Here is a 121,896-nt window from a genome sequence, read left to right as displayed (position 1 = left end):
TCAACAAGTAAACATTCCTATCTTTTACTACCAGTTTACTATTGACTGGCTTCAGGCCCATGATGGTAAACAAGCTTACACACTGCACCTCCTCAGCTCTGCAGCGTCTCAGCACCACCCTCTGCTGGTGAATAAAAGAACAAAGACATTATTTTTTCTAGATTTTAATCTGACATTAAATCATAAAATGTTCACCTTTTTTTTTTTCTTTTTTTTTTTTTTTACATTAAATTAGACATTTAAAACACAAATAGATTATACAAAATGCAGCACAATGGGTATTAAACATAATGCACTCACAACAGGGCACAATGCTTGTGTTGAATTAGTCTAAATAAGACATTTCAGATCAAATATACAAAAAGGGACGTTTTCAAAGTGTGAAATTTGAGCTTCACAAGACTTCAATTTAGTTAGTACATGTTAACGTTTTATAACATAAATCAACATTGTAGGGGAACAAATGTTCCGCTCTTGTTTCCAGGGGAACGTTTTCAATAGAGGTCCCTACTCTGTGTACAAGGAAGTATACAATATGTAGCTTGCCATGAGACGTCTGACATTATCTAGCTGATCTTTGGAAGATTAAAAACACCAAATTAGCAGGTAAATCTGGTGTATTTCACTATTCTGCTAACATGTGTCGCCACTGCTCCTCAAACCGCTGGAGGAAAACACTTCCTGCTTCAAAATGAACGCGCTGTCAACGTTTTTTGTTTTGCTGAATATCAGAATATCATATCAAACTGCTTTTTAATCATAAAAAGAAACTTAAATATTGTTCTGTTTGTCGGCAAAGGACTGTAACATACGTCATCGGACATGCCTGGGCATTAGTTTTCTTTCAGACAGCAGTAAATCGTGTAAAAACAGTACATTTAAACTTATGATTGCTACATTTTTAAAAGTCTTCTTTAGTAGCTGTTGCTAAATTAAATACTTACTGTCATGGTTAGACAGGTTTCATTCTTGTTTTTGTTTTTTTTAACTTTTCTTTTAATAGTTAAATATTGTTCTGTTTGTCGACAAAGGACTGTAACATACGTCATCGGACATGCCTGGGCATTAGTTTTCTGTCTGACAGCAGTAAATCATGTAAACCCCCACGCCCCCCTCCCTCCTGACATGATGTGAGACATGTCAGGATTTGTTGAAGTTTGACCTCTGTTGACCAATAATCTGCAGCTGAAGTGGAATAGTAAGAATTATTGAGAATTAGTGTGAATTAGAAACATTTTATTACATTTGTAAATTACAGTCACAATAGATATATTGGCAAAATATTATCATAATATCATGCTCTAGTGCAAAATTTCAAATGAAAACATTTTATTTTCTCATTACTTCCATTGGGGTTGGAAAGTATGCATTTCCAAACACAAGTCGTTTTGATTAATTGATCAATAATTTAATCTAAAAAAATGTCAGAAAGTAATGAAAAATGTCCATCACAATTTCCCAGAGCCGAAGGTGATTTTCAAATAACTTGTTTTGTCCAGCCAACAGTTCAAAACCCAAAGATATTCAGTTTATAATAATATTAAACAGAAAAAACAGCAAATCTTTTTTGAGAAAGTGGAATCAGCTCATTTTTAGGATTTCTGCTTGAAAAATTACCTAATCAAACTTGCTTTGTCAGTGTTCTATCAATCGATGTAATGACCAAGCCCTAAACGTTTCAGCCGTAGTATAATGTATTTAGATTATTTTTCTAATCTAATGTATCAACTAGGGCTGGCATTAATGACTGTGTTCATGTCAATTTATTTGCAGATTATTTTCTCATTAAATTGTTTGGTCCATACAATGTCAAAAAATAGTAAAAAATGTCCCTCCCAGTTTCCCAGACTGACAGCTTCAAATGTCATATCTATGATTTGTTTGCTTGGTCTGAATCAGTTGAGTGTTGGTGAACTTTGTGTGTTTTCCCCTTGGTTTGGTTTCTTTTCACACAGAGAAAAATCCAAGCGAGCGAAAATGCATCGCTACAAGCTATGTGAGAATGTTCACTTCACTCATTGGTCAGATGTGTCTGGGGCAGGAGAAAGAACGTAAATACAGGACACCTCCTAAGGGAGGTCCACTGGCCAAATACAACATACTACGTTGAGCTAGTCCAGGTCAGACCTTGATTTATTCTCTGGCTAGTTGTTAGCAACTGTTAAATTTGCTCATCTGCATACCACTATGCAAAGCTCACCTGCCTATGGGAGCCGTTTTGCTCAAACTTGCAGAGTACACCTAGTTGTCGGCTCGGATTGAGGTTGGGACCTGTTCCCACCACAAACAATCCACTCCAGAGTTTCTTTGGGATTGGACCGGAGCCGCCATCTTTAAAGGGTCTCGGTGTGTGATTGTTGGGGTCTGCACCTGAGTGCAATTACTGTGTGCACACCTGCCAAAATGATTTTCACCAAGGGGAAAACGAACTAGAGTTTGATTTAACCGGACTAAAAAGTGCAGGTGTGACAACACCCTAAAACTCAGAGATAGTCTGTTTACAATGATAAAAAAGGGAAAGATATCAAATCGTCACATTGTGGAAGCTTAAATTAGGGAAAATTTGGTGTTTTTTTTCTTTAAATGATTATATTTTGATGCATTTTGATTAATTAATTTGAAAGAATGAACTATATTCTAACCACAAAGAAATTGTTGATCCACCAATGATTTTTATCTTTGACATATATTACAGATTTCACAATGGAGGGAACTTCCAAAAGTGATGCTGCTGGTCAGCTGTCTGTTGCTGCTCAAGTTCCCTTCCTTCACCTGTGTATCACTTTAGAGAAAATCCAGAAGTCGAAACTCCGTCCAGATAAATCCAAGATCCTTGGTGATTTCATTGAATCGTGGAGGAAGTTTCATTCTGCCCTCCACAAAGATAACCCCAAAACGACAGACTCTTTCTATCCAGCTATGCGCCTCATAGTTCCCCCTTTTGAACGAGAGCGTATGGCGTATGGTATCAAAGAGAACATGTTAGCTAAACTCTACATCGATGTATTAGGTCTCCCAAAGAATGGCCCAGAAGCCAATAAACTGTTGAACTACCGAGCTCCAACCACATCCCAAGGAGAAGCTGGAGACTTTGCCGGCATGGCATACTTTGTGCTGAAGAAACGGTGCACCAGCCAGGGAAACCTCAGCATCAAAGAAGTCAATGACTTTCTGGATTCAGTTGCCATCAACAACGCTAGCCAACAGAAAAATCTTGTGAAAAAGAGTCTGCTGCATCTCATCACGCACAGCTCGGCTCTTGAGCAAAAATGGCTCATCAGAATGATTCTGAAGGACATGAAGCTAGGGGTCAGCAAAGAAACTGTTCTCCAAGTCTTCCATCCTGATGCTGCTGAGCTCTACAATGTGAACACAGACTTAAACAAGGTGTGCCAGCAGCTCCACAAAACCTCAGTGTCTTTGAGTGAAGTCTCTATTGAACTCTTCTCTGCCTTCAAGCCCATGTTGGCAGCTATTGCTAACATCCGCAATGTGGAGAAACAGATGGGCAATAGCCCTTTTTACATTCAAACCAAGCTTGATGGGGAGCGTATACAACTGCATAAAGATGGAGATGTGTACAAGTACTTTAGCCGAAATGCTTTTGATTACACACAGCAGTTTGGAGGATCCCCGCTGGAGGGTTCACTCACACCTTACATCCACAATGTTTTTAAAAGCCACGTTGTGAACTGCATCCTTGACGGAGAGATGATGGCATACAACCCGACCGCCGAGACCTTCATGCAGAAAGGGAGCAAATTTGACATCAAGAGGCTGGTGGACGACTCTGAGTTACAGACATGCTTCTGCGTGTTTGACGTGCTGTTAGTCAATGGCCAAAAGCTTGGCAAGGAACCGCTGAAGAAGCGTTACGAGACAATGCAGACAGTTTTCACCCCAGTTAAGGGAAGGATGCACCTGGTGCCAAAGACAGATGCCAGAACCATGCAGGAAGTGGTGAATGCCCTCAATGACGCCATAGACAACAGGGAGGAGGGGATCATGGTGAAGGATCCTTTATCCATCTACAAACCTGACAAGCGGGGGGAGGGATGGCTGAAAATAAAGCCGGAATATATGGATGGCTTGATGGATGAGCTTGACCTGCTGATTGTTGGTGGCTACTGGGGGAAAGGCAGACGGGGTGGTATGATGTCCCATTTCTTATGTGGCATTGCCGAAGCTCCAAAGCCTGGTGAGAAACCCTCGGTTTTCCACACATTCTGCCGCATTGGCTCCGGCTACACCATGAAGGAGTTGTACGACCTTGGCTTGAAGTTAGCCAAGCACTGGAAGGTCTACCGAAGAAATGACCCACCAGCATCCATCCTGTGTGGAACAGAGAAGCCAGAAGTCTACATTGAACCCTGCAACTCAGTCATCATTCAGGTCAAGGCGGCAGAGATAGTCGGAAGCGACATGTATAAAACCAACTGCACCCTCCGCTTCCCCAGGATTGAGAAGATCCGTGACGACAAGGAGTGGTACCAGTGCATGACTCTGGCAGAGCTGGATCAGTTTCGCAGCAAGGCATCGGGAAAACTTGCCTCACGGCACCTTCACATCGACAACAACGAACCACAAAAGAAGAAGCGCAAGCTGGCAGCCAAACCCAAGAAGGTGATTGGGCTCATTGACCACTTTAAGCCCCAGGACCTCTCTGGGGTTACCAAGGAGACTGATATGTTCGAGGATGTGGAGTTCTGCATCCTGAATGGGACTGAGGATCACCCCAAGGCTGAGCTGGAAAAAGGCGTGGCCAGGTAAATCTGTCAATAAAGTCCCATGTTGAAAATGTTTAGCTAGATAGTGTTGTAGTAAAGTTGGAATAGTTGCTTCTTGTTTTAGTTCACCAGCTAGCTTTGTCTGCTGTTAGCGACTGTTAGTGCTGGGCAGGTAGTAAGCAGTGAGTTTATTAGAGCTTTTTTTTCTATCAAAGCAGTAACGTTAAGGACGTGAAAACCAAAACAATGAGCTGAAAGTCGCTAATTTACTCTGTAGATCTGAGCGTAACTGCAAAGTTTGTAGTCATGCGACCCATTGTTAATAAAGTATCCTATCACAAATAACTGATTACTGATGTCATCTTTATTTTAGGTGTGGGGGTATCGTGGTTCAAAATCCTGGACGGGACACCTACTGTGTGATCGCCGGCATAGAGAACATGCGTGTGAAAAACCTGATTTCGTCCAACCAGCATGACGTGGTGTGGGCCGCCTGGCTGCTGGAGTGCCTTGACCAGAAGCAAGTGGTCCCATGGCAACCCTGCCACATGATCCACATGTCGCCCTCCACCAGGGAGCACTTTGCCAAGGAGTATGACAGCTACGGAGACAGCTACTTTGTGGACACAGACGAGCAGCAGCTGCGTGAAGTGTTCAGCCGCATCAGCAGCACTGACACATCGGCAGCCGTGAACGTTGGCCAGGTGGAGGAGCGATATGGCTGGGATGATCTTCCCACCAGCATGTTCAGACCCTTCAAGGTTTACATGGACAGCTACACTGACATAAGAGACTCTAAAAGCGCCCTACCTGCCACCTGTTTGGACATCAGGGCACTAGAGTTTCGTTACCATGGAGGCAAGGTGGTGCAGAAGTTGGAGGAAGGAGTGTCCCATGTCGTTATGGCAGAGGAAACAAGACTTCTAGATTTGAGGACTCTGAGGCGCAGCTTTAGGAAGAAGTTTAAGATTGTAAGAGACTCATGGGTGACTGATTCAATCAAAGCAGGGTATCTGATGAATGACAATGACTACTTAGTTTGAGTCTTTTGGTGATTTTCATAGGATTTCAGTTGACACTAAAGAAAAATCATTTTTATCTCGCATTTTAATTAGTTCCCAATAAGATTAGTAATTAAGTAAAAGTTGAAGAATAAAAACTCCATAAACAGTCAAAATCACCATTGAGTGTGAGATAAGAGGTTTGATTGAAGCTACACTATATTATATTGGGGACGTTACTTTCTCTGGGATTTCATGCAGACTTTATTACTTTTGTTTGTTATGTTCTTAATGCGTGATTAGGGCTGCTTGTTATTAGTTTTTAATGAATTGACCAATATAATGGACTAATATAAGTGAGTGAACACTGGGGAGTATTCCATGACTGTGATCTAAACTAGGCCCCTTCTTAATTTTTCATTTAAAGGGTTTTTAGTGTTGCACTTAAAAATAAAGGTGGGGAGATTTTAAAAAAAAGGTGGTGAAAATTGGAGCAGCAAAGAAGTTTTAGTCCATAGTATGAGTCAAACTCCAAAAACACTAAATCCTACATTTCCCATAATGAAACTGGATAGCGTCTTTCATTAGACCCTCATTTCCTTCTAAATGCCAATTTCTTTTAAACCCAATACATTCTTATAGATGATGAATCTCAAGCCCAATCCAAGATAACCCTGGTGGCATCACTATGACATCATCAGGGGTATTTTTTTCAAACTGGAGCATTCCTTCCAGAGCCATAGAAGACATTATACATGTGTTTTCTCAGGCTTAGTACTTCTTGTGATGAGTGAAATAAACTTTATGTGTAAAATTGGAGTGCCCCTTTAATGTAAGATAACAATGGGAGTGGTTCAATGAGTCTTGAACAGTTCACTCTCTTTTTGTTATCTGTGCCTTTGTGCTTTTATTTATTTTTTACGTACAGTGTGTAGGATTTAGTGGCATCTAGCCGTGAGGTTGCAGATTGCAACCAAATGAATACACCTCCCGTCACCATCCTCTTCCAAGCGTTAAATAAATTTGTTGGATAAACATGTTGGATTGGTTTAAAATACAGGAATGACTGTTGTCCAAATGTGTTTTTAAAATTAGTAATTAAAGCTGGAGTGTGGGATTTTTGTCTCCCCCTTGTGGAGTAATTACAAAAACACTGTTGACACATGCTTACATCATAGGCTCCACTGTAGCCTACTCCATTGTTACTGTTGCAGCTGTAAAATGGTGGATAAATTGTTTTACGCGTCACATAACCCCTATGAAATGACTCATTTCACTATCAGAATTTGATCCATTCAGTCTGATAACATTTGGAAGAGCCGCATGATTAAATTATTTTATCCCCATTCAAGTTAGCAAAGGGCTAACCAGAAGATAGCCTACTCTTTCAGCGGAAGTCTCTGGTGCACATGCTCTGTATTCATCCAGCCAGCACGAGAACGTCAAATCCAACACCAGATTTAAAAACTCTGGTATCCTGTGAAATACAGAGAGATGTATGTAGCGATGATAGGCTTAACCAGCATTGTATGAACTTGTTTGGCAAAAGCTTGAATGTAACGGACGTTCATCTATATGTAAAAGTCCCGCACTGCAGGTTTAACTTAAAGGGAGCGTCTGTATGAATTGATGGCCTTTGCCTCAGCTCTTCAGCGTGTACTCAGCTGGCAGAGAGAGACCGGGGGACACCACAGGTGTACGTTAAAACCGGTTCAGCTCAAGGCCTTCCAACAAAGATGTCGCCATGTTTTCCTGTCTTGAAAAATGTCACCAATGTGCCTTGGGACTCATTGATATGTTATAACCTTCATTACCGTCGCCCCTAGGGTGCAGGTAGCTGCCTGTGGTGTCCTGGGCATTGTTGTGTGTAAATGCCGCATGAATACATTTTGAAAGTAAAAGTGATAAGGCACCTGTTCCTAATCATATACAGTTAATAATGGCTCTCATTGACCTGTTGCAGAGTTCCCTGTAGGGTTTGTGGGTTTTAATCTTTGTTTTTCTAATCTTTGTTAAACAGTTTCAAGTAAAATTCTACCTTTAATACGTTCTTTGCATTGTTTTAGATGACGAGTTATATCACTTTTGTTGAAAACAACACAAAATGTCACATTGTTGAGAGAAAAATGGTCTTCATTGCTGGTTAAAAACTATTTTGTGCCGCAGTAAGCGCTCTGTAACCCGTCGCCCACTCTGGACTATTTCCAGGTGATGCGGAGTGAGTGTTTGATTGACAGGCTTTAATTAGAGGTACTCAACCAGTGCTTATTCCTGTGTGGCTTTGTGCGTGTAGTGCATTGTGTTTCTGCAGCACAACAAACTGTAGGTCTTTAAATGTCCAACTGCTGGTCCTCGGAAAGGAATCCACAGCTGAAGACTGGAAAGGAGCAGATTACCAGTCTGTGAAGACGGCCTGCTGAAAGCTAGCATGTCCTACTGGGATAAATGCTCTAATTAGGCTGACCATAGCTGTTGGAGAGATGGTGGAGCATGCTGGACATCAGCAGAAACAAATGGTTTGAAAGCGGCCCCTAGACAGACTATCACATCGTTCCCCAACTCTGGCTTATCTAGCCCTCAATTACAGTGTCAAGCACATTTTCAGAAGCCTCCACTTGCCTCACAGAAAAACATTTTTAAGAGGAAATCAGATTGCCCTTTCCAAGACTTTTTTTCACAGTGGAGGACATGGGCCACTGGTGACAACTCAAACTATATGACTGGATGAAGTACAAGCAGGTAAATACAAACTCTGATATCTGGAATAAAAAACTAGGAGCAATACATAACAAGTGGCTTGAGTAATAATACCAGCGAACTATAGCTACATAAAAACAGGGATAAGAGGCTAAAACCATGTTTAATGCTTGTGACCCCTAAAAGAAATACAGTACTGTGCAAAAGTTTTAGGCACTAAAAGTAAAGTGAGAGTGCTTAAAAAAAATATTGCTATAAAGATTGACTCTATGATGTTGAGATCAGGGCTCTGTGGGGGCCATACCATACCATCTGTTGCAGGACTCATCATTCTTCTTGTCGCTGAAAATAGTTCTTTATGACTCTAGCTGTATGCTTGGGGTCATTGTCATGTCATGAATAAATTTGGGACGAATCAGACACCTCCCTGATGGTATTGCATAATGGAAAAGAATCTAAACATCTAGGGTGCCTAAAACTTTTGCACAGTACTGTAGTTCAACAGTTTTGGAAATGTGCTTTATTTGTTTGCTGAGAGTTAGGTGAGAAGATTGATATCACCTCCTAGCGTACAATTATAGGAGATCTTCTGCAAGACAAGTTTCAAAAATTAGAGAAAAGGCTGAAAAAATAAACGGAACTTGAGCAGAAATATGTTTTGTTTGGTTCCCCCTCTGTTAATCTTATCGCCACCCCTCAGGTTTATCATGTGACCCCTTGTGGGGTTCTCAACCCTTAGGTTGGGAGCCACTGGTTTAATATGACTGTATAAGTAATTCTTGTTGAAACTGTTTTTAATAAAAAAAAATCTCTACACTAAAATTCTTTACAAATGCTTTATTTCCACTGTAAAGTAGCAGGTAAACACCAGATTATTTATCCTCATTACAAAAGCCACAAATATAACTTCAATAGCCCTGAGAGAGAAAACCCATTTACTTAAAGGAGCATACTTCTGTTTTTGCATGTTTTACCTAATAGGAGAGATTAACTTGCAGAAGCCTGAGACTTGCTTGAATTAGGAAATCCATCACAATGAACTCCATGTCTGCTTTAATTGATTTCAGAGTTATCTTTCAGTGGTAATGGAGTAGTAAGCACTCGTTGATTCTGAACATTTCTACTGCGATACCATGCAATAATAATATACCTTTGACAAAAATCAAAGCAGGATAATCACCCTGAAGATGGCGGATTAACTATCTTAAGTAGGTCGAAGTCTAAGCAGTTTGATTTTTCACAATAATAATAAATAAATGAGAAGCAGTGGTCACCTGGGACCAGGAAAAACACAACAGCAGCCTGCGCCTTTAAAAATCTGTGGCAGTAACATTAAGTATACTTGATTTGAAATGGGTTTAAAGATGCAAAAGCATTGGTATTGTCCTTTAAAGAGGAAACAGACTCATTTCTTTTGATGAGAGCATCTTGCCTGAGGCTGAAACCAGGTGAGTACCTGAGTCTTCTGTCAAGGTAACAACAATATAAACTAAATCTAATGGTGGAACATTCAAAATAAAACTGTTGTCACAAACTTTCCTGAGATAGTTTGCATTTTCTCCTGTCCAGTAGATATTATACAGCTGTATACTTTTACTTTCAGTGGGTGTTTGTTTTTATCTCTTGTTCTTTATACACACATTCTTGAAATAGTATATTTTTTTTAAGATTGAGTTTGTAATTTTGAAATCCCAGTTACCACATTATTGGGGAGATTTTAGCTGACTGTGTGTGGCTTGATGCATCTGAGTGTACTGAGGGATGCGGCATAACGTCAGAGATGGAGAAGTTTTGTCAAGTTAGCAAGAAATGTGTAGTACAATACCGGATGTTGGTCAAGTTGATCTTCAAAATTAAATACATGTTTTTTTTCATCACAACATGCATTTATTTCTACAGATTTGACATGAAATATAGTTCACATTTTGTGAATGCACCAATAGGCTGGACCCCTATGGAAGCTGAGAATGGCTGTGCTTGAAATAATTATTTTTTAATGCTGTTATCTTGAGAAAATTAGCTTTGTTATCTTGAGGTAATGAGATTATCGACCCGTTATCACAAGAAAACAAAAGGTTGTTTCCTCTTATTACTTACAATGTTTAACAGAGATCAGGAGTGCCATGCCAGCATGTGTAGATGGCATCTTGACAGTGATGACAGCTGTTACAGCCAAATGGCATTTTGGTCATAATATGATAGGATGTTTCATGTAGCAGAAGTACCAAACAATACATTTCAAGCATTTTCATTTTATTAGACTTAATGAGAGAAAGTGGGGTTGAGAAAGGGAATAAGAACCAACATATGACAGATTTGAACTCATGTCCTGAAGGCTTCTTGTGCTTGATCTAAACAGTTGGGCTGTCTATGTGAGGGAGACATGGAGAGGAGAAGACAGGAATGAACAAATGAGAATGAGCTCCACCCGTAATAAATCTTGTGGTAAATCATCTCATTATCTTGAGAAATCCGCCTTTGTTTCCTCGAGATAACAAGATAAATTAACTTGTGATCTCAAGATTACAGCATGAAAAAAAAAATTGCAAGCGTGACCGTTTTCAGCTTCTGTAGGACCCCAGCAGTATAGCCAAGATCATTTGTTCCTACCTGGGGGTCAGGAGCCCCCAAGGGACCACAAGATAAATCTGAAGGGTAATAATAGAGTTAATTATTTCCGGTAGGCCTACATAAAAATATGTTTATTTTTCCTGACTTTTGCTATTGTTTCCCCCTGTGAGATACTGGTTACTTTCACCACTTCAGAGCTCTGTCCTTCAAATGAAATAACCACTTTAAACACATAACCTGTGATGAGTAGTTACAAATAGACGCTGCTTCATTTGAATGTGTCACACACCAAAAAGGCTGTGAAGCACTGCCCTAGATCAGTGGTTCTCACTTTTCCACGTCAAGGACCCTTAACTGACAAAAATTAGACCACAGACCCCCATCTGATAAGATTTTTGCTTTTAGATTTTTTATAACAGAAAGTGTATGAAACTCATGACCAAAATAGTCAAACATTCTGTCACTGTGTTACTTATGAATGGAATTACAATGAAAATTAATTATTCCCCTTTTTGCTTGGGACCCCCTCAAGGACCACGGGCCCCACTTTGAGAACCACTGGCCTAGATAACAGGACACACACAGGGGTAAAAGCTTCCATTTTCAAATCACACTGGCATGTGTGTGCCCTTTATTTATTATGCTAAGACCGGAAATACTGTTAGTTATTGTTGCTGACTTGACGCAGCTTCCTGCAAACACACACCGTCTCTTGGCGAACATGGCGGCAACTTGACAACGGCAGCGAGATGAAGACGGTGAGGGCTTGAAAAAGAAAAGAGGTCTGTTACAGGCTGTAGGCCCATCCGCCGACACAAAGGCACACAGCTTCGCCATGTTGGAAGAGGATAGCGCCCTTGTCCCTGCACGACCGAGGCCGGGGGAAACGTAAACGCGTCGGTGAGTGTTTCTAAAAACGGAGTCGAGGCTACGCAGAGGAGCGGAGCGGCGCGGCGCGGAGCTCGGGGCGGACGGGAGGACAGCGGCTTCACCGGTCAGCCATGGAGGATGCGGCCCGTGGTCGCCAGCGTCTAATTTCCCATCCGGCCCACGCTCATTTTAATGGGAATTACCGCTGATCGCAAAGGCAAGCCGGGACAACCCACCACCCGACACTTGAGGGGAGGAAAACGCGAAGCGGACCCCACGTCAATGACTGTTGCGGCAGAGGAGCCCCCACGGTGGAGTCGGCCGGTTCCCAAAATATGACCAGGGGTGCTGGGACGTGTTGGCAGCAAGAAGATGACGACGGCTTCCAAATCTGGCTAGAGCCCCCCCGCGACAACCAAAAGCCATTCACCGACTCAGAGAGGGCGCAGAGATGGCGACTGTCCTTGGCATCCCTCTTGTTCTTAACCATCCTCCTCTCTGATCACCTGTGGTTCTGCGCCGAGGCCAAACTGGCCCGGACCCGGGACAAGTTCGCATCCTCCTACCCCCTCTCACCCCAGACCCACTCAGCACACAGCAGCCTCAGAGGAAAACCAGATGCTATTTTTATAGGAAACTCTACCAAACATTTGTGGCGGCTTGAAACTTGCCACCAGGATAGTTTATCTAAGAACTGCTTTACTTTCGCAGATGCCGACCATTTGTGCAGGGGCCTTTCCGACAAAGAGGGGACGCGGGCTGTAAATATGAGCGATTTGTACCTTTCCTTTTGTAACTCCCACTCTCTGCTGGATTTGTTTTACGGGTCGACAAGTCCGGACAATTTGAACTGCAGCCTCGACGTGCTCGGCGATGGCGACACGACCAGATGCAGCCTGTGCGTCCAGGCGTACCAGCGCTACGACCAGCACGCCCAGGAGAAATACGAGGACTTTGAGCTCCTGACCCAGAAATATGAGCCTGGGGCATATTCAGTGAGGACGTGCATGGAGCAGTGCAAGGTAGGCTGCAAAGGAGAGGGGGGTGGGGGTGGGGGGTGGGGGGGGGGATGATGGTGGTGTTGGTGGTGGTGGGGTGGTGGGATAGTGTTTGGGGGTGATGTGGTGGCCATCTGTTGATTTGGGCCCGGATAGATGCCAGTTTTGGTCCTCCTCCTCCTCCTCCTCCTCCTGTCGCCATGGAGACGGATGACAGATTCAAGGAGACTCCCGGCTCCAGGCCTCATGTTCATTCATCTCCTCATTGTGTTTTTAGGCCCCATGCTAATGTGCAGATGGAGGCCCTGCTACTGTTTTTCAGCATCCAGATCCGCTTCTGTGTCCCCCCCTGTACAGTTCACACTCATTCTTTGACATTGAGGACCTGCCTGGCGCTTCTTCAGGTCACAGTCTGCCTGATCAGCCGGTCGATAGGGCTGTTAGGATTGCACTATAGCCTGAGTTTTTACAGCCGAGCGTTTATAACATTTTAATGGGCAGTAAGGAAGCTGTTGGCATATGCAAACAACTCTGGGAGCCTGTGTGTCCTATGTGTGCTGTCGCAGTCCGCCAGGTGTTCATCATGGCCGCGCCACTCCATATCGAGAGCGTTTCAATAAAGTCAAGAGGTGGTTTCCCTGCCTAATGTGGCGGAAGGCTGTTTTCGCTCCGACTTGTATTTGCTCATTACTCGGTCCGCACCTATAGGCCTCGTTTCGGTGTGCTGAAAGCCGCACAGCGAGGCCTGAGCTCGCTGTTTGATTACCATGCACTGTTTACCAGCTTCTAATAGTCGAAGCTGGGTCATAGCGGGCTGTAATGGGTGTCCAGGAAACGCGAAGGCCTCGGTCAGAGTTGTTTGTGTGTGTGTGTGTGTGTGTGTGTGTGTGTGTGTGTGTGTGTGTGTGTGTGTGTGTGTGTGTGTGTGTGTGTGGCCGCTGTGAGCACGCTGAGCCACCAAAGCGGCGTTCAGCACCGCGGAGAGCTCCATGGCAGCGCGGAGCTGTCCGCGGTGCTGAATGGCGCTCCCCTGCTCCATTCACAGAAGCCCTGGCCAATCCCAGATGGCCTCCATTCACCCAGCCAGTGGCAGAGAGACAAGCACAGGCGTCAAAAGCGCGAATCTAATCAGGCCATCTGCTTGCTTATACGAATCCAATGCATTTAGATTTAGATAGACCCACATGCTCATGAGCTGGGCCTAGTTTGCAAGGCTAGCTTACATTTAGAGATAGAAAACACACATGAAGACAAATCCCTTTTCTCTCTCTCTTTGTGTGTGTGTGTGTGTTCATCAAACAATGATTCACATTCTTTTATATCCCCTTCCTTTTTGTCTTTGCTGTTGGATGTCTTAATCCTGGCAAAGACAACACAGACTTTTTAGGCAAGATAATTCCAGCATTCATATGGTTGTAGACCTCACACTCTCACTTATGTAAACACTCACGCATGCTCACACACACTGTGTGTGTACACAAAGGACCAGGAGACTGCTGTATTTTAATTTATCTCACGGGGTTGCTTATTTAAAAAACAGAAAACCACTGTTATGACCATTTACTTTATGGTTCTGGATATTTTACATGAATCCTCTTTGCTGGAAGCTTTATATCCTGATAGCGCTAAACACTCTCTGCATACCAAGGCTTTTATAAGTGTTGTGAGTTGGTAAAGCCTGACCTAAGCTACTTCAGAGTCTTACTTCAAGGTTAGTCGGTTGTCCACTTTAAAATATGCACACATGCTACACAAGAGAAGAAAAAGTGATGGTATTTTTTTTTTTTAAAGATATAGTTAAATCCAGACTGTAGCTGCCAAGCCCCTGACTTTGCCTTCAGGTATCAGTCACTGAGGGACGCTTCCATTGATGTCAACCGAAGATGCCTTGCTGCTGCATCACATTAGCAATGTCTCGGCAGTAAACTCATACTCATGTTTTATCCGCTGCCAGTCTCAGGTTGAGGCGCGCGGCAGTTTCCGCGTTCTCCAGGCTCACCTCTTGGCATTTGGAGGGAAAACAGTCATTTAAGTAAAGCTGCTAATTTCTTTAACAATGACCCATCTCTCTCACCTTCGTGATTATAGGTTTGCTCAAGTCCTGTGTATGTGGTTGGCAGCGTTACAGAGAGAGCAGAGTGACTCAAACGATAATGTCAAGCTCTTGTTGAGTTAATGGCTACCTGCCTTGGGGAAGCCTAGCAGTGCAGGTTGTGTGCCGGCTCAGACAGATGCATATGTAATCTCTCTAAATATGTCTTGATTATACACCGAGCTGACAAGTGTAAAAAGATTGAACAAATACTGTGTACCCCTGCCTCATTGTCTCATTTAAACATGCAGTCTCAGTGTAGGGTAACAGTCGATGCAGGTGTAGCGCGTGTTTGGTTACTCACAGCAAGAGGAAGATCTCTGACATTTCAAGTGAGGATATTTGACATGGAGAGTAGCGTTTGTTGTGCAAGAGTGGCTTCTGTGGTCCGCAGGTGGTGCTTTGATTCCTCTAGCCTGAGGTGAAACATCACACAGTGGACACGGCCAGTGTGCTGTTCCTCACAATGGGATCCTCCATCACCTGACTCTCTGAAAACCCTCCATTCATCTTAACAGCGGGGCCGCGGCTCCAAACATTTAAACCTGGGCCGAGCGGCGGTGTTTTCCAAGTTTGTTTTGTTTTTTTTATCCTAAGTGTGAACCAAAATGTCAGACTTGCTAGTAGTTTCACAGCAAACTCACAGCACTATATTCACCTTATGTAATGTTGGGTTTCCTACCTGTGATGCCAGAAGTCTGCAGTGTAATAACTTACATATTAGAGTCTATTCATAAGCATTTCTGAGCATATTTGTGAAAAACACCAGTAGTCTGTAGCACCAGGACAACCTTAAAAGTCCACTTTAAAGGCTAAACATGCTGTTTTGTTGTTATTAGAGCTACAGCAAATGATTATGTTCATTATTGATTAATCTGCAGTATATTTACCTGCGTAATCATTGAATTGTCTATAAGATGTCAGAAAATATTGTAAATTCCAGTCACAGTTTCCCAGAGACCAGCGTGATGTTTATTTTTTGGTTATTTTTGTCAGTCCAAAAGCCAAAGATGTTCAGTTAACTATCATAAAAGATGAAGCAAAACAGCGAATATTCACATTTAAGATGCTGGAACCATTGAAATTCTTCACAGTTAGACAATCAGAGGATACTAAAATGTCCCATTGAAAAACCCACTAATGATAACAGTTAAAATAATTAGGGCCGCAACTAAAGATTATTGTCATTATCAATTCATCTGCCAATTAAAATCTAAAAGATGTCGTGAAATAGTGGAAAATGCTCATCACAATTCAATAAAGTGAAATTATCAATTAGTCCAAATTACAATAATGTCAGTCAGAGAAAAGCAGCAAATATTCACATTTGAGAAGCTGGAACGAGTGAATTTTTGACATTTTGAAAACATTACTATAAAGATGAAGAGCTGTTATTGATTAATTTCCTGCCAATAAACTAATAGATTAACCGACTAATCATTTCAGCATGCTGCCATGTTGCTTTTTGTGGCAACCAGGGATGGACTACCAACCGGGCAACATGGGCAACTACCTTTGGGGCCCCAGACTGAAATGTCATGTGGCAATTAGTTTGTGGTAATTTGATTATTTACTTATTTGTTTGTTACTACTGTATGTACGACTAAATTACAACAGGAGCTGAAATGATAGGCAACACATGCATTATGACCTAACTTTGAAACCCCATGTTATTTAAAAGCCTGTACTTTTTCAGTTTACATGGTGCACATACCCAAATTACTTAATCAAGCTAACACAAAATAATTATGCATTTATAACTGATACAGACAACATGAGCAGAGACTGTGAGAGCCTGAGGGCCCACAGCTAATTTTTGCCCCGGGGGCCTGTTAGACTAGAGGGTTAATCCTGCCCTGGAGAAAACATTTACAGAAACGTAGGAGTTCAGAGAAGTATCAGAGTTTCCCACCAGGAATGGTGAGTTCAAGGGGACTTGATTTTGGATCTTTCCCACTCAGAAGTAGAAAATGTCCCCACTTGACACGACCACAGCATGAGAGAAAAATATCTCTATTTTTACACAAAAACACTCTGAAAAGTAATGAATTGGCTTCACAGGCGTCTCATCCTCCCTGGTAATTTCACTCATTTGTGAATTTGAAAGATGGAACTTGCAGCACCTGGCTAAGTAATTATGGAGTTTCTGGAACTGGACAGCTCTATCTACGTCTACTGCTACTACCTTGATTATTACTTCTACCTCTTCTAATACTGTAAACTCCTTGTGCTACTATTACCAATCATGTTGCTTCTTGTACTACTACTACTACTCTACATCACTGCTATGATGTAAAATAATCTCAAAACACAATCACTGAGAGCTCTGTGCACACATGCGTCTCCTCCCCGCACTCCCCCACCGTTCAGGTCCAATTGAATGTCTAATCTTAGCCGGTGTTGTGTGCAAGTGGAAAGGAGGACAGCGTCCACAGCGTCCTCTCTCTTTAGATCCTTGTCAACCGCACACATCTGCATTGATCTGAGCTCTTCTGAGCCTGAGGGACGGGTGGCAGCGATACCAAGAGGTTGATCCCTATTGATTTGCACCCAGCCCTCCACGTTCACTTGTCCTTCATTTGATAGTGGGCAGCTCCTTCAACCAAAATAGGGCAGCGCCTGAGCTCAGTGAAGACATCATGTTATTTGAACCTGTCTGATTGCGCCATAAGACCTTGGAGTAAGTGTGTGTGTGTTTTAGAAGAGGGGGATGCACGGTTTAGGGAGACCAATGTTAAAGTTCCTACATTCATCTGTTATCTCTTTCCATACAGTTATGCAGTTCTGCTGTAAATGATGTGTAACGACAAGGATATCAGTTCTCAGATGGGGGGCTCTGAAACAAAATCTAAACACAGATTGAGTCTTGTGAAGTAATGCGTTTGCTCTCAGGGTTTGCAGGGTTTGGAAAAGGCTTCAGCTCTACATTTGGAAAAACAAATCTGTCATTTTCACAAAATCTCACTTTAAATAACTGAAAAAAAATCTCTGCACAACTGAGTTTTTTGTCACGTGCATCTGTGGTGATACAAGAACAGGAATAAAAGTAAAAAAAAACAACCATAATCAGGTATATCAGATAAATCTATACATATAAACAAATATACCAGCTTTAAATGAGACAGAGTGCAAGAGTTTTATGACTAAATCTCACCAAAAAAGTTAATAATGTGTAACAAGGTCTGTCACTTTCAAAACCAGTATGTAAACCAGTATGATTATTTTCATTGTCTATTACTCTTTCAGATATCTGTATGAGTCATTTTGCCTACAAAAAGTCAGACAATAATGAAGAATGTCCGCCACAGTTTCCCGGAGTCCAAGGGGACATCATCAAATAACCTGTTTTGTCCGACCAAGAGTTCAAAACCAAAAGACCTTCCGTTTACAATCATATAAAATTGAGAAAAGCAGCAAATCCTCAAAGTTTGAGAAGCTGGAATCAGCTAATTATTAGCATTTTTGCTTGTTAAATGATGGTTAATCGATTATCACATTGTCAACAATTAATTTTCTGTTGATTGACTAATCACCTAATGGTTTCAGCCCTCAGTTAACTGAAGAGCTTGTTAGCAGTCATACTTGCCTCCTATTGGCTGTTATCACAACAAAGTTATCAACTCTTACAATTTCATTAACTGTTGAAAGTGGAGAAAGCCCATATTGAGAGGCCTAATATATTAAAATACTATTTCACATTTTTCAATATATATGTATCCGTCTCCCATAGCGTTTATACCTTGGTAGCTATTCCTTAAAGCTGCTATATTCGATATTTTTATGATCAAATGACTACTTGTATGTGAAATGTGTTGCTTGTAGTGACGAACCGTAGAGTTATCTCATCTCATATCAGTTCCCCTCAGTTCTATCAAGCGTTTTAGTGTCTTTCAGCTCGTTTTGATTGACTGTTTCCAGTAGCAACAGACAGCTGTTTTCAGTGAAAAATCTCTAAAAACCCTTCTGCTCAGCTCCACACAGCAGACAGACACAGTTAACAACTAGCCTGTGAACACAGTGGAGCATTGAGAAGCTAATGTTAACAGGGTTGAGTTATTAACTATTTTTGCATCAATGTGATGATTTGCTTTTTTATTCATGAGGTATTTGATTCACTGGATTATCCAAAAACACCACATGCCTGTCTGGTCATTTTATCCATAAGCAGTTTCCTGATAGATTTTTTCTGTATATCCTGATATATACATGTCAATATTGAGACATAATTACATATACAGTGATGGAGGATTTTCCCCATATCGCCCATTCCTATTCATTCTTCTAATCTGACCATTTTCATTGAAACAACAGTAAGGTATTCCAGTTTCTATCCTTCAAATTTGAGCAATGACAGGCCACCACATTGTCCAATTGAAATGAACACCATTAATGAGAGTGGTAATAATATATCCATGCATACTGATCATATCGGTATGAATCTGATAAAACAAAAAGATTATTAAGTCAATTAAGGTTTTCACAGACAGTCTATATCTCATTGACCAGCTCTACACTAAATATGCAATCAATCAAACAGCAACATATCTATCACATCAGTTATCCTTTCATCAGTGAAGGGATAATATTCTAATATCGGCATGCAGATACATCATCATGTATCAGTGGGGTAGTTTTTATTTGGTTTTCGAGATGTCTTCTTTATATTTCTGTGTTTTGTCTGTGTACATCAAACCAGCAGTGATTATGATGGCTGACTGGGTGGAAGTGGCTCACATACGGGTACCTCTGTAGCTTTGATTTGCTCTCTCGCTCATCCCACAGTGCCTCCTACTTGACAACAAGACATAGATACACAGACTCTGTCATCCCCAAATCTGTCAGTTATGTTACAGTCTCAATGTGGTTTATCTCATCTGCACGAATGTCCTGTGATCCCTCATACTTTTTAAATTCGCTGCCTTTGTCAGCCTCATTGTTCATATCAGCCGACACTCTGTGTGTGTGTGTGTGTGTGTGTGTCTCACAGAGCCTCGTGTGCATTAATGACGACAGATTGTTGCAGTGCATTGCATTGTTCACCCGTCTAGGTTGCACGGGAGCTGCACACGGATGCGTTCACGTGTGATTTCCGCCATTGTGTCTTCCTGCGGCGGTTGTGAACGCTGACCTTGGGGAGGGTTTTGTCCCTTTCGAGATGCCCGGCCCACTCCACGACAGTCCTTTTATGAATGGGTAGATCCCTGAGCAGCATGCTAATGAGGCAGGAAGAGGAGAGAGGAGGTTAGCTGCTGCAGTGCACGGCAGCGCTTCCATATTGTTCGAACGGTGAACCGCTGTACGGAGAGCAGATCAGATCACATGAGATAACGGCGAGGCTGGTGGAGGGAGGGGAAAAAAGGGGTTTAAGTGGGTTACCCAATTAATAGGCCTCATTTAACCTCTGTGGCATTTCCATTATAGGTGACACGTGGAGTAATTTATCTGACATACAGTAATGTTGTCAATCAGAGGTGAAGATTGTAATTATAGCCACGTCGTCTCCGCTTATAGGAAAGATGCCATTCAGGAAACTAGATTTTCTTTTGTGGTTTCGTTACACCGTTACTGTCAAATTCAACACAATACCAGTCATGCTTAAATTAAAAAAAAAAAGTAAGTTATCCCAAAGAAGACACAAACACACAAAAAAAATCCTCCCTGGAGATGAATTGTATTTCGTTTCCAAGCTATTCTCAATAATGAAACAACCAAAATGTAATTATAGTAAAACCATTCATTACTTTGCCTTCATAATTGTGAGAAAATGAAGATGTTGCAAGCAGGATGTTTTGTTTTTTTTTTCCTGTGAAACACCTAAGGGTCAGACTAATACCTCCATTTACTTATGGGCATGGCATCAATTAGTCTAACAGTCCTATTGTCTGCATAGGTATTCAAATGGATTATTTTTTACAGGGACAGATATAAGCCTGAATCCATATCCCAACTGCTGTGTGCCATATTGTATTATAGTATTTAACTAATGTAGAAAATGCCTTTTTTGAGCAGGGTGGATATTTTGTTCAGTATTGTCCATAGCTGGTAGTGTCAGATATGAGAACTGATGACTATATAGCCCAAATATCTTTTGAGCTGCCTTCAGATGAGCACATCTAAATTCCCCACCACTTGGCACTAATGGGATTATCTGTGTTTGCCTTATTCCCCAGTAAGGTACCTCTCTTCATATGCCCTTTTAAAAAGCTTTTCAAACCAGGTCTGCATGTATACAGTGGACTAGGGAAAAGGTTATGTTTGAATCTCTGTTAAGCTCCGTGTGGCCCATTAGGATGATTGAGGATGATGTTTGTCCTGTTAAATGAATTGTCAGTCACTGGACATGAGTTTTGTTTATGTGAGCACAGTGCGACGATTTGCCTAACAGCACTATTTGCTCAAAAAAAAGAAAAAAAGTAGCTACTCTACACTTACAGTTTCTTCCATTAAATTGCTCAGTACATGATGTATGCTGCTGTCTTATGCAATAAGTTGATGTAAGAGTGTGACAGAGTCTACTGCACTGCGAACCCAAGATTGATAGGATTGTATAATGTATATGGACACACACCACCCCAGGATACTGTAAAACCAAATTAAACTGAAAAAACGTGGACTATCAGGAGCAATATAGTACATTAAGATTGAGGAAATTAACAGCGTTTCGGTCAGAATATCCAGTTAAACGTCATCTTTTATCCTTCTCTGCTCTTAAATGTCTTGTGCTTGATATGAGGTGACGGAGAGGAACAAGTAGAGGCAGAAAAGTAAGAACAGAAAGTAGGAGAGAAGAGTCAACTATAGTTAACTTCATGCGGTCAAGAGCCGGTCACACACATCTAAATTCATCCGTGTGAGGCTTGATGACATCAGGACAGGGCAGGTTGTTGAACTACTGTAGCGGGTGAGGTAATGGCTAACAGTCACAATTGCTTTCTGAGCTTTGTCGTTCTATAATAACATCGCCCGATTTCCTCCTTTGCGTAATTTATATGTACGACGGCCACTAGAGGGCTTCTGTCACTTGAATGTAAATATATGTTGTTTTGGGGCACTTGCTAAAATGACTGATCTTGTTGTTTTTCTTGATATTTTCCCCTAACCTTAACAATACCATACTTGCTACGCAGAGATATTGCAGAGAGCAAGACGCTAAGAGAAAAGAAACCATTGGCATTGAACGTATTCTGAGCTTTGACAGAGTCGTCCAGTATTGATGTTTTTGGCGATAGGGTTCTGTGGTTGGCAGTGATCTGTCCAGCATAGCTGCTCCGTCTAGTGTGAATAGAGAAGAGAAAGAGGATGTCAAACAATTATGAGAGCCACCTGGTACACCCACACTCCTGATGTTGCTCCTCTGTGACCTCCCCTCCAAATCCTCACATCCGATCTGCCAAGTGGCCACCTGAGTTGAGAGCTTTTGCGCTTTGAGGAGCTGCGTCGCTGTCACACTGAGAGCCCCATTCCCATGCCTTTAAATGTGGTCAGCTTTGTTAAAACAGTAGATGTTAAATGGAAACACTCGTTCCTGGACAACACTATATCTCATTTCAAATAGATGCTCTTTCATGCTCAACAACAGATCATTGCAGGGGCTTGTGATTGGCTCCTGGCGTGGGCACAATCGGAGGCCTCTCGGCTGTTTAACTTCCATTATGTTGTTGTTTATCAACCACACAGCTTTAGTGATTCTGAAGTATATTATGAACACCTAGGTACCAGAGTTGTACTGCAAACACATTTTATTCCAAAGTTACAGCTGATACATTACTTTAATTTCTGTTCTATTGTTTGACTCCTACTGTACTGACCTTCACTAATTCATAACAACTTTTTCACTTTAGATTAAGTTCTGCTGTCTGGTTTGTCAAATAGTAGCGACAGTTTCATTTGCTAGAGCCACACGTTTGGTGCATGACTTTAGGGACGGCAATGTTGGTCAGTCGTTTGGTTCACCACTTTGGTCTCAAACTAAAATATCTCAACAACTATCAGATTGATTGTCATGAGATGTTATACAGACATTCATGGTCCCCAGAGGATAAACTGTAGTGACTTTGGTGATCTCCTTACTTTTCTTCTAGCACCACCTGCCGCTCATACTTTTCATTTATCCAATGAAATATTTCTAAATCTTATTGACACCAGATTTTGTACAGACATTCATGGTTCCAAGAAGATGTATCCCACTGATGTTTGTGATCTCTTGACTTTTCCTCTGGCACCACCACGAACTTGACATTTGTGGTTTTATGTGAAATGTGTCTACAACTATTGGATGGACTGCCATGAAAGGCATTACAGATGTTCCAGGGGTCAACATTAATGTTTTCACTTGCCCAGTAAAACAATTTGTAGAGGGGCAAGTAAAAATTGACTTCAGGCAAGTACATTTCTGACCCACTTGCCCAAAGTCAATTTTTACTTGCACCTATACAAATTGTTTTATTTATTAGCAGTCATAGATGAGAGAGTCATAGATGCAAAGCAACAAACACTCTTGCAAATTGAAAATGGTATGACCTCTATATGTCACTGAGCACTAAATTCTTTTGATCAGCCTAGTTCCTTTTAAATAAAGGAATAGACTCAGCAAAATACATTTTTTGGACTAATTTCTTCTGCTCTAAGCTTCCTGATTTCCCTCTTTAATGTTTCTTGTTCTCAAGAGTATTTATGGCAGTGAAAAATTACATGCTCCACTGATTCCTCTATTTCACAGAGCTCACATAATCCTGAGAGATGTTTATTGTTTCATGCATCACACTACTAGCCTACTGAATTCTTGATCGGCCAACGGCGTGTGCCAATATTCTCCAATGTGTGCAAGGGAAGGGGGCTATGCTGTGTGCCAGAGAATGAGAACATAATTTATGATAAGACAATGATCGAAAAAAGTGATTGAAACATTTTTTATTTCATTGTTTTATACTTTTTTTTTTTTTTTTACCACTTGCCCGATTGAGCAAATGAGTTGCTAGATTTAGTAGCCCAACATGGCATTTGACTTGCCCAAGGCAATCGGGCAAGCCTTATTGTTGAACCATGTGTTCATGTTTCCGTCAGAAGGAAGTTTCTTCTAGCACCACCATCAGGTCAAAATTTCTATTTGTCCAGTACTTTGGTTTATGACTACATACCTACAAAACTAATGCCATTCCCATAACCCTTAGCTGTAGGTTGCAAATGTTAGCACACTAACACACTAAACTAACCTTATCTGAAAACATCAGCATGTTAGCACTGTCATTGTGTCCACGTTAGCATGCTGATGTTAGACTTTACAGTACATTGGCTGTAAACTCTTAATCTGTTTTTTTTCTTGATAACTGACACAGACATTGGAGTACTCTCAAATTTCTATCAAAACCTACCATGTTGTGGAATTTCATTATATACAGTAATTCAAGATAAAGGTCCAGTTTGTTCACATTTTCACCAGCAGCGTTGTTAAAATGTATGCTTATACACTGACATTGAATGGAAACCTCACTTAAAATCACCTAAGACCCTGTTTACACTTGGTTTTAAAGTTCAAAACGGGCAATTGGATCACAAGTGGACAGCACTACATACAAGAGTAAACGACCACCAAGATGCACTGTGATCCAATTACTCAAACCTGGGATGGGTCTCGGATGCATTTGACCATGTATCTTTTGTAGTGTGAATGCTAATGTGTCCTGATGCGTCCCAGACAAGGACGTAACAGGAAAATATGTCACCAATGCAGGACGTGGTGGTTGTTTTGGGGGTAGCGCACCAACACCAAGTGACTTTGTCCTGCCAGTCTCAGTTAGAATAGCCCGTACATGTATATTAGTTCTTGAAACATTTTTGTTTTCTTAGTTGGTACGTGTGAAACAAAACTGGCGACATATTGATGTGATAACTGTGCACAGGACCCTTTTACCTTCTAGCGGAAGTGATGTAGGCGGTAACGACATCTGAACACAAATGGTTAGCTGGACACCTTGGAGACACATGATAGACACAGGTGTGAATGACGATGTGTCTCGGCTGTCCACTTGTGTTCGGATCACCGACATGCATATTAAAACCAATTGTAAACAGCCCCTAGAAGATATCAATGCAGATGTCCAGATTTTTTTTTACATTTAATAACATGTCAAATCCAAATTTCATTTTCTTTGGAGATCTACTTCCTGTAATTTCTAATGTTACCTTGCTCCTGTTTCCTGAAAAGGTCTTTATAAATGATGATGACGTCCTTACTGCTTCTTAGGCACTGCCTGAGGTGAATGTTCACACTGATGGTGTTACATAAGGATCACAGTCTTGACCACAGTTATCTGCCCTCAATCACTCACAGTGACCTTTCACATTTTCACTCCCTTTCAGGCTAATAAATCTATATGCTGATTGCTCTCTCTCTCCTCGGGCTGATCATTTCCCCTCACTTCCTCACTCTCATTACTGCCAACACTTGGATGATAATGATTGTCATTTACAGTATTTACCTTGAAAAGTGGTCATAAGTGACGTCATTCACCTCGCATTTTATTTAGTCCAGACACTGCACAGAATGAAAACGACAAATTGAATTGACAGTCCAGGAATTCCATCAACATTAATATTTTCATTTTGTTACCCTCATATTACAGTTAATACATACTTGTTCCCAAATGTATGATTACTAAGAATGTGCATCCTCATGTTTAGTGTGTGTGGCATAGAGATGGAAGAAACAATATTCTCTTATGACTCCAGATTTTCTGTGATGATTTTATGTCAGCATTTAGTTCACAATAGATAAATAGTCAGCATATTGCTGTTATTGTTGTTTTAATGACTGAAACAACACATTTACTTCCTTTCTTTATGTGCGTGCAGGTGAAATGAACATCAAGGATAATTACACTATCGGGTGCTATTTTGGTTTTCACGGTTTTAAGGACAATTCGAAGCTTTATGACTTGAACTGATCTGTAATCACAAAAAAGTCAGATACAGTATTAAAGATTCACATTTAATCTTCAACACAAAAACTCTGTGCCAATGTCTGCTCCATATGTCTTCAAAAGTGATTTTCCTATTAAAGAATTATTAAAGTTATTCTGTTGTAGATTAAAGTTGATCTCCATCAAGTCTGTTGTTATTAAATTCCAGCAAGTTAAATTAAAGCTGCATTATGCTACCGGTATCATCTGTGAGTATGAATGTTTCAACGTTGAAACGTGCCTGTTGTTAAGCCTGTTTGATCTACATTTGAATTTTCAGTGTCTCCAAATTAAAGGCAAGTGCTTCTCTTAAAGCGAGACATTGTAACTTTTGCTGAGCAGCAGTCTCTGTGGCAACAAGCTGCAATTAGAGACCAGACCAAGTAAGGCCCCGATTAGATGGAGCGCTTTTTAGCAGCCTGGGGTGGCTTTTTTGTAATTGTTTTCAATGAGAGTGAAGCTTTTTGCTCACTGCTTTTGCGTTGCTGAGCACCTCGTGATTTTCCGCTCTCCCATTATTTTTGCAGGAGTGCTCTGAACGCCTCGAGTTGAAAAAACTTAAACTCAGAGCGGAAAAGCACCAGACGTCATTTGCATTTTTTCCCTCATTGTCCAATCAGATGAATTGAGAGATGGGCCTTCTGTGGTGGTGACGACAACAAGTGGAGATAACAGTCATGGAGGACGAACTAATGGTGGCTGTTGCTGGATACACAGACTTTACCAACTGTAGTTACCTTGATCTGAACAGAAAACAACAGGCCTGGTGTGAGTTTACATCACAGCAAAATAATGGTTAGACTAAAGACAGGTGATTCAGTGGTTGCCTAGCAGCAATTTAAAAAAAAAAAAGACGCAAGAAGCTGCTCTTTTTTTTAATTGTAGGCTTCAACAAAAAAAGGCAGTGCAGTACGGTTGCAAAACGCGCTCTGTCTTGACGGGGCCTTAGACTGTAACAGGAAGATCTCTGAGTGTGCTGAGAAGAGGGTTGTGTTATTTAATGCTACATGCTAATTATAAGCAGTGAGCAGAGTATGTAGCTGCAGGGATAAAAAGAATAATAAGAAGATAATAAATAAGAATGATAAGTATAATATGAATAATAGGAATGATAAAGATGTAATTTGTCCCTCCCTAAGAGGTGCAACAAAGCTAAGTCAGAGAGATGTCAGTCAATCCGTCTGTACAAACCCACGCAGGCTGCCACAGAGGTCTTATTAAGGTTAATCAGCAGTGTCACACTTTGATTGACGTTCCATGTCGCATGTATAATTTCCATACTACAAAGATTAGCTTGTACTGTCTTCAGTCAGTATGTGGTATGCAACTGGGGCACGGCAATTGTCTCACACAGATTTGCTTAATATGGGAACAAACTCAGTACGAACACAAAAGAGAGTTTCAAATCTGTCAGCAACTGTCGAGGTAACAGCAGTCTAGGTCGCATGCAATCAAGTGCATGTACTCAAGTACTGTACTTACGTGGGGCTACAAAATACTACAGTAGTAAAATGCTGCTTGCACATTAATGCATCCATAATAATAATAATAATAATAACATACTCACATGGACCACTTTTCTGCATCATGAGTACTATTTCTTTAAGTACATTTTTCTGTAATGCTTACTTACTTGTACTCAACCTAAATGACATTTTCATGCTATTTCTTGTAATACAGTGTTTTCATATTGCTGTATTACCACTTTTACTTAGTGGTGAGGATCTTAGATCAACAGACCCCCTGTGACGGAGCAGCCACATGTGTAATGTCATTAACTGATGCATCGTTAGTTATGAGGCAATTTTTGTCTTTAGCTTGCTAACTATCTCTCCATGAAGCTCGTTGGTAAGATGAAGAGACAGAGCTTCTCCCCACACTTGTTTAACTTATAATCACAGGAAAGACTGGAAGATGATTGGCTGCAGCCCTACTATGTGTACTGATTTGTATCTGTGACTAAAGGTAGATGCTAAGTCACCCTGCTTAGAGGAGGGTATACACTGTATACCTACATGTATGGCGCCACTGTACCTCTGGGCTGGTGTGATTCAGGTTGTTTATGTCAGTGTAAACATGGTGAACCCAAACAAGCTTACAGAGGATGAATGGGTGCTGATATCTACCTATTGTCCACATAGAAAAATATGTAACTTGAGCCGTCCATCTGAGCTCGGTCCAGTTTGTTGTGGTTCTTGTGTCAAAACCCCCACTCAGCATTTATCCGTCTGTGTTTATTGTGGAGTGACAAGGTGTGTGGGGTTGGGGGGTTGGGGGGGTAGAGGGGGTTCAGTCAATATGTCCTGGGCTTAGGTCGAGCCTCCCACAGTCAGCAGGCTCTGCATCGATAGAGAAAGCAGAGCCACACTGACCTATTCAGCAGCCTCCCAGAGCTCTGATCCAGCTGAAAATGAATTCTTTAAACCTTTGGAGAAGAGAGCTGCAGAGCTGGCGCTGAGCCAACAGGGATCCTGCGACCAGAGCACGTCTTAATCTACCCAACACGAAATCAAACCTGGGAAATAACCTGCTATCTACTAGATACCGGCCTGGGTTTGTTTCTCACACTGGTCTGTATTTTTACATCAACAGCGCGACAGTGGAAAGCAGATTCTTAGATTTACCTGCTTTGTGAATCTAACTGCTTCATTGTTCGGCTGCCGCGCCTGCGTGTTAAACCTCGCTGAAAACAAATCCTGCCATACACATTCATGATCATGTTTTCTCAGAACTGATCTACAAAACATGGTTCAGGGAAATGGATGCAATCTCCGCGCTCACATCCAGCATGGACATGAAGGATTGGGTCCACCTTTCAGGAGCTCACACAGTAGAGCAGGATCATAAAATCTCTCGGATCATGTCAGTCAGATCTCATACTCTGTCCCATAATGCCGTGTGCTCTATACGGCAGTTCCAGTTAACAGGTTCAGGGTTTCTGGAAGCCTCTGGAAGCCTGTCAATAAGATTGATGGATCACTAATGGAGGACTCTGTTTACTGTTTTCACCTTTAAACATCGTTCTTTCAGACGTGTTGGCTTCTGAGAAATTGACATTAAAGTTAGCAGTTTTATCTGTGTTCTTGTGATTCTGTCTGCACAAACTCAGAGTAATATCTATAACCTACTACTACTGTATGAACCCACTTTTTAAAAATAAAATGCAAGCCAACATTTGTGCAGAAAGGTTTTTTTTAAATGTAATTTTTATGTATGTAAATATATATAATTTATATATATATTCTACTGCTACAACTGAGATTATGTGTTTGGTGGTGCTTTTTAGTGAGCAGATAAAAACTAGATTTCATTGAAATTTAGTGGAAATTTTGACTATGGGGCAAAGAAATAGTTATTAGTTTTTGGTGCACATCTATGAATCTTCGAATTTTGCAAAACAGGGTATTTTTTTGTAGCATTTTCACTATTTTTTTAATAAAAATCATCTGACTTATTTATCCCATTTCTCTCACTGTGTGTATTTTGATGCAGATCTGTATGCAGATGCAGATTTATGGAGAGAAAACATAATTTACACAAATTGACAAATTTACAAATGTGTGTGACCATTTGTGAGTCAAGTACACAATTTCCCATGTAAATGCAACCTCACTTTAATAAATATCAGTATTCTACATGTTTATTTTCAACATCAAGTTCATTTGTCTCAAAGAGTTTTAAAATCTAGAAAAATGACCCTTCTGTGTTGATGCTTTCCTAACTCTTTATGCGCCTGCATCTCGCTCAAATGCCACCTGATCTATGGTGCTGTCTGTGACTATCTGATCCTTTTTCAGCGTGTGGAGTGTCAGCCAGCCTGCCTGTGTCGGAGGCATCATTCATCTTAGCGAGAACTATATCTTGGACCGAGTTTCTCTTCCAGTTTCGAGCCCTCAGGCCACATCTCCAGCATGTTATTCAGAAAAGAAACGTACGGAGCCAAAAGTTTGCTTTTTGATTTGGTTAAACAACGAGTTGAGCCGACTTCTCTTACACTTTTTAAGCTCACTCAAATTTATCGTCCTCCGCCGCTGCCTTTCTTTGTTTTTTCATGAGAGCGCTCGTCGGGAGGAGATGGTACGGTGAACCTACAAACGCAGGTTGCAGCAAAATTGCAAACCATCTAAGTTGATGAGAACGCTCTGCTTCAGAGTGTCATTTTCCAGAAGCACACAGCGCCTGGATATATTACATCACCGGGGAATGGGATGTAATAAGTAAGGACATCAATGCAGGAGGACAGACTCCCGTATACATCCCTGTCCTGCTGTATTATCCGAGGGTTGCGTCAGTGACCTACAGCGGAAACTGAGATTTGAGTTGTGGGTGCATTAAAGGCCTGCCAACAACATTTCATCTGGTTATATGACGTTCCATTTATATGTGTAGTGTATGAAAAATGCACCATGTCTTTCCATGAAACAAACCACGTGACTTTATTTTGATTCCTGACTCCTAATTTGAGCGTCTTCAGCATCAAGAATCTAATATTTTGCACACTCAGTACATTACAGTGTCAAAAAAAATGTCTCTCATCAAACAAAGAAAAATGGCTGAAAATAGCCCAGGTAGTGTGAGAGCCACTTCCTGTTCTACCGCAGCCCTGATCTGTGTGAATGTTAATGATCTGTGTCATTCAACTTCTAACTGGGATCTCACTCTGCAGCTGACTCATATGCTTTTTATAGCCGTCTCTGTCATTCCACTTTATAGCCGCTGCCGTGTGTGTGTGTGTGTGTGTGTGCATTTGATTTGTGAAATCAAGGATAGGCCGCCATCGGCAAAACTCACAGTTTTATGACTTCTGCTTACATCACTGTACATACATTATAATAATAAATACACAGGTGATTCTACTAAATTAGCATTTAGAGCTTCTTGGCTGTTTCCTAAAACAGCTGGGTACTGTAGTTTTTAGCAAACATTACTCAAACAAGAGGAAATAGTGCTATTTTCAGCTGTGGATTAATACATATTTTGCATTAAGTATTCATAGGAGCAGGACACGACAGTGTATTTAGGAGTGAGACAAATAAACTACAGTGCGTGTGTGTTAATGAAGGAGCATGTCACCCAGTGCAACAGTGTGGCTTACTGATGTGTTTTTAATAGTTTTTGGACAATGGAGCTCTTTGGCACAGAGGAATAAAATAAATCAGGCTTTGGATACACACACAATACTGGTTGGTTTTGGTCTTGACGTATGATTTAATAAGAGAATATGTAGATTAAGAAAAATATAGAATATCACCAGACTTATCCTGTGAGGCTGTGTGATTTCATATTTACATCGTAGCCAGTATTTAATGCTGGAATATTCACATTCATGTCAATTAAAGAAAATACATTTTGTTTCTCATCGGTATTTTATTCTTATCGCAATGGGAAATTCTGTGAAAAAGCAGGAAGATCATCAGTGGAAACAAAATCTCTCCTTTGATATTTAATAAAATAAAATAATCAAGCAATAAAACAAAGAGAAAAATTGTGAAGATGCTAAAATTTGAAAGTGGTCAGATACATCATGGAGTCAGCACTATTCTATTTGTCCAGTCTTACTTGAGAGTTCAAACTGACAGAAAATATATTTTAAATTACAGCAGGTAATTGTAGTTTTTTTTTCTTACAAAATGAATTAATGTTCAATGAGCTGATACTAATAGAAATTCAGCGATGACCTTTGTGGCAAAGTGATGTCAGAAAAGTTCTGGTTGCTGTTGAATGTTTCTGTCAATGATTTTATGTTGCAGTGCTGCTTGGGAATAATTCCAGTTTTAGTTTCTTATCTTGTTCCTCATCTAGTTCCAGTCATGCTTCAAGGTCCGGGTTGTTTTGTACGATCAATGTCAGCAACAGCCAGAATTCTCAACAATGTTAAACACCGTTACTTGTGTTAAGAGGAAAATTTGGCTAAATCATCCCGCTATTTGACATTTGCTCATAGTGGTGGTTTTTCCTCGCTGCTGCTACTGAATAAATATTGAGCGAGCGTTTATACTTCTCTGCAGCTCAGTGGTTCCTCTTGTCTGCAGACAAGCTCTCCCACAGCCCTCTCTGTGTCCGCTGACAGGCATGTGAATGGGGAGTGGTGAGGGGAAGCCCTGCGCCAGGGCGAAGCAGAATGGAGGAAGAGTTGCTTTGCATGTCAGATTTACAGGAGCTGTCAGCCTCTGACGGCCGCTTTCTGTGAGCTGCTGAATGCTCGTTGAATGACCAAAACTGACCCCGTTTTACAACACAAAAAATCACAGGGGGGGTGTGTAATCCATCTGAGCTGAGCTGTGGATCCCCCCTGAAGCCAAGCAGAGAGAAATTCTTTGTAGTATTAAACGAGGGTCATCTCATTACATCATAAATGTGATATTTCTCTCTGTGGTTGCCGGTTTATATTATATCTAGCATCACAATCGCTCGGTAATTCGCCTCATCCTTTTACACGTTAGTATAGATAACATGCTGGGTGCAACATCATACATTATGAAATAGTGTGACCACTCTACACACACACACACACACACACACACACACTCCACAATTCAATTTGAGAATGTTTTTCGCTCTCGGATTGATTGATGCTACATGACAGCACACAGGCAGAAAACCCCCCCTGAAGGCATCAGATCCACATTTTCCAACCTGCCAATTATTTTTTTTTTTTTTGTGCTGAGCAGAAACACAAACTAGAAGCATCAAAGTCAAACTGAAATTAAAATGAATGTTTGGTAAGAAATCAGTATGAATCTCCTTGTTGTTTGTTTTGACTTGTACGTGTGTGAGAATTGTAATTATCAAAAAGAAGAAATGTAAGTTTTGTTGATTTTTCTGCAATGACAGCACCCCCCCCATGTTAGACTCACAGATCAGTCCTTAAAGGCTTCGCTCATAGAGACTGAGGACAATCTCCCAGGTTATGTTGTTAAAACTGAGTGGAAACTATATGAAAGTTTTTAATTGCAGAACCAATCCAAAGTCTTTAGGGCGACCCTTCATATTGAGGCAGTGACATGCATTCACTACGGAGGAGAATGAGGGGGGGGGCATCATTTCTGGTAAGGTGTGTCCTTGACAAAATGTAAAGGGTATAAATGTGTTAGTGGCCATTCTCACAGCTGTTCAAGCAACTACCGTGCATTTAGAAATCCCCAGACTCCCAGAGATCTCCGATTGTCAGGTATCGCAAGACCACCACTACATTAGTGTTCTCCAGAGAATGTGAATGTTTGGTTCAGACTGACAATGTCACTAGTTTATGATTGGAATAGTTTATCACTTTACTCCGACAGCACCTAAACATCTGAGGGGCCAATGTTGTCAGCCGCTGCTTGGTCCTATCTGTGATTTGAGCACCCTGTTAGCTACTCTATGACTCTGTACGTCGCTCTTTGTTGTGATTTGAATCCCACATAACAACAAGGAGTGTTGAGGTTACAGGACTACTCGTTGCTGTGAGTTTTGACAGTCAGTTTTTCCATCATCACAACTGGACCCTGGGGTGGAAAAAAACATCTTGTATCAACGTTCACAGGCTGTACAGAGCTATGGTGTGCTCCAGTCAGTAGTGCAGTACAGTAACTGCCTAACCACCCAGAGGCTTGTTTTAATTAGTTAGCTATTTTCCAAAAAGCTGCTGCAGTATCACCACAGTTTATTTTTTTCTTACACAGAAAATGAGGAGAATTCAAATTTCATTTAATAGTGTTTAAGACCTCCTTAATGCATCAGCTGTGGATCAGGCTGGAGTAAAGTGGGAGGTTTCTGGACCTGCTTCTGTGCAAAAAGCTGTGAGGAGTTAAAGTTAATTAACAAAATATAGAAGAAAAAATAAGTGCAAACTAATTCCTTTATCTGTTTAACTAAAGTTCTGAACAGTATGTTCTTGCTGGTGGAGCTGTTGGCCCCAGAGTATGAGGACTGCGTGCAACAGAGAATAAGACGCAGTCCATGACTTGTTCTACAGCCTGCCTCTTATATAATAGTAATCACTGTGGTGAAATTCAGATGCCAGCGCTGCTGACACTTATCTGCCAGAGCGTCAGCGTTTGAATCTTAATTTTTTTATGTTATTTTTAGGCTTCAAAAGATTTGCATGTAAGCAGTGGGAGAAAACGTCTTATTGACGTATTTTACATTTCTGTGTTAATGTAAATGTCCAAAACATCAGGGCCACCATCTCCTTGATTTCTAATTGAAATTGGAGATTTTAAGTGTTGACAGATGTAACACCTTAAGGGGGGAGGTTAAGAGGGATGCAGTGTGTGCAAAAAGCCAGCCTGGGGCTGGAATCAGCTGCAGGCTGTAGTCCTTGTGAAAACAGTTGCCAGTTTGGTGTCTTTCCTGCCTGTGTCTCTGTGCTTCAGTAAATTGTCCGAAGCAGACTAAGCTGCATGGTGACAGAGGCTTTTTGAGTGCCAGGTTCCCATTCACACTGATCACACATTAGACTGATCAAATCAGACTCCAGGCCTGCTTCCTGACTAACTCAATTTGCACTCATACGCTTCCCTTTTCACGCTGAGCACATGCACACACACAGACCTGGTTGCACACTTAAACATGCACACACACACGTTCACAGAAACAGAAAACCAACAGAGAGTGGGGCAGTACCCATTGAGCTCTAATGAAAAGCAGAAAAAGCCGTTACCTTGGCAACTGCCAGCATACATCTTCAGGAGGACCCAGATTTCCTGTCTGACTGTGATCGTATTGTTTTGGTTCTCTTTTGATAGCCGCGGCATCCCTAGACGGATTATCTCACCGCTGGCAAGAATTTATGCTAAATCATCGCGAATGAAACAACAGCCATTTGCACTGACAGGAAGCCGCCACGCTGAAAATCCTCAGTCGCGGATTTAACACCTCCGACTCCGACAGAATACCCCAAACTCTTAAAACACAAATGTAATCAATGATCTGTGTGATTTTATCTCAGCCTTGAGCCAGTTTTTCCTCTACACATTCAGCCCTCAGTCTCTCCACGGCAAGAACACTGCTTCCAAAAGCAGAGGATCATGGGAATTAAACTGTCAGTGTGATTTATCCAAATTACTCTCCAACATACAAAGAGGTGTAGTTGCCATGATTTGAATGAACATGTTTATTATTACAGAATATCCTCAGAAAAACATTTTTTGCACCCTGCACCTCGAGCAAAACCTGGATTAAAATGGAGACAGATCTGCCATTAAAGCACAAAAACAAAACAAAAAGTCTTGACCTTTTTTATTTTATTTTTTTTTGAAGGATGAGTGTATTTCCTGGAAAGCAGGTTGGAGAATTTAACCCCTACAGTGCAGTATATTCTAGAAACTTACAGTAACAACATGAAGTCATACGTGTCTGGAATATATTTGATTTTACAAAGCATGTGGGTCCACACTGTTCTCATCATTATCACCCTCATCACCATCACCTTAATCAGATTATTATAATTATTATAATTGCCTTTGCAGTGTTTGTTATCTTTGGAAACAGGAAACACATATGATATCCCAGTATTTGGAAATGCATGGGAGGTTGGAGGAGGGGCAGAAGATTTACCTTTTTATCCTTTTGGAGATCCTGAGTGTAATTTAACAAAATCAAAATGTCTCCTATTATCACTTCAAAGGCCCCGAGAACCTATTTTCTCAAATGTCTTCTGGCTGTGAGCAATAAGGTCCTACATAAGCACAAAATTATCTGCCAAAGTTGGGACAGTTCAGGTTATTTCGCTTGAAAGATGTCTTCATTTGTACTTTTTTCTCACTGGTTTGAAGCGGGTAGGTTTCAGATGAGAAAAGATGATGTCATGTACTTCAGTGCACTAGTCAGAGGTTTCACAATATGATGGCAGAAGCAGAACTGTTAAATTCTTAATGACAATTGCAAAAATGTAATTTTGAGAAAAACTTAAGATTTGAAACCAAATGTAATTTTATTGGCGCAATATCTGTAATATCTGATCATGTTTATTGTAAAATACTACCTTTAAATATGGAAAACTGTTAATGCTTAACATTTAAGTATTCTCCCTCTTGGTAATAAGGTGATTGTTGCTAATGGTTTGTTTTGTCTGTGATTCATGACTTGGAAAGGGCTGTTGTACCTCTATTGCATGAATTTGTCAGGTAGTCAAATGACTCTCCTAACACCTTTCATCACTTAATAGCGGTACATTTCTTCTATGGTTTAATGGGCAGACCTTTCCCTTGCGCTCATTTACTGACAAGACAATAGGTGACAATACACTGTATTGCCATCCGATTACAGGAAACACAGTGGACTGATAGGAGCTGCTATGACGTAAGCAGTCCAACTTGCAGATGTTGACAATAGAAGACTAACCTTGTGTGGGTTGCACATGATGAGGCATTGCTTTGCTGTGCACATGCTCTGACCTGCCATTGTTTGAAGACACAGTGTGACATGTGTTCACTCATGAACTCTGAAAACTCTTAAGCCTTGCTAAGACTCAGAACATGTGACATCTAGATTGTGACTGATAGATGAGCTGGGCCAATATTATCAGTCAATTTCCGCTTATCACGCAAATGTTGGGATTGGCATGTTTTTATGTAGGTTATGTACTGTATGTTGGCCAATAGGTAAAAAGAAAGCTGTTGACATAAATAATGATTGGGAAACTCTTTTCTGTTGCTTGCATAGTAACTGTTGACAGGCTTTTTAGCCATGCTAGCAGCTTGGCTCTAGTATGGCAGTGTCTTGGGGTCACCCAGTCAACCACTTTGGTCAAAAAAATCTCTCAATTTGTCCAAAATAATAATAAATAAATAGATTTATGATCAAATACCTTCAAAATCCCATCAGCCTCAATTGTACTTTGTGTTTAGTGCTAATTAGGCAATGTTAGCATGCTAACATGCTAAATTAATATGGTAAACATTACAGTATACCTGCTAAATGTCAACATGTTAGCCTTGTCATTGTGATCATGTTAGTATGCTGGTGTAAGCATTTAGCTCAAAGCGCTGCTGTATCTAATGCATGCCATACACAAGAAGACTGAAAAGATTTTAAAAGGCTAAAGTCTGACACCCTCTCACATCTAAAGACAATGTGTCATAAGTCACTGAGTTTTTAGTTACAGATGCAAAGACTGAGGATCTTGCAGGGTCCCTATTTGGAAGACTACAACTAGATTCCTTTGGAGATTATTTCCCATCCTGCTTCTGGTAGAAATTTACAAGAAGAAGAACTGTTGAATAGTGAAGCAGAAACAGAAGCAGCTTTTGGCAACAGCTACCCTTGTGTGTGCAGTGGTTTGTTTTGAAAAACCAGGGCTGCAGCAATTTCTGTCCACTTTTTTTCCTTCTCCACTCTATCATGGTACAAATGGTAGGACACGTGAAAGAGACACTCTTGTTCACTCCACAACTCCACCAGTTTATCCTCCTTTTCCACAGTCCAAGAGAACCAAGACTGGTTCACGTTCCTGCGCCTCCTCAGAGTCCCCACCATGTTTACTATCTACCCAGATTGCTGCTTCCTGTTTGGTGCTGGAGAGAACACACCTATTGGTTTTTGACAACGTTCAGTCAATGAATTTTACTATTTGCATGAGCCAAGGCTAAAAACTTCCAATAATATTAAACAAGTTTGATTTTATTGCAACATCAAGATGAGAAGAAGACTGACTTAAGACAGCTCGGACTGAGTTTTATGACCACCTTACACCAAACAATCAAGATGACAGGAGCGCACCACAGCTCTAACAAAACTCTCATGATTTTATTCCAACATTGGAAATTTGTCTACGGCTGGCATAAGTACAGCCTCAACGAGCCATTAGCATGACTGTAGACCCTTAATCTCATTTAACTATCAAAAATCTATGTAGTGTTCATAATATTTGGTTGGTTCTACAGTAAACACTGCATTTTATACAGTTAAGTCTATTTTTTCTGATCTCAACTTTATATTATTGTTGTATTTGTCTTTATAGTTCTTATATATACACTATACATGCAATTTCCATTGTAGTTTACTTTTAAAAATGTACTAATATATTATCTACATGTCAACATTAAAATGTTCCTCTCAGTATATATCTTTAACAGTTGTTTAATAACCAAATTGAGCGGATCCTTATCAAAAATGTTTGCTTATGATGAAAAACTAAATTTTTTAAACTTTCAAACATCAATATCAGTATTGGCCTTATAAATCCAGTGTCAGTCAGGCTGTAATTTTTAATATTGGTACCTAGTAAACCAAGAGGGGTCATGTACTCCTCTGTAGTTTCACATAAAATTATTTACTTGACTTTGTTGTTCATTTTTATTTGCTTGTAGCCCCTTCTATTAATTTTATACGGTGCCAAGCAACCAACCACTGTAGCAAAAGTCACATCAATTCACAGGTTTTTTTTGTTATACAGAGTTCTGATGATCTGAGATCTGATCTTCAGCCTCCCAGTTAGAGATTTTGGGTGCAAAGGGAGGTCTAAACAAATTTGATTACAGTCTCTGTATGATGGATTGTCTTTGCTCTTTGCTGTAATTTCCCCTCTCCTGTGTTAATCCCTGTAAGAAACACATGAAGAAATAGATAAAATGAGAATGAATCCAGTCTGCGGTTTGCCCTTGGTTCATTTTGTTTTGCTAAGCTTGCCAAGCCTGAGGCTTCGGCTATTAGAAGTCACCATCTGTCTCCTTATGCACATAAGTCTGCATTTTGTATTACATCCTGCCTCCCAGTGAACTACAGCAAATTTAACTTGGAGGAGGACAGAAACTTGAATTCGGTGAGGTTATGTGGTGACAGTTTTCGATTCGGATAGTACTGTCCTCACCTGGTCAAACATACCGAAGTAAATTAAAAATGCTTGGATAAACATAGCTGTGTTGTGTAGAGCTGAAACAATTAGACAATTAAAAGATTAATTGATGGACAGAAAATTAATCACCAACAATTTTGATGATTGACTAATTGTTTTCATGCGAAAATGCAGCTTTTATATGTGGGGAATAGCTGCTTTTCTTAAATGTCCTTGGGTTTTGGACTGCTGGTCAGACAAAACAGCTATTTGAAGACATCACCTTGGGAAATGGGAACTTTTAGCAATGCTGGCCATATGGCTCAAGAGATGACAGTATATTAACAATACAACTACTGGAGGGATTGTCATGAAATTTGGCACAGTCATTCATGTTCCCCTCAGGATGAATTTTAATAACTTTGGTGATTCCCTAACTTTTGATGTAGCACCATTATCAACTTTATAGTTTGTCCAGTAATTTGGTTTATGACCAAATATTTGCAAAACTAATGACATTCCCATCATCTTAAGCTGTACTTTTTGTTCAGTGCTAGCAAATGTTAGCATGCTAGACCAAACATTATGTGATTAAGCGAGAAAGTAATTATCGAATTATCATGATCATGAACCAGCATCTAAGTATGTAATTTTGTCTCCTCTTCTTCCTCCTCAGACGGCCTATAAGCCCTGGCTGTGTGCTCAGTATTTCCCCACCACCCAGCAGTCCTGTCAGAAGAAGGTACCATGCTACCAGTACTGCCTGGAGGTCCAGCAGAGCTGTCCGTTCATCCTGCCCGATAACGACGACCTGATCCACGGTGGCAGCCCCAGCTTCATCTGCACAGGTTAATACTTCCTGTTTACAACAGCAGCAGAGAAGTGCGGACTGTGTGTGTTTGCATGTGTGGGTGTTTGTGTGGCCTTGCATTCTCTGCTGCCTCAGAGAAAACCTCCTGATTTATTTTATGTTAGTGAAAAGGGTGCACAGTATTAATTCACCCAAAATGTGCATCTCCATATTGACTGGATGGTATCCCTCCAAGAAAACAGTGAGGTGTTTCTAAAGGCTTTCTGATGACATCTAGTGGTGTGTTTGAGCACAGCCAAGCTCAGGCAAGGACATTTTAACAATGCATTGATGAATTGAATTTGGCCTGTCTCTCAATATTTACTGCAGTTTATACAATAGTAGTAATCACCAAGAGCTCTACTTCAGAGGAGCAGACACTGGCCATATGCCAGCAAACAAGTTATGTTGGAGAGCTGGGCAACATAACTGCATCATCTGAGAATTATTTTGAGGGATTTTTGATCAGTCAATGACGTCAATGCTTTGTTTTGCCAAAGACATATACTGTCTGCCATTGTGGAAAGCTTTAATGCCTTTAAATACAAAGTTTGGGTCATTTTCAATTCCTTTTCAGTCTAGGACCAAGCCTTATCCATGATAGAGAATTTGTCCTAGATCTGCTCTCATCATCCTTCAACTGCTCTCACCTCAGTGAGAGGTTTTCCCTCAGCAGTCTAGTGTCCCCTGTACAGATGAGCGCAGTGACAGCTCCTTATACTCACGGGCAAGTAAGACTTCCAGGGTCATCAAGTGATGCAGTGGTGCGTCACTCTCTGTGTGGTCGTGGACTTTAATTTGAGTTCAGCCGAGGGTCACTGTGTCTGGTCTGTCCCTCCATGTCGTGATTAGAGTTTCGTACTGAGGTCCAGCACTGAAGGATGTCCAACAGGACGGCCAGTATCAGTGCAATAACCATCACTGCACTGCCATCAAACAATTCAGGGCTAATTAGATTTATTGTTATTAACAGATGGTGTTTTCCACTTAACTGGAACTGTTTTTCAGGCTTCATTGAGATGGCCTACTTCCAGTTAATTCTGTCATTTCTCCTGAAGAAATGGCTATATTAGATTATACTTGTACTGTAACAGTTTGGTTATTTATCAGGCTGATATTAGCCTTTTAATGGAACTAAAGCAAATCAGTAAGGTTGTTCGATGTGATGATATATAATATGAGACAATATAAATTTGTGAATCAGAAAATATTTTACTATACCGTTTATACAATGGTATTCATCCCTTTTAATATATTATTACCATTGTATTACACTATTGTGGGCAATGTTTCAATCAATAAGCAGAACTGTTTTATGTCAATATTAGATTTTTATACATTTTTCTTTCTTTTTTTTGAAAACTGTAGAAATGACATTTACATAATACTAATTTGCAAAAGCAAATATGTTTTGGGAGAAATTATAATACTGCCCGAAGTACCTCAAGAAAAGTTTTTAATGAACATATAAGCCAAGATGCAAAACGTTCACAAATGTATTTGTAAAGCGTTCACTGACAACCTATTTTATTTGCTGTTTTCTACAATATCCATACAGTAATACAGTATCTGCTCATAGCAACTAAAACATGATTAGCATTTTTATGGGTATGTTTGGGTACTCACAAGACTTTGTTAAAGTAGTCTTGTCTTAAATATTGAAAAAGTCAACAGTGAAAAAACTTAACCCTATGTTTACTTTATTACTGTAACATTTAACCAAAACCATGATCTTTCCCTAACCTTAACCAAAGTGCTTTTGTTGCCTAAACTTAACCACACACAGTGTAACAGTAGAACAAAGTCATAAAGTCAGCAAACTGAATCAGAACTGTTATACAGCAATATCTAAAGTTTGCTAATATCAGCCACCATAAACTACTGCTCATACCAGACCAGGTAAGGCTGTAACAGCAAAACTCCTGACTGTATAAAGTGAGCAAGATTTTGTTTTATTGCTTATGAATTCAACTGTTAGTTTGTGTGTGAATGTGTTATTTTTTCTTTCAAATGTCATGAAGTGTGGCTTTAAATAGCTGCAACACTACTGACCAAAGTTACCGACAGTATAATGCTCTCCCTGATCTAAAGGTATAATCAGATGCTTTTCTGTTATTTGTGTAGAAAATTATATGGAAACTGTATTTGAAGATAATAAAAGCTACAGGATTCAAGGATCAAATATTTGTTATTGCCAGCTTCATTCAGAAAGTATTTTTATTTATTTTCATATATCACTTGTCAAAAAACAAAATTACCTTGACCCTTTTTATAAATGGATGAATACAACATTCTTACCCTTGTGTTATCTCTTCCTCAGGGCTCTTGAGAGATCATCCATCAGACAGTGAGGCGGAGTGCTGCGACGTCCGATGGGACTCCAAAATGGACAACCCCTCAGGCGGGACGCTAAAAAGGACTGCTTCTTCCTGCCAACCCGAGGGGGCCACGGTCACCTCCGCCGCCACCCCGAGACTGTGCAGCGGGCGACTGAAGATCTGCCTGCTGGCCCTCGTCCTCCTACACACTGTCATCATCATTTCAGCCTCCCATAATTCTACGTTGGTGGGCGTGGCTGCCATTTTCTCGCCAGAGGAGAGTGCTTCTAACGAGGAATGAACCTTGGGGTTGAATCAAGGCTGGAGCTTGTAAAGAAGGATGTTGCTTTTACAAAGAGGATTATGGCTTTTACAATGTCATGGCTGCCAGGGACACATCTGGCATTGACATGCTGGAAATGCCTCTACAATCTGCCGCAGATGAACCATCAACCACAGGAAGTGGGAGGGCTTTTAACTGGAGCTAAGGGTGCTGGGATTGGACATCAACCGAACCGAGATGTTTGAGAACCACCCCTCTAAAGAACTGACCTCTTGCCACTTGAAACCTGCTCATTGTTTCTATTCCATCCAAATGTTTTCTAGCATATTGTCCCTCCTCTCCTCTCCTTCCTCCCTTCCTTCCCTCCACCCTCTCCCTTCCCCTTCCTGACGTTTTCGGTGTGTGTATGGATGGCACGTCAGAGGAAAAATGGACATCGATGGAGTGTGCGCTCTCACTCATCATTACCTTTAGATTTTTGCTGCATTTTTTTCAGGTGCCAGAATGTTTTGACATATCAACTGTACTCCACTTCCTACTCTCCATCACCTTAGAAGCATCTTCTTACTACCTTGTATGTGATGTTGCTCGAGGGGCCTGCCAGGACTAGCTCATCCATCATTCATGTGGGTCTTGTTTCTCTGAAAACAAAATGTATGTGATTCTTCTATATTCTAATGTTCAGCTTGTATTTCGTCCAACTAGACCTTTTTTCCACCCCTTACGACGGTACATGCCTACACATTTTAGGACCTTAAGTGCTCTGAGACTGGCTCGCTTTCTCTTCTAACTTGTTGGGCCATTGAGCAAGTTAGGAGTGATGAGGTTGCAAAGGTAGTGGCGGTTCTGCTTATTACTGCAGGATGTTGCAGGAGTTGATGCTGAGCTTAGAGTTTAGCTGTCTTTAGGGATGAGATGCCAGGCAGTGCTCCTGGATGGGTGGATGTCGTTTCTAAAGTGTCAAGATTACCTCATACGGTAGTGTTGGTGTCAGGCAGCTCATGTGCTTGTCTTAATGCCACAGTTAGTATTTAGAGTTGTTGTTCATGAGACTGCAGGGACAACCCAGGGAAAGTAGTTGCGCTTGCTACCTACTGAACAGAGGACAGCCGCATGAAGCCAAAACACCAGGGGCCTCATTTATGAACCGTGCGTATACACAGTTTCATGATTAGACCGTGCGTATGCTTGAGAATGCGTGCACATTTAGAACCACTCCTGACCATGCACAGGTTCACAGGTGTAATCCACACAAACCAACTCTACTATCAACCATGTAAGTGTAACTGAAACTAAACTGTGGTACCTGAAGTCTGTGCTGTCAGTAAAATTATGCCGTTAATGTTTCTATTTCGTCTAGTTTCTCCAGCGATGCATTGCTGAGCTTATTTGGCTCCATATGAATGATCCAGAGGATCTGTCAGTGACATTCAGTCGGAATCAATCTGCATTAATAAAGACCTGTTATGTTTCTGTACCATTCATTTTTAATAGGTTTTTTTCTGTTACAACAATTAAAGCAAATTCATAATCCATGAATTACATGGAAGTGGTACAGTTTCCAATATCTATTTTGTGTATGCAATTCATTATTTGATCATCACATAAAGTGAAATATTTTTTTCCCTCTTCTCATACTGTATCTATATTTATTTATCTTTGGACAAGTCACATGTGGAAATGTCGAATAATAGATTTACATTTAGAACTATGGTGATCTTGGATTCTCAGCTACAAAACGTTCATGGAGAGTAAGTTTGACATTATATAGTATATTTACAGCAGGTGCAATATTCTTTCAACCAAACACACCTTCAGACTGTAGGTGGCCTAACCACATCCTCTCGTAATGACTAATTATGAGCAAGGGACACTTTGATATCTTAATCTCATTCTCTCTGATTTTTTCGTCTTTGTTTTTCTCAGTTTCAACAAGTAACTCTACATTAAGGCTGCTGGGACTTTTAAAGGGATGTGCTTGATCATATTTAGCATTATGGGGTATTTCTGTATGTAAATGAGCCCGTGCATGCACAAGCAGATTGGGTATTACAGGTGAGATTTATCATTGTTCATTGTGTGAAGATGTGCATGTGCTTCTTTGATAAATACCCATTTTCTTGTACTTATGGACAGTTCCTACGCACACATTTAGAACTTGGTCTACGTCCGGTTTGATAAATGAGGCCCCAAATCTTCGAGTGCCTCTCTGCTGCGCTGGCCCACTGAGGCAGATACTGGCAATGGAGCAATATAGAAAAAAAACACACACACAGCCAGTGTTAGTGTCCTACTTTGTGGCATCTTCACTGCTGTTGGCTTTTCGGTATCGTAGAGTGGGTGCAAGTGAGCAGCCAGCCAGTCAGTCGATCAATCAATCAATCAATCAATCCGTCGACTCTCAAATCACCCTTAGACGAGCTGATCAACCGCTATCTTTCACAGACTAGCAAAGGGCTGTGTTAGTGTCAGCGTGTGAGGAGTGTGAGGAGTTTTCAAGGGCTGATCCATCCGATTTTGTTCTGTTTTTTGCTGTCTGCTGCTAGTAAAGTGCACATTGACATGTGATCGCGCAGGGATTAAAGGACCAGTGCGTAGGATTTTAGTGGCATCTAGCGGTGAGGTTGCAGATGGCAACCAACTGAATACCCCTCCCCCTCCTCTTCCAAGCATGTGGGAGAACCTAAGGTGGCTGTGAAATTCGCAAAAAAATGTGAAAAACCCTCTCCTCTAGAGCCAGTGTTTGGGTTGTCTGTTCTGGGCTACTAGAACATGTTGGGTTCCATGGAAGAGGGCCCGCTCCCTATGAAGATATAAAGGGCTCATTTTAAGCTAAAACACAACAATTCATATTTTCAGGTGATTATACACTAATTAAGACATACTTATGAATATTATATTCCATTTTTGCAAGTCTGTTCCACTAGATGCCACTAAATTCGACTTACTGCACCTTTAAGAGGTGTTTTAACTCCCCCTTTTTAGCGAGGAATGCACTGAGATTGGACAGAAAAAGAAAAGATTTATCCAATACTAAAATCTGATACCAAGAGCAACTAGTGATATACCAAAAATGAAGGCAAATCAAATCACAGAAGGTTCTAAATCTCTGCACTGAAGCAGAACGTAACCCTAACCCAGGCTAGTTGTAACGATCAGTTGAAGACAGACTGGACTTTTAACTTTAGCACTTGTTTTCACCTCCAAATTGTTCTTGGCTGTGAAAACATGGTATCAGTGCCCCCCCTCCCCCATTAACAGTTTGACCTTACCTCACCTCACATCACGTAACGACCATCGATTTGCTCTTCACACACACATCAGAGTGGGATGGAAGTCAAGTCTATGCTTGCCTCTGGATTTCGAAGTTGCAGTTCTTAGACTTTAGCCCCTCTCCCTCCCCTTCCCAACCCCCAGTTTACTCTCTGATCCCTTTTGCTTGATATTCTTGTGTGATGTGTTGTTTTGTTCGTTTGTTTCCCTCAACGAGAACAGAACTACATTCCCTTGAAGACAGCAGCGGATGTAATAGGCCCACACTTGTACTCCGTCCCTTCGATCTCTAGCTGTTCATGATCTGAGTCCTGTGGATCTATGCAGATGCCCCCCCCTCCAACCCCCCTCCTTGTCCTTTCTGTTGTAAATATGTCCTGAGGATGTGGGATCCCAAGATGCCCCTGACCCCTGTCCCTGCCTCCCCTCCTACCTCCCCCACCCCCCCACTGTTGGAATCTCACTGTGTTTTCTGTTTGCCTCCTTGGTTTTTGTCTGTTTTTTGAGATTTTTGCCGCATTTTTCTGTTGTCTAAAGCAGTGGTGTGAGTTGATGAGTAGGACTAAGTTGGATGTTAAAAAGATGAGATAAAGAGGTCTTGAGAAAAATATATAAAAAAATGAAGCTTGAATTGAGAAAAGGGTTCAAATATAGAGAAAAAATTATGATAAAGTTGTCATATTGTCATACTAGAGATGCTTTAGTTTGCTAATTTACTTTCTTTTTTTTCTACAAAAGACTTGGATGAAATTATTTATAAAATGCGTCCTACGAGTCATGATCTTTTTTGGACGTAAAACAAATACATTTATTAACATTTTGTTCAAAAGAAAATAAATATAAATTATGTTAAACATTATTGGTGTTTGTCTTTTTTTCACTGAGTGTCTTCTACATTGATGCAATGATGATATAGTATTTGCAGTCCAGTTATTCTTGTTGACCAGCAGAGGGCAGTGTAACAACCATGTCCCACAATTCAGACCACAGTCAATGTCCTGATGGAACACATTTTATCAACAGTTAGCCTACTGTATGTCTTGTCTGTGGAGGGTTTTAAGGGCTGAATATAAATACATAAATAATTATATAATAAATATATAATTATATAATAAAATGACCAAGTTAAAAGATAAAAAAATATATATAATTGGTTGCTTAATAATATATAATTATATAATAAAATGCCTAAATAAATGAATAAATTATATAATTTAATGCTTAATTGTCACCATAAGTAAATAAATGACAAATTAAATGAGATACTAAATATATAAATGTTAAATTTATTTTCATTCACCAATCAGAGGCTTTAACCCACTCCCTGACTTTTGATGGATGGAGATGACAGATTCATTTATTCTGCTGCAGCAAGTTATACTATGGATAAACAAAAGTATATATACATATAAATAAATAAAATTATAAATAGATAAATAAATGTGTGAATGAACAAATAAGTAAATAAATATTTGAATGAATAAATAAATATACAAATGTGTAAATACATATATACAAATAAATTTAACATTTATATATTTAATGTCTCATTTAATTTGTGATTATTTATTCATGGTGAAAATTAAGCATTAAATTACATATTTATTCATTTATGTAACCATTTTATTATATAATTATATATTTATTCATTTATTTGAGCATTATATTATTTTAAAAATATATAATTATTTATATATTTAGTTTCGGCCCTTTGAACCCTCCATACCTAAACAGCTGGCCCTTGCCCGTTCTGTCTCGTAATACCCCACTTTGTACCTCAGGAGGCGATAGTGAGTCACTGCAGCGTCCAGTCTGCCCTCAGTCCAACACAAGACGAAGAAGAAGTAACACTTCCTCTTTTAGGTTAGATTTATTCAAGCAAACGTTAGCTCAGCGTTAGCGCTGAATTTACATTGCTATCATACTTTGTCAAAGTCCTAGTTGTGTAGTTTGCTAGCTTACAGAGCAGTGATAATGCACTACTGATTCGGCGCCTACGTATCGTAGCGTAACGTAACCATGGATGTATGAACGTAACGGACCCCCCTGGTTTCGGGTGATATGCTGCCCCCAATAGGTGTCTACGTAGTTCCGGCAAAATTTCCGCCATCTATATAACTTCCGCTATCCATCCTGCTGCTGTGATTTTTGGAAAGCGATGACGATGTATCGGAAAAAGTTTCAGTTCCAGCGAACCGATAGCACTACAGCTGAACATTGCTGCGTGCCTTTGTGTCAAGCCTCCAGTAAGTACAACAAAGTACTTAGTTTTCATACATTTCCCTCCGATGTGGACATCAGGCAAAGATGGTTTATCGCTATCCGGAGGGGGAACTGTACAGTTGGTCCCCACACCCGAGTATGCAGCCGACATTTTAAAAAAGAGGATTTTCGTGAGCTAGTGTCCAAGATAGGGCGGCGACTTTTAAAGAAGGGAGCCGTTCCATCGTTGTTTGAGTGGAACAATTACTCCGTCCTTTCAAGACCGTTGGGTTGGGAGAGGAGCGAGCGACCGGCAGTGCAAGATACATCGGGCAAGAAGGTTGATAAAATCCCCCCGGACCACGACTACGCTGCGGCTCCGGATCCCGCAGTCGTCGACTTAGCTCTGGATGAAAACACATCTCTCAGAGAGGAGATCCTCCAGCTGAGGAAACAAATTGAGAGGCTTACTACGAAGCAGCGGTTTGGCATTCACCGTTTTGCTGGCTCAGACAGAGACATTAAGTTTTTCACGAGGTAAGATATGCAGCAGAGCTAGATACACTAACATGCGTTAAGTTTACATATATGTTCACATGTCCTGATTAAAGTTTAATGGTTAATTAATGAAACTAGAACTCACCACTGTTTCAAAGTTTGTGTGTATGGCTGGACTTAAAGTACTTGTAAATGTGTAGTTGTGTGTAGTGGAATAATAGTTATTGTCAGACTGCTTGTACTTGCAATATTTCGTTATTGTTGTTGTCAAACATGTACTCCTGATTATTGTGTTGTACTTTAGCAGTAGCAGCAGATACAGTATTATGTGTGTGTGTGTGAGAGAGAGAGAGATGAAGGCTAATGTAATATATTTGTCGTACCTCCAAGGTCATAGTAGACACTGATAGAAGTTTTAAATGGTAACATCTGGATTGTATTTCTTTAGGTTTGCATCCTATGACCTCCTCATGCGCTTCTGGGCCTTAATAGAGCCATGTCTGCCATCTATGGTCAGAGTGACACAAGAACAGAGAGGCACCCTCACAGAGCCAAGTTCAACTGCAGTAAGTATTCTTTTATTATACTACTACTACTACTACTACTACTACTACTACTACTACTACTAATAATAATAATAATAATAATAATTTAATAATAATAAGTTGAGAGAAACATAATGTAACTTTTCATTATTTTTGAACAGACTCATTCCCTGCAGCCCATAGATGAGATGTTCATGTTTCTGAACTATCTTGCACTGGGTTCAAAACAGTGTGACCTTGCTGACCAGTATGGAGTCCACCAGTCCACAGTCAGTCAGATAATTACAACGTGGAGCACCTTTCTTTATACTGTGCTAGGGTCAGTGAAGATCTGGATACCAAGGGAGAAAATAAGGGAGCATTTGCCAGCAGAGTTCAAGAACCATGCAGATACTACAGTCATCCTAGACTTCATAGAGCTGAAGTGCCAGTACCCGTCATCACCTCTTCTCCAAAGTGAAGATTTCTCTTCATACAAGTCCCCCTGTAATCTCAAAGGGCTGCTTGGAGTTGCTCCTCATGGGGCGGTCACATTCATCTCTCCACTGTATGCCGGATCTATTGGTGACAAACAGATCATGCAAGAGTCTGGGATTCTCTCCCTTTTGAGACCTGGGATGGCCATCATGGTCGACCGAGGTTTTCTTGTTGATGACTTTGTGCCGTGCAAAATCTATAGGCCGCCATTTTTCTCTGGTAGATCTCGGATGTCTGCCTCCAAGGCAAGGGAGACCCAGGCCAATGCACGCCTGAGGGTGTATATGGACCACCTGATATGCCGAGTGAAGGAACACAAGTTCTTTAACACTGAAATTCCACACAGGCTTTTTGGCAACATTAATCAGCTGTATGCCGTCGCATGTCTCCTGACAAACTATGAAAACGGGCCTCTTGTAAAGGTTTAGACTAAGAAGCCAGAGTAGCATTTGTGTATTGCATTTACATTTAGTCAACTGGTGAATGCTTTTATTTTATCCAAAGTGACAGCCTCTCCTGGGCTTTTTTTTTTTTTTAAGATGGACAAAATGTAAATCTTGTAAATAGCAATTATCTGCATATACTTTCATGAAACCTGTTTTATATTATTCAGTTGATTGAATACTGGTTTATTGAAATACATTCACTGTGTTCAATTTAACCAGTACACAGATATTTTTAGTCACCTACCTGTCAGTTCTGCTCATCTACTTTTCTATAACAATTACCATAGTTTACACAAGACACCAAATCACTCCAATGTTTCATTTAACAGAGAAGCTATGATCACGTGTTTGCATACACATTTCAGTGTAACTGGCACACAAGAAAGGAATGCTACAACAAGTGCTTTATGATCAGACTATTTCATAAAAGTTTTAAGTGATATAACACCGCAAGTCCAGATTCCATTTACCTCAAACCAAAATAAATTTGTAACATTTGACACAAGTGCATGCACCACTGGTAGGAGATCAATCTCTGATTTCACTTTGGATGGTATAGCACCATTCTTAGATATTAGTAGCTGTATGTGTATATGAACACAAGAGAATTGAGAGAGGAAAGATCACATTTGGCTCTCCAGCTAGTGCAATATCTCACTCTGTCAGTGTCTTGGGATGAAATTGATCATTTTTGTCTTGAACAACATTTTGCCAGTAACAATACAGCTACACATCAATTACAGCTTAAAAGTTAAACATTTTCCAAGTGTACAGAAAGCAGCACAAGATTTTTTTTCTCTCACAGATATTGACCAACAGTGACCATCAATGCACTGGCAAGTTTTCTTTTAGGACAGCATTGTATCTGGAAAGCAAGGTGATGGGCAGACAGGTCATATCAATACATGGACAGAGCTCAGTAAGGTAATGTTAGCGTGACAGGCGTCACTCAGTCCTATCAATGTAATTATCTAGGGAAGCATAGAGAGAACAATAAAAATAAGATTGTCAATTTTTTCTTTGTTTCTGTGATTTGCTTGTCTTGGGGAATCCTCTGAATAAACATGTCTTCCTGTGTATATATGGGCATCCACTTAGCTTGTTACATTCGAGCATTTAATTTCAACGCTGCCAAACACTGGCTGCCCCTTTGGATCGTACACAATCCCACCAGGTGATGACCCTGTCCATGGTGTATTGGGGTGGATAAGGAACCCACAAGGTTAGTGGTTAACCTCCCTTGCTCTGCAGTACTCCTCTACTGCTGCAGGTTCCATGTCAAGCCCCCTCTTCATCGCTACAATCTTACATATTGCACCTGTAAACTTTGAGTAAAATCATGAAGTTAGCACACATGTAACAATGTAACATGATTAATAAACACAAACAAAACATGGAAAACTTTTGAATTATGATGTCAAAAATAAATCTACTGGAATGTTTCAATAGTGCCTAAACACTCAGATGTTGACTTTTGCAAGTGGGTTTTGGAGATCCTGGGTTTTTTGGAGGTCTAGATATAAACCAATCATAAGTGGAGAGCAACTGGTCGCCAGGATTACATTAAGCAGTTTGGAGTGTTTTGGTTTTCCAAACTGTACAGTAGCTGTGGGATGTTGTTCATGCTCTCAAGTCCTGATCAGACTGCCAGAGGCCACGTAATTCATGAGTCAGTTCTTACACATGGTATTACGCCCCTCCAATGTCCTGACTGACAGGCAGTGACTGACCTACATACTGCAAGGAAACATTCTTCTCACAGAGTAAAGTTTTGATTATAAACATTTTTTACAAACAGGGCTGCTTTTGAAGGAAAAATATCCTCATCAGTTGAGTTCAGGGGCCAAAACCCCCCCCCAAATTTACTAAGTGCCACAGAAAATCAAAAATGTGTTTAACATTTCTTAACAAAAAAGCAGGCAACATGACAGCACAAACATGAACATCTTTCACCTAAGGAGGGATTTTTTTTTTTGTAGCTTTGAGATGTGGCCTTGTCCTCATTTGTTCTTCAAAAATGTAGCCCATGAGTGAAAGTTATTAGGCAAAACCTGTCCCAGTAGTTACTCAGAAAAGTGATTTACTATCTTGTTTGAAGAAACAATTAGATTCTTGGTGATGTACAATACAAAATTTAACTTATGCAGATCATTATTTTTGCAGAAAATAGGCCTGTTGCACAGCAGATATTTTGACTCATCACAGCAGGAAGAGCACAGGTGTTACTGATAACATTAACGTTGGCTCAGTTCTGTTCAGGTGTCCAAGGAAGCCACGCTGGTGAAGCACCATGCACGATACCAGGGTCATGCATTGGGGATTAGGCCATCATTAATGTTATAAATTGCAGCTGTGCTGTTGCTGCTTTGATCTGTCAAAATGTCTGCTGTGAAAAAAGGTCTATAAGCAACAAGGAAGCAGCAGATGACAGTGTGATAAGGAGCTTTTTGGGGTGTTTTTTTTGTTTTGAGGGTATGTACAGTAGTTAAGCAACATTAAAAAAAAAAGCTTTGGGGTTAAAAGACAGCCAAAGACCACCAACATTTTATCACATTTTATCTACAAGATCTAACTACTACCTTATTCCAGCCACAAGGTGGCACCATAGGACCAGTTTAGATCAGAGAGTGTGCAGAGTTATACATGCTATGGATTTTCCCCACTTTACAGCCAAGTACACTGGAAATAAAAATACAAATAGTTAGATGATGTTTTCAATTAGAAGAGTTTAAAGTCCCCCTCCACTCACAAATATGTGTTTTACTGATTGTTACTTCTCCTGGATGTTTGGCTTCACTGTGCAATGATGATATGATGACACACATATGATATATATGCTAGAAGGCTGTTTTCACGTTCATCTGCAGGAGGTGGAAAGTTTCTCTATGCTCACCTTAAATGTGAGTTTCAGAGGTGAACCTGCGAGCATAATTTGTGACATCACAACTAGTTCGGAGCCAATCGTGGTCCAGTATGCAACTTGTAATTTGTTTCCACAAGTGTAATGTGTACTTTAAGTTGAAAAAAAGTATAAAATATATGAAAAATAATTGTGACAATAACAGCATTCAAAGTATTCAAACATCACAATTGAGAGCATGAGAATAGAAAATAAAACAATATCTGGAAATAACAGTATGATGTGCCTCTCAGTGCTTACATTCACATTGAAAGGTCTATAGAGGACAGATTGATGTATCTATAACAAGTACAAATACTCCATAGAGATGGTACAGGTTAATGTACACTAAAATATTATTGGGTGCATCATTATGTCCTCATTCTTCAGCTGGGATGATCTATTTTGACAAGCATCAAAGGTAACATGGGCACAAAAGCCTGTTAGTTCATCTTTTCCGCAGATTAACATGTTTTTCATTGTAAAATACTACGTAGTGGCAGGCCTGGCTGTTAAAGTGGTTTGACTGCAATTTCCTTTCTGTGCCTGTGCCATTTGATGAAGTCTCCCACAGCAGAGATCACACATCTCCCACTCATATTTTTTTTACTCTGAGCCACATATCAACTGACCTGACATTTACACATCTCATGGGCTCTTTTTTTACTATGCAGACAGTCAGAAATTTGCACAAGAGCAGGGAAAAGAGGAGATACTTTTTTTTTTTCTTACTTTGAGGTCAGGTTATATTAAGAAAAAAAATCCTGACTGTGTCATCAGTGTTAAAATGCACTGTCCTCATGAGGCTTTCTGGGTTTTGATGTTCATGTCCATTGATGCTAGAAGTCCGCCCTACAACGCTATTACTCTTAAAAACACATGATTATAAATGAAACATTTATTTTGTCATCTAGTGTATTTTTCCCGAAATAGCATTATTTTTCAGCTGCAATGCGTCATCATTTTCCAGTAATGTTCAGTAATCATACAGGGTGAAATCTCTCATAGGAGAGGCAGAGAGACCAGTTTCGCATGAACAGAAGCTTTGCAATATGATGTATTGTGTTTTCAATAAGAGGTATGGCTGTAATGTGTTCCTAAGCTCATAAATACTGTAGCTGTATGGCCTATGGAATAAAATATAGCCTTATACATACCATATACATATACATATAAAACAAACTATAGGGCACTAATTAATAAGACTAATACAGTAGTCATATATTTCGAGATGCTAAAAAACTCTCTTGACCATATAGAAATAAAAATAGTGCTTTTTTTATGTGTGCTTATAGCTCTTCACTCTTTTTTTCTCCTCTCTTGGTCAAGGGCCAGCCATGTCATGCCACAAAACTTATGAACATATACAAATATAAAATTTTGATGTCTGTATGCTGCAGTGGGTCATCTGGCTCACACAAGCAAGTCCCATCGACTCATTGGCACCAGCTGGGAATACTATGTCAGGCAGCAGTTTTACCACTGTCAGCTGCTGAGGTCTTGGCGAGAGCACACCTGAGGATGGTTACTAATTAGCCAGTGAGAAGAGAAGGCTGGGGTAATGTGTTCTGAGTTGCAAGTGGCAAGTAACTTAGTTCTGAGGATACTGTGGTGCTGGGAAAACATGAGGGAGTGGATTTGTGGCTGCCCCTCACTCCTCTCCTTTCTATTTACCTGCAGGGAAGTAACATTGCTACAGAGCATCCCTTAGAGTATAACCCGGTGCAGGAAGAGATTCAGTTCTTTCAACTCTCTTTCACCAACCCTCCCCATTAGTAAATAAAGCAATGTTGTGTTTGAGCCTCATTCCGGTGTCTGAGTAGTGATTCACTTGGTTTAAAGCCCCCCAGTTACCACAATGCCATGAAAAATATTGCTCAATGTTTTCAAATGTATCTGGTGCATGTTTTAATAAAGGAACGGAATAAAGCTACGGAACGGGTGCAATAATTTACCAACTCTTGACACATAACGGGATTCTGCGCCAGTAGTCCACAGGCTCTTGGTACTGACTGGTTTTCTGTGCCGATAGTTTATTCTGCTGGGCCTCTAGTATACTGCTAACAAGGTATTTTTTACCATCATGTCGGGGATCTTAGTGCCATTAAATGTGATGTTTTTACTGGACGTTTTGACTGTCAAGTCAGGCATTTAAGTGCCGCTAAATGGGACAGTTTTCCTGCATTTTACTGTTTTAACCCAAACCATGATCTTTTCCTAACTGTAACCAAGTGGTTTTTGTGCCAAAACCTAACCACTTTAACCTAAACCATAGGAAGTATCGGCGTATCACCTGCAAGCAAAAACATTCCTCCATTTTGAAACAATTTGAATTTAATCACGTGATCTTGCACAATCTATACTGTACCAACAATAATTCCATACAAACAATAAACAGACTATTGACACGGTGAAATCCATACCAATAGCCACTTCCTTTAATAAAATGTGATGTAAAGCAAAAATAACATTTCTTTCTTGTAGTTTACTCTATGTTCACTTTTTTATTGTATCAGATGGATTTTTATAAAGAAAAAAAAATTCCACCTAATAGTGTTCACCTGTATACTTAACACATGACTCTGAGAGGGAGTGAATTTCTAACACTACATACCAGATACTTGTTAGTGTCAAGTATTAAAGCCCCTGAAGCTTTAATTCTCAAGTACTTCTCTGTAACATTAAATATTCATGATATGATATTCTGATGCAATTATAGCTAAATACAGAATCAGCATTTTCTAAATGAAGCTCCAGCCACTGCAAACCAGTGAGGAGAGCACAGAGAAGAAAAAGAAATACAGAAATCTTTCATGTGAAATAACCAAAACGGTTCAAACTTTGGCAGAAAATGTTGTGTTTTTGTAGTACTCCATTACTCATAGAAAGAAGCTGATTGAGAAAATAAGTTGTCTTTAACTTTCAACTACACAGAGTCATTACAGCATCAATATACCAACACTTCAAAAAGTTAAATTAACACTAGTATCAACCTATATCGGCACTTTAAACTGTTGAAATGAATCTAATAGTGTTGATTTGTGTTTGCCGATATAGTTGTGTATTCTTGCAAAATGATTGATAGGACAAAGTATAAATGGTGTAACTTTAAAAAGGATGAAGTGAGATCATTAGTGAGACTTTTACAGACTCAACCTGATTTTTAAGAATTCGGATGCTGAGCAAAATTAAACACCTGGTCAAAGAATGGATTTGCAGCAGCACCTGTCACTTTAAAAAAAGACTGAAATCCAACATGGATGACATTTTGAGACAATGGCTTTCATCTTGAGATTTTAATGTACCACAACTAATGGGTAGTTCATACAAGCCAACACACACACACACACACACACACACACACACACACACACACACACAAACAGAAAAATAGAAATAAAGACAAGCAGCAAAAGAAGGATATGATTCTTCCTCTTTCTCTTTTTTCTAAAACACATACATACATGTGTTACAGCACTTGTGTTTAAATTAAACAGCCCACCACCACCAAGCAAAACCAAAAAGCCCAGTCTGTGTTCTTGCTGTCAAACGCTCGAAATAAAATCGGAAATGCCAGCATCCCTCCCACATCTCTTGCTGCCCACTCTCTTTTTCAGTCAGAGTTTATTTATTGAACAAACTGGCATCCAACTCGCCCCAAAACGCTTCAGCGGTTTGACACCTCGGCTACCATCGCCCAACACACCATCCATCGGACGCCCGGGCTCGTCTGCATCAAAGGCCATGTTCGTCCACGAGCTGCTGCTGCAGCAGCAAGCTGGAGGGGTGACAACAAACTCCTGGCAGGCCGCGTTTGTTGCTGCTGCTGCCTGAGGGAGAACAGCTGAGGTTACTACTGTACTAGCAGCTTTGAGGAGTTAGGCAGTTTGACATCAGAGTGAAGGAGAATAATGTGTTTACATGATTCTTTTTGTCTGAAGGAAGTGCAGGAGCACGGTGCTACATTAACTAATACACACATGCAACATTGTCCAGGTGACTATGCAGTCTCACATCATGCCCTCTGGACGCTTGTGTCACTTCACATCTGTCTTGTGCACTCTGTCGAACAAGCTCCCGGAGCCATTGGGTTTTCAATCTAGGCTGAAAAACAGCTACCACATTAAAATTTAACACTGTAAGAGTTTTTTCATGTGTGTAATTGCATTTAAAAAAAATTGATCTTGGTGTTTTCTCTTTCGGGGATCAATTCTATGGAAGCAAGTAGGAGCCAAAATAATTAAAATCGTATCAGCTACTTATTTTAAAATTCTCAATGTGTTGAAGTTTAAATACTGCTGAGTTTATAGCACTGAAATATTTTACTTTGTCTGAATTTATATGGTTTGAATCTTAAGTATTTTTTGGGTTTACACATTTAGATAGAAGACAATTCAATATTCAAAAACCTATATTCATTCACGCTATGATATAAAAATTCAAGTCAAAAAGGTTTCAAGATGAGAATTTCCAACCACAGATACTTCTACCTCTTGTAGGTTAAGCAGATTAGACATTTTGATCATGTGACTGTCAGAACAGAAATCTCATCGATTCAGGCTTAACTGGGTTGACTTGAACTTTTAAATCACAACTTGACTGAGTAAATTTAACCAACCTTAATATAGTTTTTGAGACACTTGAATTTCCCATCTGAATTTGAGAACACTATAAAAAAGGTTCCTTTTTTTTTTTCCTTTCTTGAGTCTTAGCATCACCGTGACATTGCCAGGCAGCCAGTGTCCAATAAAGAAATAGTCACATAACCCCACGTAAAACCATGTGTTGTTTTTACACTTTTTTGTACGGATTAAACACAATATATAACAGGTTAATTGTTCTAGTATTTTAGTTACATTTCACAATTAGGTATTGAGCTACAATCCAATTATAATGGCTCTCATTTTCCTCCATAAATTCATGCACGAGTCCTGGTTACAACAGCTGCAGCCTAAATTAATTTCAAGTAAATAAGTAGATCTAATTGGTTAATATTTATATATATGAAGAATATATATGCTACATTTCTCTTCAATCATGGTTTCAGTTGCCCCAGATAAACAAATAGTCATGACGTGTTGACACGCTGGTCACATCACTGAGGTACGTGTGATGCCTTGGGCGGCTGCTGTTCCTGTTTGTTGTCATGCAAATCTTGATTGTTTTGCAGTACTTAGAGGTCAAGTGTCATGAAGAGAAAGACAATGGAGGTGATGGGGGGTTTTTTCAGTGCAGTTTCTCAGGTGGCTCAGTTTTCTAGCCGCAGGTTTTCCATACCATAGTGTAAAGAATGGCAGCATATAATATTTCAAACTCATTATGTACTTAAAGTAATAAATGGCTGTCAGCTAGTGTGTTGTGGCTGCATTTTCTTTCTGTTTCCTTTTCTCACTGATATCAATATCAACAGGTGACAAAGTTAAACCCCTTTCTATAGGGGACAAGCAGGTATTATGGAAAATGTAAGCTAAGTTTAATTCTCAATGGGCACATTGTCCAAGACATTTTGTGTTGCATAGCAGTTAAAGCACAACAACATGGATATACTGTATGGACACTACACATGCTGTACACATTCTCTTTTGGTTTCTTGGTGCAGGCCGCTGAGGCAGCTGGTCTATCTGAATGTCCATGCGATAAACTGACACTATGGCTCTGTTCACACCTGGTATTACAAGGCACCTTGGGTGATCTGATCGCAAGTGGACAGCTCTAAGCACAGGTGTGAATGCACCCAAGACACATTGGCCCTGTTTGCACCTGGTATTAACATCTGTCTTGGGTAATCCAATCACAAGTGGACAGCTCTAAATAAAGGTGTAAACGCACCCAAGACGCATTTGAGATCCGATCACTCAGACCACATTCGGAGGTGGTCTGGGCCGCATAAGGCCACATTCTTTTAGTAGTGTAAACGCAATGCGTCCTGGGCCACATTGAAGGACCGCCTACTCAACCGACGTCCTCTATTTTCTGGTAGACTAGGCACACAACCCTCCGTCCAAAGCTGTTCAACCTGTTTGATAACAGGATAAACAAATTATTTTGTTTTTCATGTGGATTAAAAAAGTAATCGACCACTCGTTTTTTCCTGTTTTTCTGGTTCCCCTAACTGGTTTCAACCGGTTCAAATCGACAAATAGAATAGAAATTAAACCATTAACTTTTTGCTTGTCTGTCTCTGAACGTAGCTGGATAGTTTCATCTGTCCTGTCAAGTTGATAACAACAGTTTTTAGTTTAGCTGCGCTGCTCGACATAATGAGCTCAGGATTTATCAGGAGGACAGCTGCTTTAGTGTGTGAGTAACAGCTAATCTGTTGGATGTGTAGAAGAACACGGAACATTAATTAACATTAGATCCTGACCGATACTGTCGGCGTGTCAGAGATTTAAATAATCAATGAATTTATGCCACTGTGTCTTGTACATAAATGCGCACAGTGTCTCTGAATGGAGAAACGCAGCTGCAAGTAGATCACTGCATATAACTCTCTCTCTCCCTCTCTCTATTCCGACGTGGAATATTAATATATATCCTGAATGTTTATCCTGTTATCAAACAAGTTGAACACAGCTTTGGACGGGGCGGAACCGGTCTGGTCCTCCCGCTGGTTAAAAACGAACGAATTGGTCTTTGAAAACGGAAATGATGTCCGTGTTTATTTGCATATAGAGTGGGGAAGTGAGATCTGATCACAAGTGGTCACTCAGGACGCATTTGGAGTCGCATGTTAATACCAGGTGTAAACAGACGTACTTAAAGCTGTCCACTTGTGATTGGATCACCCAAGACGCATGTCAATACCAGGTATAAACAGGGCCATTGAGGACGCTTTGAGATCTGATTGCTCAGACCACATTTGGAGATGAGGTCCTTCAAAGTGGCCCAGGACACATTGGGCCACTTTGAAGGACCGCCTACTCAACTGACTCCTCTGTGTAAGCTGAAGTATGCACTCATTTGTACGCAAATGACATCATATTTAAGTGCAAAACAACAAGAAGTACACACAAAACATGCCGTCTGACCTCCATTTGGGCTGCAGAATTTTGATTTGTCCACACCCAAAGGTCTTTGCAAACTTAAAAAAACAATAACACATTTGGTCTTTGCAAAGGGAAATGATGTACGTGTTGATATGCATACAGAGTGGGGAAGTGAGATCCAATCACAAGTGGAGACGCACTCTAATGCCAGGTGTGAACTGATGTCCTTAGAACTTGTGATCGGATCACCCAAGACGCATGTTAATGTGAACAGGACCTATGAGAGGTGAGTAATGCAGGAAGCACAGAAACTCATCGATTTTTTTTTTTTGTATGTGTCCAAGAATCTGTAAAACGTCACAATTGCCAGATGGCTTGTGAGATGCTCCCGGCTACACCAGACACTTAGCAGATATTGCTCTTTGTAAATCTCATTTTCAAGGTCCTTTACGCTCCTTGCCTCTGTATTACTTAAAGTTTTCCACTGCATGTATCATTCACAATAGTGTACCATATCTGTGCTATAAGTGACTCATGGCATTGACATGTCACAGGAAAGTTTTCCTTCAATGCATACTTTCCACACTTTTCAGTTGCCTGTTACACGTGTAAGAATTCTACTTTGCTTTCAATCTCTTCTTTTTTTTTTACTTTGAAATGGCTCTGAGGTTAACATGGGTTGCCTTAGAGACTACAGGATAACCACTCTTCATCTTGCACTGAAGGATACCAGCACACATCTGTGGCTGTTAATCAGTCTGATCTGCAGCACAGAATCACATTTAGTACACTTAAAAATACTGCAGTGGACAAATAATTAAGCCCCGTGCCATTTTGTTTAATTAAAGCTGACATTATCATCATCTTACTCCTACTTGAGGAAAGCAAATCTCAGCGTTGTGGAAATGGAATAGCATCATCACATTCAAGACACACAAGATAGGAAATCCATTATAAAGGTCAGTCAGACAGAATTAGATTGCCTAGCAGAAAGAAATGACAAGGTGTACATCTTTTCTTCAGGTGACGGTTTTGTAGTGACATTTAATTTAATTTGCAGCACATATGATACAGTGTTAGGTAGTTAAAACGCCCACTAACCTACCATTTACCTGTGCAAAACATATTTATGACAATCATCAGCAAAACTGTTGATAATAATGTTCGTGTTAAGTCAACATGAATTAGCTCTGCTATCGATCTAGACTGTGAATGAGCCTGTAACCACATTAACCTGCAGTGTTGCTATAAACCATAGATTCATTTTAGCCTCTGAGTTCACTTAACAGAACTGTGTACTTCAAGCCTAAACTCCAGTTTGTGCCTTTCACAGTTTGCTCATTTACCATTTTACATGTTGACAGTCTCCCACTGAATTACACCTTTTAACTGTATTTACTGGCTAGTTGTGTTACCTGCTTATCACTGCTAGCTTAGTGCCCTAGACGTTGAAAATTTCACAAGAGAACTGCCTGTCTCTTAGCAATGTTTTCTATTTGTACACAGTCCCAAAAACATGGAACTCTGTTCCCAGGTCACAGTAAAAAGATACTAATTTACAAACAAATATTCAACACCAAATCCTCACACTAAATTAGTAGCTTTAAACAGTAAGGTGCCACTTACTGGTGACTGAAATCATTGTTATATATACATATCCAATATATAATAAGACAGCGAAAGCCACAGAAATCTTTATATATTAACTCTGTTGTAAATAGTTAGCTGCTGAGCTATTAACCTTATGCAATGCTTGCGTAGGCCTATTTCTACTGAACCAGGCGTTTAAATCAGCAACTGACTACCTTTTATAGGCCAAACATGTACATTACCAACATATTCTAAAATCCCCATCCTCCCTGCATGCACATGCACACAACATGTCACAAATTTGAGGCAGGACCAACATCCAGTATGTTCACAATACCTTGGTTTAAAATCAGCTGTCGTTTTGAAAAGTTCAGTGCCCAAAGGTTTTTATTTCAGTAAAGTCTGAAGATCAAACATGTCACAGTCTTTGTGTTTTATTCTGATACGTTCACACTGATGTTAGACTTCCAGGTGAAGCTGAGTCAAACTGTGAGAAAGAAAAAGTTGAAATGAGAACCTGGAGAAGTTCTCATAAAACAGCATTGATTTCAGATATAAAAATCCATTGAGTTTAAATTGGAGGTAATACTTTTAGTTGAAATCTTCACATTCAGGCTCATGCCAATCAAATGTTGCTTAGTGGCAATTACAGTAACTATATTTACGCAGGTCCTCAGAGGCAAAGGAAAAAGAAGGAAAAAATCTGCAATTACGTGAAAAATGTCTCCAAAATAGTAAGATGTAAACTTCATGGATGAGCTTTAAATATGTGATTTTCTGTGTTTCTGTGATTACGATCATGACAAACACACACCCACACAAAAACACACACATCTACCAGTTCAAATCAATGTGTTTCGCCCACGTGGCATGTGTGACAGCATGCAGGACAGAGGGGAGTGTGGCACCCGGGGCATATCGAGGTGGTCAGCTACCTGATTACCTGAAGGGATGGAGAAATGAGGGGGTGCAAACACTTAAAAAAACGCACAACACCCACACACATTGATTATAATCAGGGGAAATGCTGAAGCGCTGAGAGCAGGGAGAAGCATTTGTTGTGGAGAGACAAGAAGAACAAAGCATCGCACTGAATGTGAAAACAAAGCCCCTGTTCCTTTCTGTGAGTCAAGTAGCTCCTATGAATCACAGCCTCTCTGCTGTTTTGGTGGTTGAAAATAAAGCTACTGTGCAGTTGAGTTAAAATATGAATGTATGTAAATTTACTTAAATTCTTCACCCTCTCTCCAGCCAGTAATGGCTTGTGGTAAATTACCCATTAATCTTGAAATAATTTGAATTTCCTGCTGGTGCTAAAATGAATTCAACTCTAAATCAATCATGAGGTCTTTGACCTTAAGGCAGATGGAAATTATTGGTCTAAAACTACAAAATAATCACTGCTCCCTTTTGTGGCGCTGTCAAATGGCTCTAGTTTCTCTTTAATAATAGTAATACAAGAAGAACATTAAGGGTATTTTACAGTCATCACTCAAATAATTCAGTCATAATTTTGGTGTCCCAAGGAAATCTCATAATAATGAGCTTTGACTCTTAGCAACAGGCACACATCGATTATCTCAAGTTTCTATCTTTCCCTACAAACCCTTAAAGAAAGAAATTATTTGGCTTCTTGCAGAGAGTTAGATAAGAAGATTGGTCCCACTTCAGACTTGAGAGTGATATTGATCATCTCATTTAACTCTCACCGAGAAAGTAATTAAGTGTATTTCCTAAAATGCTGAATGATTTCTTTAATTTATATTCTAGTTTTTCTGTTGTTCAAGCACTTGCACTAGCCAAAAACTTTAATGGCAATTGCTTATGGCTGACATGAGTAGACGCTTATGGGCCATTCCCCCAAATCGGTGCCTTTTACGTTCCCAGGACATTACGTGCATAAATAAGCATGAAAAGTATGTGTATAATACATAATATTATCAAGCAAAGTGTCCTGCACTTTGTCCTAATTGAAGATGCATCATGTAAAACCTTAATAAAAACTACCTAGTACACTGAGAAAATAGGATTTTAGCCCGTCCCCACTCTCTAACACTACACTTCACCATGAAATATAATCCTTCCCTTCAGAAATCTTTATTTTTTATTGTATTATTGTGTGACTCTATTTCCCATTTAGACATAAAATACATTTTCTAGTTGGAAAAGTCATATGTTGGCTAAAATACACATTTTAGTCGTGTCCTCAGGTTTTTACTCAGTCCTGTTACACATTCCCCCATCTAAAAAATTTGGGACATTCCACGTGTCACATGATCAATAGGGCGTAACATCATTTGAGTCCCTTAGATTTGAAGAGGCTACACTGATTATGATTATGTAGCTATTTTATGATGTCACTTCTGTTATAATTGGGTTTTTTTTTTAAACCTATTATCTTAAGATATGTGAAAACATTTCAATCTATCTCCAACAGTAATCAAAGAAATGAAAGATTTTAATTAAAATGAGTGTCTGTATCTTGAAATGAGAAAAAAAAAACCCAAAAACATCATTGCACAAGAATCATGAACCAGAATGGAAATCCAAAGCTCAAAATGACACCCACTAGCACCCTTAAAGCTCACCAATTAATTCATTGTATCTCGTTTAATCTGCACGTGAACCATAATGTAAAAATGACGTGAAATCATTCATCTCAGAGCGCTCCTGGTTTTAAGATTGAGCTAGGCTAATCACTTGCTGGCTCTAGCTTCGTATTTAGCACACAGACAAAAGTGGTAACAATCTTCTCATCAAACTCAGAATTGAATCCGCATGTTTTCCAAAAAACTATTGCTGTAAGATTTCAGACAGACAGCGAACTTTTCAAAACAACGTCCAAGAAAAAGTCTGGCTGCACAAATGTGTTGTGTAAAATACCTCTGGTGAAAGTTCCACTGGATTTAAGGTACAAAGTAAATCTCACTCAAGTCCAAAAGCTCTTGGTGGAAGATGTTCCCTTCACAGTCTGGTTAGTTTGGAGTACTCTTGCATTGAGCTAAGTACAGCTTAAGAGGGTGAGAGAAAGGCAGGTAACTGAGGGTGAAAGGCCTACTTGGTATTTTGTCAGACATCCCCTCAGTATCAGCACACACACCACACTTGCTAAACTTGGATTAATTTATTTCAAAAGCACCTTAGAATGATCTTATTTCTAAAACTGTGATCAGTGGGAAGCTATTGGCAGCGCTACTGGCATGCAGGCTCAGAAAGCTGCAGTATTTATTGTCATCTGAACTCTGATTATTTCCAAAGAAGCTCTCATAAATAAATCAGTGTCTGAAGGCACAAAAAGGATGAGATTAAATCATCACTCAGCAGTCCCACATTGGGAGTTATTATTTTTCTGAAGCCCCTTGTGAATAACTGAATAAAAAAGCTTTGAAGCACCTTTATTTCCTGGGATACAGAGAATTATAGAGAACAGGCAATAAAAAAACAGATTAACAAGCATGTAAAAAGTCACTTTACAAGATGAATAAATTATTAGTCCCCTTGTGTGAACTAGATAGGCTAATTGTCAGACAACAAAATGTTTTCATGAAACATCTGACTTCTGTGTGCCTTCAAAAATAATTGAATATTGCTCTTCTGTCTACAGAAATGTAAGAAGTCTAGCAGCTAAACAGGCAAACCGACAGACAGAAAGTTGATAGTCATAAGGCTTAAGCAACTTTGAGTTGAAAGTATTTCCTCTGACTGGAGTATAATTCATTCAACTCTCAGACCAGTCTTTCACGGTTAGGTGGAGTGATGGAAGGGAAAAAAGTGAGCTCTACCTCATTTCCATAAATAGGCTATTCTTTAGAGTCATGCAGTGTGAATTCATTTCTGAAAAAGCTGTCTTAGAAAAGCCAGTTCTTTCTTGAGCTATTGAACTTTTGTTTCAGTCTTGTAATGTTGTAAATGGTTTGCAAAACCTTGTCGAGGACCAAAGATATTTGACTGCAACAACACGCATTGAAACAAAATGCCACATATCTGACAGAAGAAGCTTGATTCATCACTTTTGAAGGTGCCCTGCCTCTTGAGGACAGATGATTATAATAATAGTGTGGACATTTCAGATAAAGTGGTGCCTGACATAACTGCCATTATCATGATGGTGATGCTGTCTGAAGACAATTAGCATTATGATAAACGGGCAGCTCTTTGCAAAAAGGTGTGTGAAGTTTAGAGTTGTAAGCATTTAAGAAAATATGCCCCCCTCCCTTTCCATTTGTGTGTCTTTGCTAGACATGTGCATCACAACTTCAAGTTAAATTGAACTTGACTTAAAGCAGCTATAATCAATAATTTTATATCAACAAAGGATCACATGACTTCTTGCATGTGAAAGGGGTCACTCGTAGTAATGAATCCACAGAGAATTATTACCCAACTCTGCAGTTCTCCTCTGAGCTTTTTTATTGTCTTTTAGCTCATTGTTTTGGTTTTCAGGCCTCCATCTTTAATGTTTTGGTTCACAAACTCACTGTTTGCTACCTGCTCAACAGACAAATAATGTTAGCGGCTAGCTGGTGAACGTAGTGGAACATTTAGCAGTCAGATGTTTCCCTCAGGAGTCAGTGCAGACCAAACACAAAGCTAAAAGAAGAATATTGGAGTTTCATACTTTAGGTGGATACATCTCCAAAGAAATGATAATGGTTGGATAATGGTTTAACTATTAGCCAAAAAGGAAATTCACTTGTGTCAGTTGTGTGAAAACAGAGACAATCCAAAAACAGTACAGGAAGTTAATATCCAGCCCACAAACACTCACACATCCTTCAAGATATAGACGCAGTGTAGAATGGAAACCATAATATAAGAAATTAAAATATATGACGATAATACATAAAACATATGGGACAATTACAAATTATGCAGAAATGCCTGTAGCCATAGTCGCACATGAAACAGATGGAGAAAGCATTTATTGTAATTAAACCTCATGTTCTGTTTGTAGGCCTTTGTCACAAGTTTTCTCTGTTTCACAGCCAGATGGGTAGAGAAGGTTGGAGTTGGGTGTTAAAACTGTGTGTAATAAACATGAAATAGGAAGTCCACATACTGTATGCAATGTGCAGAATTTCACAGGTTGAGTCTACAGAGTCTACAGCCACTCGAGTGGATCTGTGAAACTGTAATGCTCATTATAAAAAGAAACCGTTAGATAGGTAAGTTAAGGTCCAAAATTAGTTCAATGCAATGATCGGCCAAAGTCATTACCCATGTGATCACATAGGTCATAGCTCCAATCAAGGGTTTTAATTGTCTGAAGGCTATTTCTTACCCAGAGTTCCCTACACTTTGTGATGTGTGTGGTTGCCTCATTCTCGCCTGATTAAAGTCCTATCACTGAAATACTGCAGCAAAAGTCATATAGCGCACAAGTGATGTCAGCTCTCAGGATTTTGTTCCCATAAGAGAAGAGAAAGAAGAACAATCAGAGAAAAACATAAAACCATTTAAAATTTGTATTTATTTCAAATGGGATTTCCTCCAGCGGCAATAAAAGAAGGCTTCTCGCATGACTGGCTTTCTGCTTTGTTTCTGCTCACTGCATAGAAAATAAGCCAAGCTGACGTTGAATACGCTGTACAGCAGCAGAGGAAGAAAGCAGCAGAAGGCGGGAGCTGTAATTCATGCTGTGGCTACCTAAAGCAAGAGCATTCAAACTGTTTGTGGATGTTCATTTATGAGGCTGGGAGAAGACATATGCAGCCTGTTTATCCGTGGCTGTCGTCCCTCTTTGGGGGAAAACTGTGTAAACATTTCAAACAGAGCCATTATCTTCTCTGTGAAATTTCAGGAAATTATCATATTTCTTTGAACCATGAATGAGAAATGAGTGCTCTTTTTATAGCATTTTGCTTCCACAGGACTGCATTTGGGATGTAGTGTTGGGTCTAAGGAGACGTCAATACAGTAAATACTGGATTTCCTATACGTATGGTACTTCCGTCTGGAGTTTTGATTTTGTGAACAGCTAGTGATGTCATACAGTTTGCAAATCTGAACATGATGTACATGACAAAATGGAAGAGGGATTATTTTTTACAGCACAAAGGCCATATATGCACATTGCCTGTAGCATGAATATACAAAAATGCCCATTACAAAAATATTTTCTTACACCTATCTCAATATTTCTGGGTTTTTTAAGTATTTCACACTGTTGTTATTTTGAAAAGCCTGTACACAAACTGTAATTTTCATTCATACAATTTTAATACCCTCATCTGCTCTTTTCTTCATATTTTTCTTTCCTGTATTCCATCACTGAAAACCCCAATTTCCCACAGGCGACATTCATCGTATTTTTTCTTACAGTATGCACTGAACAGTTTTTAGACATAAAGTTGTACACATGAGAGGTGCAGATTAATCTAGCTACACAAAAAAGAGTAACCTTTATTTTCCTCTTTAGGAGGCCAGCCTGCATCTTTGAAGCTGTCAGACCACAATTCATCCAAATCTCCTAAAAAGCTAATTATGAAGCTTGCGCACATTTTAATTCTGACCTTCACTTCAAGGGAGACCTTTCTCTTTCTCTTCTTTCCCTCCCCTCTCCCAACAATCATTGAAACAAAACTAATTTTGGTCATGTTTGGTCTGCATGTGTGTAGCACCTGGTGGGTTAACAGCTGTGGAGAAACAGAAAGACAATCTGTATCCTGAACTGAGAAAAAAAAAACCTTTGAAGAAGCACACTGCATAACATGTGGAACAAACCTTTTAAGCAAACTAGGCTTATTGACTTAAGACATTTACATAGGACTTGTTGAATAATTAAGTTAACTGTTTGTAGGTTCATACCTCACCCTTAGCATGATACTCCTTGAAGGTCACAAAAACATTTGCACAGTGAAATAGGAGCTCCGGCATGTGACTGTGTCAGGTGTCAAATGCTAATACTGCTGCAGCAGATGTTGATCACAGAAAAACATTCAAAACCAGTAGACTGAGATCAGTGAAAGGTCTTTTTCTTTAAAATTATTTCTGAATGACATTTTGAGAAATACATTCATTCGTTTTCGTCTTCGATAGGAAAATCATACCACTCTTATATCTGTTGAATATAAGGCTATAACCAGCTGTCCGTTAGCTTAGGTAAAGGAAAAAATGACGAATTAAGGTTTTACGGGAGGTATGTGCTGGATTATTTCAAGGCCAGATCCTGGACATCCTGGAGTGTAGTCACCACCTTGAGGTTGCCAGGCAACCAGTGGAGATTCAAAGAAGAACCTTCCCTTGAGACATAATGTGTTTCAATGGAAACAACAACCACCAGGAGAGAACCTCCTTCAAAGTCCCTCCTAGTCAAAAATGTGTGTTTTTTTTCTTCTGGTTCCTTCAGTTGGATGTTTGAACTTCACTGTGCAGATTGATGTATGTTGACACTAGAAGGCTGTTGTCACATTCATCTACTGGATGAGGAAAGTTTCTCTGTGCTCATCTTAAATCTGAGTTTAAGGGGTGGGCCTATGAGCATGATCTGTGACATCACAGCTAGTTTGGAGACATCCTGCATACAACTAATGTACACAAGTGTGGAAACTTGAAGCCTCTAGTGCACAAACACGAGTAAGAGATGTCTTGTATCCAGCAGTTCAACTTTTGAAATGAATGATATTTGTTAATTCATAGAGTCTGGATTTTTAATGAAAGTGAAGGAGGAGATGTCATTTTGAGGATTTTTTAAACAAGGTAATTGAACTTTTTGGGGGAAAAAACATATTGGACACAATTTATTATTCCAAGCAGAATATTTTGTGTGTCTTGAAAGATGACTGGAGGGGTTCCTCAAGTTTTATTCAACTGTAATGCTATTTCTTTTTGGAGAACTGATGAACGTCAGAAGCCAGAGGAAGTGCTACACTTTTAGCCTCTACTTTATATGGATGTTTCAGGTGCCCTGAATCTAGCAAACCCTCAAGGTCCTACTTATGTTATTCCTTCTTGCTTTCAGTCCCTTGGGCCCTGTGCCTGTCAGGATGATTGACAGCATCCCACCAGGCAACTCAAGTCAAAACCTTTCTGCGGGATCAGTCATAGAAAGAAGTTTCTCCCAGATTAGTCAAATTACATTTCATATTTCATCTGCCACTCTAAGAAAAGTGCTAAAATTACTTTCAGAGTTAGACACTTTGCCATATTTTTGACATTTTACTTAAGCAGACATGAAAGCCGGTAAAAATACTAAGCTACTTAAAAAGTCATTGTCTCATCTTTTCCATGCAGAAAGGATAATAACTGAATCATAACTGAAGTAAGTGTTATTTAAAAAAAAAAAAAAAGAAGAAGAAGACATAAGCAGGTTCAGTAAGCGTTAAACCTTATCAACTTGAGTATTTAATATAGGTTGTCAGTTGACAAAACACAGCATAATGTGGCCATACAGTCCAACAATAAAAAGCAGTGTGTCCAACACAACATTAAAGTGTTGTGTCTATATCCAAAGCCTGATATATATTATTCCTCTGCACCATAGAGCAGTCTCCAACTTTTAGACTCCCGAGTAACATTTGCTAAACCTAAATTGCCCAGCTGTTGCAGTACATTTACATGATTTGCTGAATCACTGATCTTTACTGCTTGAAATAAATGCACCAGAGTTATGAGTGTGCAGCTTTCCATTCTCCTTTTTTATGACATGACTGCAAAGCTATTTTTTTTTCTTGCACACTATATTGAATATGGATAAGGATATTCATGTTATTATATAACTTGTTGTTAACAAAAGTTGATCTCTATAATAGATATGAAGTACAACGTAGGAAAGGAAAATCAAAATATGCTGAAATCAAAGTCACTAAGAATGAACAGAAATGAGATGTAATATCTAACTTCCAGTCATGTACAACTACAAAGGCTACACAGCTTAAGTCCATGTTTGTTCAGCCAAAACATTAGAACACATTAAAGGTGCAGTGTGTAGAAGTTAGTGGCATGTATCGGAACGTGCTTGGCAGAAATGGAATATAATATTCATAAGTATGTTTTGATTAGTGTATAATCACCTGTGTTTTTGTCACCTTGGAATGAGGTCTTTATATCTACATAGGGAGTAGGTCTTCTTCTACAGAGGCTGCCATGTTTCTACAGTAGCCCAGAACAGACAAACCAAACACTGGCTCTAGAAAGGGCCTTTCACATTTTTCGCTACCGCCCACTGTAGGTTCTCCTACACGTTTGAAAGGCAGAGGTAAAGGAGAGGGGTATTCAGTTGGCTGTAATGTCATGGTTTATGTTCCATCTCAGTTTGGGAGCCTTTAGAGACTTTGAATGAATAAATTACTTGGAGTTAAAACAGTAGTTTATGGTTGCTAATGATTAGCTAGACTTTAGATAGATATTGCTGCCTGATAATAGACATTACTGAGTCAGTTTGTTGTCGTTATAATATTTCTATACTTGTGCTACTGCTATACTTGACTTTAATTTAGCATGACACAGAACATTACAATAGTTGTATCACAAAAATCAAACAAGATGTAAATACACCATGATTATTGAAATGTTTATCTGTGACATGCTCAAACATAATAGCACAAGCAAAGAATAATGTCAAAAACTAGTTAAATAACATCAGTTACACTGAAATATCTATCTAGGATTTCCTTATGTTAGCTACCATAAGCTACTGGTCATACAGCAGCAGCAAAATCTCTAAAGCTGAAATTATACCTTCCGTGTCCGCATGACATAAATTTTGTCATCAGAGCTCCTGGTAACTCCTCAGTTTGTATGTTGTTTGTTCTTAGCTATCTTGCTAACGTTATTCACTCATTGGTAAGCCTATATTCAGGAATCACCCCATTCCGTTAAGAATGGGTGTGTGTGTGTGTGTGTGTGTGTGTGTGTGTGTGTGTGTGTGTGTGTGTGAACCCGACAGCTTCACTGTGAGTAGGAGATTTCTAGAGTGCTGCTTTGTTAAGCTAACGTAAACGTACTGTTCAATGGTCTGTAAATACCTCTCAAACATAGATTGGCTGCTTTTTCAACCATGATGTCATGTTTTCTTTTTCTACACGTGAATTACAGAACATGTATCATGTGGGTATTGAGGCTTTGGAGTTGTTTGAAGGCACCTTTGATGAAACTGAGTAACAAAAGTAAATCAGTGAGTATTGAAACTAATTACTCTTGCTGCTGAGTAATTAATAATGTAGCTTTGTAGAATACTTTTTAAGCCTCTGGTCATACAGATCAAGCAAGACTGTAGCAGCAAAAAAGCTGAAATTATGCCTTCTGCGTCTGTGAGTACGCAAGAGTCCGCATGGCGTAAATTTCATCATCAGAGGGTGTACGTGTAGGCTCTGCGTGGACATCTACGTACCTCCAATTCGTCAGAGGAGTAACTTGTTCTTTCTTCTTTCAAAAGTGACGTATTCTTACTTGAAGAAAAACTTATGATAATTTTTTTTTCCAAACAACATTGATCTCCCCAAAAGTGCATGCAGTGCAAAATCCAAAAATGTGTTTTTATCTCTGACTGCATCACTGAAGTCTGTGGCATCAGTGGAACTCTGATGGGTTCAGAGTGAAGCCTTTTTTCTGTTTTTGTTGAGTTTAATCAACATCTAATGCTGCTTTGATGCCACACTGTGAAGGGCACATTCATCGTCTGGGAAAAAGTAAGCAATTTCGACTCAAGGAACTAGATAAGGCTTGATCTTGGATATCCTTTGAAGAGTCGTGTGATATTTTCAACCTCTGTGCTTATGAGTTGTCATTTCAGTCTGATTTATAGTTTCAAAATATTGCCACCTTTTTTAATAAGCCTTTGTCTTTCTTTCTGTCACCACACATATTTTCTCACATTGCCAAGGCCAAAGCAGTACCCTCTGACTGCCCCTGTCGACTTGCGGACTCTCTCCGTCTCTCCGTGAACGGAGCCAGCAGCAGGCGGCTTCACACCACGGTGCCATGTGGTTTGGCCTCAGAGATCACCATTTTCATAATGAGGTGTCAACAAGGATGACGGATGAATGTCTCTCCTCTTCTCCTCGGTTTGGACTCCAATGAGCAGAGACTTGGCAAACGGAGGCAGAAGGAAATCAGAGAGCAGAGGAAATGTGGGAGACGTGGGCAGCGTGACTGAGTCGCATGTTTTTCCATATCTCCCATTAATAGAGACAGCAGCTGTGACGCAAGTGCGGAGAAGTGCCACCGTCCCAGATAGTACTGCCAGGATCAACCTGAACTGCTGATTTCTTAGGTCTTAATAATCTGATTCCCACTGAGTCATTGGTGTTAACTAAAACCTGATGAACACCCTGCTATTCTATTATGATATTGACAATTTAAGTGGTAACTGTAGATTTAATCAGCTTGTATCATTGCTGCTGCTGCAGTTCCATGTTGCCGATGGGTGCTGTGTCCCAAATCATTCCCTCTTTCACTCATTCGCTACGCCCTGTACAATAGACACTCAACAGTTTACTCAGTAGTGAGCAGCACATCAAGATTTCGGACACGAGATGCACAACGATAATTACTACTTGTTGTTCCATTGGGGTATAGTCTGAGGACTATATATAGTGTGAGGGCACTCTATATTGGATAAATTGAGTTTAGACACTCACATAAAATGGCAAAGGGTAAATATAGTGCATTATATAGTAAAAACAGTGATTTTTGACACACCCCTGGACTGCATTCAGTGGACAGACTGGACACGTTAGCCTGGGGCAGGGACTGGAAGTTGGGCAAGGCAGCTACAGTAGCATTTATCAAAACTCCTGGTAACTCCCAAGTTGTCGTATTTGTATGTTGTTTGTTTGTTGCTGGCTTGCTAACGTTATCCACTCACCGGTAAGCCTGCGTTCAGGAATCACTAATTCTGTTCAGAGTTGGAGGGTGCGTGAACCCGACAGCTTCACTGTTAAAAGGGGATTTTTAGAGTGCCGCTTTGTTAAGCTAACGTTAAACTACCATTCGGTGGTCTGTAAATACCTCTAAAACGTGGGTCAGCTGCTTTTTCAACCATGATGTCATGTTTTTGTTTTCTACATATTATATGCAGAACATGTATCATGTGGGTATTGAGGCTTCGGAGTAGTTTGAAGGCACCTTTGATGAAACTGAGTAGCAAAAGTAAAATTAATAGTTAGTAATAAGTAATGTAGCTATGTGGAATACGTTTTTTTTACATTTCATTGATTGCTACATGATGAGTAATTCGAATTTGAAGATTAAGATTTAATATACGAAATATATGATCAGCTTACAAGATGGGACATGTTGCTGTATCCTATAGATGAGACTGCCCAACAATATATAAGGTAATTAAAATTGTATTTTCGCTGAGTGAACCTGAAGAAGCTACAGGCCAAACACGTTGTTCACTCCTAATAAAGTCACAGTAAAGTCATTTCAGTGTGTGGTGGTTTATTTTTTACTTTTAACCTAATATGCTCTTGCAACCAACCAGCACCTGCTTGAAAATACTGGCTGTGCGCAGGGAGTTCTGTTCACTGTAATTAAAATTGGTTTTGACTTAACTGGCTGCAGAATTAAAATGCTGCTTACAAATTAATGGATTAGTAATAATGATTCAACAATATAATATATACAATACATCCTGAAAATTAGAACAAATATGTTTACTATTACTTTATACACATTTTGATGATGATACTTAAGTACTTTTACTTAAGTAAAGTTCTGAATGCATGACTTTGTCACTGTATTATAATGCTATTCTTTTTCTATTGCAGTGAGTCATTGTGAGGAAATTATCACTTATATTGAGTGACATCCTGTAAAGTGATTGACCAATAAGATCAGATTTATAAGTCATAGTCATAGTGGCTCTCTGCCATGGATACACTATAATGCAGTTTCTGTGAATAATTAGATACACATTATCTCTGCATGTGGGTCAAAAGATAACATCATTAAAACTACAGTGTTTACATTGCCAGATAAATTGAGAGATTAAATCCAGCCGTGCTCTGATTATAATCTTACTTACATTGCGATAATCAAAATGAGGCAAGACTTAATCAAATTACCAACCAATTATCAGTGCGTATGCAAACCCGTGATGTTCGTAGTGTGAACTATGCAGGAGCTGGTTGTGTTTGATGCAGACTCAGTCTCTCAGGCAGACTTCTAATTGAGTTGGGTGTGCAGCTGCGTTTAGTAATTCAGTAACCAGTCGGGTATTCCTAATTAGAAAATCGTTCTGATGTCAGGATGGCGATTCATTTAAATGTAGTTTCATGAATAACAGTGCAAAAATTTCTTTTTATTTTGAGATCCACATACATGCCACTCCTACCTTGCACATGGCATATACACATTTACAAATTAAATAGGAAATCACTTAACAAATGAGGCCCCTGATTGCCTCTTTGTTGTCACTGTAATGATTGCTGATGTTTTAATAAAGACCATGTTAATGAACGCCATGGTGATGGCACTTATCGTCAGTTATTGGTAAAATCCCCTCATGTGGTGCTGCTACTTTAGATACCACAAGCTAACGGTCCATCTGAGAATTGATTTATTTGTCAGCAGCCACAAATTTTTCCTTGAGGGTTCTTTATGTTGTAGCAAGAGATTTCTTACTGTTGCTTCATCTGTACTGACTGAGCTTTACTTTGTCCCCAGTGACTGTGGCTTACATTAAAAATAAATTTTATCTAACAAACAGACACATTTCTCATGACTCAATGTCAGCTGGGTTTGAGATAAACAGTGGATAAAATCAGCGTTTTTTGTGTAAAGGCCCGGTAGCAGCAGCGAGTGGCACAACGAAATTCATCCATGTGTGTTAGTCAGTCACAATAGCTTTCCAGCTTCTTTCTATTTTCTCTGTACTGGGCCGTTAACTCCCCCTGACATTATGTTGTTAGAATTTTACATCATTTTGTTCACAAAAGAGTTATTGAAGAGAGTAAAATGGTCTCAAAGCTTGTAAGCGAACGGGACAATTTAACTTCAAACAGTTAATTCAAAAGACACATTTGTACCATACTTTTGTACGACTGACTTCTGTCTGATAACTGTCTGCAGACCATGCCTGTGTGGAGTAAGCTATGGTAGCTTCCTTCATTTTGGACTCTTTATCTGTCCTTTATAATGGCCGCACTGTCGAGATGGTTGCTTGTCAATTATGTCTTTCTACTAATCCACAGAGCAACACTTGAATCCATTTTCCGTCTGTGTAAAACTTTTAAGTCTTTTCAAGGCCGTTTAATGCTACATGCATGAGTGCTCCTTGTATGAAAAAGCAAAATGTTGATAAAATTAACAAAAAAAATCTGCTTAAAAAACATGAGGTTAATGGCAGCAATTTTCACTGATGTTAATTTAGATTTTTATTGGTTTCCCATGCCCATCACTGCTGTCAAGACCCATGCTTACACCATCGATCACAGAAATAGATTTTCTCCAGAGGGCATCCCCCATCTGTTAGGCAGAGTCTCATGACGATTGTGGTTTAAGTGTGATTCTCAAGGAAACAGTGTAAGGTTGAACTGTCTTTTGCTTGTCGGCTCAAAACGACTCTGATACATAACATCAAGAACCAACACAGGAAGGAGAAAAACTGCGCTGTGTCAAAGATGAGAGCATAAACTTGCCACACTGACACTACTTCACACTTCCCTCTGGTGCAGGAAATTAATGCATAACACTTGCCAAGCACAGCAAGCTGTTGGTCCTGGCTTGGAGATGGCCAGGACAGACAACGCAAATGCCAAATGAAGTAGGTAAAGTCCAATCCCATTACTATTAGCTCCCATAACACAGGCCAAGTGATTACTTCCTGCAGTAAAATGCAGCTCTGTGCCAATGCCATCAGCAAGCAGAAAATTGCTAGGAGAGGAGATTCCCACAAGTTGTCATACTGGGAGTCCATGTTTTGTCCTGAGGCAGTGACATGGAAAATTATAGTAATATACACAGTACATATGTGCATTTACATACCCATATATGCCATAAAGGGTTTTGTTCCCATGCACTCCAAGCCATATGCTCCAAATTTGAACTCTCAATGTAACCACCCCCTCTTCCTCTTCACTGTTCTCACACCAAGCCAGCCTATGTGTTTTTATAAGGAATATGTCAGATTTTGTACTGTAGAGACTGTTCTTTTCACTTCAGTTACTTAGCAACTAAATGACATATCACGCAAATAAAAACCTGAGCCCTTAGCGGTGAGAAAACTTTGAAAAAGAGAAGGACATCACAGTGATTGTTGCAATTAATCTGGCTCATCTGGGCCGACATGTTCAAGGTGGGAGTGTTGACCTCAAGGTTTTCCTCCCACGATGGACCATTAGCGCTAGCAGCACATCCTTCTTTGGTAATGGAAGTCATTAAAGCCATCAAAAGTTGCAAGCCTCCAAGTTGCAAGACAAGAATGACAATTTGGTTGTCATAGCTTAATTTTGGTACCCTCAAACACCATTCGTCAGGCTGGATGTCATATCACTGACGTCCTTACAGCGCCAGCCAGGGAGGTTAATTGAGTTAACTTGAGCCAAGGAAAGTTTTTTCTACAATCTCCTGTGGGCTGAATTTCACATCTCCTCACAGTGGGAACCCAAAGGCAATATTAAGTTTTGTGCTTACATTTTGCTTTAATATTTTACTCCTGTGTCCTGTGATACAGTTCAATTCCTGAAAGGAAATAGAACAAACAGCACAGATATCATCAGCCCTGAAATGAAAAAAACAAATTTGGTAATAAGTTTAGCTTTAAATTTGTCTCTTTTCTCTAAGGACTAAGACACAATAAGCTTCAGTGGGGGAAAGAGCAGGTAGTAAATTATAGATGTTTTTGGTCTTTTACCAGCCTGGGCTGCAGGTTTCTACACATTAAAATCAAACAAATCTCTCATTTCCCTCTTTCTTTTTCTCTTTCTGCATCTCTAAAAGGCAACCTTTCACATGCACCCTTCAACCTTTGGATCTACAGTACATCACTCTACAGGTAAATTGAACAGCTCTGATTATATCTGAATCAGCCTCACAAGACACAGTGAGTTTTGTAACACCTTTCATCATTGGACCATGTTTTGTCCACACTGAAAGGGGTGCGAATTTCACAAGAAAAAAAAGAAAAGAATAATAACTCATGGCCTGAAGGCTTTTATAGCTCACACTGGCTTCCTTCACAAAAGCACCCCATGTGTTAAGCTGAAAATACCTACATGTACTCTGGCATCTGAAAATGGGAAACATTATTTAAATGCTGCATTGAATCAGCTGCATAGCAACGTCTGTAGACTCATATGGATTTACTGTACAATACAGGATGAAATAATGCACTTGTATTCAAATTTTTTTCCTTCCTAAGGAAAGGTATATTGGTATTACTTATCCTTTTTCCTTAATTGTGCATGTTCTTTTGGGCCCTAAATAAATGAATCCAAGCCTACGCAGATAAAAACAGAAGGACATATCAGCTTCAACCTGCTGATCAATCCTATTTCATGGAAAAAGCAAGCATTCCCTCTTTTTTGTAACTATTGTTGCAAGCCCACATGGGAAGGAGGAGGAGGAAGATAAGAAGAAGAGATGTGCTGGAAGTGGGGATAGGCCATTAGGAATACCTGGTAGAAGCTTGGAAAGAAGATAAATGAGCTGTCTGTGTTGCTCTGTTGAGGGGTGAGGGGGGGGTGGGCAAATCAGGGTGCGACACAGAAGCCATGGCCATTTACTAGACGCTCCGCTGTTGACTCCCACTGAACCCTGTGGCGGACAGCAGCCATGACAAATAGTGTAGAAATCTGCAGGCTAAAGGCATACAGAACAAAGTATGGGCACCTGCAGCATGATGCAGAGGCTGGGAGATGCATTGTTGACACATTATTTGCAGTAATGCAGCACTGCAGCCTTACAGGTGTTGAATAGTTGAGTAACACAGAGTCTGGAACATATTTGAGTGCATCCAAGCGTGTAGCCAGTAATGGACCTGGGCGGCACTGGTCCACCCACATTATTCACTGGCCCACTCAGCCAAATTTGACCAAAATACATTTTGTAATAATAAATATAAAAAAAATATATAAAGAAATAAATTTAAACTTGATTTATTGTTGACTTGACATGTGTGTTGAATTTGTCATGAAATCATTTGCAGGAAGTCTCAGGAATGTAATTAGTTGCTTTGGTTCTGACATGCAGACCCTCCTGAGCTGCCTTGAGCCAACTAGCTGGCTTTTCAGGCGATGTAACATTAATGCTACTACAATGGCTAAATAAAGTTTTTAATGTGTTACTTGAAAAAAAGTGGAGGAAAACGCCACTGCCTCCATCAACCCAGTCCACCCAATCTCAAAACCCATTGGCTATCTATCTGATGATGATTTCGGGGCTTCCGGTGTAGCCAGCAGATATCTGGATAACTGATATCAGGGCCAATAGACAATAGGCGATGGATTGCATTGCAAGATTGCATTTTGGCCAATGCGTGCCTCCTCTTTTGCTCTCTACATGGACTGTTTACCTGAGTGCAACCAAAGCCCACTCAAATGTGATCAATGTGGTCAATACTACTCAGACTACAAATGGAAACCACAATGCTTCTGGTATCAAAATCGTGTCCCGTTGCCAACAGATTCTGCATTCCTATGCAGAAATCTGTTCAAAGAGATTAGAGTCCACCAGACCCATCAGCCCACAACGAGGTCAGCCCATCCTCTTGCTCCCTGGTGGTTTAGTGCTTTCTCCCGGTCAGCCTGAGGCGGGTTCACCCATAGCCGCAGGAAGTAGGGTTGCTGGAGATGCTGCAGCCTCAAGGTGGCTGCCAACCTATAGGCCCATTTGTGTTGTTGCAGTAATTATTTTTTTTTCTGTCATGTGCGAGCCAGTCTGGCAAATTAAAACCCTGCTCATAAAGATAGTGGAATGGGGAAAAGAGACGCATGAGATGCATGGCTCGCAGACATGGTTGACACATACCGCTTAGAATTGTCAGCAGCAGCCAGACTACTAAAAACTGTAGTTATCAACTTAACAGGACAGAGAAAACTCTCCAGAGGGAACAGAATTAAACTTTTAGCTTCTGAAATAAATTTTTTAGGCAGCTCTGATGGAGCTCAGGATTTATCAGGAGGACGGTAGCTTTACTTCAAACAGTTTCACTGCATGAACCGAGACTGTGTGAACTTATCGTTTCTGCTGAGGTGAGATCACTGCGAGTATTTGATAAACTCAAACATTTTTTTGGGAGGGGGTGTTCAATAGTCAGCACCTCCTGCATCCCTAACTGAAATCATGCTCTCACAGCTATGGGTTCACCTTCTGATATATGTGCCATTTATGAACCACATTCACAGCTAAATTTGTATGTACAGACAGGTGACAAATTAAAGGAAAAACTGGTACAGGTCTAAATGCTAGACACCTACAGTGAGGGGATCTGGTGGGCCTGTTATGCTGTGGGGGGCATTTTGCTGGCATGGTTTGGGTCCACTTGTCCCCTTAGAGGGAAGGGTCGCTGCAAATCAATACAAAGTTGTTCTGAGTCATCACCTTTATCCTATGATGAAACATTTCTATCCTGATGGGAGCGGTCTCTTCCAGGATGACAATGCCCCAATTCACAGGGCACGAGGGGTCACTGAATGGTTTGATGTGTATGAAAATGATGTAAATCATATGCTATGGCCTTCACAGTCACCAGATCTCAACCCAGTTGAACACCTATGGGACATTGTGGACTGACGTGTTAGACAGCACTCTCCACCACCATCATCAAAACACCAAATGAGGGAATATGTTTTTGAAGAATGATTTTCCTCAGCATTTGCATTGATTCTACAAGTCTCTGGAACTGGCTTTATGTTTAGTTGCCACTTCGTGAAATAAAATAGTTAAAATAGTTGCACTGTAGAGCCGATGCGCGACTAGTCTTGCTGGTGCAAATATACTGTATCTTAGACTGGGTAGGATATACTGTTGTCTACAGCCTTTATAGACTGATGCTCTGTTGGTCGAGCATTATGGATAGGCAGTGTTTTACTATTATTGCCTTTGTTTTTTCAGTTTGGCTATGTTTGTTCTTTTGTCTTCTTTAACTTTTCATAAGTCAGCTTTTCTGGGAAAAGATGGCCCACCCACTTTTGTATTTCTGCGTACACCACAGTATGCATCACCAGAACATTGTTGCTTGTGATCAATGGGAATGTGTAGTCGGAATTAAGTTTTCCAAATTCATGACTCTGCTTTAGTGCATGATGTTTCAACACTATGGCTATCTTGGACACTTGAGTGGGAGTGAGCCATTGTTAATGTTACACCTGTGCTTTTCCCGCTGTGACAAGTCAAAATGTCTGCTGTGAAAAAGCTCTTTAAAGAGGCCTGTGACATCATCAGTCTAATTAATGCTACTGAGTAATCAGCTGGCACACCTGGTATTAATTGCCTGTTTTTACCTGATACCATCTACCTCCACCTCTTGCTGCTGCTGCTGGTTTTAAAGTAAAATAGCAAATGTGCATCTGTTTTTTGTGGAACTCTACTCTTATACATTGTTAATATCAGTGGATCTCATTCTTTTAATTAATATGGTAGTCAATAGATTAAACTTTAGACTACTCTTGTAAATAGCAGGATACAATGTAAATGTAATTATGGTACATAGTAAAGGAAGGTAGACAGCTTAAAGGTTGAGTGTGTAGAATTTAGTGGCATCTAGCAGTGAGGAACTGAATACCCCTCCTCCTCCCCTTCCAAGCGTGTTGGAGGTCCTACGGTGGCGTTGAAAAACGTGAAAGGTCCTCTCTAGAGCCGGTGTTTGGTTTGTCCATTCTGGGCTACTGTAGAAACATGGCAGCCTCCATAAAAGAGGACCTACTCCCTTTGTAGATGTAAAGGGCTCATTCTAAGGTAACGAAAACACAACGATTCTTATTTTCAGGTGATTATACACTGGGTAAAACATACTTATGAATATTATATTCCATGTCTGCCCAGTCCATTCCACTAGATGCAACTAAATTCTACATACTGCACCTATAAATGAAAAATCATTCTGGAAATATTGTTATTTTCTCAAAAATTAATATATTACATTGAAAAGTGGTCTCTTACAGAGCCCATTACAGAGTAGCCTTTCACTGATATGCATTACAACAAACAGCACAGCTATCATTAATATTCAGGAAACGTGGCATATTTCACTGTGTGCTCTGACTGTGTAAAATATTTAAAAAGCATCATGGTCTTCTGCACCCCCTGAGAAAAACAAATGTGTTTCTGTTTTTTTCACACAGGGCAAGACCGAAGCCTCTGAAGGATAACTTGAAAAAAAAAACAACTTATTTTCTCAGTTTTCTGGTCCAAGATGACAGATTGAAGTTGTGGCAGGGTGCGTTACTATGGCGATGACTCCGGAGCATTCAGCCTCTTCCTCATCCCGGTCCGTGAAATGTGAGTTTGAACTTCCTGAGGGCTTCTCAGCCCCCGAGGACTTTGATTCAGACTAGAATGTATTCGCTGGGGAAGCTGACTTGCCATTGTTTGTTGCTATTTTATTATTCATCTGCCTTTTTCATGTTTGAGTGCTGAATACTTATTCACAGTCCAGCTTGCTTCTGCTTGAGATGAGAAAGTGTTTCAAATTTCAGTGGAGAACGACTAATTATTTATTACCCAGAATGTGTCTCATTTAGTGGATTTGTTTTTTAAACAGAAATTGTCATCACACAAACACAACATAAAGACAACTATCTTTTTTTCCCAATTTTTATTTTTGTTAAATAATGGACATTTGGCATGAAAAATACTGTATGTGTAGCCAATAACTATGAACCAAAACCATGAAAACCAAGACTGCATCATAGCTAGTATATCATACTGGAGATACAGCGAATGTAAAATATCACAAACATCAATAACCTCACGTCTAAAACCTCTTACTGACATGAGGTCCTGTTACAACTAACAGACAGTTACATATTTTATATTATTACAATGTCGCACAAGCAGGCACCAGATGAGGCGAAACGTTTAAAAAACCAGCAGACCTGGAGACTGCTTTGGTAAACATGTACAGTAGACGCACAAACACACACAGCTTCACCATCAGGGAAGGATTTCCAATGCTAATAAGAGCTAAATACATGATTTCATCACCTGCTCTTCACTTCAGCATTTCCCAGTTTGTTTTGCTTTTTTCCTGAAGCTGAGACTTTTACTTGACATACATGTTAACACTTAAGATGCTCCCTCAGAAGGTGTTAAGAGGAATCTTGAAAAGAACGACTCTTGCCTTCTCTTCTCGTAAGTCAACCTTTGAGAAGACAGAGGAGCACAGAAAGTTACCAAAGACACCATTTTTCCTTTTTTTAAAAGACGTATAAGGCCGAGGAAAAAATTTACATGAAAAGCAACATATAAAACAGACAATTCACGTTAACTATGTTTCTTGGAAACACTCAGGTGTAGAACCTGTATACCAAATCAAAATATTCCACTTTGTGCCTGAGGCGAAACCAAAAGAATCACTCTTAGCAATTATGAATTATTCTGCAGAAGAACAACAATCCTACAGGGGCACATTTTACTTGCAGCCGTCCTCCAGGAAGCCATTATAAATAATTGAGAATAACTTCTTCTAATTTACTTATGCTTTGTCAGTGTTTGCTGCTGGCTGAACATCTCACATCTCCTAGACACCAACTTTTCAAGAACTAAGAAAAGCAGCTTTGTTTGTAGCACTTTAAGGTAAAAGTTTTGTAAGCTCAAGATGCACAGTTTTCCTTGGAGCATGTAATCATCAGTTAAAATAAAAACATGAAAATCCTCCAAATTAGAGGCTAATTAACAGCATAATTATAAAGAGCAGCTTGAAGAGCACATTATCTGTCAAAGCTGTTTTGCACACAGAAACTATTAAATGAGCCGGAATGTTTCTCACTCAACAGCAGTGATATATTGCTTTGAAAAGTGACATTTAAGCGTGACACAAATGGCATGCCTGTTTTGTTTTTTTTAAAGAGAGCACATGAATCATCACAACTATGAGGAGGTTACTATTACACTGCCAGAAAAGTGACATTCATGAAAGATGACGCTGCAGTTTATCTTTTGTGCTGTCACTTCATTTTTGTCCAGGATGATCAAAATTTGTTCCACGTGTTGTGTGCGAAACTAAACAGGCAAACATGGTTTGCTGTTTTTTCCACCTTGTGTGCTGCCTGAAGCACCTAATGTGATTCTTATTGAGGGACGTAGAGATAAGAGAGAAACTGACTGTGCACAGGGTCCTGTGCCTCGGTCTTATTTCAGTTTCAATTTGCATCAGGCATTGTTCTAGGGACACGGTCAGAATTAGATTTCTCACCTCTGGAGGAGCGTTTTACATTGTTTTTTAGGAGTCTGTAAACTTTCTGTCTCATGGTAAAAATCAATTTCCCCTGTAGCTTACTGTTTGTTTCAGGAGATTTAACACTAATCGGGCAGAGGCTTGCAATAGTGGAAATGCTTTACGTAGCCTCAGAAGAATATAACATTTTGGGAAATACACTCATTCACTTTCTTGCTGAGAGTTTGATGAGAAGATAGATATTTTCTCATCAAACTTTACCTTTAAAACCCATCCCTGTCTCTTTACAAAAGACACACTTTGCGCATATTTCAATTTCATCAAGACTACACAGAATTTTGATCACTAGGGAATTAATACCAAAATCATCCCTATGTGTATTTCTGTAGTTTGTGTGAACACTTTAGTTTACTTAATGCAAAATAACTAGCATATCTTGGAGTGAAGAACTCGTTATACTTCAAGTGTGCTGAGTAACAAGTAGCTTGACTCTAAAGGTAAGTAAGCACCTCTAAGACTAGACAGTTTGCTCATTTTAATAATGCACATCCAAATCTGCTGGGATGAATAGCAAAATAGATATAAAATTCAACAAAAAAAACCCAAAACATTTTCAATAGCAAATCAGTCTCTTCGGGAGGTTTTTCCCATAACTTTTAGTAAGCAAGGTTACCCAGAAGTTTTTGTGCAGTTCATTCATAATGCAGATGACCAGAGACTGAGATTTATTGAGTGAAAGCTACACGCCATGGAATACAAAACAATACCAACTCTGGACTCTAAGCATATCATATCATTATTCATCAGTACCTATAGTTATTTAACATACTTAATTTCCATCTCATTAAATGATAGGCTCAAACTTTAAGCTCCAATTATTGAATGTTCACAAAACATCCATATAAATACAAATTTAATGCAAGGCGAAAGGTTGCACAGACATTCAAATAAATACTGAATAATTCTACAAGGTTCTCCAGTGCACCAAGTGCTGGAAAATATATGGAAATCACTCCTTGTCTCCTGCCTTAATTATAGAAGCACACACAGAGAAGAGGCTGCCAGACAAAGTGTTCACACATAAAGCTCTGTTGGGGATTTTGGTGTGCCAATTGTCTGCCTGTGAGCCGAACTCGCTGCCACCTCTGCCATCACCTGTAAACTGCTCTCGGACGGTGCTTATGCCTGCAAATCTCAGCTGTCACCCACACGCTATTGTCATTCATGTATTCATACACCTCTGCTCTGAAAAGGATGAAAAAGCGGGGAGGTGGGTGAGTAGAGAACTGGGGGGACGGGGAATGAGAGGCAATGGGAGGACATGAAAAAGAAGACCAAATTTGAAAGTGATAGCAAATGACAGCACTAAGCTGGCAAGGCACACCCTATGTAGGTCCTGTCATTTGTGTGCTGGCAAACTGATGAAATGTGTCTTTTATATCTTCATGAGGTGCTAAATTATTCAAAGCAACACTATTAGGTCCATCATTTTACACAACTGACTGAATTTATTCATTAAGTCATGAATAATTTCCATGGGAATTTGGATTTGTTCATGAACATCATGTCGTCTATCAATGGATAAATCATCTTACCTATACCTCTTGAATCAAACAAATCTGCCAAAGATTGACACAGCAAAAGACATACTTTATGTGTATGTATGACTTAATAGGCGTTTAACCTGGGTCTCATTCTCATCACTAATGGGTCTCAACCTTGTTCTTTGCACTGGACACCTGCGTCACACAGATTTGGAAAATTCAACTCTAGAACGGGGCAAGCAGCCTCCTAGTGCTTTCAAAATCAACTTTAATTTTTCAAAAATAATTTCAAATGCTTGCATTAGTCCAAACCAAAGTAAACACAAAAGGTAGCTCATTGGATTAGCTGATCCAAGTAGTTGAAACTGTACAGGGATCTACTGCCAGGAAACTTGTTGGCAGTTAAAAACAGCTACCTGTTCATCTGCACAAGCCGGTTTCTTTTCATGTGTGAGGATGTGGGTTGATTTAGCATGTGTCCTCGCTAGAGACGTAGTTGCAAATGAGAGAAGACTTATCTATATGTTATAGATTCAAGTGCTGTTATCACCTGGACTATCATGAAGACAAATGTGAGTCCTTTCACTTTGATGGTTGACCACATTTATCAAAATCAAAGTACACAGACGAGCTAAATCAAATGGAAGAGGAAAGATGAAGAATGGAGGCAGAAAAGCAGTAAGAGGATTGTCCAATGAAACGGCAGTTGACCAAACAGCTATCTTGGTTACCCTTCGCCCATCCAAGAAATAGTTCCAGCACATAAACACAAATAGTCATTTTTACATTTTAGTTTTTGTTTGATTAAACAAATGAGCTTGGTAGGCAGATTTTTTTTTACCTTTTACAGAGCCAGGCTAGCTGTTTTCCCCTGCTTCCAGTCTCAACGCTAAGCTAAGCGAACCAGCTTCAGGCTGTATCTTCATATTTAACGGATAGGCATGAGAGTGGTATCAATGTTCTCAACTAACTCTCAGCAAGAACGCAAACAAGTGTTTATCCCGTAATGTCAAAATATTCCTTTAAAATTTTGTATTTAATTACTGCTTTTATTCTTATTCTAATTTGTTATTTAACTACTACCTTTTTGCCCAACTATTTTCTTGTCTGTTTTTTCGATTCTCCTAATTGTAGTGCACATTGAGCAACATTCTTTGTATGAAAGATGCTATTTAAATCAAATTTGTTGTTATTAAAGAATTGAAGGGCTTGGATGTAGTGTGTCATCGGGGCCATTTGTCATCACTTTTACAAAGGCAAAGCCTTGAATTTTGCACTGCTGGAGAGGGTCCCTGAGAAACACCTCGTTAGTCTACCCTGGAAACGGGGAGCTTTGTACTCCGGTAATGGTTAGGGTAATTGGCTGCACTGTGGTGGAAGGCAGAGCACATAAAAGACACCACAGAGATAATTGAGCAGAAAAGGTGAGTTTGACTAAAGCATTTTTCTGTGCCATTTGTAGCAGGGGCAGGCTGGAGCAACAAGCAGGTGCGATCAGCCTTTCATGGATGAACTATCTGCACTTTTTTCTACTAATTCATTTCCTGATGTTAATGTCTGCATCAGTATTCCACATACATCTGTGGCAGTGTTGACTGCACATTGACGCTCCGTGACCAAACCTTTTTGTTGACAAGAAAATTGCCTGATTCTATACATCAGGCTTTCCTGCTCATGCATGGCACGAAATAAGGCAAAATGACAGTGTTAAGATGCTGTCTTCAAGACATTTATGTAAAGATGCACCTGCTTTGTCAGCCTGAATCGCAAAGTGCTGTTGTAGAAGGGTCAGGGTATCCTGTTATTACTAAGATGCCAACAAAATCCAAATTAATTAATTTTCGTATTTGGATACTTGCAGAAATCGGCTTTACACACAAGAAATGATGAAACATAACAAAATAAGAGAGAAACACGAACAGAGAACTAAGCAAGAACAAAGTCAAGAAAAGCTGGACTAACCCTGGTCCATTTGATATCTTTTGGTGTAAACAGGATGATGTTTTAGTATTCAAATATTTCATGAATTTGGGATTCAACAAACCAAAAACTTGGCCTTCAATAGAATAACTGAGAGAGAGAGAAATGTTCTGAATGAATGAAGATTAAACAACATTAAACAAAAGGAGTTGAAATACATACTGATTCATTACTGAGTTAATGAGTCCTCATTGTTCAACAGTATGTCTCTGTCAAAAATTAACCTTTGGCACGAACCAACATAAAAACAGTATTTACATGTACACAGGGTTCATATTTTCATTTCATGTCCGTCTCACAAACTCATGACAAACAAAGCCACACAAAGAGCACAGGCACTTGATATTCTCTTCAGGATGCCAAAAAGCAGATGCTGCCAATTAAACAGAGGAAAAAGAATGTCACCAAAATAAAACAGCGTTTTCCCCGCCTCACATTCTGCAACCATGCACACAGAATTCGAACAAGACCTTTTAAAAAGGCCTCATAAACATGGGCAGGGATTTTACTCAGCACATGATAGCATAGCATATTAAGATGAAGAGTGAAAAACAGAAGATTGAAAAAACAGATGGTGCACAGTAACCGCCGTGCGGCGGCCCCTGCCGCAACCATCTAGCTTTCCTCGAGGCTCAGCAGGTACCGGTGGTGCTGACGGTGGTGTAGCTGAACTTGGACATGGAGGTAGCCATTGACGTGGCCATGGAGGTGGCAGTGATGCCGTCTTCTCCTGCCTCCCTCTTCCTGCACCACCAGCACTGGCGGCAGAGCCGGTTGCGATAGCAGCAGGCGAAGGTGGACAGCAGGGCCTTACGGAAGCGCGTGTTCATGAAGCAGTAAATGATGGGGTTGACGCAAGCCGAGGTGTAGGACAGCAGGTGGATGAAGGAGATGGGTGCTCCTGAGAGGGCTCTTGAGGCTGAGTTCAGGTCAAAGGCCTTCCAGGTGTTGGCTGAGTACAGGGGCATCCAGCAGATGAAGAAGAGTGCCACAATCACCATCAGCATGCGGATGACTCGCCTCTTGGCCTGCAGCTTGGCCTCCGAGGTGTTGCTACGGGCGCGCTCAGTCTTGGCCTGGGTGGCGCCAGACGAGGCAGAGAGGGTGGGGAGCTCCACAGCAGAAGAGGGTTTTTTGGACACCTGGATGTAGCAACCATCATCATCATCGTTGCACCCTGCAGCACCCCTCCCTACACCGTTCTTCTGGCCTGTGGAGGGTCAAGGCAAAAGTGTAAGTGAGGGGCAGTTTGACTGACATGTTGAACTATTAACAGTAAAAAACATTCACTAAATGCTGAAGATGAGATTTCATTATTTTTGCTGCTATAGCACAGAAACTACACACCATGTTTAGCAATACAATAACAGAACTGAAGGCTTTTTCAGAACGTCTCAACCTTGATGAATCACCCTCAAAGCTGGACTCCATGGAAACTGCTGCTCCCAATGCACGTAGTTACAACAGCAGTTATATTTCACCTGAAGGGACCGTTTTTCTGCAAGCATTTACATTCCATGCAGCTATACTTGACAGATTCTCCCTTTTCTATGGAAAATACCCGCTGTAAGGGCCATGGAGACATTCCAAATAGGCATGAAAACAAGTAGAGTTAGCTTTACGACAACTGAGAAGGATGTTATTTTTGGATGTAACAGGTGCAGAACCTGTGGGTAGCAATAAAATATGTCATTCTCTGCCTCAGGCAAAAAATGCAAATTTCCCTTTGCAGGAATGTTTGTCTGTATTGCGTGAAAATGGGAGTTTGTTTGTGTCTATTCTAATATGTGACTATAAGTATTAGAAATTACAAACTAAAACACTAAGAACACACTCAATCATTTATGGATTTAATTGGAATCTAATTGTTACAGTATTGCAATTATTATATTTTAAGGATATTTACTGGACTGTTTCCTATCTTTTTTATTGTAATTGACTGCTGCTTCATATAAAGGTCTATAAAAAGTTAAATAGATGTTTTGGTCTACAGTATGAGTAAAATGTGAACAAAAAGCCTTCTGCAGTATGGATTGAATTTATGATGAATCTCACCAGTGGTCTCTCTGTTCTGGCTCAGCTCAAACTGAATGCCTCGGTACAGCTCTCTGGAGATCAAACCGTAGGCTATAATCATCACCACTCCTGGGATGAAGAACAGAGTGAACAGCAGCAACACATACCTGAAAAACAACCAGAATGGAAAGAGAAGGGCGTAAAAAAACACAAATTGAGAAAAAATCACTATAGGGAATCTGAGTTGCTCTTAAAAACAACCAGACACATCGGATTCTCTAGCCACTAGCTGAAAAACTTTGCATCAATAACAAGATAACACAGACAAATATGTGAAATTATTTCTCTTTTCCTCATACAGTACGCCTTCATGCATGTGTTGGAGCTGTGCTGGAGGTCCTGCAGATGGTTGACCCCTCCCAGCAGCCCTCTTTACCACCATGGTGTCTGGAAAAAAGGTACCGCAGCATCCCAGACCAGTTCTGCAACCTCTAAAACAGCTTCTTCCTGCATGCTGCCAGGTTTCACCCCCCTCTACACTTGCTCTATCTCTTTTTGCACTAATGGTGCTGATTGCTGATGCCATCTTTTCATATATACACTATATACACTTGAGTAGCTTAATTTATAACAGTGCTTCATATTTTATAAAATGGTCACGTTTTGTGCGTAAATTCTTAATATGCAAAGCAACTAGATACTACAGCTGTAAAATAAATGTTGTGGAGTAAAAAGTTTCAATATTTCCCTCAAATATAGTGGGGTAAAAGTATAAAAGGGAAACACTAAGTAGAAATAGTAAAGTACAAGTACCTCCAAATTGTACTAAAGTACAGCACTTGAGTAAATGTACTTAGTTATAATTGTGTCCATCCTTTTTTTTTTAAAGAATATGTTTATTACATTTTTCACATAAGACAAAAAAATAGAGGGCATTATATCCATTCCCAACCTTCACCACCCCCTACAACAGATGAAGGTGACATCAAATAAATAAATATATAAACAAATAGCAAGGTTACAGGAAAACAGGTTTTGCAGTAAAAAAAAAGGTACAGAGACAGGCTAAGCCGATTTAGGAAACCCTCTGAGTCTCAAACTTTATAGAAAGCGACCACTGAGGAGTGAAGCATACATGAGATGTATTCATTGGGAATACACTCCATTATAAGATTGTGCCACAACTTTTTTCTTAGAGCAGCATCTTTGATCCAAAAGACCAAAATATTCTTCGTAGTGGCAAAAGTCAATAAATTGAATAACATCCTGTTTTTGATATTTATAATATGACCATTTGGAAGACCAAGTAGGAGGCACATAGGGTCTAACTCTATTGAAACACCAAAAATAACACAGTTCATCCACAATACCAGACCAATAGTTTTGTAGCTTCACACATGACCAGAAACAGTGAATGTAATTGTCTCAGAGTTACACTTACTGCAGAGCGGAGGTGCATCAGCATCCATTTTGTTTTTGTGAGCAGGTATTATATGTGTGCCATGTACAATTCTTAACTAGAGTAGATTAGGTTTGATTACAGATAGATATTTCCATAGCATGAACCCACACTTCCTGCCAGTTTAGATCATCAATAGAGATGCCCAAGTGTCTCTCCCAGGCTTGTTTAGTAACTTTGCAAAGTTAGAGATGAGTTGGAATTTAGGGCTCTATAAAATACAGTAATGTGTTTCTTGGATACTTGTAAAGACAAGGCCCTTTTTACATGTGAGGTGGCACTATTGGTTGGTAATGTGGTAGATTTAGTGATGAGGTGTCTGATTTGTAAATATCAGAAAAATTCACATTTCTGTAAGCCATATCGCTGCTGTAGCTGCTGAAAGGATAGTAAAGTCTGGCCATGGAATAAATCTCCCAGCTTTGTTAGCCCCTGGGTGCACCATGCTTTAAAGCCCTAGTCTTGACAGCCTGGCAGAAAGTCTGGGCTATCCAGAATAGAGGTATTGTACAGATGGATGTCCAGGCTTTGACTGCACTTAAAGTGATGGGGTTAGTACAGAGGTCCTTTCAGACTCAAAGTTATTCACAAACAACAATTTCCACAAAGAGCATTTGGACTGAGAGGATTCAGTGTTGAGCCAAATTGAGGCTGGGTCATATTTGAGCCAATCCGCTATCACTTGGAGGCGTGCTGCCAACTGATAGAGGCTCACATTTGGTACATCTAAGCCCCCATCAGAGCTGGCCATTGGAGTTTTGCCATCTTCAGTCAGGGCTTCTTTTTGCTCCTGATAAAGGCACTCAGCCAAACTTCAAGCACCTTGATAACCTTGTTTGATAACAAAATAGGGATCTTTTGCAGTGAATAGAGTCTGGGCAGGATGTTCATTTTAATGAGAGCAATCCTACCCAGCCAAGAAAGAGGTAGGGAGTAAACGAGAGGGTGACCAACGGAAAGGAAAGGGCTCTGACAGGCTTCAGACAGATGTTAGAGACCCCAGTGGCATGGCTTCAGACTTTGCTAAATTAATTTTGTACCCTGAAGAGGTGCCAAATTTTGGATTGGCTTGGGTCAGGCAGGGAATAGAGGTTTGTGGTCTTGATAAAAATATCAACACGTCATCTGTGTAAAGAGTATTACTTTTATAATATTAGCAGCAATCAAAATAAGGGCTTTAGCAAGGGCTGTGTTGAGTTCATCAGAGATATCAGATTTGGTCTGGTCACCGCCTTGTGCGTACTCACCAGGCTCAGACGGGGTGTCTTTTTTGTCTCTATTCCTTTGGTTTCTTCCCATTTTGTCAAAAGACTGTGGCCGTAAGATTTAATGACATAGCACGAAATGTTGATACCAAAAGTAGCTTCCAACGCAGGATAAACAAATAATTAGAATCGAGAGGCACGGAGCTCAAGCCAAAACGTTGTGCTCACCTTGCCACCATCACATGATCCCTCTTTGTGTCTATCCTTATATTATGGTGCATTTGTTATTTCTAATTTAACAGTGTGTCCTCTTTGGTTGAATATTGTCTATTGTCTTGTTACTCAGTGTAGCTCCTTGTGTTGTCTTGTATGACATTTCTAATTTTGTTCCACTTGTACTTTTTTCTTGAATGGAGTGACAGTTACCTTAAACTTGCATTAACTGATTAACTTGTGACCTGGAGAATTCCAATATTCACTCCTCTTTTAGCTTTGTTTTGGTCTCCACCAGCTCCTGAGAGATATGCCTGCCTCTTTAGCTGCTTAATGCTCCACTGTAGTCACAAGCTAGCTAGCTGCTAACTTTGTCTGTCTGCTGTTTGGTGCCGGGCAGGTAGTGTGCAGGGCGTTTATCAGAACTTTTTAGTTGAAATCATGACACTGATGAGAGCAGTGAGAGTAAACCAAAACGTTGGAGTTGCTAACACAACAAGCTTAAAGACACTAAAAAGCTCAGTAGCAATGAGGGGAACTGTAGAGTTGGATGATGATTGTCTGTGGATTTATCACTATAAGCAATCTCTTTTACATCATGCATAGTCATTTGATCCATTGTTGATATGAAAATATTGATTGTAGTAGTTTTAACTTAAAGATTAGAAATTGTATGTCCCTTATCTTGTACAGTAAAGGTAGATCAAAGAAACTGTAACCTGGAGAAAATGCTACAATGATTTAAACCTATGATTTAACAAAATACACTGCTCTCCAACATGATGTGATGTCAAAATCATTTCTTCTCAACATGAAGATCCATTAGGTCTCCTTAGTTTGAGGGAGGCAGGCCAGTTGGACCAGTTGGACCAGTTAGCTTCTGCAGGTCTGACACTCCAAGACACTACGGTCTGTTCTCTTTAAGAAGAGAGTAGCTATCCTGTTTAACTCAAGAAAGGTTTTCAACACAACCTTATCAAACCATCCTGTTGACATATTGACATGTGTCAATATGCACAGTAACACAGTGCATATTGACTCATATGGACACGGCACGACATACGTACACGTCTATACATATCACAACAGAAAGTTTAAGAGGACATGCGCACAAGATAAAAAAAATACTACCTTTCAGGACTTTAGGGGCTCCATAAAAAACATAGCAAATTGACCCATTCAAATAAAGCAATGTACACCACCATGTTTCTAACATACTTGAGAGATCAACAAACTATTAAAAGCTATAAATTCAACTTACCCCCATGGTCTTCAAAGCATAGGCCTATTGTGCCTTTACTGTACAGTTATTAACCTGTTTCCACAGGATAATCATCTTATATGCACAAGATAATAACTTGTTCCCTCAAGGTAATTATTTTGTATGCACAAGATAATATATTGTGCACACAAGTCTTTATCTTGTGCGCACAAGATAAAAAGATACCACCTTTTGGGACTTTAGTGGCTATCAGATATTTGAGACATTTTCTACTCCTCAACACCATGTACACAGTTGTCCTCTGTTAATAAATGTTCCTTTTTTCTCACACAGAAAGTAACAATCAAGTGCCTAGATTGATGACACGTCAAAGAAAAAGTCATGAACAAAGTCAAGTACAAAAAAAGTGCTCAAGACAGGGGGGAATTTTTGAACAATGTTAAGATTCAAGAGGCTGACAGTTTCTGTCAGTTTCTCACCCTGTGCATCAAACTACATAAGCAACTATATATACTTGCATGTATTCTACAAGTCTGAATATAGACCTTCAACACAGTGAAGTTACAGATGTGGGGAGATAAATGAGTGACTACTAATACTGTATGTTGGTCTAATGTAAAGTGAATTGTTTCCATGAGTAACCACTTGGGATTATAAAAGTATAGATTTTTTATCAGCAGCCACACCAGTGAATGAATGAAATGAATAAAACCTATTTGAGTGAAATGAAGTGAACTGAAGTGAGAGGAATACAGAGAGAGCAGAGCAGAGAGAGCAATCATTGTAAGAGAAAACTAGAAAGAATAACCAATGAATAAATAAGATAAAGAAACTGTACAGATGTCACTTTGATCATAATAAATCTTTACCATCTGCACCGGCAACTCGCTTTTGATTTGTTGTAATCAGAGAATGCTCTTAACCACCGGTGTTTGCAGTGCACATCAGTCAGCACATGAAAGCAACATCAGAAAGAGGAAGAGGCTGGATCTCATCCGTTCTCTGATATTCTAATGTCTTCCTGGGCGACCCTCTGAACTTGGCTGAGCCCCTCTCTTTCACTTCTCACAGCTTCAGTCAAAGCGGTCTCATCAGCTGGCTGTTTGATACGGTGGAAAATGTGTTAGACAAAAGGTGTCAGGATGTGAACCCGTAGGAGTGCGGAAACACACCACAAAAAAAAAAGGTGCTGGTGGATGTCTGTGATATCTGTGCTTGTTTTGCCTCAAGGGGGAAACCCAGATTTATAGAGCTCAAGCAGAAGGACACATGGGAAAAAAAAACATGTTGAATATTCACAGCTCCTTCTTTTGACTGTTCCCATATCAACTGAAAGCTTCACGATTATAAAAAGGTGTGTTTGGTTTATATTTATCATCAAAGAAAATGATATGCAGGTGCACATTTCTGCACTACAAACACGACTACAGATAAACTCAGCCTGTAATGGTGAGATGCAGAAATTGAGTCTTTTTTTTTTTTCTTTGCAGAGTGTTTTTATTTCTTTGAGTTGTCATTCTGGAAGCTGTTGACAAAACTGAGAAGTGGAAGTGCTCGAGACTGGGGCCAATCATTTTTTATTAATGTAGTAAAGTATCTGCTATGAAGCCAGATGTTTGCTCCTGGAGTGACAGCTGTCAAATTCACTCATTTGCACTCTGTTAAAAGACTCGGGGAACAGCGCTTTGAGCAAGCAAACTGCTGCACAAAATGCACTGCAGTCAGTAGTTTAGATATGCCAGCATCAGTGAGTGAAGTGAGCAGAGTCGTTTTGGGTCAAATACTGTAGACTTTTGTGTCTACAGTATTTCAGTGATACTTTCCCCTAAAGTTCTGCTGTTGGTTGAAAACTCAAACTTATTAATTCTGGGGTTGAGGAAAGTCTGTCTAATATTGCTATTGTATATCAATACTATAATATTAATATCTTTTTTTAATGCACAGCTTTTCTGCTGTCAAAATATCAGTACAGGCCATTTCAGGTTAAGTATGCCTGTATAATGTAAATAGAATTAAATATTGGATCATAGACCAAGACATTCATAAGCCTAAATGAAAGTCAGATCCAGATGATGTCCACACTGCACCACAGGAATGACAGACTGTCTGGGATGTGGAGTCAAAGACACAATTAGAAACCTGGTAATATTAATTATAGAGAGATAACCAGGTTTCTCTTTAATGCAAAATGTTATTTGGTCATAATATATATATATCCCCCCAGAGTACCTTTGCTACTATAATTTTTTTTAATGTAAAAATCCAGTCTGCATAAAATTGTCAGTGCATGCATAAGCATGATTATAAAAATCAGAAATCATTAAATTTGTCTTTGTGCTATAATTAGTTCATTAACCACTTTATGGTTCTTATGTGTCTTGGTATCATTTGCTCATCATCTCTGTGACTGTGATTTCAAGCTAAAAATGGATGCTTCAATAACTCTATGCACTGCTTCATTAGGTGCAAAAAAGGCACAATTTTCCTAGTGAGAGATAGATGAAAAAGGTGTTATCTCCTAGCAATATAGGTTTTAACCCCTAACCCCAGAGTAATTTAAGAGACGGTCATGATGGGTAAAGATGAAACTGTGAATTAAAACTTGAAAGGTCCTCGTATTCAGTGACATATCTGGACTTTTGACTCTCCTCCTCCTCCTCACCGAGCGGACTAATTAACTGGTCTCCCGCCGCCTCGTCTCTCCATGCGAAGCTTAAGAGTTTGATAGACAGTCCGAGAAAAGAGAATTCTTTGGTGTTCCACCACAAAAGGCTGTCAAGTAGAGAAATGTAAAAGGTTTCGCCATGTTCAGCTTCTTCATTTTAATTGCACATTTCTGCAGGACCCAAAGTTGTTTATAGACAGATCTATGAAAATCCCTGAGAAGTATATCCCAAGATGCTCTAAAATATCTTGTCCTTGACTGTGTATCCATCTACTTGGGGTGCTTTTTAACGACAAAGCAGCTTTATCGGTCCTCCGAGGACATGTGGATGGATGGATTACTTTCCTAAGGCTGAGCAATCCAGACTGTAGCAGCCATAATCGTTTCTCTCCTGACCTTTTGCATAAGCTTTACTCCTCCATCCTTTTCATTCGTTCAGGAGCAGAGAAACAATCATGTTAATTTACTGACAGAAACGTTATCTACACAGTATCTCCGTATAATGATGTAGTGTCTACTTTTTTCCCTAGCTCCTCCGTCTTTTGGTACGACCCCCTGCTATGCTATAAACCCATTTCATACTGGCTCTAATTAAGCCTCAACAGGAGCTACCTGTTCACCATTTTCATCTTAAAAAACAGTCTCCCTAATGATTTCATTCATTTTTCAGAAACCACCTCTGTAAGCACCTTTACAATTTCTGCCCAGGGATTCAATCCTAAAATGACAAGAATTAAAGAGCCATTATCCTCTTTATCCCTCTCATAGTTTCTCTTGGCTAGGTAGAGAGAAAACACACTAAAAGCTAGCAGTAAAGCTGCCAAATATTACTTCAATCCAGTGGATTAGCTGTAAATCTGCAAAAATCTTTTGAGTAGAGATCAACTTTGGTGAGCTTTGACAAATTTGTGCTGTTATAGTGAGCTGTCATAGCTGACCTTTGAGGGAATTGGGAACCTGGGAGTCCAAAATGGAGGAAGCTGTATATTCAATTTATATATTATATATTTAACCTCCTCAACCAGAAAGTGCTTCTCTGAAGAGGGATGGTTTGGTTTAACAAGCTAGCTTGCTCAAAGAAGTTTTGCCCTTTTCAATAACTCATTATTGAATTAAATGATGTACAGTCCTGACAAAAAAATACAGAGGCATTGCGAATTCATGTGATTACAGTTGTTCATCAATCAGCCCTGTGAGTAAGACCTGGGTGGCTTTATATTAAGGTCAAGGCTAGATACATAAAGGGGCCTGAGGGGCTTAAAAGCTCTGAAAAAGGAAGTTAAAATCATGAAACAGAAATTTTAAATTAACTTGTTAATGCATTTAGCAGCAGGAGCAGCAGCTCTGCAGACAATAAAGGAAGAGGAAGAACCAGCAGAGTGAATTCAGGGTCACGACCCAGTGAGCCCAGTGAAAACACCAGGCAAGGTTTTACAACACTACGCAGAGGACAACAGAGATAATGTACTGTAGATTTGGTTAGCAGGATAATGTTATTTCGCATTGTGTCTGTTTCTGCTGTGGTTTCATTAGAAATTCCCATATGCTGACTAACCAAAATACTCTATTTTGTTTGTCTGGCTCAGACCTCACAGAACATTGTTACCGACGGATTAAGTTAAGGAAAAAAGACACTAAAATTAATTATGTTTGGAGCTGTATTTTTTGCTGCACTGTTCAGTCTGAATTCCAATGTTTCATTAGTGTAGAGAGAGTGGAACATAAAAAATACAAACAAAAATGGAACTGTAATAAATACTTCATTACCTCACTCACATGTACTAATGTTCAGTTTTTGTTGATGCTACTAAAACCTTGGAATATGAAAGATAAGCACATCATTCACCCAGTATACTGAAAGACAGAGATCCATTTCATAGTTACTTGCAGGCAGGTAAGCTGAGTCATTAGCATTGACAAAATGTATTAGGTTCTACATGTGTTAAAGAAATCATTTGAAACTAATTGAAACTAATATATCACCAGCAATGTCTGGGAGAAATGGTTTAACTAGCACAGTTACAAACACTGGACTGTTTTGATCTGAGGTGCAGGAAATTTGAGCCATATTGCCAAAATGACCAAATCAGCATGCAATCTGTTGGAATCCAACTGTGGACAATTCAGTAGGAAGTGGTCCGATTGCTCTGCTCAAAAAAGGGAGCTACTTTCTATTCATCGTGGTAATGCATATGTAAATTATACAGTTATGCTGTATGTAAATCAGTTTATCTCCACACATTTGGAGGAAAAGCCAAGCAGATTGCATTCCATCCCCTAACTGACTCAATCCAGTCATTGTTTACTCACTTATCCTTATTATGGCTGTTGAGGCACGTCTGCCAAATGATTGCTATGCATATAATATGTTTAAAAAGTTTTCACAGAAATGATGAATGTGCTTTCTTTTATCCATGCATTTCACTTGTATATTGCAGGCTATTACGTTGCTTTGTTGGTCAGTTCAAAACATTACTGACCTGATATTAAAAATATAGTAGTAATTACTGTTTATGATGCATCACAGTGCACTTACAGTAAAGTAGTAGTTAATGCTTCCTCTCAAGTCAAAATCACTTCTGTCCATCTCTGCCAGGAAATAGTCCAACCTGCACTTACCAGGTCTGCTCAGCTTCCCTGCTGGGCCAGTCTAGGCGACACATGTGGCCAACAGTACCGTTAGTCTTGGGGAAAGACCTGAGGGCACTGAACACTGGGTAGGGCACCATGATTAGCAGCGACACCACCCAGGTGGCAGCAATGACACGGTAGGCATGGGATCGGGTCTGCCATGCGCGGGACTTCAGCGGGTTACAGATGGCGCTGTATCTCTCGATGGCAATGGCCACAAGGCTAAAGGTGGAGATACTGACAGAGATTCCTACAGGGAAGAAAAGACAGGAAACAAAGTTAGATTGCTGGCTGAGGCAAAGGTAGCTGGTGGCAGCTGGTTAGTGTTTAAGTTGGTCTTGATCAGTCCTCAACAACTATTGGTGAGATTGCCATTACATTTGGTACTGATATTTATGGTTCCCATAATAATAGATCATTACAAATATTATTTGTGACCCCTTGGCATTTCTTGTGCCCCATCAAGCAACTTTCTACTTGTACAAAAGAAAAAAGATGAATTGACACAAAATTTACTGGCTAAATTCATGCTCCCCAGAAAATGAACCCTGTCAGTTTTGAATTTTGGACACTCTCCAAGACTCCACATGGTGCCACCCTTGCCAAATGTCACCTTTCATCCATCACCCAAGTTAAGGAGAACCAACAATAGTTTTGTACCATTTCCTGACAACTCTTCTCCTCTCTTGGACCTCTATGGACTCTTTGTCTACAAGGTCAGTCGCAGCCTCATGTCTAGCCCAGCAGGTCAGAAGGTCAGAGGGTCAAGGACCTGGTAAGGCTCAGGATCTCTGTGATCTGCTGGCTCATTGACAAAGTCATAAACAAAGTCCACAGCTCTCACACTTTGTGGTTTTTCATTCATTTTTATCTTGCCCAAACATTATTTAACTTAACTGCCATTCCCTTCATCCAACCAGGGATTTGTGGAATATTGATTAGCTGCTGCATTAAGCTGACCAAACTCTCTCAGAAACAGTTTTCATAAGACACAGTACAGAATGTGAGTCACGTATTTACTGACAGTACAAATACAGCAGATGCAATTATTTACTAAGAAGATAATCAGACTGAACACACCCTTACAAAACAAGAACCTCCCAGTTCACCTTGGACCCATTAGTCAAATAACATCGCAGCCATGTCAGTCAGACTACTGTAAGAATGCTAACAGACATGTCTGTTTAATAGTCAAAACGTATTTTGGGATATCCTCTCCTCTCCTCTCAGTGGCATGCTAACACCTCTTTATATATCCAAGGATACTGTCTCTATAGGGTTCAACATGGGTTAAATTCCTTCCGAGACAATCCAAGGCCAAGTTGTATTTGCATGTATGAATATGCATAATCTGCAGAGGGTAGCAAGTGCAGTCAGCGCATACATAGCCTGTGTTCTGAGGGTGAGCTGGGGCGAGACAAATAAACCCATACCTGCATGTCACCATCAGCTCCAAAGGACACCATATGAATAAATTCACCCCGCTGATCCTCTGTCACTACAAGAAGCAACAACCTCAATCCACCATGTCGCTGTCACATATTAATCCCCATCCACTGTTCCTTTGTGACGGAAGAACATATCCTGTCTAAACCATAACTTTGCATTATCATTCAAGGGAGGAAATCATTATGCATACTCCTATGAGCATGGTGCAATTCAATTTACAGAAACCATATTAAGTGTTTGAGAGGTGGACCGCTCTACGGCTTGGTCGATAATATTTATATTCTCAGGGATCAGCCTTTGGCGATGTTTTCTGCTGCACACCAATGATAAAATCTTTGCTATCAAAAGCTAAAAAAAGATTGAGGATTTTGTGTATATTGTCAACTGCAAAACGTTAAAAACCGACAAAGGTATGGATTGCAGCCCGGAGAAGAATGAGAATTGTGTGGATATTTGGTGTGGGATTTGATGTGGAATCTGATAGAAGCAGAGAACGGCTTTGTCTTATTCTGGCGCTAACAGAACAAAGCATCTGACTTGTAAAGATACTCAAGAACAAAGAGAACATCATCATCACAAAAAGACTTTTGAATGCCTTTTATGCTCAGTGAGCAGTAGGAGACACTCTGCTGTGCATTATTAAAAAGCATTTCAGCTCTTTGTGAGAATGGTAATTTTTTTGATTGTTGCTACACTGACATGAAACCTGACAGGGCACTACATCAAACCAAAACCACTGAGCCCTTGCCGCACCCTGATGGAGAAAGATAGTTTCACATTGTAACTCTAGCTCCATGTTTACTGTCAGAGCCATGACACCATGCTTACTGGCTTGGCAATACGTATTTCCGTGCTCAGAAAATCAGGAATAGTAGGGTGACTTGTTAGCGGGTTCAACCTGTGATTGTACAGTTACAATTTTTGTTTTTGTCAAAGACACTTGACTCTCTATAGGCTTAGTGCGCAAAGCCTACCTGCAAACCACAGAGTGGAGCAGCCGCCAACCTCGTTCCATGACACCATCCTGACTGACTGTTGACCACTGTACACTACCGGTCAACTTGAATAACCACCTACAGCTCCGGCTAAGCAGAAGGAGGTGGGTGGCACAGTCAACACAAGCAGATCTTGCACCGGCACTGTAAGAGTCTCGCACAATAAGTCTCTCACTCCCACATGTCTCTATCAAGTGCTAAGCGCAGACACAGAGAAAGACCAAATCACACACGGGGGGTTTTCTTTTGTTGATGCTTGAAGGCGGTCATGCCCAGCCACAGCGTCTGGCTTACATTGATTGTGGAAATGAAGAATATGGAGAGGTAGAAATTTTGGTCTTTTCTCTCTTTTCCTGCATCACTGACATGGCAAGTGATCAAAAGGAACAAAAAAAATGAATTGAAAAAGAATGAAATGAAATATGTGGGGTTTCCTCAAAGTGCTTTACAAAGAAAACAGAAATACAGCAGGATGAAAAGACAAAAGGCTTTATAAAGACAGCTGTAAAACTACTGTTGGTAAAATAAATAAATAAAAGAACTATCATAAAAGAAACACTATTCACAGTCTTTGCCTACAATTAAGTCTTCAGAAGTGATTTATAAAATGACAATGATTTTGAAAGGAGGTTGTTTTTGGCAATGAATCGTGCTTTAAGAACACAAATGAAGGAATGACACACTCATCTTCACCACCAACCAGCATGAAAACTGCATGAGGAGTCGGGCTACGCTGCCTTTTTATAGAGCCAACCGCAATACAGTTGAATTGGCTCATTATACTTGGCAGAACACCTATTTATATGCAATTTTTCAGTGCAAGGATACATGGAGATGACTTGTTCAGCCTATAGAGCCCCATTAGAGGGTGAAGCCTGTGTGAAATAGAGCCACAGGCGATCAAATGAGTGATGTTTTCTAACCCTACACTTATAAAGACTCTTAGCAGGCTGCGCACATTCATACTGAAGGGAAGTGCACTTCCAGGTGATGTATAGTGCTGATACTCCAGTGATGTAAATTGATGACATGGTTGCAGGTACAGAGACATCTCAAAGAAATTCAGAACGGATCGTTATCCAGGAGCACCACCAGATCCAAATTCATTAACCCTTTCAGCATTTCAGTCCAGGTCCACTTGACCGTCTATTTTATTACGGCAAGGGAAAGCCAATACTGATCCAAGATCAGCACTACTGGTAGACCAATTTGAATGGCCTCTAAAGACGAGTTATGAAAGAAAATGTGTATTATTTATTCAAACAGCATAGCTTGTTGCACTAAAACACACTTTCAAATATAGTGTTGCAACTGTATATAGATGATACTCCCCAATGCATTAATAAAGTGTATGCATTAAGATGACACAGTTGCACTTTTCTTCTTAATATGAATTCTAACTTGTGAATTTCTCTGCTTCATTGACATTGGAATACATAAACCTCACTTTTATTTTACATATGATATTTAAATAGCAAGCAATACAATGCAGCCAGCTCCTAAGTATAACTGCTGCTGACATTGCTACAATTTCTGTGCTTATATTAAACAGAGGGGACAGTTTTCCATTACACTGATATCTCATGTGTCCCAGTTATTGCATCTGAGAGTCCATTCTAGCTGAGTTTTTAGACCATGCTGATCAAAGGCTCACTCCCTGACACTTGGCAGTATTGAGAGGCTAATATTTGAGGAAAGGAGAGGACTCTACTGTGATTCTGGACAAGGTGCTGCCAAGATAATTACCAGTCAACTAACCAACCAAATGCTCACAGTTTTCCCTGTGCTCTGTGTTCTCTTCTTGGAATGAAGAGGCTCTAATCCTTGTTCTTGTTCATTAAACCTGAGCTGAGCAGAAACTCACCACAGGTTGCTTGATAACTGGCTTTTGAGCGAAACTGTGAAGTTTTGAGGATCTCTCGGCACACCTCCCCTCCAAGGGAGCCTGGGAGAGAAGATTTACATTCCTCGGCTGAAACTACAGCTATTAATTCTTAGCTCACACCTAATTCTCTGAGTATTCAGTTGAATGTTTGCCTAAAGAAGCCTACAGGCATAAAAACTTTACAAATGTAATTAATGTGTCATAGGTGCCAGATGCCCTTGCAGCCAGTTATGTAAAAGTTTCCTGGAAACCACAAAAAACCCAAATTCTACTACATTATGCAAACTGCACCTCAGGGGTAGCTGACAGACTGAGCTGGTAAGTTGGTAGGTAATTGCATCATACGTCCAGCAACAAAAACACATGTTTGCATAAATGTGATTGAAGACCGCACACACACACAAACGCACATACCCAGAATATTACAACATCGATCTCATAACTGCCACCGAAACAGTAGAAGGGCTATGATTCACATGATTATCGAGCTAGGGGCAAATGGATGGATGCGTGGACGAATGGCTGAATAGAAGGATGGATGGTATATTATATGTCTAGTGGGTGTGTGCTAACAGATGAGTTTCCAAAGAGTAGATGACTTCGCTGAGCAGGTTTGCCGTAAAATCAATGGACGAGGATAGTCACGATGATCCTTTGTATTGATTGGTTTCGGCTGATAGAAGGCTCACATCAGACACTTGGGAGAGGTTTGGATGATAAATTTGTTTTTTGTTTTTTTGCATAGATGAATGTTTGTATGATATTTTGCTTCAAATCATTCAGTTTGACAATTTTCATGATGAAGTACACTGATTCTGCCCCCATAGGCAGGTAGTGAGGCTATGAAATTTCTAGTAAATCCATGAAAAAATAAGACTTCTATAGGTGCAGTCATGTGGCATTTAAAAGTCATATGTCTACTACAAACAAAAGTACTACACAATGACAACCACAGTTTTTTAAAGTATAAAATAATGATATTCAGCACTGTGATAGGACTGGTGGATAGCAAGGCAGACAGAAGTAGGCAGAGAACTGACTAGACACAAAATGACAGGCAGAAACTATACTGCTCAAATCTCAAAAAGCAACACAGACATGGATCACAAGAAATGCCCACAAAAAGTTGCATCATTAGTGAGACTATTCTATCCAAGAGTCCAGCTCACACAAATTTGCGTCATTGACTAGTAGAAAGCTGTCTTGACAGCGCTGACCTTTGAGGGAAGCGGAGAGCTGAAGAATCCTAAATGGTGGAAGCTACCGTAGCTTATTAAAGCAATACGCCATGCGAGGCTGTAGTTTCAGTGATTTAAGAACAGCTAAGGGGGTTTTAGACATCACTATAAACCACAGCCTCATGGCTTATTGCTTTTATAAAACGGTTATTACATATACCTGGCAAGGTTTCATTAACACACAGCAACAAAAAATGCAATAATTTATTGATAACAAATAATCATTCTTCCGCCAAGCAATGTAGTTCAGGCAACATTTAGCAGAATGGTTGCCAAGCAACACACAAATGCACTGGAAAGCATGCTAATCAGGCTAGTCAAGCATGCTTAAAGATTGGGGTGATTATTAACATTATTATCTGGATATCACCATTAATTGTGCAAATATTGAAGTAGTTTTCAATTATGTTAGCACTCCTCTTTGCTGGTACAGGGGTGTTTGACTCTGGACAGGTGTGCTGAATTTACACTAGGAAAAGTCGCCGCAACCTGGTCAGTGCTCCCTACCAAATCTTTGACGCACTGGCCACCGGAAAACAGTGTGCATCTCCGGCAGGGAGAGCCAGTTAGGTTACGCACAATGTCTTTGTCGCTTTACATGATGCACGGTTGGTCAGGATCTCTGTCAACACAATCTTACATGGTCCTGGCATCGTTTCTTGCCTTTTCTGGCTCTTTAATTTCTCTCTCTTTAATTTCAGCGTGTCTTCTTTCTTTTTTATCCTCCTCCTCTATCCTGTCCATCTCTTTCCACCACTCATCCACACTTAGCCCACCCAGTAAATAAAAATTCACAAGAAAATCTGACATTTTGAAACAATTTGTATAGGTGACTAATTGGCGCAGCAACACTGTTGTAACAGGTGTGTGTTTACAGAGTATTTTACAACGGCTTCGAATGAAGCTCAACCAATCATAATCAAGGACTGGAACTATCTGTTTTATAATAGCTGTGTTGCACCATCCACTTTTATTTAACCTCCTGTCTGACTATAAACTGCTCTACTAAATAGCTATGGGTTACAGTTACTAAACAGTTTTGAGACAGACTATAAATATGTATTCTGAATAAACTGTGTCTCGTTAGTTACCAAGCTAACCAGCTGGCTAACTGACAGTTGGCAAGTTTGCTAGCTTGGAGCTTCATTTCACCCTTCAGTGACTCTTTATTGAATTAAAGGCTACACAATTTGGAGAAGAAAAAGCCAGGGGAGAGCACTCGGTTATATACTGGCAAGGTATTAGCAGTTAGCCCGCCAGCTACAGTAGTTTTCCAACTAGACAGGCCACCAAGCTTGTACAACCAATTATTTCGCAAAGAAACACAGATGAATTTTGCTGTGCCAATTTCTGGTGTGACTGCACCTTTTTGGTGATTCTTGGTGTGGCTATTGGCCCGTTCCACCCCACCCTTGGGCTACCTATTATTTCCCCCCAGATTTGTAGTTATATCAGAGTAGAAAACCTCTACGGATCGTCTAGCATAATGAAATACTTCACTGCTGCATACCTGAATATTGTGCACACAAAATAAAATGTTATTGCCGGTTTGACTTTTTAGATAGCTGCAGTAACAAAGGAAAATCTATCACATCAGCAGTGTGTCACAAGTGGGTGTACAGGGCAGACAGGTGGATGACCCAAATGCAGACTCTACAGACTGAAGTTAAATGAGCAGGGCTTTTAATGAGAATACCAAAACACAGGCTTAGAGGTCATGACGGGAAAAGTCCAAAAGGGGTATGGTGGGCAGGCAGGTAAAAAACAGGCTGAAGGTCTAAACCACGGGATCAGGCAGGAACAGGTGGGAACAAGATCAGAATCAGGATCAGGATCGGGTTGGTGAGCACGAAAGAGTCCATGGAAGAAACTATGACGAATTAGCAGGGAATGGATGATAGAGGCTGGTATTTTTACTGAGGAGCTGATGAGCCAATGGGCAGCAGGTGCAGACAATTACTGAGTGGGAACAGGTGAGCAGGTGCGTGTGGTAAACAGGAGGGAAAGTCAGAGTGCTGAAGGGCTGCGGGCAGGGACGGAGACAGAAAGGGCAAGGGAAACACACGGTGGGCCTGAACAGGAATCGTGACACAGCGGAGGCCATCCTGGTCATTATTCACAATTTAATAAAAGGTCAGTGATCGTGATTCACGATTCATTCATAAACCTGATTCATCATTTCATGATCATTCATTGTCAGTTAAACTACTCTGCCCTTACCTTCACTGAAATGACAAGCAGAAAATAAGTAGTTTTCATTATAGAAATGTGGACGTGTGATCCCAGCAATGAGAAATTTACAATAGGCTAAGTGATCAGGTCCAAGGCTGCTTATTTGTGTTTACTATGCGTTTATAGTACAATTACATTATAGAAGTTAGAGACGTTTCATTGGTTACACAAATGTTGCATTTGGGAGAAGAATACCTAAAACCTCACTTACTTACTTGTTGGAATGAATTTGAGTTGCATGAGCTCATTATTTCTAAATTCATGATACACAACAAGCTGATACAAATAATCAAATAAATTTTATATAAGAACAAGCTGGTTATTCAGTGGCTACATCAAAAGGTATTTTTCACTCTAACATACAAACTCTGGCCTTTGTGGCTGGCAGATGATTAGAAAATGTGCTCCAGCTTTGGAATCTTTCCTGAAAATTGCTTTATATCTAACAAGAGCCTGTCTCTCAGGGAGGCTTTTCTCCGGGCTTCATTTTGCCTGTCAGAAAGTAACCATCAGGCTGAAAGTGCTCGAACAGTCACACATCTTCAGGAGTGTGACTTAGTGATGAGCTGGCTCCCATCTAGCCAAAGTCAAGGTGCCACGTGAGGCCTGAGTCAGACTGAAGCACAAAAGATGGGAGAGAAACTGAGATCCGCTGCAATACTTCGTCTCTTCAGTTCACTTTGAGCTTTGAATGGTTGAGAAGAGCTATTGAATGGTGAGGTCCGCAATCCTATTATTGTCTCAGAAATGCGATGCACCATCTGTGAGAACGGGCTTGGAGAATCTCCTTTTCAATTACTGGGCTCTCTGAACTGTGATAAGAAGGAGGAGGGCAAGAGGGCCAGTTGCCTTGGACTTTATATACAAACTTTTTTTTAACTGGCTGCTTACACCATTTTTTCTTTAACACAATTTGGAATACTCCACTGATATACCTGACAAAAATAAGTCCATGTCATGTAAAACTGGGCTGATTTACTGAACATCATACAGACATTTCAAAGTCTAAGTTTGGATTGATCACAAAAAAGGTTACCGGTTAGCTTGGCTTATTGTAATAGTGTAGCTACATTTAAAACCAAATGAATCACCAAACACTGGATTAAGAAATACTGTATTAGCACATGTTTTGAATGGTCACAATCAGACAGCTTCTGTTATGACGTCATATGGTTAGCTATATATACTTGATGCTGTTTGTTGTATTGTAAAATTGGTCAAATATTAGCTAAAATACAGGCGCAAGGTGGTCACAAGCAGCAGTCAACCTACAGAACGTGACACAGTCCCACTTCTAGTTTAGACAAGAAGGTATAGGGCGAAATATTTCAGCTCCTTGTTGCTGGGAAACATACGTGGATGTAAAATATCTTGGTTAGAAATAAATGAGTGTTAAATGCTGCAGTTTGTCTTCAAACATGGACAAAACCAGAGCAACACTGGTCTTTATCATCAATGGGCCTATAGGGACTGCCAAGAGAGGTGAATCAATAACAGGGCAAAGAACATTTTTACTGCCCCCAAATATTAAATGGCTTTGTTGATACAGTTCATTCTGATTACTTTGCCAGCTTGAGAGATTCATGGCTCCCTAAATTCACTGCTCAGTTATGACTCAGTAACAAAAACTCTCTACCAAGTTTCAGCAGTCTATCCCTTATTTTATTTTATTTTATTTGAAAATAGAGCTGTTTGAATTTACTATAATGCCAAAATGTTGCAGTTCAGCCCACGTTTGAAATAAAATAATTCATCCTCACCCATAAAGTAGGTGACAATCTTGCACATGGCAGCTCCGAAGATGAAGTCCTCCAGGATGTTAGGGATGAGGGTGAATGGCATGCAGAAGATGGCCATCATCAGGTCGCTGACCGCCAGCGACAGCAGGAAGGAGTTGGTGACGGTCCGCATGCGCTTGTTCAATATCAGGACGATGATGATCAGCAGGTTGCCGAAGACGCTGAGCAGGAAGATGAGCGAGTAGAGCAGGATGCGCAGCGAGTCCATCTCTGACAAAGAAGGAGACACGACATCATTTATAAGATTTTTATATATAATTCAGCTGATCATTATCGGAAGGAAGCTGATTTGCACAAGTGAATTATGAAGCACACAGGACAGCAATAATAGGATGTTATCTGTCTTCTCAAATAGAAATTATTAACTTGTTTCATCAAAATCTCTCAGTGTGCTAGTGTGGGTATTTGTTCTCTTCGGCACAAGAGACAACCAACTGTTTAATGCTACTGGGAACAGTTATAAACCACAAAGAAGACGTGGAAGACAAAATAAAAGTGGCAAAGCACTTCATAATTAAACTGGCTGGTTGACAAAACACTTCCACCAGAATATTGAGCCAGAATAAAACCTAAATGAGCTGACAAAAATGTTGAACATTTTCTTCATCTGTATGCATCTACTTTTTCTGCTGATCATCCAAGCAAACCATGTGTTAAATGACACATGAAATACTAAAATAAGAAGATGATGAGCAAAAAAGTGAGAGAAAACAACATCAGTACATGAAGAGACGGTCTCTATCAGGTTGTTCACCTGGGAAATAAGACTCTAGGCACATAAACAGCACCAAACTCAATTATAAGACAGAATAACTTTGCATAATCAACCTCTTAAATTGTGCTAATGTCAGTATTTTCCTGCTCGCCCTGTGAGCCAAATGATGTTTGAAATAACACTGAAAGAAAAACATGAGGAAAAACCACATCATCAGGACAGAGTGTCAGCTAGCTCAAATAAGAACATGACTCGAACTGGAAAAACAATATCAAAATGAAATAATAATCAACATCTTTCTCTCAGTTGTTGTCAGTATTTCTATTCTGGTTTTATTAAATGATTAAAATGCTAATCATAGAAGTAATAGAACATTTACATAGAAAAATAGAAAATGTTCTATTTGTCTATCAGACAAGGAAAACTAAGAATGCAGCAGTCTTCTAAATTAACTGTGTTTCATATGGTTTCCTTCTTTCAGCGCTGCTACACAACTGAGCATCAGTGCGAGCAGGATGGCCCAGCCAGAGGGTTTTAGGGATGCTCCCTTCGCTCACGCTGACCTGTCACAGCGAGTCTGTTTGAGAGTGAGAGTATCTGACAGGACAAGGTCAAGGCTGGCCATGTGCTGCGCTGACTGAGTCCTCTGATTAAAGACAGCGACATGGGAGAAGTCTAAAGGTCTGTAGCAGAGCCTGCAGACAGAGTGCTGCAGATCACCTTGAAGGTACACACACACACTCATGAGGAGAGGGATCAGGATACAAAGAGTATTGTACTGTGTGTTCAGCTATTTAACGCTCACATGTGGAGTTTAAAATTAAATTTTGTACCTGACATTCACAGTTCTCAGAAAATGACTCACCCTGACTTTTCCTCTAATGTCACCATGAGGTTGACATTTGTGATTTTGAGTTAAATATCTCTCTTTGTTCAATACCTTGGTTTATGACCTGCCTCAGCTGTACTCTGTGTTTAGTGCAAATTACATTGAACATTGTGAATATTATACTGCTAAACATCAGCAGCGTGTTAGCATTGTCACTGTGCGCATGTTTCCATGCTGACATTAGCATATAGCTAAAAGCACAGCTGTCCCTACGTAGAGCCTCACACAGCTGCCAGCCGCAGACTCTTAAGCTGACAATATGCTTCAACAGAAGGGATGGTTGAACAGCTTTGGACACCTCCTCCATCTTTACCTTTCTGACATCAGAATTATGGGTAATTTTTTCATTCTTTACCCAATTATTTCGGACACTTTTGATGTGTACAAATGAGCGAAACACTGAGTCTTTAAGCTTCAGTCTTTCAGAGGTTCATGCAGAGTTTACATTTTCTGTTCTAAACATATATTTCTTTCTGGGAATAATCTCCTGCTGCCATTGTGTTTTTGAACATTTACAGAAAAAACAACAGTTTGCTTGAAATGAAAATAAAAATGTTGAGGGAACTTATCTGTCAATCTGCAGAGGAACAAGACAGCAATGATAAAAGTTGCACTTTTCTCTTTGTTCTTTATTTGTGCATATAATAAAATGAAACAAAAGAGAAGAAGAAGAAGACACACTGCAGGATGCATGTTAATAACCTTCACCCCCCCGAGAGATCTGCTTGCCCTCAACTGCAAATATGAATTATTCTTTTGATAAGAAAGTCCTCTGATGGCTTTGAGAATAGTTTCACAAGCTGAAGATTGATCTCGCAGTCAAGTTAATATAAGAAACATCCACCTCCTTTCAATCACTGAAAGCTTAATCCGCAACACAGGTGACAAGTTTTAGAGCTTGATTTACACACCTGAATTGTGTGAGATATGCATAATCAGTGCACTAACTTGCTAGGCTGTCGACACAAACGCAGGGAGCTCCCACTGGCTCAGCAGCTCCCATTGTGTTAGATTTTTTTGTGATCCAGCCAAGTGAAAATTGTATTATCTATTCATTGAGCACTAGCAGTATGTTGGCTCCACTGAGCCTAACCACTCCAGGACTATTCACTTTGCTTCCTTTGACTCCCTCAAGCGTGACAGCTGTGTTCAAATCCACAGGCATCTATAAATACATCACAGGTTACAGTAAGGCGTTCACCTCTTAGATGCTAATATGCAGTAGGGGCCGTCGATGTGGAACATTTTAGCCATGTCCCAGGGCTAAGAGATGCAGCTTTGTGCATGTTTATTTAACTTCCATTTGCTCTGTCCTTATTGTGTATTGTATTGACTGCTGCAATGCAAGCTGTAATTATGTTTCCCTGCAGGGATCATTAAAGTTTCATCACATCATGTCATTTTGTCTTATATTTAGGACAGGATTAGCACAACTTCATAGGAAACCGCAAGCTATTTGAAAGTATTGTCATCTGTCAGGGGCTGTGAAATTACAGGAATGTTTTTTTATGGATTGACTGATGGAAGCAGATCTCATCCTGATACATGAATAAATGGTTACAAAGACCATTTATAATGAGCACTAATAATCTTGAAGGTGATATGATTTAGATGCCGAAAAAGAAAAATCCTTTTAATCACAACCTCACCATGAAGCTGTATTACATTTCATGACCCCGGAGATGAAGAAATGTTCTAAATTGTTAGAAATGACTGTCAGCTCCAACATAGCTGATGTTACTCCTTATTACAAGTGAGCAGAAAGCCCTTTGGAAATGAACCTGTGAAGCAGCAGACATGAGTCAGGAAATGAATCCTGAACTTGTGGGAGACCGCTACCAATTCCCTTTTCTCAAGTACCTTTCAAGTAAGAGCAAGGCGTCTATCATTTCACCTTAACTTTACAGCAGTTAAACTGCAACAGAATATTTTTATCATTGATGAATTTATTGATTTTTGTATTCATTTCAATTTCCGAGAGCCCAGGGAGACATCTTCAAATATCTTTTTTTCCCCAATCAACTGCACATATTAGATACTGACTTTACACTGACATAAAAAATATGAAATGGAACCAGTGAACTGACAAAAAAAAAATCTTAACTCAAGAACCACTTACTAGCTTTTGCAGGATCTTTCAACTGCATTTCATGAGCTTCCTTAGTGGATGGCATTTGATCAGTTGTCATAACAAGTGGTCTGTCTCTTTGGCATAAGATGTGGATGGCCTCTTTAAGTCGTTATCATCATCATCTGCTGATGAAGACCATGAGATGCAGTTGAAAATTACGTAAAAAGCTAGTAAGTGGACCTTTGATGTATTTTTTTCAAACTTCTATTCCAAGGTACATGAATAAACTTCAAGGGATTGCTTCCATTTTTGCTGGATGACTGACTTCCGGTATTAATTGATCATTAAAATTGTTGTTAGGTAATTAATTATCAATCAATTTGTGGATTAATTGTTTCAGCACTAATTTATACACAAATACCCAGTTCTGTTACATACTTTTGAAGCCTCAAGTTTGGCATCTTGACCGTCTCCATCTTGTTTTTTTTGGAGCCAGAAGTGATGAGAAGTGACCATATTTGTACGAGAACCATGAAGGAGCTCCCCAGGTTCCAACTACAGCATCTCACACACTGTTGTGATAGCGACTTGTCAATCACAAGTTAGCCACACCCTACAGCATATGCTGTTTTATCGTCTCGTCTATTTCACTCTAAATAATTTCAAAATGAACATCATGTTGTATTGAAGAGGACTTGAAACTAGCGATTGAGAACATAAACTTATTAGGAAACTGTTTAGTGAGGTAATAAATCAAGTGAGAAGTAGGGTCATTTTCTCATAGACTTCTATACAATTGGACTTCTTTTTGGAGCCAGTGGTGTCACCCCTGATGGCCATTAGAGAGAATACAGGTTTAAGGCACTTCAGCATTGGCTTCACTTTTCAGACCTGGAGCTACCCTGCTTGATTCCCATACTGGTTTAATAATGTTCCACTGATTGACAGTTGGTGGCACTAATGTGCCAGGCAACATGCTAGGAAAGACAGTGAAGAGGAAGACGACTACCAGCTAGCAAACATGGACTATAATTTCAAAAAAACATCTTTGCAAATAGAAGAAAATGCAATGTTTGTTAGGTGTCATAATGCATTTTAGTGAGTAACAGTGACTGTAAACAGAACTGTTTTTATTTACAAGAGAACTCCACAGGGTATCTTTAAAAATGAATGCAACTCCAATAACGCTGATGTAATGTACAAACACATTATCATACAGTTTCTACACTGACATGTATCTGACAGCAGTAATAATATAGAATTCAGTCTAATATCATCACATGTCCTAAAGTACTATTCTGGTGAGACATTAGCAGTTTTTCCTTGAAGGGAAAAACATCCTGAAATTAAATTTACATTCTTATTACAAAGAGCTGTAACTTGCCATTTCCTTCACATTTAGTGAACAAAAAGGGTCTTATTCACAAATGTCATCAAGAGATGTCTGACATTTCTGTGGGTTCATAAAATATTTTCACGCATGATGGACAATATCATGTCTTAGTTACAATAAGGAAATGGTAAAATGGAAGATACAAAGGAACTGCATGACACCTGTAAGTGTTATAACACCGACAACATATTTGGTTCGTTGACTTACTGATTTGGGCAGTGAAGTGAATAAAAATAAATCAGATTCGAGTCTTTGTAGCTCTAACTTAGAATAACGAACTTGTCTGTACTCTTTGCTGCAATTTCCCTCTGTGGGTGTTAATCTGCTACACAGCACATGTAAAAACTGTCTGAATTCAAATCAGACCAGTCTGTGTTTTGCTCTTGATTCTTATTTTTTCTTTTGGGCTCTCCAAGCACAAAGATTTGCTTTTTATTAAATGTCAACATGCGTTTCCTCGTAACTATTAATGGTTGTGTTTTTCCCTTTCATTCTTAACAAGTACACACTCCAAACTGTGAATCAACCACCACAGAAAAAGCTCGGTATGAATGTCTCCTTAGAGCGGAAGGCAGCTTCTAATGCATGATTTGTGTCGACGCTGATAATAACTCAGCATCTTACATCACAGAGCACTTAATAGCTCTGGCTTTAATCCCAAACATTCTTTCACTGGTTGCCACTTATAATCAGAAGCTGCCTCTTTGTAAATTGTTTAGGTAACTTCAGAGTTGACCACATGTCATGTATCCTAAAAGATTCAATCAAAAGATAGAGATCAGGACAGCGTGCTTTTGAGCTCTTCTTCATGTTGCACGGTTCAATCACAGAGGGAAAGCACCATCACTGAATATCAACTCTGATTTCACCTTGTGTCAGATATGTGGATCTCTTTAAGACTTGTCAGAAAGGATAAAACTGAATCTTCCTCCTGTCTTTCAACATCCCTACTCGCTGTACGTTATATTTGGATTGTGTCGGTAACAGATTTATCGGCCTTTTTAGCTCTGTACTCCACACATGACCACATTGCATTACAGGGTCTTGTAAAAGTGGTGGCAAATTAGTCCTTTGACAGCGTTTTAGCATAGTGCTCAATGTGCAGAAGCTCATCTCTGTATCGCATTCTATCACTGTAATGAGGTGAGTTACTGTTACAGTCAGCACAATCCAACTCAATTAGTCTTTCTGCGATGCATCGCCATGAGAGGATAATATTGATTGCACATTGCTTTGAGATTTTTGAAAGTTGGAAAGAGCTTGTTTGTACAGTAGCGCACGAACAAGCACGGCACATATTCAATTACCCGCAAGGCTTCGTCAGACATGTACATTAACTTTTGATGCCATTTATTTCTTCCTTTCTCCGCTTCATCAGCGTATTTTAAAACACTAAAGTGGATATTTTCACTTGATATCATGACAACAAGCCAACCAAAAGACGAGACTGGGACAAGAAGGTCGATGGCAGATAGACACATGTACAGTAGGTGTGAGCTCATTTCTATTTAAAGTAAAGCATTTACCAGACAAACGGAGGCGGAGTTACTGCATTGCGGCCTCTCCAGAGGCTGACAAACTCAGTAAATCCCTGTCCACTCTGCTGTCTCTGCAAACACAATGACAGAAAGGACAATGCCTGCCAATGCTTGACAGACAGGCTGCAAACTGTAAATTATATGCCGTAGATTCCATGTTTCCATTGAGTGTGCACACCAATTACTATGGTATGGCATTTTTAGATGCCTCAATGTCTTAACAGTAATTGCTGCATGCCATGTGTATGTTGCATTAAGACTAACAAAGGACTTTTAATTGAGGAGATAACAAAGAATAACAAGATTCAAAATTTTTTTTTTTTAAAATCCAAACTTGGGAAATGTGATGGTTAGTATTAATATTACAGGATGTGTAACTACTTTAAATACACCACCGTATCATCGCTTCTGAAAAAAATTGAATTAAGTTCCAACACTTACTCAAAACTTCATAAAACTCACAATACTGTCCAAAATTCTAGAGAAAGTAGAGTCTGTACAACATTCATATTGATAAATTCCTCTTGTGAATCACATAACTTGCCACTTTGATATCTGTTATCATTGTTATGCTGTTAGCGCACAGCTTTATCTCTCTTTTACTCGTACTACCAATATAACTCTAGACACACAATCCAAAACTGCCTTAGTATAATAAGCCTCAAAACTTTCTTCAACTTTACTGTGAAAAAAAAACAAGTAATTTTTTTGAGCCAGACGCACACATAGTCAGATTTAATTGGCCTTCTTGCCTGGAAACAGTGTAAAAAACATTGGGATTACTTTTGATCCCTACATAAACTTTGAACTACATGAGACAGGAAAAATTACCTTCCCTCAGCATAAAGATTTGGAAAAAGTCATCCATAATGTTATTGTGTCACATCTCAGTGCCTCAGTAAATTGTCTTTATTGCAACTGTTCAACAAAACTAAACTTAATCACACATTACTCCAGTTTTAGCTTCTCTCCATTAGCTCCTTGAATCTCTGCTCGTTACCTAGCAACCTTATTGTTATGATTAGACTGAAGGAAGTCACTGCCCCCCGCCAAGAAATAAAACATAACCTCCACTAAAACCACAAACTTGTTTTTACACTTTTCGTACCAATTAAACAACCAAAATATGACATGTTCATTAGTGAGCTTTAGCGGTGCTGGTAGGCAGATATTATTACCTCAAGCAATCAAATAAGTATATTCCCAAAATGTAGACCTATTATTTTAAAAGCTATTTCTTCTTGTTTTCTTCTTGGCTTTTTCTTGATTTTAAACTGTGTATTTAGTGGGTTGTAAACTTAAGTCTTCTTGTTTTTACGTATGTATAAAGTTAGCTTACTTGCTTGCTTATTGAATCTGAGACAACCATCTTGCTGAGTGCAAAGGCCAAGACACCTGTCAATCAAGGCTGACACACCCTCAAACAAACTATTGTGACCCTAACTTACTGAAACTGATTGAACAGGTGTTTCCTCGTTCACTTCAATATAGTTTCACTGGAACCAGCATCTCGTAGAAGAGCTGCATCTTCAGGGATTTACGTATCGAATTAAACATTCAGCCGGGGTGTTTGCCAATTGATTCCCACAAATCACTATGTACACAACGCCAGCAATGAGGCACAAGCGTTTCCAAAGGAGACAGAGTATAGTGTAATTACTGATTTCTCTCTAAGGACTGTGGAGATCCAAAACTTTGTAAGATTCAGAGTTCACAGAGTAAAAATCAATCAGCTGATATATTTGAGAATCGTTCAACTTCCTAAGCGGTGAATGAACTCATCATTTACTGTGGTTGCACTGAGGTAAAAGCCCTGTAAAGAAGGGTTGTTCTTGCTTTTCACTCACACTATACTGGTGAATCACATGACTGAGGATTAACCTTCAGTGAAATTAGTATGCCGGCATATGCGTTGAGTCTAACTGATACCAGCAGCTCTGAACAAACCCCATAAAACTGCTCCGCCTCCCTGCATCCCTCCAGTACGGTGAGTTAATAAAGCCAGTGTGCAGACAGAGGGCGTTACAGATCAATACAGCCATCGTATGTTTGAGGGTCATACTCCACAGGCGTCTACACACTCGTGATCCGTGATAGATGTACTGTTTTCACAGACTGAACTGATGAGATCAATGCTTGTAAAAAGCAATCATCTCTTCCTGATTTTCTCTTAATAAATCTATACTAGCACGAGAGCATTTTGCAGCAGCTCATTAACAGGATGGGGGATGTTCCAAATATTTCTCAGTGCCTGCATGTGTGTGTGTGTGTGTGTGAGTACTCTTGCTGCTGTCCTCCAACTCACCAGGTTGCATTCAAATTTTTTCAATTATTTGATTTGATTACCGTGAACATGTTATGACACTGGGGACATACCCAAAGGGAACAAGATGCTAATTTCTTCTACAAGACACCTCGTCGTAGAAATTGGTTAGATATTAGAAAATCCCCCTCTATTACTCCACTTGCAGTGCTCCTCTGCAGTAACAAGTCTCCCTGTCTCTTTTCTTTTTTCTTTTTAAACACAGAGAGCCCAGGGTGACAGGGTTGATTTCTCTCTGAAAAATGAAACCGTGTTCGTTGAATGCTTATGAGATCCACTTCGTAGTAACGTATCTCGCATGCACACAAAAGGACGTGGTGAGCTCAGCAAAGTGTCACTTTGAATCAGCGGAGAACGGAGAGCGTCCGGGCCGAGCCAAGGTGCGGCTACAGATGTTGTTCCACATAAGCGGGGCTTTGTCTGAACTGAACTGCTCTCATGGGTGAAGAATGATTACTGTAATGTGATATATGTCAGATGTTGTCTTGTTTTGGTGCTGTAGGAGTTTTACAGCTGCTCTATCATTTGTCAGATGTCACAACACAGACGGGAGATAAAATAAAACGGTCTGAACTTTCTAAAGGGGAAAAAAACATACCAGACAGGAATTAGAGATGTGGTTTTGGGACTGTTGGTCCAGAACAAAACAAGCGATTAGAATGTGTCAACGTGACATTTTCTCTTCTGTTTTCTGGCATTTTTAGATTGGAGATTGTTGCTGCAACTAATGATTGTTTTGATCGTCCATTAATCACTTGATTCTTCTTCTGATAAACAGATTTATTGTTGAGTCAATAAAATGTCAGAAAATAAATTAAAAAAAACACACAATCACAATTTCTCAGAGGCTAAGATGACATCTTCAAATTGCTTGTTTTGTCCGACCAACAGTCCAAAACCTAAAGATATTCAGTTAAGGAGGCATTTTGAGAAGTTGGAAACAGAGAATGTTTTGACATTTTTGTTTGATAAATTATCAATCATTTATTTAAAATGATGCTTATTCATTTTATGTCTGCACTAGAGAAAATAATCTGCAAATTCATGGATAATTAAATTGTTAAGTGAAATTTCTCAGCTTCATTTTTCATATAAACTCTTATTGCTTGACTATTTGCTGCTCAGTCCACTGGCCCAACACAATATAGAAATACATTTCCTCATTCATGAGGAACTGCATACTGTTATCGTTTCTGTAATATTAAATGCATCATTTCCAGTTTATTGTTTATCATTAATTGTCAAAAGAATTGTCCAGTATGTGAAAAAGTGGATTATTGCTCACATTATGTGATTTATTCACATTTCTCCACCATAACCAACAAAATAAAGCTTTTTCACAGTAAGAACAAATAGAAATGTTACATTTCACTGTAGCGGAAGCTCAGTATTTTTGCACATGAGGGACAAAATCTCCAATACAATGAATAAAACAAAAGTAATTCCACAAGTGATGGGGTGGAGCTTTAATCTCCTGTCCCAGCGCTGGAGTATCACATCTGAAAGCAACAACACGGCTGCATAATCAGACTCCATTGCTCTCCTTTGGCCTAAAGGGAGACATCAGAGAAGGAATGGGTCCACCAAGGATTAAGGTAAATAAAAGGAGGCTGTTTGTGTGTCACCTTGTGTAAGAGGGGGAGTGAGATGGAGGCAGCAATCCTGTCTGCAGGACATTTCTCTTGGTCTTACACTGAACACGCCCCATAGCGTTTGATTGCTCTCCGGGTAGTTGGACCAGCAGAGACTATAGTGTTGCTGATGTTCATGCCTGTCTACCCTATAAGGTCAATAAAAGTAATGCAGCACAGAAGGACAGATGGCTGTGAATTATTTAGTGGGGGAAGATTGGAAATTTTCTTGATACTGCAGCAGTGTCAGGGGGAAACATTTTTGAAAAAGAACTCTAGCCCACGTTCAGACCTCATTAGTAATCAGCCTGCTGCCCTGATATGAGACAAAGCTTGGGGGACCTTATCTCCTCTGGTGTAGGGATTAATCCCTTGAACGGGTAGTCAGCATTTTGAGAATTATAAGCGAGAAAAATAAACATTCAGAATCCAACAGCTCTTCACGCTGCTCATTCTGAGCGAATGTGGCATTATTGATGCAGGAGAAGCAGCAATAAATTGGGCTGCTTGGTGATTGATTGCACACAATGAAGGACGGGGAAGTTGATTTAAACAAAAATGACTGCAAATCATTTGGTTGCACTTTCTGGTAAAATACAGCAATCAGGGAGTAGAAAAATGAGAAAACTGGGGATGGTTAGATGGGAAAAGTACATTTTGGTTCCATACAATCAAATTACATTACTGTGTACTGATTACATTTTTAAGCAGGTGATCATTCACATGTGGCAGTTTGTAATAAGAAGCAAATATACCCACACAATCAAGTTGAAATAAAAGACTAACTCATTTTTTTCTACCTAGAGATTGCTGCTTTGAATTTTGCTGGAAATATTCTCTCCCATGTGTTTTTATGAGAGTTTAAATATTTGTTCTTCCACTGGCACCAGAAAGGCTACATCACATATAAGACACATACTCCAAAATATGATAGTCAGTTCAACACCAAAAAATCATTAAGGTATAACACCTTGTCCTGTCTGTTTGGGGCCAGATGTTGCCTTTTGCCTGATGGAGCCACCTGGATGCCATCTGAAGCATAAATACAGTTTAACACCTCAGTTTGGGTGATTCATGAGAGACAGCTCGATGTACAAGAGAAGAGGAGAGGAGAGAGGAGGAGAGAAGAGAAGAGAGGAGAAGAGACTCTTGCCTTTGGTTCTTGTGGTCGGTCTGGGGAGGACGGAGCTGTTGGTGCAGCTGTCATTATAGTCGGTAACTTCCATGCTGAGGTTCCCCTGCTTCACACAACCCGACACCTCCACCACACTCACATTCACCGCCTGTAGAGCCATCCTCTCCAGCAGCAAGGACGATTATTATTATTCTAGTCGTATTACACCTGCACTTAGTAGCCTATCTGGAACTGGAGCCGCGCTGGAATCAACTTGCCACCGTCGCCTTTTCCTTCATAACAGCCGGAGCAGGGGCGTTGTGAAACTTGGGAGAAAGCCTAAACTGGAGTTGTTGATTGGAAATTCTAACACTGCGGAATAACCGGATTGTGGCAGTTTAATAAGCGTAAAGTCGTGGGGGAATCTCCGTGAAGCGCAGCGCAGCGCGCACAGCACCGGACTAGAGCCCGACTGTGGAGGAATGAAGCTGCGCTGCTAAGGCAACTGAGGAGCTCCCTCTCTCTTTATCTCACTCACACACACACACACACACACACACACACACACACACACACACACACACACACACACACACACTCCCTCTCTCCCTCTCTCCATTCATCTCACGACTGTCACTATACAATCAAGCCAAAGCAGGGCATAAATAGCTGGGGTGACTTCAGGTTCTTCTCTCTAAATTGAGGAGGAAAATCAGATCAAATTGCAATTTTCTAAGTGACACCAGAGGTTAAATGTGTAGTGGATGTTTTAGGATTTCTTAAAATCTTCTTTAAAGTGGCTATATTCAATATTTTTCTATGGTTTACATGACTAGTTATGCATCTGCAGCTCACAGTGATGAACATACAAAGAATAATCACCTGACTCTGCAGTCCTCTTCAATTAAGCGTTTAAGCCTCTTTCAGCTCATTGTTTTGGCTTCGTGGCCCACAACCTTACTGTTCTGGTTCACGCTCACTGCTCCCATCAACTATCATAAATACTGCACCTGTCCAGCACCAAATGACAAACATTAGTGATAAGCTGGTGAACAATGTGGAGCTTTTAACAGCCAAAGAGCCACATATTTACCTCAGGCGTTAGTGGAAACCCAAAATAGATCTAAAAGATTCTTAGATTCATTCAAGTCCTGCATTCAAATACATACATTAATGTAGGTAGCATTTTAATGTTGTGGCTGGTCAAGATGGAGCCAGCTATTTCATATGCGGTCAGTTTACTTATACTGTTTTTATAGTATTTATATCTTATGGTTCCTATAGTTTCCAGCCTAGGAGTCTAGCCTCATATAAAGGATTACCAGGTTGAAGCAGCAGAAGCAGAGATATCTTAACTTTTAGTCTCTATAGAATGGGTTAAGCTCTAAAGACGCAGAATCCTATACTGCCCAGCTCAGTAGCATCTATTTTCACAGGCTAATACTAAGCTGAACTTTGTGTGTGAAATTGATGGCGAGCCCATTAATTGGATAAGAAAGAAAAGAGAGAAATTAGCTTTTTTGGTGAATCATTGGAATACTTTATAAGGGAAAATGTGTGTATTGCGGAACTGCCACTGTAACAATTCACATGGTTTAATCTTAATCATGGTTTAATCTTTAACAATGTGTTGTATTTTTTTTAAAGCTTATATGTTTTTACTGTAAAATCTTAATTTGAATCTACAGCTGTCAAAACAAATGTAACAAAAGTAACAAGTACAAGTACTTTAGTAAATGTGCGTACTTATTTTCCACAACCTTCCACAACAAGTTGGTGTGGGTGGGTGTTGAGGCCAAGAGAGATGGGGATGTTAACGCATATTCTAGATCACCTGAGGCTTTTAAGAGCTACACAAAAACATCTGTATTTTGGAGACAGGTTTATCGCCCTTAACTAGTATTTTAGTGTGTGGAAATACAAGAAAAACAAGTTATTTCGATGTCAGTGGTTTTGATATGAAAAGGGGACCTAAATGACCCTCTCGTTTGTCACACGGTGAGGGTCACTCAGGTCTCCCTGTCTTAATCACAAAATCAGCAGCAGTTATGTAAGGGCTCCACTTTCATTGAATTGCTCTAATTTGGTGTACCGTTTCAGCCGATCAATAGCAGAGCAATCTCTCAAGGAATGGACCCTGCTGCTCATTTCTCCACTCTAGTGAACAATCTCAAGGTCTTGCAGGATGTCAGGGTGGGATCATCAGTGGGACAAAGAGCAACAATTCTATAAAGCTCAGATGGAGAGTGCCAGCTATCTTTTCCTAGATTGTCTGGTGATTTAAAGCAGAGGATGATGTGCCATGATTACAGAACATTTTTTGGCACAAATTGTCCAGGTATAGAAATTGCACCTGCTTCTATCTT

General features: G+C 39.8%; 5 protein-coding genes across 6 annotated transcripts in view; 4 read left to right on the top strand and 1 right to left on the bottom strand.

Annotated features, from left to right (window-relative positions):
* Positions 1-485: 485 nt before the first annotated feature.
* lig4 (ligase IV, DNA, ATP-dependent) lies at positions 486-7,996 on the top strand. 2 transcript variants are annotated; one of them, XM_042405318.1, is made up of 4 exons: positions 486-606; positions 1,956-2,120; positions 2,696-4,766; positions 5,101-7,996. In XM_042405318.1, exons 3-4 carry the CDS (start codon positions 2,704-2,706, stop codon positions 5,768-5,770), a joined length of 2,733 nt encoding a protein of 910 aa, XP_042261252.1. In that variant the 5' UTR covers positions 486-606; positions 1,956-2,120; positions 2,696-2,703; the 3' UTR covers positions 5,771-7,996. The 2 variants fall into 2 exon arrangements, with proteins under 2 accessions (XP_042261252.1, XP_042261251.1); XM_042405317.1 differs by lacking the exon at positions 1,956-2,120.
* Positions 7,997-11,689: 3,693 nt separating this feature from the next.
* LOC121891645 (transmembrane protein FAM155A-like) lies at positions 11,690-45,006 on the top strand. The gene is made up of 3 exons (XM_042404137.1): positions 11,690-12,888; positions 39,348-39,519; positions 41,842-45,006. The coding sequence occupies exons 1-3, from the start codon at positions 12,202-12,204 to the stop codon at positions 42,138-42,140; spliced, it is 1,158 nt and encodes a 385-aa protein (XP_042260071.1). The 5' UTR covers positions 11,690-12,201; the 3' UTR covers positions 42,141-45,006.
* A 2,138-nt stretch (positions 45,007-47,144) lies between these two features.
* On the top strand, positions 47,145-50,579 carry LOC121892169. Its single transcript, XM_042405041.1, has 3 exons — positions 47,145-48,134; positions 48,544-48,661; positions 48,802-50,579. Exons 1-3 carry the CDS (start codon positions 47,554-47,556, stop codon positions 49,543-49,545), a joined length of 1,443 nt encoding a protein of 480 aa, XP_042260975.1. The 5' UTR covers positions 47,145-47,553; the 3' UTR covers positions 49,546-50,579.
* Positions 50,580-85,679: 35,100 nt separating this feature from the next.
* cckbra (cholecystokinin B receptor a) lies at positions 85,680-119,989 on the bottom strand. Its single transcript, XM_042404820.1, has 5 exons — positions 119,570-119,989; positions 107,818-108,066; positions 98,247-98,508; positions 88,903-89,030; positions 85,680-88,057 (listed from the first exon to the last, which is right to left on the bottom strand). Exons 1-5 carry the CDS (start codon positions 119,709-119,711, stop codon positions 87,480-87,482), a joined length of 1,359 nt encoding a protein of 452 aa, XP_042260754.1. The 5' UTR covers positions 119,712-119,989; the 3' UTR covers positions 85,680-87,479.
* The window catches only part of cpo (carboxypeptidase O), a 30,421-nt gene continuing 14,341 nt past the window's right edge, over positions 105,817-121,896 (top strand). Inside the window, exons 1-2 of the mRNA XM_042404816.1 lie at positions 105,817-105,958; positions 109,053-109,298. The gene's annotated coding sequence lies outside the window, so the exon portion shown is untranslated. The remainder of the gene's footprint in view (positions 105,959-109,052; positions 109,299-121,896) is intronic.

Source organism: Thunnus maccoyii, chromosome 24 (assembly GCF_910596095.1).
Source record: "Thunnus maccoyii chromosome 24, fThuMac1.1, whole genome shotgun sequence".
In the NCBI taxonomy this organism is placed as follows: Eukaryota; Metazoa; Chordata; class Actinopteri; order Scombriformes; family Scombridae; genus Thunnus; species Thunnus maccoyii.
The sequence above is the reverse complement of the archived record's forward strand: the minus strand, read 5'-3'. Positions and strand labels throughout refer to the sequence as shown.

What these genes read in the sequence shown, in the direction of transcription:
- cckbra (XM_042404820.1), bottom strand. Translation starts at nt 119,711, where the DNA reads ATGGCTCTACAGGCGGTGAATGTGAGTGTGGTGGAGGTGTCGGGTTGT. An exon ending in ACCGACCACAAGAACCAAAG is followed by an intron (nt 108,067 to 119,569) that starts GCAAGAGTCTCT and finishes CTTCTTTGTCAG; the next exon opens with AGATGGACTCGCTGCGCATC. An exon ending in CCAGAACAGAGAGACCACTG is followed by an intron (nt 88,058 to 88,902) that starts GTGAGATTCATC and finishes GACCCTCCACAG; the next exon opens with GCCAGAAGAACGGTGTAGGG.
- lig4 (XM_042405317.1), top strand. Translation starts at nt 2,704, where the DNA reads ATGGAGGGAACTTCCAAAAGTGATGCTGCTGGTCAGCTGTCTGTTGCT. An exon ending in CTGGAAAAAGGCGTGGCCAG is followed by an intron (nt 4,767 to 5,100) that starts GTAAATCTGTCA and finishes TCTTTATTTTAG; the next exon opens with GTGTGGGGGTATCGTGGTTC.
- LOC121892169 (XM_042405041.1), top strand. Translation starts at nt 47,554, where the DNA reads ATGACGATGTATCGGAAAAAGTTTCAGTTCCAGCGAACCGATAGCACT. An exon ending in GACATTAAGTTTTTCACGAG is followed by an intron (nt 48,135 to 48,543) that starts GTAAGATATGCA and finishes GTATTTCTTTAG; the next exon opens with GTTTGCATCCTATGACCTCC. An exon ending in CAGAGCCAAGTTCAACTGCA is followed by an intron (nt 48,662 to 48,801) that starts GTAAGTATTCTT and finishes ATTTTTGAACAG; the next exon opens with ACTCATTCCCTGCAGCCCAT.
- LOC121891645 (XM_042404137.1), top strand. Translation starts at nt 12,202, where the DNA reads ATGACCAGGGGTGCTGGGACGTGTTGGCAGCAAGAAGATGACGACGGC. An exon ending in CGTGCATGGAGCAGTGCAAG is followed by an intron (nt 12,889 to 39,347) that starts GTAGGCTGCAAA and finishes CTTCCTCCTCAG; the next exon opens with ACGGCCTATAAGCCCTGGCT. An exon ending in CCCCAGCTTCATCTGCACAG is followed by an intron (nt 39,520 to 41,841) that starts GTTAATACTTCC and finishes TCTCTTCCTCAG; the next exon opens with GGCTCTTGAGAGATCATCCA.